Source organism: Ahaetulla prasina, chromosome 2 (assembly GCF_028640845.1).
Source record: "Ahaetulla prasina isolate Xishuangbanna chromosome 2, ASM2864084v1, whole genome shotgun sequence".
In the NCBI taxonomy this organism is placed as follows: Eukaryota; Metazoa; Chordata; class Lepidosauria; order Squamata; family Colubridae; genus Ahaetulla; species Ahaetulla prasina.
The window spans coordinates 118,593,546-118,709,818 of record NC_080540.1 but is presented as its reverse complement, the minus strand read 5'-3'; the positions used below and the strand labels follow the sequence as shown (position 1 = coordinate 118,709,818).

The following is a 116,273-nucleotide window of genomic DNA, read 5'->3' as shown; positions in this document are numbered from 1 at the left end:
ATCATGGACTCCTCCACATGGCAGCATTAAAATGCTTTTCTGCTGCACAGGAGCCAGGTAGAAAATATGCCTACGTAAAAATATGCCTGGATTTCTGCCTTGGCAATGAAGCAGAATATGGATTCTGTTCACAGGAGACATGAGGAGCAGGAAAAGCTTCTTTTAGTGATAGGCACCAGTAGCAGAAAGTCTGTGGAACTTCTTTTGTTCTCCAGTCACATGGAGTGGAGTTTCCATTCTGTGGAATTAATACAGATGAACAGATTGGAAGGGAACTTGTAGGTCATCTAATCCAACCCGCCTGCCCAAGCAGGAGACCCTACACCATTTCTGACAAATGGCAGTCCAGTCTCTTCTTGAAAGCTTCCCGTGATGAAGCTCCCACATTTATCAATGCTTCTGTTTGATCCAGCCACTGACCAAAATAAGAACGATCCATCTATACTATAGAGAAGGGGAGAAGAGGATGAGGATGAGCAAAATAACATACTGGAAAGTGACCTTGGAGGTCATCTAGTCCAAACCCTCTAAATTAGAAGACTGCTACCAAAGGAGTTGTTGTTCCCTGCTTCATCTCCACATACTTCTTGGGGCAGAGAAGTACAGGTAGTCCTTGTTTAGCGACCACAATTGGGGCTGGCAACTCTGTCACTAAGTGAAGCATTCACTAACAGGGAAAGCACATGATTATGGTTGTGCTTTTCTTTTACCCACTTCCTTGCCCTTTGGAATGCTCACTGCAATGATGCTGGGGTAATTAGTCAGAAAAGATCTAATGTTTATATCTATATTCATTGGAGAGGAAGAGTTTACAAGAGAGTAGGCAGGCACACATGGGGGGAATGTTGTGGAGTGCGCTAGTGGTTGCCAGTGCTGGCACATTGCCTTCAATGGGTGTACCCCATTTTGTGCCTGCTTGCTCTCTTGTAATCCTTTCCTCTCCAATATCTCTGCTCTGGGGGGGGGTCGACGCAGAAAAGCAATAGTCAGGAACAGGACGCCATGTACTGACAGTGATCATATGACTGAGGGACAGCATTGTTGTAACTTCAAACAGTTGCTGAACAAAACAGTAAGCAAGGACTACCTGTAGAGAAGAACAGCTCCTTCAGTGACACATCTCCTGGCACCAAGAATAATAGATCTCCAGCCATTATTTACTAGAAAGAAATGTGGCTGACCACTCAATTCCTTCCACTCCTATATAGTAAAGCCCAGAAGGAAATGAATCTTCTTGGTGCTAAGAGGACTGCAAGCCACTTCCCCAATTCTCCCTCCCAGTCCCTGCTTCTCTTGCTTGAACCCAAAGAAAATGACAGGCCAAATTTGAGAAGTAGAGCAGACAAATAGAAGCTGTCTCTGCGTTGGCATGGATAAGTTTAAAGCAGTATTGTCTATTTACATCCTCTACATATGCTAATTGGAACGTCTCCATTTGATAGCTAGCAAGCAATACAGAAGAGCTCCGACCCCACAATCATGTTCAGGAATCACATTGCAGAGATTGGAAGCAGAATCATACCTGTCTCCTGGAGTGATTTGGCTATACATGACTTATAGTTTGTTGAATATGAAAGATTCACTCACTGTTCAAACAGCAGAGACCCAAATAAGCAAACGTTTACTCTCTATGCACATACTATATTCTATGCTTACAGATCATAATTCAACTTTTCATGTATGTGGAGAAAAACAGTGGGAAAGTTTCTTCCTAAGGCTTACCTAATATGTGCTTTGAATGCAAGAGGATAACCTGCCTAAGTAATTAATTCTGCTGAAGTCGTTCCTTGGCCTTCTTTTGCTTCACCAGAGAAATAAACTGGACAATAATTGGAGAAAGCCATGCTGTGCTGCAGGCTGGAGGAGCAGATGGTTGGGCAGATAGGCCAATCTATTTCTTTTACAATCAGAGATAAAAGAGATTAAAAATTCTAATGGATTTCGGCAACAGAAAGTGCCATTCCTCCCATGCCATCAAGATCTTACAACATGTGAGTCATGGCTGTTGGGGGAGAATTTCGGAAGAAAGAGGTTGTGAAACTAATAAGACCAGGTTCGTTTTTGGTTGAATTCATCCCACTGACATTTCTCAAGAAACAACATTCCTTATAATTATGTAACTACTAATGGAATACTTCTCCCTCTTTGCTTTCCACTTCTTGACTGGACTACATGAGTCATAATAACTGAAAGAAAATGGTTTGATAAACTTCATACAGCTCTGACCTAATTTTTCTATAAAATGGGGGTGCTTAACACTTTCCCATCTTCTTGATATCTATCATAAATTACCCTTCTTTCCAACACTTTTTCATCCTAGAGCTTTCCTGATGTGTGCAGTATATAAGACTTTACAAGGAAAATGAGCTGAACGGAATAGATGAGCTAGGGAGCTGAAACAGCATATAGTAGCATCTTTTCCCTTTTTTTCTCATTCTAATTGCCTTTATTTTTTGGAGATCCTTTTCATCTGAAGTGAGATGTGTGCATCTGAGGAGAAGGCCTCTGAATCCTGCCAGTAATCTCAGAAAGTACTCTTAACAAGGTAGGCAGAAATGGATTTCTATCTAGGAATTTCTGGTAGGAAATTCTGAGCATCATATATAATACTTTTGTTAAAGCTCACTTGTTAACTACCCTGTTTCTCCCAAAATAAGACATCCCCTGATAAAATATCTAATTGGGTTTTTGAGCGCCTCGCAATAAGGCCAAGCACTTATTTCAGGGTTCAAAAAAATATAAGGCAGGGCCTTATTTTCGGGGAAACACAGTATTAATCCTGGTTTTTTGGTCCTGCTTAAAATAACGTTGATATTGGCAATTCACCTTCATTCTTACATACTAATCTGATTTCATTTCTTCCACTCCTACTTCCACACAGCAACAAACAACCATTCTTAGAGCTATTGGAGAAAGTGCCTAGTGGCAAAATTGCCAACATGTTTGTGATGGTATATTATTTGTTGTTCACAGCAATGGGTATTTCTAGGCACTTGATTATCCAATCATGTGGCAAGGACTTGAATCCTTTCTTGTAATCAAAGCAAGTTACCTTCAAGTTGATCTTGCCTTGAAGTTTTTTACAATCAACTTGCCAGTTAGGAGCTGATGTTTTGTTTTTTTGTTGTTTGGGCAGTTTTCTTTCTGCTCAGGTGGAAACAGCTTGTTTTTAACTAGATGCTGTTGGGTTGCATCAGCTACCCCACCAGTTATAAGTTTGAAAGTTCTTGATAAGCAGGTAATTGGCTTGTAATTACTTGTTTCCTCTTTTGTTGGATATTTCATTATCAGGTAGGTTTTGCCAGATGTTAACCAATCTTCAATTTCACCACTTCACACTGTTGTTAAACTGCTTGGCAACAAATGGGCATAGGCCAGTCAGATGTTTCAACTGAAAACTGAGCAGTTCATCTTCACCTGGTGCTGACCAGTTATTGATCTTCCTTGTCTTTTTCTCTACCATTTCAGCTTCTGTTTTGTTCTTACCTACCTCCTTTAGCCAGGCTCTATTCTTCTTATTGAATTTATTTGGGTTGTCCCAGAACTGCACTACTTACTCTTTATCAGGTGTTGACTGGTTCAAAGCAATCTTTTCACTGATGGATTGGAAGCTTCAAATGGAGATTATTGTTTTTTTAAATAGAGCTTTTAAATAGAGCCTAGCCCATGCACATTTGTTTTATTTAGAATTCAGGAGTACTTAAGAGGATAGCATCACCAAGTTATTAGATCAATTATTAGCATGAATCTCTTCTCTGCAAAAACTGCTTTTTCTGTGTCTTCCAGCACTTTCAGTTCTACATCACTAGCAGTCACTTCTTATAAACTAAAAAAAAGTAGCCTGGATTTGAAGCAGCAGTCCTGATTTATTGGGCCACTTCTGTGGGATAAGTGGTTTTCAGGGTCCTGTGGACTCCTTTTCCATCTCTGAGGATAGCCTTCTGAAAGAGCTGCAGCCACAACTGATTGTAGCCTCAATAACAGCTGTTGTCCCAGTATTACCACACACCTGTCCACAAAAAGGAAGCAAAAGAAAAGATCTGACGACTTCCTGGAGAAATGAAATCCAGAGACCGTGCTAAGAACTTGAGAGCTCTATTTTAATCTATTCAGAATTTCTCTCCTTCTCAATTCTATAACCAGAAGCCATGTATGGCAACACAATAAGCAGGGAAGCAGATCTTCCATGCAAAGTTTGGCGTCCTCTGCCTGCTGAGCCTGCTGAGCCTGCTGAGCCTACAGAGCCGAGTGGGCTCAGCATTGAAGGTAATTGAGTGAAAACCTGGCTGTGGAGGAGGGGAGGGGATGTGATACGGCACACTTCATAATGTACATAATGGGTTTCACTGGCTGTAATGTTGGTTTGTAGACTGCCATCTATATGGAAAATGTATCTAAAGCAGGATAAAAAGATACGAATGTGGGATCTGATTTGATCATCAGTTCCAGGAAGGAAATGAAAGGCTGAATGGAAATCTGGGATGAGACCACAAGCTACTTGGAATGGTCAGGCAGAGAAAAGGCCTGACTTGTAAAAGTCAGATTCCTGTACTTGTAAGAGTTATGTAGAAGAAAAAATTGTTCTAGCACCACAAGCTATTCTTGTTGAAGTTTCTTCATATTTATTGCTGTTAAGAATGTACAGCTTTAACCTCCAACGTATCTTTTCTACAAATATCTCCGATGAAGATTCACTAATGGTTTTTATAACAGCACCATTCCCTGTGCTGAGTTGTGGCTTACCCACCTATCCTTGAGTTGGCAGGAAAACTATATTAACAAAAATGTGCTGCCCTTATTCTGTCTGTATTGCATCTACTGTATTTTGATTCAGTGCCAAATAGTGCTTTCCTCACTATGCACCTATAGCATATAACAGGAGGCATTACTTAAAACAATTGATTCCTTTGCATTGGCTTCCCTTCTAACATCTCAGTTGGTAGCAAAATATTTATCATGACAGTGATACGGGAACATTCAAATTCAGCAAATACGAGTTCCTGTGCCTTTTCTCTTGATAGACTGAGTGCTGAGAAGTAAATGAGATCAGACATGCAACCACACAAACCCTCACACAGTTATGCAGAAGCTGACTTGGCTATTTCCAGGAATGAGAAGATGGAAAAACAGTGGACTGCCATTAATCTTTCTTGTCTGATCAAACTTCGCCACCCTCACCCCCACCGCACAAAAAAAGGAAGATGCTCAATTTCTAGAGGAAGCCAAATGTATATTGTAAGGATGAGCAAGAACTAAGTCAGAAATTTACTGTGTTACAACATGAAGTTAAAGGGTAGCATGCATCTAAATAATGTTGTGCACCTTGTGCAAAAATTTTCATAATCCTGAGGTTAACTAATTCCATTCACTTTGGAACAGATTATGACAACTGCAGCGTAGAAAGTAACTATGACAGTATCTCGCTACCTTGTGAAAGGAAGACACCAGCTAAACCATTGGATCCTGATATAAAGGCTGTTACTGGTATGATATCTATATTACTAATACTAAATCTGTTTCAATTTCACTCAGAGTCTTTCCTTCCAAGGAGTCTTCAACAGAATCCATCCTCAGCTTTGGCAACAGAAAGAACTGTCTTCACTCTCTTTGATGTTTTGTTTTAGGCTGGCACATATTTTGCAGAACAGAAATAGTAGTGTAAAGATGCTTAAATTGTAATTTGGATACCAATATCCTGAACTCGGGGAATAAAATTGGAATTGCCAGGCCATTGCAGTATCATTGTAAACAACTAAAGAAGATAAGCTCACAGTTGTTTTTCCCATTCATTACTTTTCAGTTTATTATCTTGCAAATTCAATCTGAAAATATATCGATTTCCATGCATATTTGTCCTTGCAAAGCACATTTTCTAGAGCTGTTATTTCAAGCTATTTCTTCCTATTATATTGTGCATATGTTATATTCCATTAAAACATAGGTTTTGTTTGCTGCTTTTAAATGTTCACATTTTGTGTGCATGTTACATTTTGCATTTTGCGAGCTACAATTGCACTTCAACATTCTGAAAAGTAAATTGTGGTATACAAGTTTTCAATTTATATATACACTGTGTGTTTGAAAAATGCTTAGTGTCATATTGCATTTCCCTAAAATGAAAAGTAAACACTTTATTGCTTGAGATTTGGTGCCCTCTCTGGTGACTATTCATATAGAAGGAAGGAACAATATTTGCAGAGAAGGTTGTTCTTACAAGAGATTTTCTACACCTCTTATAGGAGCAGCCTTTTTCAATTCACTCAATATTTTCAGTTCAAACAATCTTTTTCAATTTACTACAGAATGTTCTAAAAACAGGCAGTCTGCACAAGAAAAGTATCATTCTACATCTAGCCTGTTGTATTATCCTGCATTTTACCAAATTTTTTTTTTTTTTTTTTTTTTACATTTATATCCCGCCCTTCTCCGAAGACTCAGGGCGGCTTACAGTGTGTAAGGCAATAGTCTCATTCTATTTGTATATTTACAAAGTCAACTTATTGCCCCCCCAACAATCTGGGTCCTCATTTTACCTACCTTATAAAGGATGGAAGGCTGAGTCAACCTTGGACCTGGTGGGGCTTGAACCTGCAGTAATTGCAGGCAGCTGTGTTTAATAACAGGCTTCTTACAGCCTGAGCCACACCGTGAAACCCAAATGAAGGGTTGTTTCTTCCTTTCAAAATCTGTTAACCTGTTCACACTATTATAACATTAGAAACCTCAGCCATGTTTTGCAGCCCATGAGGCCAGTCTGATTTATACTGAAAGGCTCTAGTCATACATGGGACTTATCATCTTGTCCATGGAGATTTCAATTTCCTGGTGCTTATGCTTTTTCAAACATAAACTTCCTTCACGCCCAGCTCACTGCTCACAAAGGATTCTCTAATGCAAATTTAGCATGTTATCAGACCTATGCCATCATGTCACCATAACATCAAAGTTTACAGGAGAAGGCCTTCTACCCACAGGTTTCTTGCTACATCACCAAGAACATGGAGCTAGTGAGTGCCTACTAGCCCTGGGGGCACAATGGTTAGAATGCAGTATTGTAGGCTAATTCAGCTCACTGCCAGGAGTTCGATCCTGACCAGCTCAAGGTTGACTCAGCCTTCCATCTTTCCATGATCAGTAAAATGAGGACCCAGATTGTTGGAGGCAATATGCAGGCTCTATAAACTGCTTAGAAAGGGCTGTAGCACTATGAAGCAGTATATAAGTCTAAGTGCTATTGCTATTTTTGGTTTGTTTTTTAATTTTGGTTCTGCAATTGAGACTCTTCCCCCCCCCCCACTATACAGCAACCTTTCAGAAGTTGAATTTTATCTTTGTTTTTGAGAAGATACTGGATGAAGTTAGATAATGCACACAGCCAGATATGTGGATTGTGATAGGAACAGAATAAGCCCTTTTCTTTTGTGGAAGGTGAGAAGAATTGTGTTAATCCATAACCCACACAAGTGGGGGATGGAACCAGTGGGATGAGAACAAAGGATATTTAACTGCTGACTACCTTCAAGGCAGCATGACTGTCTGGTGTTCTCTACTTGCTTCAGATTTTTAAAAAATGTATATATGCTGGGATAATAGTGCTATGGATTTCAACATAAGACAGAAATATTTGGGCTGTTAGTGTGGAAAGCCTGTGAGAAAGTATTCCCCTATCAAAAGGCAGAGCAAAGTTATTGCACCCTCTTTTCTGGATCATATATGATGTCTGAATAGATGCAAGTATATGCTTGTAAACAATTGTGAATGAAGCAGGGTAACTACACAATCAAACCCTTGTCTGGGTTTAATTCTCACTTGTTTTTTTGAGTTTTAATCCAGGCTGTATCAGTTGTGGCTCTCTTTCCCTGCAGGTCCATCCATCTTTTTTCCAACCCGATGGAAAAAGTACTGGAAAAGAAACCGAATTGGTGTTCTCTTGATCCTCACTGGTATCTGTCTCCTCCTTAGTTTCTTCATCCTCTTCTCAAGTGAGTGATTACCAAAAACTAATGAAGCAAACCCCATGGACATGCCAGTTCCATGAGATGAAAGCAATGGGGGAGGGTAATGACATTCAGTGGAAAAGAAACATCAATTGTGCTTAAACATATAAGGGATGCAGGGGTGCTATTCAGCAGGTTCTGACAGGTTCTGGAGAACCGGTAGCAGAAATTTTGAGTAGTTCAGAGAACCGGCAAATACAACTTCCGGCTGGTCCCAGAGTGGGGTGGGAATAGAGATTTTGCAATATCCTTCCCCCAGGAGTGGAAAGGGAATAGGGATTTTGCAGTATCCTTCCCCTGCCACACCCACAAAGCCACACCAACAGAACCAGTAATAAAAAAAATTGAATTCCACCACTGAAGAGATGGTGTCAGCAAGCTGGGGAGGAGTGAGTATTAATATATGGACACAGTACCTATGGATGGCTGTCTCAGATTGCTCTTTTGCCAACTGGTTTTGATATATAGCCCATTTCCTTCGTATTCCTGCCTTTCAAAACTAAATGGGAAATATTTCATAACCAATTCCTTCAGCACAGCCTTAGTTAACACAGTGGAATCCAAGTGCTGAGACATGAGTTGGGAAAAAACAGCCATCATGCAAAAGCACCCAGATTACTCTCAATCAACTACATCGCAAAAAAGGGTCTAAGAGTTGTAAACTTAATCTTGCATAGCTTCTTCTCCAGAAATATTACACTACTAACCAGAGCATACAAAAACATTTGCAAGACCAATTCTTGAATACAGCTCGCCTTTCTGGAACCCACACCTCATTTCGGACATTAATACAATTGAGCGTGTCCAGAAATATTTTACAAGAAGAGTTCTCCACTCCTCTGAATACAACAAAATACCTTATGCCACCAGACTTGAAATCCTGGGTTTAGAAAATTTAGAACTCCGCCGCCTTCGGCATGACCTGAGCTTAATTCATAGAATCATCTGTTACAATGTCCTTCCTGTTGAAGACTAATTCAGCTTCAATCGCAACAATACACGAGCACACAATAGATTTAAGCTTAATGTGAACCGCTCCAATCTTGATTGCAGAAAATATGACTTCAGTAACAGAGTTGTTAATGCCTGGAATGCACTACCTGACTCTGTGGTCTCTTCTCAAAATCCCCAAAGCTTTAACCAAAAACTATCTACTATTGACCTCACCCCATTCCTAAGAGGTCTGTAAGGGGCGTGCATAAGAGCACCAATGTGCCTACCATTCCTGTCCTAAAGTTCCCCTTGATTTTATCCAACTCGTATAATTGTTTCATGCTTATACTTATATATATGCTTATATGTCGTATAGTTATTTCATGCTTATGCTTATATATACCATTGTGACAAAATAAATAAATAAATAAATAAAAATAAAATAAAACTACATTCCTGCTTTGGTTCCTGCAGACACAGAAGTATCTTCCAGCTGCATGTAAGAATACAGTATAGTTCGTGAAATTACATTTCTTTCTTTCCCTTCCAGATAATTCAATAGAAGAGAAGAGAAAAGTCAGCCTGCAGAAAACGGAAGAACAATTACTCAGAATAGAAAAAAAATTAGGTAGACTACAAAATTGCAGAGGTAACTATGAAAAACAAGTCAACACGACATCAGGAAAAGCAATGAGACCAGAATTCATAAACAAAAGCCTCCATTCAACATATGCTTGAAGAATAAAGTAGTAAGGAAGCTTTAGACTTAAGTTATAGCAAACCTAATATGTTTCTACAGAAGAATCTCTTTGACTGGGGTTCAGACAACCAACTAAGCCCAAACCAAATATATTACAATATAGTTTGGTGTAATGTGTGAACTCAACAAAAATCAGGTCACATTATATCTCTGAGAATTAAATACATTTTACAGCCCGATGCAATATACAATATATAGTGATACGTTTAGTTGTTTCAAGTAGCTTACATTGCTCTACATCCACATAGGGCAGGGGAATTGACATAATACTCTACTTTTCATTGACAAGCACATTATCTCATTTTAAGAAAAGTATTAGCGATTTAGTTCATATACTCTTCAAAGACATTATGGGGTTTCCACTACCAGAATCTTCTCTGTGGGGCTCAGATTGCATCCTTGTTTCTTATTTTTGGAATGGCCTTCTCTCATGTTAACCAAAGCATTGCTTGAAGCATCTAGTTTTGGATGTTCTATGACCCCAGCCATTAGAGCCTATTCACAAATAATTTTAAAGTGAATCAAGCCTTTGTAGAAAATATACAATAAACCCAGCTTCAGTGTGCTTGCAAATTCCATGAGCATGAATTTATAAGATTAACTTTTCTGGACAATATCACAATAGCCTTGGAAAGATCTACAGGTCTCATGTCAGAGGTCTGATCTTCAAAGAGAGACAAGAGAAGGGAAGGGGGAAAAAACTGTAGGGGAATTGCATTTGATAGGGCAAAATGAAGTTTGCAGTGCAAGATATTCAGATCTTTCCCCAATTTTTATTATGTCATCCACCTTTGGTCCAACCAACAAACCAGGAGTGGAAAGCAATGGAAGAATTAATGGAGAAAAGAGCTACAAATCTTTCTCTCTTTCACTCTGCCAGGTTGTAGCATCCAACACTGGAACACTCTATTGGTGAAGTCCTATTGAATTATGCTTTTTTTTTGTACATAGATTAAAATGATTAGAATTTAAAGGATGTCTCCTTCAAGCACAGGATGCTGACCAATGAAATCTAGTTGTAATCAGGGATCACTCAGAATTAAAAGGAAACTATTTGTAATCTGATTCAGCATCTTACATAGGTTACATAGATGAAGATTGTTTAATTCAGGGGTCTCCAACGTTGGCAACTTTAAGCTTGGTGGACTTCCCCCAGCCAGCAAAGCTGGCTGGGGAATTCTGGGAGTTGAAGTCCACCAGGATTAAAGTTGCCAAGATTGGAGACCCCTGGTTTAATTTATGTTTTAGCCTTGTTGAAGAGAGGCACACCTTCTATCATGTTGAAATATGCATGTGTTGTGAAGGAAGACTAAAGACTGCTGGCTGCAGACTCAAAGGGAAGAAATGAATGTGTGTTGACTGGAAAACCACTGCCCTCCCCTCTAATTTTCTCCTTGCTATGCCTCTGGAACAAGGTGACTGTAGCGTCCCGAATAGCTGGAAGGAATTCTGCCCTCACAAATATACCCTAAAATGGGTTTCACATTTTGTTTTTTTTTATATAAAGTTTGTTATACTTCTGCCGAGATTGTTCTCTCTCACGAGGAGGGAACATTAGTCTCATATAATCCTAAGAATCTACTATATAACATTCAGCTAGAAGGTGGCATAATTGGAATTGTTCCACTTCTTATATTTTTATCTTTTAACTGCCAGAAATCAAATCAAATCAAACCTTATATTGTCAATGCACAACATGTGTTCAATGAAATTGAATGAGCCTCCTTTGTTGCAGCCTCCCCTGAAACACAAAGACGGAAAGATAAGCAAGGACGGGATTCCCTTGTCTCTATCCCATCCCAGGTGTCGAGTCCAGGTGAGGTTCCTTCTGAAATTTAGGTCATGGCAGTGAAACCACAAGTATTTGATTCCAAAGAAGGGAGACAACCAGAATATGAAGAAATTTTCAACCTTCCACCCTCTGGACTCAGCAATCCACTATAGTGTTTAAGAGAAGCTGACTTCCTTTTTCCTCATGAATACATGTGAGCTAGGAATTAACCCCTTTTAATGTCAGACCTTCTTTACCAAGAAAAATGGGAATAAAGTAAAGAAAATGTCTTCCCACCTTCAGTATAGTAAACATAAGGAATTTTAGTAATTTATCACTTTCTCTTCAAATATAACAAATGATATCTTCTTCATGTCCCATCCCTTACCTACAAACAAATCCTTAAAGCAGCATCATTTCAATCATAGTATCAGCCATTAAGTACATTAAAAGTTACTAGAAATAATGCCTATTTTAACCTTGATCAAATAAACCAACTTTATATTCCTCTCTTTTACTTCTAACAAATGTAATCTTTAGTCCATTCAAACCATATCATAACATTTGATTTCATTTCTTCTTTGTCCCTTCTTAAGAGATTATTCAAAACTTTAGCAAATCTGTTTTATAGATCCAAAATAGAAAAATTATTCAGGTCATTCTCTTGGTTTATTATTGGTATATCGCTTTTAATTATTAAAATATCAGCCAGTTTCTTTTGTATGTCCAGGGTAACTTCCTTTTCTTTTTTTCTGCCATTCTTGTAGCCAGTTGTAAATCCACTTTCAACTCAGTCTCTCTCTTCTCAGGTAAAACCAGGGGTGGGCTGCTGAGGGTTCGCAGGGGTTCAGGAGAATCTCTAGCTAAGATTCTGTTTTGAGAACTCCCAAATCCCTTGTTTTTTAAAAATTCAAAACAAACACACTTTCTCACAGGAAGGATTCTCTATAGTTAGCTCTATCTTAATTCCAAAATCTTATTTCAATTTTATCTGGGCCCTTAGTTTATTTGAAGCTTTTTAAAATCAAAGTTTTAATCAACCATTTGCTGTTTAGTTTAAAAAAAAAGTTTTTAAGCTGGTAGTTAAAATTTTCTTTCATCAAAGATTGAAGGCAGAATCATCCAGTATTTTCAGATTTGTCACTCCAAAAATTTCTAATAGATGAAAAGTAGTTAACAAGCAGTTTCCAAATGTCATTAGAAAAGGAAGGATACAAATTTAGGGCTCTTTTTAAAGTGATGACCAAGGTTTGAGTAACGTGGTTATTTCCTCATCTCTCAGTTCTTAAAATCGTTTGCAAACTGCTGCCTTGCAATTTCCTTGCCAGGACCAACAGTTTGGAGTATTTGAGGGTTCTTTTTTGTCCTCTCCTTTTTTCAGACAGGTACGAAGAGCTGGTCTACGCACTAGCTCTTCATTCTTCTAATCTATCCTGTTGTCAGCTCTGTTTTTTATCAAACTGCCTTCAATCCACCAGTTTTTTCTTCCCGTAGTCTCTGCCCCCATTTTTAAAACAATTCTTCTGTACAACTTTCCTGTTTCAGAAATTTCATGGCAGACAAATGTTTACTACTTCTCTGACACGGAAGAAAATTGGGAGATGGCAAGAAAAAAATGTGCTGATCGTGATTCTCACCTTCTCATTATTAATACCAAGCAAGAGCAGGTAAACTCTACATATTCCTGCAAGGAACAGCTTTATTCTTTTCTTGTACACCTTCTTTGTAGTACAACTTCATCTTAACCTTTTCCCACTGTCTGCCTCCTGTGTAGAATCTGAAAAGAGAAACCAAGTATCAGCATCCAGTACCTTATTTAATAGCACTTAGAAATAGCACTTACACTTATATACCACACCAGCAAAAAATATTACTAGTATTATTTTCATTTAGGCAGGAATTCCATAGATCAGACTAATACTGTTTTGTCCTTGCCTCTTTTAGCCCTATGCTAATTGTGTTCGTATAGACTCAATGAACCATAAACATGTTAGCTTTGTGCATTGTGAAAATCAGTTTGGGTTTATTTATTTATTTATTTATTTATTTTATTAGATTTCTAGACCGCCCTTCTCCCGAAGGACTCAGGGCGGTGTACAGCCAAGATAAAAATAAACAATGTACAATTAAAAATAAATTAAAAACTTATTATACAGTTAGGCCGATAAATTAAAATATATAATCTAAAAAAACCCAATTTAAAACTAAATAACAATTAAATTTAAAATCTAACCAATTTAAGAGTTGCTAATCTATATTTTGGATATTGTATATATTGGATTAACTGAGTCAACTGTGCTTCAGTTAATCATAGCAAAGTGCAACCACAATCTCTTCTTCCTTCACTTGTTCAAGCTTCTCTTCCCAGTTTCTGCTTCTTTTGCTGGACACCACATATTGTTCTACAGGTAGTCTTCCACTTATAACCATTCATTTAGGTATATCAAAGTTACAACAGTACTGAAAAAAATGATTTACCAACAGTCCTTGCAGTTACAACCATTGCAGCATCCACAGTCACATGATCACAAATTGGACGCCTAGCGTCCAGCATGTGTTTACGAAAGCTGCATCGTCCTGGGGTCACATGATCACCATTTGCGACTTTCCCAGGTGTCTTCTGACAAGCAAAGTCAATGGAGGAAGCTGGATGTCCTTAAACACCATGTGCTTCACTTAACTGCAGTGGTTCGCTTAACAACCATCTGGAAAAAGGTTGTAAAATTGGGCATAGCAACTGCCTTGCTTAGTAACAAAAATGCTACTTCCAGTTGTGGTCATAAGTGAAGGACTGCCTGATAGAATTTTTCTTGATCAAAAATATTGTGGGTCCATACAAAGACCTTATTGGTATTCTCTGAAAATAAAAACATCTGGCAGCTGCAGGGGCTTTTTAAAACACCTTTTTTATCTGCATAGAAAGATAGCAAATGTCAGCCACAGAAATATGGAAATGAGCTTCATTGGAGGAAACAAATTCACAAGGTGGTTGTTGTGGAGAAACTAGGAGAGGGAAGGAGTATTATATATGTTTATTTGTTGCCTGAAGTTACTTATAAAGTGTTGGAATACAGTTTTCTTGTATCTTTATGCAACAACTACAGTAGTATTTAACAGTAAATGGCAGTGTTTACAAGTTTGGATCTATGGTATATAGTCTAAGTTCTTTTGTTCTAAGTAGAGTTTCCTGTTTCCTGTAACAGTTAAGCAGTAAAGCATATGGTGACTGTAGTCTTTGTTTGATCTGTGGTGCTATATATAAACAAAATTTCTTTAACTTAAGCTTTAACCAAAAACTTTCTACTATTGACCTCACCCCATTCCTAAAAGGACTATAAGGGGCGTGCATAAGAGCACAAACGTGCCTACCGTTCCTGTCCTATTGTTTTTTATTCTTATACATATATGCTTATACTTCCTCATATTTCCTCATATATATATTTATATACTATATAACCATTTTGTGTGATGCTTATGTATATTGTTGTGACAAAAATAAATAAATAAATAAATTTCTAACAAAGTAATAAAGGTGAGCTAAAAATCTAACAAATAAATATCCCTTCTGATCAATATAGGGCTTTCCAATCAGGACAATTGTTAAATGGCTGCCAAGAATTGGAGTTTGGCGTGTCTCTTTGCTGCCCTTTAATGTGCATTTAGCTTTTTTTCCACCACAGCAATGGAAAAAGCCCCAGATAAGTGGGCATTTTATAACTGGCCACACTCAGCCATTTAGTGAATAACAAGCTCTCCCATCCCATGGCAATTGTTGAATGATTGTGCTCATAAAATGCCTTCCAATGTGCCCGTTGGTCCAAAATAAAAGGGGATACTGGTAATAAAGTATAAAGGTGAAGTGGAAAGGGAGTAAGCAGTAACAGCAACTACATTCAGTAGATTTAATAAACAGAAGTTGTTTATGTTTTGTTTCATTTTACAGTTCCAAAATGAAATGAGATAATTAAACTTCAAAATTAAAATACATCTTACAAAATAAAATTCCATGAGCTGAATTTTCCTTGAAATCCAAAATGTCAGACGTTAAACCTATATTTTCTTGGAATTAATCAGAATCACTGGATCCACCACTACCCTTTGTCTCTAGCCCCTCCTTTTTGATTCTGTAGATTATTGGGAGAAAGAATTGTAGTTCTTGCCAGAGATAAGGACTATTAACTTGCAGAGGGTTTTAAGATTAAAGTGGTGGATACAAATCATGAAGCCCTTCTATAAAATAGTATTACTTATTTAAAAAAACCTGCCAGCACGGGCACATTGACAGTGACTAAGTTACCATCTTCTAATGTTACCTAGGATTTGTCTTAGTTGTTCACCTCCAAGGTAGAAGTAGTTGTCTGCCACCTGAGGTTTTTTTTTTAATTTCTGTTCATCTTGGCTGCTACAGAAAAGTAATCACCTGGATTCAGGAGATAGTCAGCATTGGTGGGGAAGTAACCAGCAGTTTTGAGATTGTGATGAACCTCCTCCTGAAGAGCCTGTTCCTGGATTCCAGGTTTTAAGTCGCTATTGTCCAATCTCCAATCTATCTTTTTAGGAAAGATTGTCAAGGCAATGGTGGTGGACTATCTTTGAAATACCCTGGATGAAGTATGTGATTTGAACTCTTTTCTGCCATGGTTCAGGCTCCAGTATGGCATGGAGACAACACTTCATGTCCTGTGGACTGCAACCACAGGACATGAAGAGGGGTAGTATGCCCCTACCTGTCCTTTTGGGCTTCTCACTGACTTAATATCAACCATCCTACCTGGACTATCACATTAGAGACTGTTGGCACTAGCACTGACGTTACGTATTTTGGGTAATGAAACATCTGCAAGAAAACAACCAAGCTCAGATGTCTAGGAGTCTTCAGAGTCTTCGGAGAAGGGCGGTATAAAAATGTGAATGAATGAATGAATGAATGAATGAATGAATGAATGAATGAATAAATAAATAAATAAATGAATGAATGAATGAATGAATGAATGAATGAATGAATGAATAAATAGGAGATTCTCAGTCATCCAGGTCATGGTTGTCCCAAATATGCCTTTTTAAAAGGCAACTGGACTTTCTTTTGTTTTTCCTTGAAGACATTTTGCTCCTCATCTAACAGCCTTCTTCAGTTCTGCCGTTCTGCAGTTCTGAAGAAGCTTCTTGGATGAGAAGTGAAATATCTTCAAGGAAAAACAAAGAAAGTCCAGTTTCCTTTTGAAAATGCACCTTTGGACAATGAAGCTCAGAAAGCACCAAGGACCCCTTTTTATTGGCACCGTTTGCAGCAGTTCCACCTTTTTCTCACTGAGCAGTTTGACAGAGGTAGTAGGGGATGAGAACTCAACCCATTGTCTATAATAGATGGGTGCCACAGGGTCAGTCCTCCCTCCCATGCTTTTTAATATCTATATGAAGCCGCTGTATGAGTCTTCAGGATCTTAGGGTCCATTATCATCAACATGCTGGTGACACTCAGTTTTACATCACCACCCTTGGTCAATGTGGATGGAAAAAGACAGAGATTGTATCCGTAGAACTGGTGTTTGCATATCAAGATTTGCTGTCAACTCCAATGTTGATCTGCTTGTACTGATTCATGCCTTTACCACCACCTACTTGGAGTACTGCAGTGTATTTTATAGCAGACTGATCCCAATCTACTATATATAGAAATTGCCACTGATAAGTGATTTAGAATGTGGCAGTTCACATACTTACTAGGTTCCAGTGATGGAAGCATGTAATACTGATTTTGTGGGCTTGCACTGGTTTCCAGTCTCTGGGGACTACTATTTAAGACAGAGGTCTCCAACCTTGGCAACTTTAAGCCTGGCGGACTTCAACTCCCAGAATCCCCAGCCAGCTTTGCTTTGCTGGCTGGGGGATTCTGGGAGTTGAAGTCCGCCAGGCTTAAAGTTGCCAAGGTTGGAGACCTCTGATTTAAGATGTTTTCGTTAGAGCCCAAGCTGAGTAGGACCAAAATTAGAAGGTACTTCATTTCTGTGGTAGCGCCAATGTTCTAGAATGGGCTCCCAATGGAAATCAGTCTTCTCCTCCCTACAGGCTTTCAGAAAACTATTGAAAATGGAACTATTCTGGAAGCATTCTCTTAATTTAAGCATTGCACCACTTTTATTTTATTTTATTTTATTTTTATTCCTGTTTGCTTCTTGTCGCCACTGAGGCTTTCTCACATTATTTGCTTTAAAATTGTACTATGATTTGTTAGTATATTCTATACTCTGTAAAATGCCGAAAATGTTAAAATGGCATGGTACAAGAAACAGGCAGGCAGGCAAGAAGGCATACTGATAAGTGAAGGGGCAGATATGGCGGAAGTGGGGGGCCGCATCATGTTCGGGGGGTGCGCGCTCGCTATCTAAGAGCGATCGCGCACTCCGGTCCCTCAGACTTCTCTTGTGCCCCGAGTGGCTGGAATCCTCAGAGCTTGGACCTTTGGCTGATGTTATGAAATGCAAGGTCCGTGGTGAATAAAGCCCCCCTGATTTGGAATTAGGAGACTTAGTTATTGAACCTTTGTCATGGTCAGATCATTCACTTCTTTGTCTGGACTTTCAGACCGCCATCCAACACTGCAGGGAGACGGGGCCACTGCGTTGGTTCCGTCCCAGGCGCCTGATGGACCCGGAGAGGTTCCTGACGGAGCTTGGGCCATTCCCTGAGGACCTAGCCCACGGCTCGGCTGAAGAACTAGTCGCGGCCTGGGAACGGGCCGCAGCCGGAGCTTTGGACCATGTCGTGCCTTTGCGGCCTCTGACCCGGCGTAGATCTCAACCGGCTCCTTGGTTTTCCGAGGAGCTGAGGGAGATGAAGCGCCGGAAAAGACGCCTAGAGAGTGTATGGAGGGCCAGCCGTTCGGAAGCTGACCGAACGCTAGTTAGTTCATATATTCAGACCTACCTAGTGGCAATAAGGGTGGCTAAGCGTGATTACGTTTCCACCCTTATTGCGTCGGCAGATAACCGCCCAGCCGCTTGTTCAGGGTGACCTGCTCCCTCCTGCATCAGGAGGCGCGGGACGATCCTCTGCAAGGGCGTGCTGAGGATTTTCGACAGTATCTGCACGATAAAATCGCTCAGCTTCAGGACGGATTGGACCAAAATTGGGTAGATTCAGGCGAGATGGCGGAGGTAAGTCTTGGCGATACCATCTGGGATGAGTTTGATACTATGACTCCCGAGGACATGGACAGGATGCTGGGAAAGCTAAATGCGACCACATGTTTATTGGACCCGTGTCCCTCCTGGTTGGTGCTGGCCACACAAGAGGTTACACAAGGCTGGCTCCAGGGAATTATCAACGCCTCTTTGATGGAGGGTGTCGTTCCTACCGCCCTGAAAGAGGTGGTGGTGAGGCCCCTCCTCAAGAAGCCCTCCCTGGACCCAGCTATTTTGGAGACCTACCGTCCTGTCTCCAACCTTCGCTTTGTGGCGAAGGTTGTTGAGAGTGTGGTGGCACGACAGTTACCCCAGTACCTGGATGAAACTGTCTATCTAGACCTGTTCCAGTCCGGCTTCTGACCTGGGTACAGCACGGAGACGGCTTTGGTCGCGTTGGTTGATGATCTCTGGAGGGCTCGGGACAGGGGTTATTCCTCTGCCCTGGTCCTTTTGGATCTCTCAACGGTTTTTGATACCATCGACCATGGTATCCTGCTGCGACGGTTGGGGAGTTTAGGAGTGAGGGCACCGTTTTTCGGTGGTTCTCCTCCTATTTCTCTGGCCGATCACAGACGGTGTTGGCAGGGGGGCAGAGATCGACCGCAAGGCGCTTCATGTGTGGGGTGCCACAGGGTTCGGTTCTCTCGCCTCTCCTGTTCAACATCTATATGAAGCCGCTGGGTGAGATCATCTGTGGTTTTGGGGTGAGGTACCAGCTGTACGCTGATGATACTCAGCTGTACATTTCCACCCCTAACCACCCCAACGAAGCTGTCGAAGTGTTGTCCCGGTGTCTGGAGGCCGTGCGGGTCTGGATGGGGAAGAACAGGCTTAAACTCAACCCCTCCAAGACTGAGTGGCTGTGGATGCCGGCATCCCGGTACAGTCAGCTGCAGCCGCTGCTGACTGTTGGGGGCGAGTCATTGGCCTCAATGGAGAGGGTCCGCAATTTAGGCATTCTCCTGGATGGACAGTTGTCTTTTGAAGAACATCTGACGACCGTCTCCAGGGGAGGTTTTTTTCAGGTTCGCCTGATCCACCAGTTGCGCCCCTTTCTAGACCGGGATTCCTTATGCACAGTCACTCATGCCCTCGTCACTTCTCGCCTGGACTACAGTAACTCTCTCCATGGGGCTCCCCTTGAAGAGCACCCGGAGGCTCCATCTGGTCCAGAATGCAGCTGCGCGGGTGATAGAGGGAACTACTTGTGGCTCCCATACAACACCTCTCCTGCGCAAGCTGCACTGGCTGCCTGTGGTCTTCCGGGTGCAATTCAAGGTGTTGGTTACCACCTTTAAAGCGCTCCATGGCTCAGGACCGGGTTATTTACAGGATCGCCTGCTGCCACTGTTTGCCTCCCATAGACCTTTGCGCTCCCATTGGGAGGGTCTCCTCAGGGTGCCGTCAGCCAAACAATGTCAGCTGGCGACCCCCAGGGGGAGAGCCTTCTCTGTGGGGGCACCTACCCTCTGGAATGAGCTTCCCCCAGGGCTTCGACAGCTCTCTGACCTCCGGACCTTTCGCCGCGAGCTGAAGACGTACTTATTCTTCCATGCAGGACTGGCATAAAACTATTAGTAATTTTAATTGGGTTTTTATGGTTTTAATGTGTATTTTAATTAATGGGCCAAACTGAATAGATTTTTTAAATGGGTTTTTAACTGTATATTGTATGTTTTATTGTGTTTTACCTGACTGGAAACTGCCCGGAGTCCTTCGGGAGAAGGGCGGTATAGAAATTAAATTATTCTATTCTATTCTATTCTATTCTATTCTATTCTATTCTATTCTATTCTATTCTATACTGCAGATTTCAGTTGCATGACATTTGAACAGAAATGTTTCCTCCTAGGATTTTGTGATCCAGACACTAAAACAATCCATCTGGCTTGGCTTAAGTGATATAGAGACAGAAGGAACTTGGCGTTGGGTTGATGGATCACCACTGGAAAAATGGTATGTGTGTGTGCGTGTGGGAGACAGACATATATACAGACATGCATGCCTACATACATACACACATTTTAGGAGTCACATAGATTAAAAATTTGCTGAGCTATCTGGAATCATATTTATATCTCGCCAACATTTCTGGCTTAGTGGCCCAGGAGGGAGGTGAGGGAATAGTTCCTTGTGAGAGGCAGGCAGGCAGGCAGTCAAGCACAGCTCCATTTGTGTGAGCAATGGGCGTGTGCCAGTGGTGGGTTTCAAAAGATTTTTACTACCGGTTCTGTGGGCGTGGCAGGGGAAGGATACTGTAAAATCCCCATTTCCTCCCAATAAGCTGGGACTCAGAAGGCAGAGAATAGATGAGGGTGGGGCCAGACAGAATTTTACTACCGGTTCTCCGAACTACTCAAAATTTCCGCTACCGGTTCTCCAGAACTGGTCAGAACCTGCTAATACCCACTTCTGGCATGTGCCCACTGCTCACACAAACAGACCTTTGCACACAAGCGCAAGTGGCCACTGTTCATGTGAGGGGAGCTTTGCATGGGAGGGCAAGTGGGAGCTGCTCCTGCGAGGGGAGCTTTGCACGCGCACATGCGCTTGCCTGCTGCTTGCTCAGCCCAGTTCCAAACAGGCCATGGCCTGGTAGTGGGCTGTGGCCCAGGGGTTGGGGACCCCCTGCTCTAATTTGCGTTCTTTTGCAGGCACTGAAGCAAAGAGTATTCATTCAATTATTTACTTTTCTCACACCCTGGGCAATTAACAATAAAAACATCAATGCTAAATAATAAAAAGCAGTGTAATTATTATACAAGCATATAAAAGAATCAACTAAAAGCTGAAGACTTAATTACCAGCAGCACTCAAATTGTTTACAATTTCAATATATCCAGATATTTCCCAAATATATCCCATATTTCATGTTGTTTATGTTGTCACAAATGGATATGATAAATGGATGAATACGGAAAAGATGTAGACCTGGGTCAATGAAATCTCTGATGTATGTAACAGATGAACAGTGGTTAATTCAGCAATGTTCAGGAAGACATTGTAGAAACCTTCTCATTATTGACAAGACTAATTTGGAATTCTCCTATCTTGTCTCATTATGGTGTAGTCTAACACCCTCTTGTGTTCTTTTTGGAGGATTTATCTTTCAGATCTTTCCTATTTACATAATACTTTTATTTATCCAAATCTGGAAGTTTTATGGAATAGAAAATATTTATGAAATTGTTATATGTTGATATGTTATGGAAAAATGGATAGATGACTGGCAAAAACAAAAGGAAATATCCTTCAAGTATTTAGTTTGCCAATACAAGTTACCGATTATGCTTTTGTGTAATACCATGTACCCAGGCAGTATAAAGATTCTAAATAAAGGAAAATATGATTGTTATCAGCAGAATTTCAGAAAGGAATAATGAATTTTGCCCCATTTTCAGGAGCTGGAGAACAGGTGAACCCAATAATGATGGGAAAAATGGTGAAGATTGTGCTGTCCTATATAAAGAGGGAAAGTGGAATGACATTCACTGTAACGCACGAGTTAAGTTTGTGTGTGAGAAGGAAGAGGTCTCTGTGCAATGACTTTCCTTGTATGTGTCTCCTAATTCAAGAGGGTTTCTCTTTTCCAAATTTGGTAACGAATTCCCAATATAATGCTTATTTGTATGGGTCACAACACCGCTGCCTTGGTTACCTAGATAATTCTGTCCAAGCAGGACTTTTAGTGATAGCTCATATACACAATATACCTTTCATAGTTTCTTCTCATAAAACTAGCCCTCTGCCTAAAATAACCCTGTCACTTGTTCACTAAGACTGTTTCCAATATCACCGTAACTTTGCTGAAATGCAGGTAGAGCAGCTTGGTAAACAAATATTTAAAGTAAAATGGAAATTATTGTATTTTCTAAAAAGAAATTTCCCAAACCCACTTTTTTTAAATTCCAGATTATTTTGCACTTTGCCATATTTCTCACTAGACTCTTTTTATTTCGGTTGGCAGAGCCATTTGGCAAAGTCATTTGGATTCTGTGTCTCCTATAGGTATCTTATTGTTCTCTAAGGAGCATCACCTGTAGATTTTGGTGGGATAATTGCACAAAAAAATTTTTTTTTAAAATGCCAACATCATTGACAATGCCTCATTGGAATGGTTCTCCATTTTTGATCCAAGATTAATACTTAATAATAGAGCCGTGGTGACACAGTGGTTAGAATGCAGTATTTCAAGCTAATTGTCAGCCTCCACTCCAAACTTCGTATTTCTTTGTACTCCTTATATTCAGTCGTTAGATAGAAGGGGATTGTATTTCAGTTGTTAGATAGAATGGGATTGTATTTCTAATGTAAATAGCTATTGGATTCAAGTTAAGAAGAGAGGGGCCTTTAAGAGTGTCGGTCTGACATAATTAAGGTGGGAGGAGAGATTAATGTTTTGAATTCACAGGAATGTTTGGGCGCGAACGCTAACGGACATTGCATTCCTGATTTGATTGACAACCAGAGACCTGCGGAAGAAGAATACCACGGGACCCCGGGAAGGAGCTGGCATTGGACCAGACCTGATGACCTTTTGGGACAGAGGAGGGAGGAATAGGGTGATACAGATTGTCAGCCATATTCTGTCTCAGATTCAACTTAACCCTGCTGCAATCCAGATGTAATTAGTAAAAGTACTTTTCTTTATTTGCAAATGAAGTCAAGGTGTATTCTTTCCTAGTTATAATCAGAGGCAGCCTGACACTAATTCTGCCAACTGCCAGGAGTTCGATTCTGACTGGCTCAAGGTTGATTCAGCCTTCCATCCTTCCAAGGTTGGTAAAATGAGCCCCCAAATTGTTGGGGGCAATATGCTGACTCTATAAACCACTTAGAGGGCTATAAAGCACTTACAGCAGTTCATTTAGTGACCGTTCAAAGTTACAACAGTACTGAAAAAAGTGACTTATGACTGTTGTACCTTGATGAACGTATCTTTTCTTTTATGTACACTGAGAGCATATGCACCAAGACAAATTCCTTGTGTGTCCAATCACACTTGGCCAATAAAAAAATGCTATTCTTCTATTATTATTTTTCGCACTTATGACCACTGTAGTATCCCCATGTCAGATGATCAAAATTCAGATGCTTGACAACTGACTCATATTTATGACAATCATTGTCCTGGAGTCATGTGTTAATCTTTTGTAGCCTTCTGACAAGCAAAGTCAATGGGAAAGCCAGACTCACTTAACAACTGTGTTCCTAACTTAACAACTGCAGTTATTCACTTAACAACTGTGGCAAGAAAAGTCGCAAAATGGGGTGAAATTCACTTAACAAATGCTTCACTTAGCAACACAAATTTTGGGTCCAATTGTGGTCGTACGTCAAGGACCAACTGTATAAGTCTAAATACTATTGCTATATTCCTCCAAACCAGGGGTAGTCAACCTTTTTATACCTACTGCCCACTTTTGTATCTCTGTTAGTAGTAAAATTTTCTAACTGCCCACCAGTTCCACAGTAATGCGCTGTGTATCGTCGTCTGCGCATGCTTTTCGCGCATCATGGATTGGGTTGTGGGGGGACTACCAGCTCTGCTTTTCTGTTACAGCTGGGTGGTGTGGGGACATGCGAGCTCTTCTGGGACGAGGCTTTTGTTTGCGGTTGCACTATAGCGCCATTTCGCTTTCACTTACGTAACGTGAGCTAAACTTATGCTGGCGATACAAATAGTATATTTTCAGAAATTAAATTGTCACGGGGAATTTTATGAAAACCTAATGAAAATGTTTTTAAATAATGCTATGAAAAGTTTTTTAAAAGTCAATTAAATTTAAAAAAAGGAAAATGCTTCAATATCGGACAAAACCCCTACCGCCCACTATGAAAGCTGGAACGACCACTAGTAGGCGGTTGGGACCAGGTTGACTACCACTGCTTCAAACAAAGAGGCAACCTCTTGAAAATCAGAAAAGCTGAAATGGAGGACCATCACTAATAAGGCAGCCAGAAAGACAGGAATTTCTGATTTGTTTTGCAATACTCTTTTCAAATTCAGACTTAAAATGTGTCAGTAAGCAGCAAGCAACTAAACAAAATTGGATTTTAACTGTAAATAATGTTACAGGGCTATTTGCAAACTATTTTTCCTGCATGAGGGTTCAACAAGCAAAGGACACTTCCAACTCTACCTTCCGTCCCTGTCCTAATGTTCCCTTTTATTCGTATGCATTTCATGTATTCATAATTATGTTTATACATCTATCTGTTATCTAATACATGCTCGACGAAATAAAATAAATAAAACTGAAACTGGACCCTCGATCGCCAATGTATGACATTTTTTTCTTGGCGTTCTCCACCAAGGACTACGAACAGCATGTTCAATTTGATTTGTCTGGACAAATGTAGACAAATGGAGAGAAATAAATAATTCATTGGAAATTTTTAAAAAATGCACTGCGGTTCTGGATTCCTTTTTTAGCCACTCTCCCCACTCAAGATGAATTTGCAGGCGCCGAATGCAGCCGAAATGGAAACCCCGCCTGCATTTTCTTTTTACTAAATCTGCACTATTAATCTCCTCATTGTTCCTATCACCCATCTCCTTCCACTTATAACTGTAACTTTGTTGCTTGTATCCTTACGATTTATACTGCTATTGATTCCCGATTGCTTATTTGTACCCTATGACTATCATTAAGTGTTGTACCTTGATGAACGTATCTTTTCTTTTATGTACACTGAGAGCATATGCACCAAGACAAATTCCTTGTGTGTCCAATCACACTTGGCCAATAAAAATATTCTATTCTTCTATTATTATTTTTCGCACTTATGACCACTGTAGTATCCCCATGTCAGATGATCAAAATTCAGATGCTTGACAACTGACTCATATTTATGACAATCAGTGTCCTGGAGTCATGTGTTAATCTTTTGTAGCCTTCTGACAAGCAAAGTCAATGGGAAAGCCAGACTCACTTAACAACTGTGTTCCTAACTTAACAACTGCAGTTATTCACTTAACAACTGTGGCAAGAAAGGTCGCAAAATGGGGTGAAATTCACTTAACAAATGCTTCACTTAGCAACACAAATTTTGGGTCCAATTGTGGTCGTACGTCAAGGACCAACTGTATAAGTCTAAATACTATTGCTATATTCCTCCAAACCAGGGGTAGTCAACCTTTTTATACCTACTGCCCACTTTTGTATCTCTGTTAGTAGTAAAATTTTCTAACTGCCCACCAGTTCCACAGTAATGCGCTGTGTATCGTCGTCTGCGCATGCTTTTCGCGCATCATGGATTGGGTTGTGGGGGGGGGGACTACCAGCTCTGCTTTTCTGTTACAGCTGGGTGGTGTGGGGGACATGCGCGAGCTCTTCTGGGACGAGGCTTTTGTTTGCGGTTGCACTATAGCGCCATTTCGTTTCACTTACGTAACGTGAGCTAAACTTATGCGCGGGCGATACAAATAGTATATTTTCAGAAATTAAATTGTCACGGGGAATTTTATGAAAACCTAATGAAAATGTTTTTAAATAATGCTATGAAAAGTTTTTTAAAAGTCAATTAAATTTAAAAAAAGGAAAATGCTTCAATATCGGACAAAACCCCTACCGCCCACTATGAAAGCTGGAACGACCACTAGTAGGCGGTTGGGACCAGGTTGACTACCACTGCTTCAAACAAAGAGGCAACCTCTTGAAAATCAGAAAAGCTGAAATGGAGGACCATCACTAATAAGGCAGCCAGAAAGACAGGAATTTCTGATTTGTTTTTGCAATACTCTTTTCAAATTCAGACTTAAAATGTGTCAGTAAGCAGCAAGCAACTAAACAAAATTGGATTTTAACTGTAAATAATGTTACAGGGCTATTTGCAAACTATTTTTCCTGCATGAGGGTTCAACAAGCAAAGGACACTTCCAACTCTACCTTCCGTCCCTGTCCTAATGTTCCCTTTTATTCGTATGCATTTCATGTATTCATAATTATGTTTATACATTTATCTGTTATCTAATACATGCTCGACGAAATAAAATAAATAAAACTGAAACTGGACCCTCGATCGGCAATGTATGACATTTTTTTCTTGGCGTTCTCCACCAAGGACTACGAACAGCATGTTCAATTTGATTTGTCTGGACAAATGTAGACAAATGGAGAGAAATAAATAATTCATTGGAAATTTTTAAAAAATGCACTGCGGTTCTGGATTCCTTTTTTAGCCACTCTCCCCACTCAAGATGAATTTGCAGGCGCCGAATGCAGCCGAAATGGAAACCCCGCCTGCACTTTCTTTTTACTAAATCTGCACTATTAATCTTCTCATTGTTCCTATCACCCATCTCCTTCCACTTATAACTGTAACTTTGTTGCTTGTATCCTTACGATTTATACTGCTATTGATTCCCGATTGCTTATTTGTACCCTATGACTATCATTAAGCGTTGTACCTTGATGAACATATCTTTTCTTTTATGTACACTGAGAGCGTATGCACCAAGACAAATTCCTTGTGTGTCCAATCACACTTGGCCAATAAAAATATTCTATTCTGTTCTATTCTGTTCTATTCTTTCTGTCGCGCAGCATTTGAGAAACAAAGGCGACGCCGCGGTTTTATCGGCAACGAACTGCCGAGAACTCCGGCCGTGACGCGCCCAGGCCGCGAAAGAATCGTCGGCGCTTCCAGGATCGAGCGCTTTTAAGGCGGACTCCGCGGCCGCTTCCGGTTCCGGTTGAGAGAGAGAGAGAGAGAGAAGAAAAAAAGCGAAGAACGGAAGCCAGCCGAAGCAGGGGGCAGAGTCCTTGGCGGCGATGGGGGCTCATTTAGCCCGCCGGTATTTGTGGGACTCGGAGGTGGAGCCCGACCCTTCCGCCTTTCCCAGCTTCGATGCCGACCTTGGCCTCCCCGAGCGCAAGGAACGCGGTGAGCAGCGCCGGAGCGGGTCGCGAAGGAGGAAGGTCACCCCGCGCTGAGCTCCGCCCTTGTGGCTCCGACAGTCCCGGGCTGGGCGGCCGGCAGTTCTCCGGGGCTGCGAAGCAGATTTTGGCCCGTGGAAGCTGGGATCCAGAGGGTGCCAGGCTCTCCTGCCCCCCCCCCCCGGTTTTTGTGGGGGATGTAGCTCCGGCCGTGTCCTCCACCGGCTTCCCTCTCGGAGTGATTGTGTTCCTCCCCACTCTCCATCGGCCACCCAGGGACACGGCGCGGAGCTTGTTTCCCCAGGTTGCCTCCTTCTCAGCCGGATTGCCTACAGAGGCGTAGTTTTTATGTGCCGCTGAGAGCTAATTCGGTGTGGCGTGGATAAGAAGCACGAAATGGAGCAACCGGGGACCAGTTCCTCACTCAGCCTACCTTTTCTCATGAGACAGAAGTAGGCGAGCGATGCATGGGTTTTTCTGGCTCTCTAGAACAGGGGTCTCCAACCTTGGCCACTTGAAGACTTGTGGACTTCAACTCCCAGGAATTCTGGGAGTTGGAGTCCACAAGTCTTCAAGTGGCCAAGGTTGGAGACTCCTACTCTAGAAGAAGAAGATCGCCCCTTAATCAACTTATTGAGACAGGGACCCGAGGGATTCCATCTGCGTCCAAGATGCTTTTTTTCAAGAGGCGACTGGACTGTCTGTTTTTTCTTTGAAGACGTTTGGCTTCTCATCCAAGAAGCTTCTTCAGCTCTGAATGAGAAGCGAAACATCTTCAAAGAAAAACCAGAAAGTCCAGCCGCCTCTTCAAAAAGCACCTTTGGGACAACCAGGAGCTGGATGACTGAGAATCTCCATAGCCGATTCTATCTGCAAATTTCTGTCCAAAATGAGAACTAAGTGATATGTGGACATCCGCTAGACGCTTGCTTTCTTCCTTTTGTATTATAAATACATTTAATACGATCATCCATTCCAATGGCTTGCAAAATACAATATTAGATCAAAATAATTTAAACAAAATTTACAAGACAGGTTGGGCCAAAAGCAACCATCCAAACAAACTACAAAGATTCCTCCCAATACATAACCTCAGGCCTGAGAGCAAAGGCAGGTTTTCAGGGCTGTTCAGAACCCCAGGAGAGAGGGTGCCCTCCATATCTGGAGACGATGTTCCAGAAGGTGGAAGACTACAGAAAAGTGCACTTTCTAGATCACACAAGGTGACAATTTTTAATAGAAGGGACTTGGAATGTATGCATTCTAGAACATACCAGGCAAGCAGAAACAATGGAAGAAATTCCTGCCAGAATTGAATGTGAGTCCTTTCTCACAGTCATAGTTATGACTGTAGTTATGTTTACATCCTCACAAGTCTTTGAAATAATTTGGGTTGAAAGATGAGGTTCATTAGCTTTCAGGGTGGATAAAAATTGATATTTAAAATTTAAATTGGATTTTTTTATTTTTATCAAATTTATTTTAATAAAATGCTTTTGGAGTAAAAATCTAAAGATTGTTTTCTATTTAAGATACATTAATAATTTAGTTATGTAGCATGAGGCTGTTATTCTGCAATATTTACATTTTTGATAAACACATTCAATGAATCCAAGCTCTGCAAACTGAGATAACATGCACTGCATTGATGCATTCACACAATTTTACAGTAACCATGAGATAAATCATAAAAGAAAGTTCAGGAATATTCCTTTATCCCATTCTTTCGAAAATCTATGTACACTCTAAACTGTATGATTGTTTGAAGAGAAATGCATCTGTACCACTAGGCTCTAAGTGTGAGGAGAAAAGTGAAGCAGTAAAAATGAAAGTGAAATCTTCTAAGCAGCTTATAAATATAATATTAAAGAGCACCTGTCATTTCAGATCCATCATGGCAGTGCCTGTTAATGGGCATCCACTCACCTGCTGCCTGCCATGTCCCTCACCTTGTTGTGTCACTGCCACATCACCAGCCGTCCCATTAAAGTGAATGGGAATGTTTGCGAGTCAAAAGCAGGTCAGAGGAGGAACCGCTGCAGGACAGATGACAGTTGCTCTTTAAAAATTATGATTTAAATCGAGTTGCTTTAAATCAAGCCTTTTTAATAGTGATTTAAATTCAATCGACTTGATTTAAATCAAATCCACCCTGTTAGCTTTCATATGAATATTAGTCATTGTACACAATGAAATTGATTACTAACCTTGGTGTAGATTATTGTTCTCAATAAAGCTGGTTAGAAGCTTCTTATTTTATTTTATTTATTTATTTATTTGTTCAGACTTTTATACCGCCCTATCTCCCTAGGGACTCAGGGCGGTTTACAGCCATATAAAAATATAAATATATACAAAATAAAACAGTAAATTAAAAAACTTATTACACAAGGCCAAATATTAAAATATAAATATAAACAATAAAACCCCATTAAAACCAGATTTAAAATTTTAAACGTTTAAAAATTTAAAAAATTCTAGTCCAGTCCTGCGCAAATAAATAGATGTGTCTTAAGCTCGCGGCGGAAGCTCGCGGCGGAATTCTTGCAGAATTCATATATGCAGCCAGTAATAGAATCATGTTGCAAAATATTCTGGGTGCACTCAGGTTGTATATAGAGTAAGGCAATGATATATTTGCCCGAAATATACTGATATGATACCTTTGATTTGACATCTGTTGACACATTTGGAAAATATATCATATCTCTTCGTTGGCTGTCTTTTTTTTATCCCCTTCAAGATTGTTCAGCTCCTTCCATTTCTCTTCATAGCACTGAATTTCTAATCCCCCAATCATTGTTGCTGTTGCTGTTTTCTAAGCCTCTTCCAATAACATAAACTGAACATCATATTTAGGTAGGAACTGATCTATGTAAAATAAACTGGAACAACTATTTCCTGTGATTTGGAAATTTTGTCATTGGGGGCGTAGCCTGAAATTTCATTTGTCCTTTTTGTAATTGCTGTTCAATTTGCAACTGGCTACTATTCTAACCTTTTTACAGATGCTCTTAGAAGTACTCTCCATCCATATCTGTTTATCTTTCTCATAGTTGAAATTTTGCATTTGTCTATATTAAATTTCATCCTATTAACTTTTAGCCATTTCTCTAATCCAATGATTCTCAAACTGTTTATTTTTAGTGATCTGTGGGGTCCATTAGATAGTCCGTCCCCATATTAACCCCAGTCATTGGGTCAGAGCTTATTGCGGCTTCTACCTTCATCCTGTTCATCACCAGTTAGCTAGTTTACAATGATGCATCAGCAGCTGACAAAAAGAAGGAAATGAGTGATAATATAATAATGTTAGTACTACAATTCAGAAATCTGATAATACTGAGTAGGTCACAAGTGTGGTTGAAATGCAAATGAACATTTTTATCAGCAAATATATGCTAATGCTGTTATGAAATAGAACATAAAAAATAACTCAAGTGGTAAACATTTTTTGTATAAAATCTATTTTTAAAATGCTTTTAAAAATTCAGAGGATAGAAGACATATTTAAATGCAATTATAATCAGTAGTTTATTTTCTCCAAAATATGCAACTTCCATGCTCTTGAAGTAAAAAAATAAAGGGTAGGTGTACTGTTTACACGCTTGGTCCTTGCTTCTTCTTAATTTCTATTTAGTAGATCACAGTTATAGAAAGTTTTGCAAAATGCTCAAACTCTTCAAGATTTTTAATTAGGCTTTTGTTTCCTAGGATATTAGCTACCAATTTTATATAAACTTTTTCATCCAAGTCAATAATAAAGACTTTGACATCTTGACAGACTAATTTAACTTTTTTTCATTGAGTAACTTCTTTAATAAATTGTGGGAGTGATAGAAACATGATACAATAAAGCACTTAATAAATATCTTATGACATTCTTAATAGTAAGCTGATTAAGCACGGGCTGAATGGCATAACTGAATGATTCCATAGCTGATTTCAAAATAATACTCAAAGAACACTCATCAATAATTCCTCATCAGATTGGTGTGGTCTGTATATTTTAATTGAACAGGTTCTCTAAATTAACTTGCTGAACATGCTTTCGAAAACAGCTTTTGCAGCATCTGTTAGAGAATTCCAAATGGTTGATCTTGAAGAAAAGCTTCCATTTAGATTTTAATCTCCCTTTCCATCTTTTTCTCCTTTTGTTTTCTCCAAGTGATGATAGCAACGCATCAACAGATGAATGATGCCCAGATTCCTTACAAATTCCGAGATTATTGTGCCCATCATTACATAATGTGGATGAAGTGCAAACGTGACACATATCCTTTTTCAATCAATGGGTGCAAACATCAGGAGCATGAGTGGAAGTACTGTGAGCATCTGGAGTAAGTCAAAGCTATAGCTTTAATCTGCTTTGTTGCTATATTTCGTCCTTTATTCTTCATTCTATAAATTAACTATGCTTCAGGAATTATAAACTATCTTGGATTAGAAGTACTGCCTCTAAATATCCCTGTAATTCCTTTATGAAATGTGTTCTGTTTCCACCATAAAAATTCAGTGAGTCTTCAAAAAAGTAGCGTAATATATTGGGGTGGGATGGGAGACTATAAATGCAACCATGATGTGAATAGGAAGAGATCATGATAATCAACCAAGTAGTTTTTCCTTAATGTTGATAAGCCTTGATTTAATTTTAAAGTGCCTTGCCCTGATGGAAAAGGGCCCTAATCACTGAATTATCTAAGCAAAGTTATGTGCATGAGGGTAAATCATAAATGAATAATTATTCCATTGTTCTCTAGCATGCATAGAGAACTTTAAGAAAAATACCACACTTAAGACCTTGACTGAAGAAGATGAGTCTGGGGAGCAATCTGCCTTAGTAATAAAATGTCTAATACTTTAAATATGAAATAAAATTATGGCTTTCAAGCTAATTAACGTGCAGCAAGAAAATAGAATAGAATAGAATAGAATTAAGGGGCATGCATAAGAGCACAAATGTGCCTACCATTCCTGTCCTATTGTTCCCTTCATTATATCCAATTAATATAGTTTATGCATAATTTTAATTATATATATATATATATATTCTTCAAGATATGCTGTTTTATCTATGACATTTGTTTGTGTATACTGTTGTGACAAAAATAAATAAATAAATAAATAAAAAGAATAGACTAGACTAGACTAGACTAGACTAGAATTCTTCATTGGCCAAATGAGATTGGACACACAAGGAATTTGTCTTTGGTGCATATGCTCTCAGTGTACATAAAAGAAAAGATACATTTGTCAAGAATCATAAGGTACAACTCTTAGTGATAATCATAGGGTACAAATAAGCAGTTAAATCATACTATGAAACAATCTCAATATAAATCGTAAGGATACAAGCAACAAAGTTACAGTCATGCAGCCATAAATGGAAGGAGATGGGTGATAGGAATGATGAGAAGACTAATAGTAATAGTAATACAGCCTAGTGTGAATAGTTTGACAGTGTTGAGGGAATTACTTGTTTAGTAGAGTGATGGTGTTTGGGAAAAAATATTCTTGTGTCTAGTTGTTTTGGTGTGCAGTAGGGCCAAACAGATTTGAACTGACTTATACTTGTATCCTTTGTGTTAGCTATGTTATGCGCATGAAAGAATTTGAACGAGAACGGCGTTTGCTGGCTAGGAAGAAGCGCATCGAAGAAAAGGCAGAAGTTACCATAGAAACCTAATTAGTTTGGGGTGCTTCCCCTCCCTCCTCTTAAAAGAAATTTGTGGACTTGCTATATTGAAAACAATAAAAACATTATGTCACAGTTGGGTCTCAGATGTTCACTGATTCCTACAACGAAATGAATGAATGCTCATCTTGGACCTACGGCTAATAAATGTTCGTAAATGCCAAGAATCTGTAAGTATCTTCTTGTTGGGAGTCCTAATCTTGCATTACCAGTTCTGGCAATTGTGCCAATGAGATACGTCTAGTTAAGTTCAGATGGAACTCTACATCTACCCTGTTTCCCCCAAAATAAGACATCCCCTGATAATAAGCCCAATCGGGGCTTATTTCGGGGTTCAAAATAATATAAGACAAGGTCTTATTTTCAGGGAAACACAGTAGTTACTTTTATATTTTCTCTGTATTTCAGCAACATAAGCTTTCAGTTTCATTCTGGATGAAGGCAGCTGCTTCTGAATGTTACAATTGTATAGATTGTTGTATAGATTCTGTGCATTTACACCTCTTCATACATAAGCAAAGTTCCTTTTACAAAAGTTGGAACCTTTGGAAATGATGAGTACTGGAGTCCAAAGGACAGTAGATTGTGCTAAACACCCAAGAATTGCTCTGCCTCATGTGAAATAAGAAATAGTAGTGGAGCATTTTGGGCTGCAGGTCTGGGAATTGTACATCCTGACTGAATTACTTTATCTGAAATATTTGTTTCTTTCCAGGAAGGAATCATTGAAGCAGTTCTAGTAGAATCAGGACATAAATTACTGTAGTGAGGCTATCTCAGTCATAACTGATATACCAGCCTGAACTGATGAAGGTGCCACATGCCATTTGTGTTAGAGGATAATTATGCCTGTAATGTTAAAAATGGATACAGAAGCATCTCTTTACGAATGAGATCTTCCAGGTGAATGTTATGTCTTTTGTCTGGACTGAGCATCTATTTTTTGGCCTCAGCTAATCCAACTCTATACCCAGGCACAGACTAGCAATTCCAATGCTTCACTTCAGTGACAAAGTATTGTACACCTTCATTTATTTGACAAATACCATTTCCCTGAAAATAAGACCTGTCCAAAAAAATAAAACCTAGCATGTTTTTATGTGTGCACCTACCCCCAAAATAAGCCCTACTTAAGAGCCTGCGCAACCGGCCACCCGCCAATTCTGTCTGGTTGTTCATGGTTTCACAGCCACGAGGCAAAGTGGGGTCGAGCTGCCTACGCGCTCCGCACTGGCTTATCTCAGGGCCCCCACAACCAGGCCATCCACGCCTTGATACCTGCCTCGCAGCAGCAACACCAGCAGCCATGTGTAGTAGAAGTCCACGTGGCCGCCGGCCTGCTTCTTCTGCTTGCTTGCAGCTGCAATGGAGCAATAGGCCAAGCAGTGTGTGAGTGCTATGGCCACAAGGTGAGGCAGGTCTCAGGCATGGATGGCCTGGCTGTGGGGGCCCTGAGGTAAGCCAGTGCGGGGCAGCTCCACCTCCTCTGCTTTGCCACAAGCAAGCTAAAGTGGGTCTCCCGTATATGGGGAGAAAAAAAGACACCCTCCCAAAAATAAGCAGCAGTATTTATTTTGGGGTCCAAAAGAAAATAAGACCCAGACTTATTTTTGGGGAAACACGGAACCTCATAATATTAGCAACATGGAGTAAGCAGAAATCCTTCAGCAATACTTTTTGGAGATGACCACCCATGAATAAGTGGAATCACTCTAAGGCTATTCCATCTATATCAAGCTTAGACAACCTACCCCAGAAAAATACCATGATTGCTGGGGTCAGGAGCCATTGAGAAGTATGGCAGAATCAACATGGTACTTACTATTCAGTGTCTCTTTCTTGGCAAAGCTCATCCAAAGAGCAACTGAAATAGTTTCAGTACCAAAACGGAGTTGAAGCCCCTACTGAATTGACCTAGAAAATCTATTTCATTTGTCTGACTCTATAAGATCAGTCACTACACACTTTTAATACTTTGATTAGAATTTGTCACTAGCTATTACTGGGCCTTTTTTCAAGTGAATGGCATGTTTCTATGAGGGATCACTCCTTGTAATAAATGTATGAACTGGACTCGGCTGAATACTCCTTTATGGCAGATGTGATAAACCATGAAGGCAAGTGAAGCTGAAGTTATCCGAATCCAATTAGATACCTTGTACAGATCTTCAGGCTTTAAACATTGGAGTAACTGACCAGCTAGGGCCCTGGACTTTTCTACTGATTGAACTGCTAAATTCATCTAAGTCATGATGATCTTGATAGGTTTTATTTTCAAACTTTAGAGCCAACATGGGTTCTATATATAGATAGTCCTTGACTTACAAGTTCATTTAGTGACCATTCAAAGTTACAACGGCACTGAAAAAAGTGACTTTTGACCATTTTTGAGTTATGACTTTGCAGCATGCCCATGGTCATGATCATGTGATCAAAATCCATATTCTTGGTAACTGGTTCATATTTATGATCATTGCAGTGTCCTAGGGTCGTGTGATCACCTTTTGAAACCTGACAAGCAGTCAATGGGGTAGCCAGATTCACTTAACTACTGGGTTAGTAAATTATCAACTGCAATGATTCACCTAACGGCAGCAAGAAAGGTCGTAAAATGGGGCAATACTCGCTTAATAAATGTTTCACTTAACACAGAAATTTTGGCCTCAATTATAGTCATAAATCAAGGACTACCTGTATCTAGAGCCAGCTTGGTTTACCAGTTCAAAGACCAGGCTAGAAAGTGAGAGACCATGAATTGAAGACCCACCTTAGCCATAAAAGCCAGCTGTGTGACTTTGGACCAGTCACACATTCTCAGTTCAACCCACCTCGCAGACCTCTTGGGAAAATAGGAGGAAGATGTGTTGGATGTTTGCCGCCTTGCGTTGTTTATAAAATTAATAAAGATGGGAAACAAACAAATGCCTCTAGTTAGGCCAGGCTCCAAAAGCCAAGAATTATTGAGAAAAGCTCCACTGGATGACACGGAAACGATGCAAATAGAGGGAAAGTCTCTTGATGTCTTCCACCAAAATATTCAGTAACGCACTCTGGAATTTGATCAAATTTGAGAAGCTTCTCTCCATCTGCTTTTTAGCTTTCTCGCAACCTGTTGCATAGCCTAGCTCAAATCTATAATAGAGGGTGAAGAAGCTGTGTATCATGGTAGAGGATGCTCAGATTTTATTATTCACCAATCTGGCATTTGGTAACAGCACCGGTAGGCGATAAAGAAAGCCAGTATGTTTACTCAGCTATCTGAGCAAGGACATAACCAGTAGTTGAGAAAGATATCTCCACCAGGCCAGACAGGGCCAAAGACCTCTGGGACTAATTAGAAGGAACATCCAAGTACTCAGGCTGAGCAGTAATACAGGCTACAGTTGACAGCAGAACCGAAACAAGGTATTACTAATGGTGATGGCAAAGTTGCTACTGTAAGTCAGCAGTCATACTGTAAGTCAACAGTGTGGTTATAAGTAGATTGCATGTGGCCTTGCAAGTTTCTTGTGTAATATGTCTAAGCTGCATTTCTCATCTTCTGTAAACATTCACAATTATGCTTCTGCCAATTTGCTGTTTGATGAACTGTGTGTGATTTTTCAAAGGGAGCAGTCATGTGGGATGACTTTTCTTTCAAGTGAGTCTTTCTCATATACAGTATATTTGAAGAATTTTTTTTTCTATCCTGTCCTTCAACTGGATAGGCTTCTGGGAATGGGGAATATCATTCTATCCAATTTTACTTGTGTTTAATTCTGAAGATTAAAACTCATCTACAGTTGAGTAAAACGTGAGGTGCAATCATCCATAATACTTGAGCACCCAAAAGTGTTTTGCTGGGCACTATTGGCAGGTGATCATGAGATAATACAAGGTATAGGTGTTCAAAATATTTATTTGAAAATACAGTTCATTAGCAATAAGTTTTTTATTCAATGTATTCATATTTAGTCAGTCCTACCTGATGTGTCATTTTTCACACAAAAGAGTAATATTTTGTGGCCTATGATTCCTCTGTTCATCCTACTATCTGGTCTATACATCGAAGTGAGCGAATCTAAACTGGGGAGCCCAATTCTGTGGTCAACTTACAGGTGCAATTTGTAAGAAAAGTCGCACAGGACTCTCAAATCCTAACTTTAAATTTTCTTAGCCAGTAAACTGTCCCATTCTCTTTATGCAACTATAATCTGTTAGGAATCCAATGTTTATATAAGATTATATACCTGGTCCAATTAATTTCAAATGACATATCAAATATAACAGAGGTGTCCAGTCTTACCTGTAGTCTTCCCCAATGTGTGGAAAAAAAGTCCTTCAGTGTATAACTCCATGCTTTAAAAAAACAGTCTGAGACTGTCCAGTGGCTGGATTATTTTTTATTGGTTGGTTTAAATAAAGTTCCACATGAAATGGATTAGAGCAAAAAGTCAGTGGCTCATTTAACAGCAGCCTTGGAGCCTAGATTTCAGATATCACTGCTCACATTCAGCATAACCTAAGACTATGACAAACATTCATCTTGATTGTGAACATATTTGTTTAGAATCAAGTTCCATTCTACTTCAAATGGGGCTTCCTCCAAATTAAATATACAAGTAGTCCTCATTTATTAGCCACTCATTCAGCAACCATTTGAAGCTGGAACGGCGTTGAACAAGTGGAATTTATGACTAATCCTTGAAGTTCTGGCCTTTGCAGTGTTCCACAGTCATGCAATCATGATTCAGGGACTTGTCAATTGCTTGTACTACTGCAATTGCAGCATCCTTAGATGGCAGATTATTGCCATTTACAACTTCCCTACTGGCTTCCCAAAATCAAAATCAATGGGGGAGCCAGCAAGGAAGGTTGCATGTTACTCTAGTAAATCCCCCAGCCTTCTTGCCATACTGTGTATTCCACAACTTTCTTATGCTCAAGTCTGTTGCCCCAGCTACTCCTCCCCACAAGCCTCCTCCAAATCACAGCCTGCACCAACCCTCCCAGCTTCCTGTCCTTACATAAAATCCCTACCACTTCCCACTTAACAACCTGCATATCTTGAAGTAATGACAGTAAGTGGGATTGCTAGGATTGCTGTGGTAAAACGGTGTGGCTACCTGATGTTACACATTGCTTAGCAATGGCAATGGCAATCGCAATCCCAGTTGCTGTCATAATTCAAAGACTACCTGTATGCAGTCACAACCTTGGTAACAATGACAAACAGAAAAATAACCAACCTCCTCTCAAGAAGACAGTCCAAACCTAAGAGGCTTCAGTTCTATAATATTGAATATTTTTATAGAAGCAATAACAGGCATTTTCTTATCTCTTTAAGTGCTAGAAAGTTACAAATTTCAAAGCAGGATTCCCCCCGCCCAAAAAAAATTTCTCAGTGCACTTGTAAACATATACAAATTGAGTAAGTCACACAATGATGCAATTTGTAGCATTTACCTAATACCAATATACATTGGTATTGATCACTCTTCCATTTAATGGACAACTGGAAGAAACACCTCCTTTTATCATCTGATCCATTAAATCAAAGTTTCACTTGTATATCTCCATAATTGCCCTGTCCACTCATGTTTCAGTGGGCCTGTGTTACAGAAAGTTACATAATTATTGCTAGTTAGGCACAAGACTATTTGCTAGACCTGCATTTCAAGGACCTCTTAACTACAGAAAGCCTACTCTTACCATGACACAAAATTGAGTCACTTCGGGCATACATTTCTACTTGGAAGATGATGTTCACCGCTCGTAAGATTCTACTAGGTAGGAAAAGGAAAAGCATTTATGTGGATGACAAGTGGCCAATTTATATGGTGGACAGGACTGAAACAGCCTAGTTGCTACTACTAAAGCTACTACTGGATCATAACTAATTTGTTTCCTTTGCTTCACAGCAGGGAATTTGCCATATTATAATTTAGCTTATAACTGGGATGATTAAATAATGTGTTCTGCCCTTCTGAAATTTGACAATTGTAATGTCATTCAATTGAGCCATTTTCAATTTTGATTTCAAGCACAAATGCCTACTAGTTGAACAAGGGTTAAAAAGGGACACAAGACCGTCCTATAAAAGAGATGAAGTTAGCATTGTCACTGATCTTAGTCAGTTTATTTCCCTCCCAAAAAAAGATTACATTTTACCAAGCATCACTCCACAATAAAAAAAATAATAGCAATAATATTTACTACTAGGAGAATGCCCACAACTGAATTAATAGGCTGTGCTGTGCTTTGAATGCAAATGCAAATGAAAAACTGTATCGTACCACACAGGGCCATGATGACTGCAACTCCTTAAAGTAGCCATGCCTTTTCCTGGGTCTTTCCATCCCAGGAAAGACCCATTTGGTTTAGGAATGGCACCATGCGTTCCAAGGCACTTTTATGCTTTCATATTCAAAGTGCTGCACAAACGCAGTAGACAACTTTTCTAAAATTATTAATGACTAGAGTTAAGATTGCTATTCTACAACCTCACTTTTGGCCAAAGTCCAGCTGCCTAGGCTCCATATATGGTATCTGCTCTTACAAATATAATGCCTAGCAGCTGTTCAACTCCCCCCTCCCCCCCTGTAAAATTGGATTGTTCCCTTTGTTCTTGTTGCAGTGTTTGGCTTCATAGTAACTGTAGGGAAGTGTTATTCTAAGTCAAATGTGGTTTTGGATAGGGACAAAGATGAGGGAGGAAAGAGCAATTATCTTTAAAAAGGAAGGGATTCCAACAACCCCCCCCCTCAAAACACATTGTGGACAGTGAAAAAACCCCTGTTTTAGACTCCAATAACAGCTGCTCAAGAAGATAAAAAATGAAGCTACCAGCCCAGTTTGATATCTTAGTGCAGAAGGAGGCTTAGAGCAGAAAAGGGACGATAGGCGAACGTAGAGGTGGGTAATCTCGGAACTCCTTCAGGTAACTTCGGTGTTTTCCCTTTGCCCAAATGGTCATTTGAATAAATCCAACCAAGGAAAACAGAGCCACTGTTGACAAACAAAAAAGTGTGTAACATTATTAGGTATTTCAGAAAAGAATCCTCCCTCTGGGCAAAGGCAGAAGAAAAAAAAACATTTAACATTGACTCCTTTTGCAAATGTATTACAGGTAGTCCTTGACTTACAACAGTTCCTTTAGTGACTGTCCAAAGTCACAATGGCACTGAAAAAAGTGACTTATTACCATTTTTCACACTTACTAACATTGCAGTGTCCTCATGGTCACATGATCAAAATTCAGACATTTGGCAACTAGCTTCTATTTATGACGGTTGCCGTGTCCTGAGGTCATGTGACCACTTTCTGCAACTTTCTGACAAGCAAAGTCAATGGAGAAGCCAGATTCACTTAACTTTGGGGGGTACTAACTTAACAACTGCACTGATTCACTTAACAACTGGGGCAAGAAAGGTCATAAAGTAGGACAAAATCATTTAACTGTCCCCTTTAGCAACAGAAATTTTGGGCTCAATTGTGGTCGTAAGTCGAGGACTACCTGTACATCTTTTAAGGAATAGACTACAGAAATAGAAAATACTACCAAGGATCTTATAGTACATTGGATACTTGTCTTGGGGAATACTATCTAATTTTGCACATTATTTAATATAGCTACTCAGAGCTAAAGCATCCCTAACAAATGGAAAATAGATTTTGTAAAATAGGAGGTAGCCCTCAGGGTTGCTATCCCAGGAAGATGTAGCCTCTTTCATTATTTCCTACACTACATAATGAATACTCAACTCCTATGTGTCTTGGTAAAACAAAGTAAAGGCAATGAAGAGACCAAGCAGAAGAGTGCATAGCTGCTGGCATCCCTCTTAGTAAAGAGATGAAGCTTATTGTAAGCCAGAAACTGTAATTTACTGAGCTCTTGTAATCTTATGCTGGTACTTTCTTCGCTGAAAGGGAAAATATATTTATTCTGTTTTAAATTGATAGATCCTAATATACTTGGCAATAAAGAACAGTTCTAATAGAAAAATTGGGAAGGGCCAGAAAGAATAAAAATACATAACTGTATTTCATAAACATTGCTTAATATAATTCTTATTAAAAGTGACTCCAGCAAAGATCTAACCTATTATCAGGACTTACCTGGAAGGCACTGAGTCATTATGGCAAAGCCAATCCAAGACCCTACCTGGAAAAGAAAGCATCAAGACTACGTCAAGGGAAATATTAAAACTTTCTAGGCTTGAGCATTGCGTTCTTCAGCTATAGTAAACATACAGCACAGTCCTACTTTGCAGACCCAACTCATGCACAAATCCCGAATGTGTTTCTGTACTTGAACTGAAAACTTTCCCATAAACTTTATAGCCATCTACAAGGCAGATTAGTGTGTAAGTAGAAAGAAATACCTATCCTACTCTCAATTCAAAAGGCAAGTAGTAATGTTCACATGAGTATGACCATCACTGTCAAAACAGGCCCGAAGATTTTGTAGTACACATTTTACAGTCTTAGCTCAAGCATAGGTACTATTCTTAGCACCCATGAAACCAAAGTGTTTCCCTCTGCAAAACCAGAGTGAGAAAAATGTAGAAGAAATGGGAGTTTGTCAGGGGAGTTTAACAAAAAGCTCCAAGGTCATTTTTAATATATGAACTTAATTTTTAATATTATTTTATAGTTATTGTTTTCAGATTATTGTAAGGCACATTGAGTCTGCTAATTTAATGGGATATGTTATATATGTTATCGAAATAAATTCGACATTTAAGTAAACAATACAAGAACAAAACAATGCACACACAAATAATATAAATAAAATATACGCCTTGTACTGATGGAACCTTAAAAAATGAAAATGAATTGACTGCTGTAGTAATCTATAATGCTTGTGACATGATGGTGCTGTATTCCTGCTTGAAGATCAAGGAAAAAGGCAGAGAAAAGAACAGTCTTGTAGTTGATGACCGACTTGTGAGAAATTGAAATTGAAACAAATGTGTGCCAACCAAACACACTGACTTGTGAACTGTGATGAATGCCATCATGTACAGTAATAGTGTGTTGAGTGAACAGAGATGTGTGACAGAATAACTTCCAATCACTGTCAAGCCCATTGACTGTTATCTCTTCCTCCTAATATATGTGAGCACAAATGGTACTGTTAGAAAAAAATCCTAATGGAAATCAAATAAAAATGCTCAAGACCCTGGGGCCATGAGAGTGTTCTCATTCATGCTGATAGGAGAGATTGGCTTTCAAAGACCACGGGCTGAATTGTCTGGGTGACTGATTGTTGATGTGATATAGACTGTATCACAAGGGCTGCTAAAATACATATGGTTGAAACAAAGCAAAATTCATCAGTACAGATTTAAACTGAATCCTATGTGAGTTGGAAATGGAAACCTAAGATAAAAATGTACACACTGTAAAGAGTGTAAAATATCAATGTAATTTACTTTCTTCCATCCAATTGTGTCCTGGACAAGCATCTCTGGTTTTCTTGGCAATGTTTTAAGAAATATTTGGCCACTGCCTCTTTTCTAGGGCTGAGAGAAAGTGATCACCCACTGGCTTTGTGCCAAGGTAGGACTAGAACTCACAATCTCCCGGTCTCTAGTTTGATGCTTTAACTACGACATCAAATGGGAATGATAAATCAGATATGGAAACAATGCCTCATAGCTTTCACTATCTATGCACTAATGCATAGAAATGTAGAAAATGAATCATGTGAGCCATTGTACTAGAAGAAATTTTCTCTCTTATTTTTCCAAGAAAAAAGGTTATGTGTATTTCACTGATAAATATAAAGACAAATGGACAAAGAGGACTGAAGTATCTATTCTTTTCAAATGAGTACACCTTTCGTATTTCCTAAAATACAACTCATTTGGATGTGAAAAATGTTGCTGATGGACACGCTGAACTCTGAGAAATTCTAGAGAACAGGTGGCATATGACTCAATGAGCTCAGATGTGTTCCTATTTCAGGAATGGGGAAAGGATCCAGAGAATTACACACTAGTCTAATAGGTGGGAAGATTTGAGAGCTGATCTTAAAGAGATTAATCTAAAAATATATTGCAAACAAGGTAATAATTAAAAATAATTAAAAGACACTAGCATGAATTTGGTAAGAACAAGTTTCATCACACTAACATTATCTCATTCTCTTAGCTAATCTGGAATGCTATAGGTTTAATGTATCTTGACTTCAGCAAAGTCTTTCACAGAGTATCCCATGACATTCTGATTAACGATAGTTAAGTGTGAATGGGATGACATGACAAGTGGATACACAGCTTCTGAAAAAACAACTTCAAAGAACCATCTACTTTGAACCAGAATTATACATTTTAACAGGGTCCAAAATGGACTCTCTTTACTCTTCTATCTTTTAAAATTACTTGGGTAACTTAATAAATTTCAAACAATCTTGATAGGTTGCAGAAATGAATAGTTTCTGCTCATAAATGAGTATGGAGCGAGTGCAAAATGGACAAAATCAACTGGATGAACCATCAAAGAAATATAGTTTGAGATGATTAGAGATAATTGTTCTACTTTACTTAGTTAGACCCCACTATATCCAATTTATAAAATACAGAATCATAAGGAAGGAAGGGGATCCTTGGAGGACTTCTAGCCCAAACCCCTTCCCAAGGACAAATGGTTGCCCAATCTTTTCTTGAATACCTCAAGTATTCAACACTGGGAGACAAACTGTTCCATTGATTCTCACTGTCAGGAAATTCCTCCTTATTGTCAGGTAGGATTTCCCTCTGATAAACTTTCATCCTTTGCTTCTTGTCCTGCCCTCAGGTACTATGGAGAATAAATTAACAACCTCTTTCCACTGACAGCCCTTCAAGTATTGGAAGATTGCTACCATTTCACCCCTAAACCTTATCTTTGTTAAGCTAAACATACCAAGCTCCCTTAGCTCTTCTTTATACGATTTAGCCTCCCCCTTATCATCTCCGTACTCTTTCTAGCCCCTCAGTATTTATTATGTGTCCTGGTGATCAGAACTTGACCTAGTATTCCAAATGTGGCCTCACTAGTGCAGTAGGGAGTGGTACTATCTCTTCCCATAATCTTGATGCAATCCCTGTTGATGCAGCCTAGGACAACGTTGACTTTTTTGGCACCTGCAGCACACTGCTGATTCATACTTAAATGGTGATCGATCAGGACATCTAGATCCCTCTCACAGTTAATACTGTTGAAACAGTTAATACTGTTACTGTCTATCCTGTGCCTGTGCACTTGATTCTTTATTAAGTGCAAGACCTTGCTTTTCTCATCACTGAACTGCATCTTGTTGGATGGAGCCTAATGTTCAAGTCTGTCAAGATCTTGAATCTTGAACATATCTTCCAAAGTGTTAACAATCCCCCCAAACTTGGTGTCATCTGCAAATTTGATGAGTCCCTTATTAATTAATTAAATGTATTTGCTGCCCATATTGTATCCAACAACTCTGGGCAGCTGAAGATGATTTATGAAGGTGTTGAAGAGCACTGGGCAAAGATAGAAGCTTGCATGCTTCCCTCCACATAGATGTATTTCCATTGAGGACCACACGCTGAGTGTGGTTGGTCAGCCAACTGCAAATCCATCTGATGGTGATGCTGTCTATCCCACATTGTTCTATCTTACCAAGAAGTAGGCTGTGTTTACTGTATCAAATGTCTTACTTAAGTTGATTCTGGGTGCTATTTCTCACAAAGCATTCAGAGAAACTATAACAGGTTCAAAGAAATGTAAGAAGCATGATCAAGGGACTAAAACAAAGTTATATAATAAGAATTTGAAGTAATTGAGAATTTTTAACTTTGAGCGAAGACAAGTATACTATCATATCTCCCCTCAAATATCTGAATGATTATCATATACAAGATCACAACCTACTTTCTATCATTCTAGGATGCATAATAATGATTTTAAATTGCAAGAATGAATGGATATTCTCATTGATTATTTTTTTTTAAAAAAAGGGGGTCTTCTGAAAGAGTAAGTCAGCAGTGGAACCAATTGCTGAGAGAAAAAATAAGGTCCACTTTGCTGGATGATTCAAGATGAAACTAGATTTTCATCTGTCATGAAATTTCAATTTAAATCAAGGGTGGAGGAAGCTTCTGAGCAACAAGAATTAATCATTCAATTAAAGACAGATAAAAGTAATGATTTTCAGACTATTTGCCGAGATACTGTTACTATACCTATATGTTTCCTGTGAAGCAGAATTCATTAATAAAATACAGATGTACAGAATTTGTTCCAAACATAAAACACAGCCATACCTCATAGGTATAATTGGGACAAGAGACCAGCAAGAAAAGCCATGTAAATGGGTTCTTCGTAGGGAATGGGATCTTCCTGGTCTTTGAACCTGGAAGAAATCGCAAGAATGTTTATTGAGATAAAGACCCAATTTGCATGCAATAAAAAAATCTATCATCTAACAATACACACAAGAGTTACAGTAAAGCATTAGACTTGTAAAAGTCTCCCTTCTCTTTATCAAAGGTGAGAAAAAGAAACATCTGTATACTTCACAGTTAAAAAAAGAGATACATACCAAAGATTCTAGCATGGTTTTAGCCCATAACAAAAAAAATTCTCATTTTGCCTGATGTAGCTTCAGCCCACCTCCAAAAAACTGCAAAACTCTTCCTTTCTTCCTACCCAAACCTGACAGAGCACTCTCTTCTTTTCCTTGTTTGGCTTTCAGATGTCAAGTGATTACCTCTGGGCACCTACGACTGGCTTGTTATTTAAAGCGCCAGCTGTTCCCACTACAGAGCAGGGGGTGTTTTTAATACAGACATCTGCACTTCCATTTGGCCTTTTCTCTGTACTCACCAGCTGGGCGCAGATTTCGCAGAGCAATATGAATAGAAAAGTTTCCCAGCTGACAGAACTGCAAGAGGACACAAAACCAGTGTTAGCAGGGAAGGGGCAAGAATTGGTTTTTTTAATGCTTACTATCACCACTAGAGGCCAGATAGTGGCACAGAAACCTCCCAGAGCTCGCCCCATCTGTGATTCAAATAATTTTGTAGAAATCTTGGGAATTTGCTTGGAGGAAAAGACAAAACTTTTAATGTTTTACATACAACATTAAACAAGGGATTTTTATCACTCATGTCTTCTCGTCTTTTATTCTCAACAGTCCAAAACAATTTAACAACTCTGGCACTAATAAGATGTTCTAAAATTGTGCCTAAGTAAGTTCTTGCTCTAAGACAAGAAGCTCAGGACCCAGTATTTTCCAGTACCATAACTAAATAAACTTAAAAAAAAACATTGTTGCCTTTTTTCTTTCTCCTGCCTTATTTTCCCCTTTTGTACTTTCACTTGATTTTCTTTGGTGCAGGTGTATTCTCTTATTTGAGGGAACTACTATGGTTTGTAAAAAAATCCAATATTATCTTATCAATCTGCATAAAACAATTCCTTGATTTTTAACACTTGACTTTGCATGAGAAAACTTCCCACCATAGATAGGCCTAGGCTCTGTCTAAAACATCTGCCTATTTTCTATTACATATACACCATTTTTTAGGTAAAGGGCTATTCAAAAATTACAAATTATTACCAGAAATATGATAAGCGCCAATTTCACTTGTTCATGTCCATATGCTGAAAAAAAAACAGAAAAAGAAACCAAAACACTGTTAGAGTATCTACAACAACTGGAGCACCTAGAACATTCTTAGAAGAAAAAAGATTCTCCAATGAGAGAGCTCAAGATTTTCCAACTAAATGAAAGAGAATCTCATGACAGCAACTATAGTTATATGTGTGCTAGCATATTAATACTCGTAAGGAAGAGAAAAACCAAGGATAAACTAAAGACCTTTAGTTAATCCCTTCAGAGTTTTCTTTTTCCTTTCACCATTCACTAAGTAATTATATGATAAATCAAACCAACAAATGAAACAAAGAAGTTGATTCACCTAGACATTTTTGAAGATGTCAAAAAGCATGTTGCCAGTTTAATGCATGAAATGTTGTAAACATGGATTTTCATAAAGCCTTTGATAAAGGTTCCTCACCAAAGGCTCATAATAAGATGTACAGATGTATGTTTTTTCTTCCTTTTTCATTACATTGGAACCCTTTAATCTAAGGAGATTTAGGACCAGAAGAGGAGAACAATTTTTCATACACAACTGTGTTAAAAAGAATGTTTACTACTTATTACTTTATTTAAAATATAAAAATAGCACATTTAAAAGTATAGGAGCGACAATTGGAACGATACGAATGAAACAAGAATATGTATAAAAATAACTTCAAATATGATATAACTTTTGATATGAAATATCTTAATCAGTTAGCATATATGTTTTAATTAAGACGTGAAATAATTTGCACCAAATTATATCCTGTGTTCTCTGCACAGAGTTTTATATGGCACATACGATATGCTGCCTTTCCCCCCATGCTTTTCATCTTCATAACTTGTGAGATTTGTATAGCTGACTTATAACAAACAGACCTAAAATAATGACTTTAATGTCCAAGAGAATATTTGAATGAGATCTCCCTAGACCTAGACTGAAACTTGAACTGTTTAAAAAGGAGTCAAGTCCAGAGCAGTAATTCGTAAAGAAAGCATCTCTAAGGGAAAGTATGTCAACTGTAATTCTAAAACAGAGGAGAATGAGTGAGGCTACCCTTGTGACAGAAGCCAATTTAAAGAAAATAAAGTTAGAGAAATTAGATTACATGAAATTACTTGATCTGAGGAATCCTCAGGGGGAAAGATAGGAAAGAAATTATACACCTGTCCCTCAACTAAAGAATATGCTTACGTATTTTTCCATTCAAGAAATTATTTGAGGCACTAGGAACTTCCTTTTTGATCTCCTGGAAATTTCCTGGAAATCTTGCTCTACTTCAACAAATATTTACTGTTGCTTCTGATCTGAAGAATTTACCAGACATTAGTTACGTTTTTAAGCTAGTATTTTCAATTGAAGGGCCTTTAGAAAAAAGAAAGAAAGCTAGAATTCTGCTCAATTATGTATTTATTCCATTTCTCAAGACAAGAAATCTGTACAGCTCCAATGACTAGTTCACCATTATGTAAATCTATTAGCACTCATTCAGTGAGAAGCATATTAACTAGACAGAACCTATTCCTATGCAAGCCCATTCTGAGATTCCCCAACCCCACCCCAACCCCAGTACACACTTCTGGTTATAGCTTCTTAGAAATCAAATGGACTTCTTTAATCAACCAATATTATTCTGTTCTTAGCTTACCAGGTGGTGTATACAACGGGTGATTGATGTAATATGCCATCCAGGCTGCAAAGCCCCAATAGTAAGTGCAATTCTGAGGAAAGAATTAAAAGTGTCACATTAAAGATGTAATAGATTAGTAGCAGTATATATAAAAAAGGGACTTGCTGACTACCTCAGTTTCATTGCTCCATGAATAGATCCAGCAGAAAAGGAAGGCAGTTTTTAGTCTATAGCTATGTTGCTTGAAAATGTCATTACCTTGAAGATGTTACGTAAAGGCATTGTTCCATGGGAGAATCTGTGGACAAAAAGGGTCTCGAGGAGGCGCTTGACATAATGGAAAGAGTGACAAATGCAAGCCAGGCTAGAAAGGAAAGGAAAACAGAGATGGCTGACAATAGAATCACAACCTTACCCCCATAAAATACAGATACTATTCTAATATATTTGATTATTATCAGCCAAAGGATAAGGTATATCCATGTTTCCAATGTTAATCTATTTATTATTTAAATTTATATGGCCACCCATCTCAAATTTTTGACTCTAAGTAGCTAAAAGCAGTTAAAAGCACTACATAACTATGTATAACAATAAAAAATACTTAAATTATTTTTTAAAATAATCAGTAGTTGAGGTAAAAATGTAAATAACCAATCAACAAACAAACCAGCACAAGCACTGCATAAGCTTTGGAACAAACCCTGCTTCCCTATGGTGACCCAACCATGACTTTAAGACAGGCTGGACAATTAATTTTTCCAAGGGGTCACATGAGAAACTGGGACTGTTGTGGGGGCCCGCTTTCGACCCCCGCCATTGCTGCCCTGCCACCTGTCACTGCCCTACCTCCACCTCCACCCCCACCACTGCCCCACTCCCACCACCTTGCTTCCGTTGCTGCTGTCCCAGCTGATACCACTACTGCGTGCTGGACTGGGACTGCCTGCGGGTCATGAAATGCCCAGGTCTGCTTTAAGACCTTACATAAGGCTAGCTCGGTTGGGGCAAATCTAATCTCTGGGGGATGATATTCTAAAGGGGCAGAAAAGGTCCTCTTCCTGGGCCCTGTCAAATGACATTCCCTAATAGACAGGATCTGTAACATTTTTCTCCTGCTGGATATGATGGGATGGATAGATATAATTGGAGAGAGATGATCTCTCAAATACTTGCCCTGTGCTGTGGAGGCTTTTTATATTTGCCATGTCATGGGAACAATGGGAACTCACTGGGAGAGGCAATTTCAAGTAACTGAACTGGAGAAGCTAAGAGAGAGACAGGGAGGGTGGCAGTAGAGGCCTTCAAGGGTGATGGTGCCTCTCATCCTAACCATGGTTCCTCATAAATTACAGAAAAATAAAACTCTTTTAAGGTAGAAGGCACTCCACCCATGGAAGAGGAAAGAAAGCTTAAGAATGAATCCACTCTTTGTGACTGAACACATATATTGCCTCATGGAGGATGCTTCCAGTAGTGAAGAACGTTATTATTAGGAACTCTTATTATTCTATTATTAATTATTCTATTCTATTATTGAGCTGTCCTATTGTTATATTTCTATCATCCTTAGTCAAATAGAACAGGCTTGCCAACCATATGGTGATTTGTCCTCCCACTGTGAAGATGCAGACCTCATGTGCTATCTAGATAAGCTTGACAGGTAATGCTGGACTAGAATCAGTAGATGGGATGCACCTCAGTACTAACAATGTGAAGAAAATAGGCAGGCAGGCCTGGAAACCAAATTTAGGTTGCTGAGCAAGATGTTGAAATTGAAGACTGCTGAAATGACTCTCTTGGAAAGTTATCTCTTCCATGCAGAGTGCCAAATCGGCAAACGTCTATGGACATTCTCAGTCATTCGGGTCATGGTTGTCCCAAAGGTGCTTTTTCAAGAGGCAACTGGACTTTCTTGTTTTTCTTTGAAGATGTTTCACTTCTCAACTGAGAAGCTTCTTCAGCTGTGACTGGATGGTGGGGAACTCCTTGCAGACAGCTGGCCATTTGCATTCTTTTAAAAAATTGTTGAGGCCACCTGGAGGTTTATCTATGTCCTTTGGGTCATCTGAGTGGTACAACTGGGTCTGGAGGCTTCTTGGAAATGTTGAAAGGACTGTATTGTAGACTGGAGATAGATAATGTTGTGTCCCTCCCCCTCTGTTGAGAGAGGGCTGTTCAATTTTTTGACCTCTCAACCAGCGGTCCCCTCTGTCCAAAATGTGGACTTTGCTGTCTTCAAAAGAATAGCCTTTGTCTTTTAAATGCAGATGGACTCTTGAATCTTGACCTGATGGGATTATTCTCCTATGTTGTGCCATAAGTATCAATGATTACCAATACAGATAGCATCTTACTACCTCCTGAATCATAGCAGTGTGCTTTAAATACTGATTATGGGAATATGTAATTAGAAGGTGGCAGTTACTCCCACCTAAATTTGTGAGCTTCCAAATGCATCCAGCTGGCTATTTTATAGCACAGAATGTACCTTTAGTCTATGGAGCAAAACTTTATATCCTTATGTGACTCTTCAATAATACCCAATTGCAAAAAGGAATTCAATATTCAAACCAATTCTTTTCTGCCAACTCTAGAAATGTTAGTTGGAATACAGGGAAGTTTTCCTTTACAAAAGCAAGACATATGAAGGGAAATGTCTAGTCCTAGCAAGGAAGAAAAATAAATTAAGTTTGGGATTGCCCTTCCTTGGAGAAGATTTCAGCTTACTTAGTGGAAAACATTTCAGTTTAAATTAAATGTAATCAGTAAAATGGATATTATGGCCTTTAAATACTTACTGAACAACAGAGTACTTGCTGGAGGTGAAGCCATATCTTGAGCCATAAATGAAAGGAACCCGGAAATAAAACATCAGGTAAATGAGGAGGGGCCCAGCATACTCTGTGAGAAATACCTGACAGAACAAAAACAGAATGTAGAAAGGCAGAAGGAACTCACAGGGAAGTGCTTTCTTGAGGAGAACTGAAATACTACTCACAGTCACCCAGCTGATCTGTGCGCCTAAGTCCCGGAAATAAAATGTTGCTGTTGTACCAACTGGCAAATTCTGAAGGATATCTTCATCCTTCAAAGACTTTCCCTCTAGAAGAAAGAGAAATCATACTGAAACTCTGGGGGACTTAGAATCTTGACTTGAACATCAAACACAACAGTTGCTTGCTTGGCTACACAACAAAGAAAAAATAATTAGCCTTACAATCTAAAGGACAAACCTATGCACAGTAACCCAAGATGAAAGATGCTTAATTATCTTCTTACTTCATTCATGAATCAAACCATTAGCAATTAACGATTGGTAGGTAAAGATTTCTTTCAAAGAGGCCCTTCTTGTGAATTCCCAAACCACAGAATGTCCACACCAATGTTATTCTCTAATACAATCTCATTCAAGCAAGTACCAGCTTTTGTTTGGTTCTTTTCCATATTTTTTACCAAAAACATTATCCTTAACAGAGGAAGTCAAGTATTAGGAGATATTTTAGCACAGCAACTTACTGGGATCTAGTCGCAGGGACTGCCGGGCTGGATACCATTGAGGGTCTGAGGAAAGAAAAATATAAGTTTTCTTATAATGAGTCAGAACCATTAGTGCCATCAGTTGGCAGCACTCAAGAGCAATTTAGAGATATGGAGGTAGACAAAAAAATATTTGCCCCAGAGTTTTCATGAGAAAGAAAATTTAAAAATTAGAGAAAGTTACTCATTCTGGGTCAATATATAAAATTTCCAAACAGTGTCTTATACTAGTAGTACAATCTATACACATGACTAATAAAGTAGTTGGGTATATGACCAAACTCATAGATATTACTATTTCTTTAAAGGTTTTATACAAGTTTAGACAGATAACCTACATGGCCATATGACAGCTGAAGCCCAAAAGATCTGGAGAGCACTAGAAAATTGATGAAAACACAAACAAATCTTAGATCCTCTCATCTGCTTCAGATTGCTTTACCTTCCACAGCAAGTAAAAGCAACTGATCAAGAAACAAATCAGCATGAAGGGGGAAATGCTGTTAATCTACACATTTTCTTTCTCAACTCCATAAAGCAGGGGTGTCAAACTCGCGGCCAGCGGGGCGGATGTGTCATGCGCTGGCCACACCCATACCCGTTTTAGCGAAGGGGGAAAAAGTCACGATACGTCACGTGATGACAACATGACGACATGAGTTTGACCTCTGCCGTAAAGGGATAAAAAATAAATAAATTCATAAGCTGAAGCTACTGATCTTTAATTCTAATCGAAGAAAAATAATTATATTTTCAAAAATGTACCATTTAAGTGATATAATAAAAGTTTTCAATAGCTAATTTTATTAATAAATTAAGGTGCTCTTCGCTTTCAATATTGAAACCAATCACAAAGATATGATAAACAACAAAGGTGATATTTTTCTATACATACGAGACTTGGTAAAGAGATTCTTGATTTCAGTTATGGTAGCATTGGGCTCTACCTGAAAGGAAATATACAAGAGGAATCAGAAAACCAAAGGATACTATTCTGTATAATCAAGTAAGACCACTTTAATTTAACTACTTTCTAGCTCAACAAACAGGCAACAACAATAAAAATGCCATAACAAGTGCATATTCAAATTATGCCTAAACTGGAAATATACCACATCAGCATGTTAAGCAAAATAATACTAAATGAGCCAATTAGAAAATTAAAAAAGCTGTGATGAACAATATCTTCCTAGCACCTCAGAAACACTGCTAGAGATAACATTAGAAATGTGTTTCTGTCACACACTTCTGTAGTCTTATCAGCTAGTGGCTTGGGAGCAAGAACTATCTAGTACATCTAGTGGTGCAAGTTTGTATTCAATCCAGACTAAGTCTTTGGAATACTGAAAAGCATGTATGCAACAGTTGTCTGTGCACTTGCAAATTTTTCTATGGTTGCATGGCTGCTACAGATGTTTCTCTACTACAGCCATGCAATCCTAGGGAGAAAATCCTTTAATGAGTTACAAACATCTGGCACATTCATGTTCCCACAAATTTCAAAGAAAATCTAAAGCATTGCACATACCTAGGCTCTGGTCAATAGGAATCTGTTGGCAGAGGTGTTAATCCCTTTACGTTGTTCACAATCACTTTTGTAAGAACACAACATCAAGAATGTGGTTAGATGTTTTGTTCTCCCTTTCTTAGTAACTCTTGTTGCTTTCTTTGTATAATCATTGCATCATCTCTATTTTAATCCTTTTACAGTAAGAAGTGAATGTAAACTGGTTCTCTTCCACCTTGGAAAGCTATTTCTATGGTCCAGAATACGTTTGGATGAAATGAATTAATAGTCAAAGGATACTGAAACTGACTTCTTAAATCAACAATGATGTCACCAATACTGACTGCCTAATGTAACTTGAAGGCTAGTTAGTTCTTTACAGTGAAGTGGCACACTCATAAAATTTATAAAGCAACAAAGCAAGTTTATTGCAACTAAGAGCCTTCTCTTTTTTTAAAAAAAGAAAAGAAATGAGAGCCTTCTTGTGTAATAAAAACACTTAGCACAAATATGTTAATTATATTTTCAACATGCCTTTAATATATATAAAAGTTTTGTTCAACTAGAGGTGGTGAACCTATCTAATACTCCTGCCTCCTATTTTTCCCAGAGTACATATAGCCATGTCAATAAACTAACACACAATTCATTAATTAATGCCACTATATAATTATAACAGTACCATCAGTTCAAAGAAGACACGAAAAGTTCTCAAAACATATACAACTGTATATGAATTTTTATTTGATGAAAAAAATGCAAGAAGATATAAGAAAAGTGTCAAGGTGGGCTATCTAAACTTCAAAAAACTGATAAATTCTTGCTGGGAGTTATAAACATGTCTGGGAATTACAGTTCTTGGAAGCCATAACATGGAATGAGTATTTCCTGCTTGATTCTTGAAGAATTCAAACTTATCCCCACCAGGAAAGATATGCATGTGAACATGAAAGTATCTTTGGTGTTCATTCAGAAAATGAACTAGAAAATTTGTAAATGTGCATTTGTTTCTGTGTGCAGAATCTTTCTCTCTCTCTCTCCTTCCCTCTATCCTAGCCAGTGTGACCCGAAGATCAAAGACAATGCATTAAAACAAATAAAAAAGTGAATATGTCCATGGTTAATACAGGCTGGGAAAACCTCTGCAAATCTAGGCATTCTTCCAAAAAATCTGAAAAAACTATCAAAAACTAATATAAAGTTAAGAAAGAAAAGGAAAAAGAGAAAGAAAATTGAAACATTCATGGATTATACAGATAGTATGGATAGTAATGGATAATATTAATATGCTCAAAAGTGGAAAGGTTCAGTACCACTCAGAATGGAGGAATAGTTATAGAACTAGCAGAAATGGCTAAATTGATTTCTTTCATTAGAGAAAAGACAATATCTATATTTGTTGCTGAGTGGAAATCCCCTATAAACTTCTTGCGTATAACAGAAAAAAATGAACTTCTGATCTATGGTTAGATAATAGAACAAATGCTTGTAAATTGAAGACTACCTGTACTTGTATTTCCTGCAAAATGCAAAGTCATTTTTTAGTCTATTTGTTTTTATCTTTTTTGCACTTTTGTCTTTCTCTTCCAAAACTCCTCTGGATTTGGGTGTAACTGCTTGGTAATTACTGCTGCCACCACTACTTCCATTGGGACATCTTTACCTGGTATTATTTCTCCTAATCCTGATGCATGAGAGACATAGAATCCTCAGCCTATAGATTTATTTCCAAGTTTAAAAAAGAAAAAAAATGATAAAAACATATTTTCAGGTTGAAGTGATTATGCTATATGGCACAGAAGACATTTTAACATGTTAAACAGATTTTGCATGGCACAAAAGCATGCAGCATGTATTATATAAGTATGTGAATGCTCTGTATGTGACTATATACAAAGGTGAAAAAAGGAAACAATTTAAAATACTTTTCTGTTTAAAATTTTGGAATAAGAATTTTGGAGAGAATTTTATAAAATGGGTGAGATTGATTTATACTTCAGAAACTACAAATTGAGAAGAAGGTTAAATATTTGGATGTTACTATGACAAACATGAAAGATTTTAAAGATACAACTGAAACCATAGGCTATCTATCTATCTATCTATCTATCTATCTATCTTTATCTATCTATCTATCTATCTATCTATATCTATATATATATATATGTAGGTCTTTGGTTATTCAGGTTTTCTCCCGCGTAAAATTGGAAGTGTCTTGGCGACGTTTCGACAAAGTCTCATTTGTCATCTTCAGGCTTCAGCTTTGTGCTTCTGGGAGCAACCAGAAGCACCCAGAAGCACGAAGCTGAAGCCTGAAGATGACGAATGAGACTTCGTCGAAATGTCGCCAAGACACTTCCAATTTTACGTGGGAGAAAACCCGAATAACCAAAGACCTCCATACAAACACCCGCGAAAACCTCAGAAATATATATATATATATGTATGTATATATTAATTCAACCTATATATTAATTCAACCTGGTGTCAAGATTTTAATATAATTTACAAATTCTGTGACAACAATTTAGAGACTCTAATTATCAACTGCAAACCTTACTATTCGCCTCGTGAATTTTCCTCATTTCTTCTAATTGCTGTTTATGTCCCACCACAAGCCTGTGTAAACAAGGCATTACGAACTCTAGCTGACCAAATCATGGAGGCTGAAGCCAAACACCCTGACTCACTGGCCATTGTTTTGGGAGATCTAAACAAGGCAAACTTAAGGAAAGAACTACCAAAATACTTTCAGCATGTCAATTGTCCCACCAGAGGCAAGAATACACTAGACCACTGCTACACAACACTAAAAGATGCCTATCGGTCTTTACCACGTGCAGCTGTAGGACACTCTGATCATTGCATGATTCACCTTGTACCTGCTTACAGGCAAAGACTTAAAGCCATAAAACCAATAATTAAATCAGTGAAAACCTGGACGGAGGAATCAGAATTAAAGCTACAGGCATGTTTTGACTGCACTGATTGGAATATTATTAAAGATACCTCAGCAGACCTGGATGAACTCACAGATACTGTAACATCATATGTCAGCTTCTGTGAAGACCTATATGTACCTACAAGGAACTTGTGAATACACAGTAACAACAAACCTTGGTTTACACCTAAACTTAAGCAGCTACGACATTCCAAAGAGGAAGCCTACAGAAAAGGTGATAAAATGCTGTACAATCAGGCCAGAAATGCACTAACAAGGAGATAAGAGCAGCAAAAGAAGCTACTCTGAAAAGCTAAAGAATCAATTTTCAGCAAATGAACCAGCAAACATGTGGAAAACTCTTAAAAATATCACCGGCTATGGCAAACCTCCTTCCCAGGCTGAAGGTAATCAACAACTGGCAGATAACCTGAATGAGTTTTACTGCAGGTTTGAAACGAAACTACAGCCACCTATCTCCACAACCCCATCTCAGACACACCAACAACAGCCAAGCCTCCTACAACTGACCCCATTTCATTGGGTTCACAACCCCTAGTGATCACAGAAAAGGAAGTGCAGGACCTATTTCACAGATAAAAGCCAGGAAAAGCTCCAGGCCCAGACAAGATAACTCCTTCTTGCTTAAAAGTCTGTGCTGACCAATTGGCCCCCATCTTCACCCATATTTTCAATAAATCACTAGAGATGTGCTATGTTCCTTCTTGCTTCAAACGCTCTACCATCATCCCAGTGCCGAAGAAGCCCACCATCAAGGAACTGAATGACTACAGACCAGTTGTTCTAACATCTGTAGTCATGAAAACCTTTGAAAGGCTAGTGCTTTCCTACCTGAAAACCATCACGGATCCGCTGTTAGACCCCTTGCAATTTGCATACCGAGCAAATAGATCAACAGATGATGCTGTTAATATGGCTCTGCACTACATCCTACAACATCTTGAGTCTCCAAAGACCTATGCAAGGGTCCTTTTGTAGACTTTAGTTCAGCATTCAATACCATCATTCCAGACATTCTTCTAACTAAGCTAAACCAGCTACAGGTACCGGAACAGACTTGTAAGTGGATCACAAGCTTCCTAACAAACAGGAAGCAGCAGGTGAAGCTAAGCAAGATCACATCAAATACCTGTACAATTAGCACAGGGCCCCCAAGGCTATGTGCTCTCCCACTTCTCTTCTCTCTGTATACCAATGACTGCATCTCCAATGATCCATCTGTTAAGCTACTGAAGTTCGCAGATGACACAACAGTGATTGGTCTCATTCGAGACAATGACGAATCCGCATATAGGCGAGAGGTCGAGCGACTAGCCTTGTGGTGCAACCAAAACAATCTGGAACTGAACACACTCAAAACCGTAGAAATGGTGGTAGACTTTAGGAAAAACCCTTCCATACTTCCACCTCTCACAATACTTGACAACACAGTATCATCAGTAGAAACCTTCAAATTTCTGGGTTCTATCATATCGCAAGGTCTCAAATGGACAGCTAACATCAAAACATCATTAAAAAGGACAACAAAGAATGTTCTTTCTGCCAACTCAGTAAGCTCAAACTGCCCAAGGAGCTGCTGATCCAATTCTACAGAGGAATTATTGAGTCTGTCATTTGCACCTCTATAACTGTCTGGTTCGGTTCTGCAACCCAACAAGAAAAACACAGACTTCAGAGGATAATTAGAACTGCAGAAAAAATAATTGCTACCAACTTGCCTTCCATTGAGGACCTGTATACTGCACGAATCAAGAAGAGGGCCGTGAAAATATTTGCAGATCCCTCGCATCCTGGACATAAACTGTTTCAACTCCTACCCTCAAAACGACGCTATAGAGCACTGCACACCAGAACAACTAGACACAAGAACAGTTTTTTCCCGAAGGCCATCACTCTGCTAAACAAATAATTCCCTCAACACTGTCAGACTATTTACTGAATCTGCACTACTATTAATCGTTTCATAGTTCCCATCACCAATCTCTTTCCACTTATGACTGTATGACTATAACTTGTTGCTGGCAATCCTTATGATTTATATTGATATATTGATCATCAATTGTGTTGTAAATGTTGTACCTTGATGAACATATCTTTTCTTTTATGTACACTGAGAGCATATGCACCAAGACAAATTCCTTGTGTGTCCAATCACACTTGGCCAATAAAAAATTCTATTCTATTCTATTCTATTCTATTCTATTCTATTCTATTCTATTCTATTCTATTCTATATGTATATGTATATGTATATGTATATGTATATGTATATGTATATGTATATGTATATGTATATGTATATAATATAAAACTCTTGGCTACTTTACTTTTTCATCCATGTGGAGCAGGTGGAAGTTGCACAAGGGACAGGGTATATTGAAAGTTGGAACATGGGAAAAGGAGAGGGGGAAAGAAAAGAGTGGTAGGAAAAACTAAGAAACAATTGGCACCTATATTAATTTGAAGAAGAATATTAGGTGGTTTTAATTTATTCTTATATTCATTCCCAAGCTACTAAAAACACTCCACATTTCTTTTGAGAAATCAAATAATCAAGCAATGATAAAAAATATTGAAAACGAATGAAAAATAGGTAAAAGTTCTTTGATTCAACTCAAACGTTTAATACCAGAACTATGGATGCCTTGGATACAGTGCAAAAAGTGAAATAGTAAAATTAATACCATAATTTGTATGTACAAAGATTGTGAAAAAAATTGCCTAACTGCAGTATGGGCATTAGAAACATTGTTAGGTGCATATTGGTAAAGATTTCTTAAATGAATACTTTTCCTTTTAAATACTTATTTTCTGTGGTGAAAATGTGCTATGTAAGTAATGATCACTAAGCAAAATGAGAAAGTTGGTGTAGTTCTAATCATTTATTCTGCCAGATTCCAATCCTGTATGGAAGCCCAACTGGTGTGGAAGACAAAGGAAGCAATGAAGTTTATTTTACTGATGGGAGAAACATTATTATAAAAAGGTAGAAAACAAAAAAAGAAAGTTGAGTGCATTTTTTTGCGATATTTTGCACTATTCAGCTGGAGAGGCAGAATTATAGGTTTAGAGCAGGGGGCTCCAAGGTTTGTGGGGTCTCCAGGGGTCTCCAGTTCCTCTGGGAGTTGAAGTCCACAAGCCTTAAAGTTACTAAGGTTGGAGACTCCTGGTTTAGAGGAAATGACCATACAGATTTGTACATGATTGAAACATCTAGGTTGAAACATCTAGGTTAGTTTTTAGATTTTTAGACACTGTATTTCATATTTTATAAGTATAACTAACATCAGTGGATGGCGTGCATACTTCGTTTATGTTGTGTGGATCCTGTTTTGGAAATTACACTGATGGCATTTCCTAACCGCCCAGCTCCCTCGTAGAGGGGCTCTCACAGTTGGGAATTGATGACATACTGACTTGAGATGTGTATGGATGCTGCTTATTCTTGTTTTGTTGTTAAATATGTTCGTCTTTTTTTCTGTGGCTTATCTATTGCTACATCCCTTTTGTAAATTATTTATATTTGCTTGATTAAAGTGACTTAAAACCTTGTAATAAACTAATAATAAAATGGGTGTAGAAATGTTGTGCTGGAATTCTGAGTTGCATTTTTATATTTTTAGAATTTTTAGTCATTATCTCTACCTAGCAGCCATACATACATTCACACACAGAAAAAAGGTTATCTTATTGATTTGTGCTACCATGCTACAAAATAGTAAAGTAACGTCAATGCATGGCTATGGAAGACAGTAGCACTTTAGTAAAGAAATCAGTTACTGGGACATAAGACTAGGGTCCAAATGTCATACATGGCATACAACAATGTGGAAGAAACTAGGATTATGCTTTGCTGACCACTACCACTATTTGGATGTTACTTTAGTCTCATCTCTATATTTAGTGTCTTTGCAAGTGCAGTCAATGCAGGAGTCTCATTGGTCTGAAAGGATTAACAATACCCAAAGGAATCAAAATGAAAAAGGGCAAGATGCTACTGCCACTCAATGCTGACACAAAACTGGACAGCCATGGTTAGTAAATCTTTGGGGGGGGGGGAAAGAATAAGTGAATTTCCCACTTTGGTGCTCTCCTCCAAATCTGTTTTTCCTTTCCTTTCCCATGTTTTCTACCTTCCCAGTTTATCTCATCCAAAAGAACGTGCATCTCAAAAAGAATATCTCTCTGATCTACTTTATGCAGAAAAAGGATTAACAATGCAAATACAGAGAGCCATTTGTAACTAAGGTGTCACCATATTAAGGGTTCAAAATCCTCCCCTTAATCAGATTGGCTAGCACTTTTGGATGGGATTTTTCATTCTTTGCAATGACAAATTCCACCCAGTAGACTTGTGTCTGAAAAGTTTACCTATCTTATAGATACTTTTGGTACTGGGTCTTTGAATACGTTCTTGTGCCAAAACGCACTAATAGCTATTTTATACGAGAGTCCTTGCAGTCCTGAATCTTTAAAGACTGAAAAATTGGCCAGTAGGAAATTTTCTGTGGATTGTATTTTTCGAAACAAGCAACAAATCTGAAGTCCACTCATCTGTGTTTCCTCAAGGCAACCAGACATACGTGTAAACAATTATAGAATTTAATTTCATTATCTAAACTAAATCAAAACAACTTCCATATTTTGGGGATTCAAATATATCCAAAATCTGAAGATGTGTCTAGTTACAGTGGTAGACATGCAGATCCAGAACAGTTATTTTTTCTGGCAAATTAACCATTAACTCAGTGATAATGCAATTATTATGTAAGAATGAAAGTGGGATTGAAGATAACAAACTGTTCCAAATGATTTAAAGTTCTGTCTTTCATTTATAATACAAATCTATCTCCATGGAGGTAGGGTTTCATGCCTTTGTTCTTTACTTAGGATCTACATAGGGAGGTATCACACCAACATTAAAACAAAAAACAAAAAAATTCTACTGCTGGCCATATCACATGCTTATTGTACCCATAATTCTAGAGCTGTCCTAAAAGGTCTTAATATCAAACACAGCCTAAAAGATGATTAACACATTCAGATCAGAGATCTGATTATGTGAACAACTTGGAGTTAAACGATGTATCACACAATTGCAAAACAAAAATATTTTGTATAGTTGCCTTTTGATAGCAAATATTGATATATTTTGCAATTGACTATAATGTCCTGTGCATAAATATCTCACATTGCTAATTACAAGTCCTGCACATGTAGATCTCACTTGCTAACTGAAGTTCCGACTTCATGTATATTTCATTCAAGCTTTGATTTATGGCAGTTTTTAGTAAATAACTCACTTTTTCAGTATAAAAGTACAATACTATGTTTTTTTAAGACTAAACCAATTCTAAAGCTCTGCAGTGACAAAAAGTCAACTTCAGCTTCAAATCCTTCTTCCGAGATTAGGACACTTACCTTATCCAGGAAACACAGCTTTTCCCGGGTCTTGGCATCCAGGATCTCCACCTCAAAAAAAAGAACACCCCTTTTAGATTTCTTAATAGGATGATGTGGGCCTAAATCATTGAAATTTCTTTGAAGAGGTGGACAACCCTCCACGAGCAGCAAATTCCCATCCATGCCTATTCACAAAGCAGCAAATCCCAAAGAGTATGTTCAGTCAACAGACTTGTTCACAATAAGCTTCCTTCCCTATGATCAAAATTTAAGTATGGATCATTTCTGATCTGAGTGAAAATTTGAGTCTGAAAGAAAAAAAGCTCCTCTTGAGATTAAGACTCAGAGTTCAGCCTTTCAAGCAATTCAGCTCAGCAAATAAAGGGGCTTCCCTTTTGGTCTGTTCTGTAGGTTGTGTTCCAAGACGTAAGTCGATAGCATGGTAGCTGAACCCTTCTCAGCTAAATATAAAACTGAGTCTAGCAAAAAAACTTCTTGCAAGCAGCCTCTTGGCTAGTAAAGTCATATCAGGAAATTTTAAAGCCTTTTATTTTTATTGTTATTATGAAATTTATTTGCCACCCATCTTGTTTCAAAGTTAATCTTTCATTCAAAGAGACCATGCCAACCCATTCATGTCCCGATTTCACAAGCCATCTTTTGGGGTGGAAAGGTACTCAGAAAATTCTCCCTTCAACTGCACATTAATACAGGAGGCTGCTTGGCAAAACTAACAAGTTTCTAGGATCTTATCCAGCTCTTTATTGATATTAGAGCCTAGAATTTTTCTCTCCCCAGGAGAACAGGAGTTCCTGTTACAGTAACACAAGAATCCAAACAACAACAATTCCTAGGTATTTTTTGGGCTGGGGAGGAGTGTATTATGCTAGGACAAATTACTTAATGCTCGCTGTGGCACATGGAGCTGCCTTTGAATATAATTGGAATTTTCAATAGATGGCTGCTAAAATGTGGTGAGAAAAAAGGCGTGTATATTGTGTGACATAAGTCCACAGTGGCTTTATGTATTAGTGATCCGTTTCTGGGCTCAATTTATGTATAGACACTGTCTTAAATGCCCTTAATAATATAAGGCATTTAAAAGAAATCTACCAGACACTATTTCTCCACAACAAAACAGTCGAATTCTTCACAATTCTCTATTGCAATTTGATATATCAAACATCCACATAACTTGGATTATTTTTTAGCTCAGAAAATGTACATAAAAAACCACATTGACTAGAACTTGTTTACAATAACTAAACTATGCTTGCTATTTTAAAAAATAATTAAGACAACCCGTTTCTCGTTGTATCATTGTTTCAGCGATATTTCCTTACCAGATTCCTCAAAGCCTTCAACAATGGTAGAGCTACTAATGTAATTGAAAAGTTATTAAAAATTAAGGGAGGTATTCAGAAATGCATCTGCCTTGAAAGTAGCCCATGTTGCACTGTATAGCACAATCAAACATCAACAATTGACCTCAGGAAATATTTTATGTCATTTTGTATTATGTTATAAAATACTTTATTATGATTTTTATGTCATAAAATGTTTTATAAAATTTGCAAAATTTCAATTGTACAGAAGTCATGGGTCCAGGATTTTGCACACATTCCATAAATTAGCTCATTTGAAGTACTGTGGTTCAAATGTTTTTCCCTATGATGCATTGTTTCACCCTGTTAAAGGTTACAGACACAAGAGTTTTAGTAGTATATAAATAAATTCGTAGAGTGATTGACAGAATACACTGAAATATGACTTAAACCAGTTCACACTAGTTATATACCACCTAATAACATAAAATATTTATTTACTTAGCTTTTAATAGCAGTGCTTCAGTGTTTCTACTCAAGTTCTGAAATCAGTTTGTTTGTTTTTTTTGTCAATTTTAAGATTGCATTTTTAAGATTGCATAAGTCTATTGGAGAATATTTTATTTCAGGAAATTTTTCAATATTTATTTTGTACTTTGCCAGTGTTTTTATCACTATCGTCATAAACTGCTGTGAGAATGAGGACACCAAGTAGATTTTAAAATGATAGAATGTAGAATGTCTACATTCTTATTTCTTTGAATAAACACAGTGCATCAGACAGAATTATAGACCCTTCCCAAATTTCTTTGCAAATCATAAGGTGCCCCATTCTTAATATGAGAGTATGTAGTATGTGTTCATACAGAATGCCAAGTCATAATTATTAAAATATACTGTATTTGTTTATCCTTTTTAGCATAGTTTGTTAGATTGTAAGCAAAATTTAAAAAGTCTACTAGCCTGAACAGACAAGTAGTCCCCACTTATCAACTGTAACTGGGATCAGCGACTCTGTCACCAAGTGATGTGGTCATAAAGTGAAATATCACGTAACCACAGCCAGCTTACATTAGAATCCTGTGCAGCTGTTCTGTGCAATGTCATATGACCAGGACTTGTGATCTCTTGGCACTGACATGGCTTGTTGGAAGCCCGTTGTGAAAATCACAAATTGCAATCATGTATCTGTGGGACACTGCCACCATCATAAATGCTGGTTAGTCACCAAGTACCCATCATGTGATCGTGATCACATGACTTCAAGGATGCTGCAACCACCACAATCTTAAGGCTTAGTTGTAAAAAAAAATTTCTCAGCACTATAACTTCAAGCGGTTGATGAGGTAGCAGTTGATAAGCAAGGACCACCTGTAGTTTAATCGAGTAAATTAAAAACCTACAGTGGAATTATTTTCTATTTTGTTATGATTTATATTCTTAGCCACTTTAATTATGTGAAACCTTCATGTTCAGAGTCTATATAATTCTTAATGTGCAAAGAAAAGGAGGCACTATTAGGGGAGTGATGATATCTGTTCAATGTTATAGATTACAGGTATGACAAACGGCTGTTATGAACTGGGCTGATCTTTAACTTAATTGTTTAGAACTCTGCTACTTCTGCTGGGTCCTATATACTGGGTCCCAGAAGAAGTAAAATCACTCTGATATAATTGCTCATTTTTCAATAATCATAGATATTCCAACTATTGTCACTGTTGTCAACTATATAAAAGCCAGTGAGACATTTTGGAGGACAAAAATGCTCATGCTTCAAGTCCTGCGTCACCTATGAGAATCATAGTGTTGTCTACCATAAGTAGGTCACTCAGTCCTTTTCCTCATCACTTTAACCAGCCATTTCCATAACTGGCATAGGTAAGTTATCAGGTCCTTAAAATTAAATTATCAATTAATCCAAAGGAAGAACAATTATAATACCCTTAAAGGCTTTTTAGAAGCAAGGAATCTAGTCCAAAAATAAATAAATTGAAGTTTGTAAAAGCTATCTCCCTGTCTATAAGCACTCATGATCATATGTCGAAAATGTCCAAGATTGCTGACATGATCTCTGGAAACTTGATGTGATTGATAGCTGAGGCCATGAGGGATTTAAACTTTTTATAGCAAGTTCATTAGATCAGATTATGTTTCTTCTAAAAGTGAAAAAGATCTAATAAAATACTGAAAAAATTTAAAAGTGGGGTCTGTAGTTTAATATTAAGATAAGTCTAACATAAGCCTTACCATTCCCTGTTTTTAAAAAATGGATATCCTGTGTACTACATTCCAATACCTCATACAAATTTCCTCCTAGTTTTTTATTTTATTTGAGGCCCTAGTTTATTCCTGGGAATAAACCCACAGTATTAAAATAAATCATCTTCTACTCTGATACATTAAAATACCTAAAAAGAGGACAACCAAAAGTGAAAGCATGTAGGAGCTATTATTTTATTTATTTATTTAATTAAACTTTTATACCGCCCTTCTCCCGAAGGACTCAGGGCGGTGTACAGCCTACATTAAAACAATTTATATACACACTAAAATAACAATTAAAAAACTTATTCCAAAAAAGGCCGAAATTAAAACCGTCCAATTGACCATATAAAATACCCAATAAAATACAATTAAAATTTAAAATTTAAGAATTTAAAAAATTTAGCATTTAAAAATCAGGCCAGTCCCGCTTGGATAAATAAATAAGTTTTCAGTTCCCGGGGAAAGGTCCGAAGGTCAGGCAATTGGCGTAAACTGGGGGGAAGTTCGTTCCAGAAAGTAGGTGCTCCCACAGAGAAGGCCCTTCCCCTGGGGGCCGCCAGCCGACACTGCTTGGCGGACGGCACCCTGAGAAGACCCTCTCTGTGAGAGCGCACGGGTCGGTGGGAGGCATGTGGTAACAGCAGTCGGTCCCGTAAGTACCCGGGCCCTAAGCCATGGAGCGCTTTGAAGGTGGTGACCAAAACCTTGAAGCGCACCCGAAAGACCACAGGTAGCCAGTGCAGACTGCGCAGGAGTGGTGTTACCCGGGAGCAACGTGGTGCTCCCTCAATCACCCGCGCAGCTGCATTCTGGACTAGCTGAAGTCTCCGAGTGCACTTCAGGGGTAGCCCCATGTAGAGAGCATTGCAATAATCCAGGCGAGAAGTGACGAGAGCATGAGTGACCGTGCATAAGGCATCCCGATCGAGAAAGGGGCGCAACTGGCGAACCAGGCGAACCTGGTAAAAAGCTCTCCTGGAGACGGCCGCCAAATGGTCTTCGAACGACAGCCATCCATCCAGGAGAACGCCCAAGTTGCGCACCCTTTCCGTTGGGGCCAGTGACTCGCCCCCAACAGCGGTTGCAGCTGACTGTACCGAGATGCCGGCATCCACAGCCACTCCGTCTTGGATGGATTGAGTCTGAGTCTGTTTCTCCCCATCCAGACCCGTACGGCCTCCAGACAACGGGACAGCACTTCGACAGCTTCGCTGGGGTGGCCTGGGGTGGAAAAGTACAGCTGAGTATCATCAGCGTACAGGTGATAACTCACCCCAAAGCCACTGATGACCTCGCCCAACGGCTTCATATAGATGTTGAACAGGAGAGGCAAGAGAATCGACCCCTGCGGCACCCCACAAGTGAGGTGCCTCGCGGCCGTTCTCTGCCCCCGTCAACACCGTCTGCGACCGGTCGGAGAGGTAGGAGGAGAACCACCGATAAACGGTGCCTCCCACTCCCAACCCCTCCAACCGGCGCAGCAGGATACCATGGTTGATGGCATCAAAAGCCGACAAGAGATCTAACAGGACCAAGGCAGAGGAACAACCCCTATCCCTGGCCCTCCAGAGGTCATCCACCAACGCGACCAAAGCTGTCTCCGTGCTATGCCCGGGCCGGAAGCCGGACTGGAACAGGTCTAGATAGACAGCTTCCTCCAGTACTGAGGAAACTGCCACGCCACCACACTCTCTACAACCTTCGCCACAAAGCGAAGGTTGGAGACTGGACGGTAATTACCCAAAATAGCTGGGTCCAGGGAAGGTTTCTTGAGGAGGGGTCTCACCACCGCCTCTTTCAAGGCCTTCCATCCTTTATAAGGTAGGTAAAATGAGGACCCAGATTGTTGGGGGGGCAATAAGTTGACTTTGTAAAAATATACAAATAGAATGAGACTATTGCCTTATACACTGTAAGCCGCCCTGAGTCTTCGGAGAAGGGCGGGGTATAAATGTAAACAAACAAAAAAAAAAAAGGCGGGAAAGATCCCCTCCATCAAAGAAGCATTTATAATCCCCCGGAGCCAGCCTCGTGTCACCTCCTGAGTGGCCAGCACCAGCCAGGAGGGGCACGGGTCCAGTAAACATGTAGTGGCGTGCAGCCTCCCCAGCAACCTGTCCACGTCCTCGAGAGCCACAGAATCAAACTCATCCCAAACAACATCAACAAGACGCGTCTCAGTCATCTCATCCGGATCATCGCAATCTTGGTCCAAGCTATCCCGGAGCTTAGTGATTTTATCGTATAGATAACCACTAAACTCCTCGGCACGTCCCTGTAAGGGGTCATCCCGCTCCCCCTGGTGAAGGAGGGAACGGGTTACCCGGAACAGGGCGGCCGGGCGGTTATCTGCCGACACAATGAGGGAGGAAGCATAGGAACGCTTTGCCACCCTCAGTGCCACTAGGTAGGTCTTTGAAAAAGACCTAACTAGTGTCCGATCAGCTTCGGAACGGCTGGACCTCCAAATACTCTCTAGGCGTCTTCTCCGGCGTTTCATCTCTCTCAGCTCCTCAGAGAACCAAGGAGCTAATTGAGATCTGCGCCAGGTCAGAGGCCGCAAAGGCACGACACGGTCCAAAGCCCCAGCCGCGGCCTGTTCCCAGGCCGCCACTAGTTCTTCGGTCGTGCCATGGGCAAGATCCTCAGGAAACGGCCCAAGCTCCGTCTGGAACCTCTCAGGGTCCATCAGGCGCCTGGGACGGAACCAACGCATTGGTTCCGTCTCCCTGCGGTGGTGAGTAGCGGTCTGAAAGTCTAGGCGGAGGAGAAAATGATCTGACCATGACACCGGTATCGTCACTAAATCTCTTACTACCAGATCATTAAACCACTGTCCAGAGATATAAATCAGGTCCAGCGCGGATCCCCCCGTGTGGGTAGGGCCATCAGTTATTTGAATCAGGTCCAAGGCCGTCATGGAAGCCTGGAACTCCTGAACCACTGTCGACGACAAGCCGGCAGATGGCAAGTTGAAATCACCCATGACCAACAGTCTGGGGATCTCAACATATCTTAATTAAATAAAATAAATAAAGTTTAATTAAATTAAATAAATAAATAATATTTTGACACAGTTTTAGCCCAATGCATGACAAATCCTTTGAAAATCAGCTGTAATTATTTTGCTGTTCATCAAATTGGAAGTGCAATATACATAGTCCTCAATTTACAACCATTCATTTAGTGACTGTTCAAAGTTACAATGGCACTGAAAAAAGTGACTTATGACTGCTTCTCACTTGACCATTGCAGCATCCCAATGGTCATGTCATCAAAATTTGGACACTTGGGGCTTCTGGGTGGCGCCACCTTTCTCGCTGGGTGCTAATTTATGGCACTCCGCATTGAATATGGTAAAAGCCGGATTTAACAACTGATCCCGGCTTCATTTCTCTCTCTGGTTGAAAGAGAGAGACAGAGCAAGGGGGAGGAATTGGGTAGATTCCCCTAGGGGCTTTGTTTTTGTAAAACAAAGTCCTGAACGGTCGAATCCCCTTATTTACTCCTCCCCCACCTCCAGTATTCTCTGCGCTCCTGAAAAAGCAGGAAAAGAGGAAGGTGTCCACTTCTGCTAGCAATTGATTTCTTTTTGTGGATACGAAAAGCAGGCGGAACGAGTGTGAGGAACAATTATTGGTTTGCAAGTATTTTTGATTTTCTGACTTCCGCCCCCTTCAGTTTCGCTTTTAGAGAAACTGAAAAGCAGAGCGATACATCAAAGGGAGCTTTGCTGTTGAATCGAAACTGAATGGAGATTTTATCTTATTGTGTTTGACTGTGGACTGTTGGATTATATTACGCTGTTTAAGTACTTTACAAGGGGATTCTCAGCAGGAATTTTGTTATGGAGGTTCTTTCAGAAGAATGGATTCGTGACTTTATACAGGACTACACAGAAAGTATGTATTTAATTATTCAAAATACGAATTGATAAAAATGGGGACGTTTTGGATGAGAGTTTGGAGCAAATTAACCAGTGCAATTATTCGGAAAATGGAATGGAGGACATACAAATAAAAGTGGATAAATATGAAGATTTGATCGTGAAGAAACAAGGTGATCTAAAGAAGTTTTCTTTAAATAGTTTGGATGAGCTGCCTGAATTTGTGCTACAGGAGATTGTCCTTCAAATGGAAAAGACTCACAAGTTTAATGTTTCCCAAGAGTTCTCTTTTGGACTGATGGAATATACGGCAGTAATTTTTGGATTTCTGGACATAAGGAATTACTAGGAAATATTGTGATTGACTTTTAAAAGGAGCAACGAAGGAAAGACAGAGATTAATGCACCAAAAAATGGCAAGAGACAAAAGTATTATTTTGAAACAAGGTTTTTAAAATATTAATAGACAAAATATTAGTGTCCCGAAAGACAATTTGTGATTATAAGAGACTAGATATTTGGATATACTGGATTTTGATGAGGAAGGACTAAAGTTGAATAGATATTGTAATTAATTAAATAATATTGTAATTTTCTATTGAAATTTTATAAATTTTATAATCTGTTGTATTGAATTTTAAATAGAATATTCTTGAAAGATCTTATGTAAGAAAGACTTGGGGAAATTATATGGTTATATGGTTATAGAAGCTATAAGGAGATATTCTCTGAACTGGATTGGATTTTTATGCTTTAGCTGGTTTTAAATATTTTAGGATTAATTTGTTCTACTGATTTATATATTTTATTACTGTTTATTGTTAATTTTTTGAAGGATTTGGTTATGTAAGGAGGAAGTCAGAGCTAGAGAGGGAGAATTGGTATAATAGTTTTGGGAAAATTTTTTTTAGCATATGTTTGTTTTATTTTTAACTATACCTTGTGTTTGTTCCGGGAAGCCGGGGGGGAGGGGGGAAGGGGTTTGTGAAGGGAGAGGGGTTGGGGGGAAAGGGGGGGGAAAAATTTTGTAAAACTTTTTGAATTAAAAAAAAAAAAATTTGGACACTTGGCAACTGGCATGTATTTATGACAGTTGCAGTATTCTGTGGTCATGTGATCACCTTTTGCAACCTTCCAAAAAGCAAAGCCAATGGGGAATCCAGACTCACTTAACAACTGTGGCAAAAACATTGTAAAATGGGGCAAGATTAACTTAACCACTACCAGTGATTAACTTAACAACTGTCTTGCTTACCAACTGAAATTTTGGCCTCAGTTTTGTTAAGTCAAGGATGACCTGTAATTAGGCTTCAAAGGTTGCTAATGTTTGTCCCTTGATATTCTATGCTTTCAGAATAAGGTTGTTCATAATGACAGGATCTTGAACCAAATTATACTATTATACTCAACTTTACAAAAATTTTCTTATATTAAATAAATGTAATCATTACTCTTTCCAAAAGACAGAAACATAATCTCCTTCTTCTCTTATTTATATAAGAGCTTAGCTCTTTGAAATTAAGAGCTGTCTTAAGTGGGACAAAAATTTGGAGTCTGTTCAGTATGTCCAACAGATACCAAGGAACAGCTCCAAACAGGGGTATTAATAGAACTGTGCCTCAGACAGGAATGGTCACTCTCATACCTCAGAGCTTCTAAAACAAAGAATTTATTCCAGTGGAAAGCAACACATAGATCACACTGACCAAATTAAGCTACTGTAAACTACAATCAGTTGCGCAGCAAGAATTGAAGATAATATGATCTACTAAGGGAGAGAGTAAAGCCCTAGAAAAACAACTTGATGCTAGTGAAACATAGAATATATTGAAAATAAAGCAACCTCCAATTGAAGCCTCTCAATAAGTCTGTTGGGAAAATTTTAAAAAATCACCATGAAAGTAAGAAGAACTACTAACACAGACCGAAGCAACCTGATATTAAAAAAAAGCAAGAAGCCCTGGTAAGTACGTGTTGTTGGTGTGAGGGGTGAGGGGAAATAGTGGAATTTAGAGATCAACATCTGAATTGCTTATCCTAATCAGACCTGCATATACTACAGACTATTTCAAGCACACATTTTACACAAGAAATAAGGGTGGTGTTCATTGAGATATCCACTTACACATCATTCTTAACAAATTGCTTGGCTAAGCACTGAAGTAAAAATAAAATATAAAAATGCAAAAAGGCATACAACACATAGATAGGACCGTTTTCCCACTATGTGGCCTCAACTAAAATTGATGTCACTTACAATCTAACATTGAAAATTTTCTAGAAGTCTATTCATAAAGCCACATTTGATTGTTACATTCCTTTCATGAATGAACTGAATTTGCAGTGTCCAATTTGCCAAGTTTGACCACAGAGATTATGAGGATTAAATAAACGTGTACCTCAGCGCACAGAAATTCTCTCATAGACAAAATGTTCCTAATTGGCATAACAAAGACACATCCAATTTATACTCAAAATGTTAAAATAAATTTAAATAGCTATATTTGTAACAGCTTACAAAATCCAAGCATACAGTTTAAATATTAATTCTAATTTCATGTAAGTATTTAATAACTCTCTACATCTCTTTTGGGAGACCTGACTCATAGTTTCATAGGCATGACATTTCAAGGCATGTCTCTTCCTATATATGCCCATATAATCACTAAAATTATCAGAACGTTTCTTTCAAATTCTCTATAATAATGCTGTTCAGTGGGATAACTTTAAACTTTCCAAAGAATAGCTTGCTATATATTTATAGTATAGCATTTATAGTATGCAATATCTAAAAATGCTGCCTTGTGTCTAGTCTGTTATCTTTTTAATTCCTGCAAAGATCTTTTTTCAGTTCCCAGTGTTTTTAATTTCTGAGATTTCTTTGTCAAGCTGCATTTTAGTTAGTTATGTGGTATTTCAATTGTTGCTCTAATTAAGTGCAGTTTCTGTCTAAATCTGATGGGCTTTATCTACAAAAGGACAAATATACTGCAGAAGTAAATAAATCTGGTGTACTTAGTGTAGGCTTGTGCTGGTAAATAACTAGAAAGTTATTAAATGTGTATAATCAAATGTATATAATTAAATCTGTATAATGTGTATCATGGCTGTCTCTGGGACAGATTAAACCTATGCATGGAAAGTGGCCACTGGCCATTGCACAATCTACCTGAAGAAAAAAAAACTGCATATAAAGTTTCCTAGAAAATCAAAAACTGGATCTCCCATAGTCCTATAGCTAGTACTTTTTTAATAATTCAAGATGAAATTGGACAAGCAGACATAAGCAGTAGGCGTACCCAGAACTTTTGTGCCTGTAAGTAGTGTAGCTTTGAACCATTCACTCTGATTTGTTCTGAGGTCTTTATTTGAATATAGCACAGAATCAGCAGCTAGCGATGTGGGGGGTGGGGGTGGGGGAGAGTGTATATGCTTGGCTGGCTATGACTACTACAGGTGCATGTGCAGTTGCCTAAGATCAGTATGAAGAGTATCAGGAAATTATGGTTTTGCTCCCCCGCCCCCACCATGCTCTCAGATGCAACTGGAGACAGTGCAAGAATGTGGTAACTGTATCTCTTAATTCCCCACTGATTGAAAATATTAACAACTCAAGCTTGTGTCAGACTGATTCCCTGCTGTTTCTATTCATCTAACACATTCACAAAAATATAACCGTTAAGAAGTTTATGTCCCAAAAGAAAATTTCATTACTTATTACTGTTTCCATAATTGACATCAGTTCTTCAAGATACACAATCAGTAGTTAAATCACAAACTTTCACAAAAATTCCTTGTACAGTTTTACTTTGGAAACCAAGATAGCTAAAAAATAAACCTCAAGTTACATTCATCAATGTAAAAAATAAAAAAACAATGTGCATTTTATCATAGCTCTAGCATTCTTGAAATAGTTAGGAAAAGATAGTTGGCAGAAGTCTGGACAATTTCAACACCCTTCAGTAAGAGTGAAGATAAGTTAGACTTGACTTTCCAATCTATAAAAGAGACAGCAGTGGGACAGGTGCCAAGAGGCCCTTCGAAAAACTTTTGATACCTTTCTGATTAGCGCAATGAAGCATCTTTGAGATGTAGCAAGATGGTACTTGCCATTCAGTCATTATAGTGACAGCAAAGATACCGTATTTTTTGGAATATAAGACGCTCTGGAGTATAAGACGCAGCTACCTTTTTTGGTGAGGAAAACAAGAAAAAGAAATCTGCCTCTGCCTCCCAGCAATTTTGCCTCCTTGCAGCAAACAGCCTGCTTTACTTTCATTTTCATTTTCAGCATAGCTTGATTAGCACAAAAAAAAAAAAAACTGCTCCCAGCAATTTACCTCCTTGCAGCAAGCAGCAGGGGCCCGCGCAGCAATAGCCAATGGCAATCCCTGCAGCCTGAAACAGCTGAGAGTCGGGGACAATCAACTTGTGCTATTTAGGCTGTGCTGAAGCTGAAATGGGCTGTTTCTTCTTGCTGTTTGCTTCAAGGAGGTAAATCGCTGGGAGGCAGAGGCCAAAGGGTGGGGGCCAGTGGGTGGGCGGGGCTACATTCGGTGTATAAGACGCACCTAAATTTTCACCCCTTTTTAGGGGAGAAAAAGGTGCATCTTATACTCCAAAAAATACGGTAAGTAACCTGTAAGTTGAATACAGAAATGTGGTAACAGATTGGTTCAACATATTATTATTAGGGTTGGTTGCACAATCACCAAGATGTTTAGGCTAGATTTGCTGTTTTAATCCACTTATCAAGTCCTTCCCAAGAACCTGGGCTAGGCAGAAGTTACTGTTTGATGATGTAAAGGTACTGTCACAAAATGCAAGCTATTCCAGGTAAAGTTGCCTTTTGCAATTGACTGGTGATGATTTTGTAAATGCCAATGCTGTTCAAGTGGTGCTCTAAGTGTTTTTGTATGGTACCCAGGACAACTATTACTATCTTTGCTTTGGGGTCAGTTCCAATCAATGTTGATAGGTGGAGACAGCTCCAGCCCATGGGTCCCACTTTGTGGAATGCCTCAGGATTTTATTCTCTCTCCCCTTCTATTTAACATTTATGTGAAGCCACTGGTGAGGTGATCTGTTGGTTTGGGATCAGATATCATCAATATAGAATAGAACAACAGAGTTGGAAGGGACCTTGGAGGTCTTCTAGTCCAATCCCCTGCTTAGGCAGGAAACCTTATACTATTTCATAACACCCAGCTTTATAGCTCTACTCCATACTCCTAGAATGATGCCATGGATGCGAAATGGGCTCCAACTAAACCCTAGCAAGATTGGGTTATGTCTATGGGTGTTTGGACACTCCAGACACAAGGTTCTTCCATTTCTGAATGAGGCTGCACTTTCCCAGACAGACCTGATACACAATTTAGGGGTCCTCCTAGACTCATGACTCCTGTTCAAAGAGCAATTGGCAAACATGGCTAGGAGACTCTTTTCCCATCTTTGGATGGTGGGCCAACTGCATCCATTTCTGGACCAGGAGAGTCTGCTCACCACCATCATGCCCTTGTAACTTCTCGTTTAGATTACTGCAACAAACTCTAGATGGGGTTGCCCCTGAAGAGCATTCGGAAATTTCAACTGGTACAGAATGTGCTATGCAAGTAGTAAATGGTGCCAAATATACAGCACACGACACCACTATTGCATGAGCTGCACTGGTTACTGATATCCTTCCAGGTGAAATTCAAGGTTGTCACCTTTAAAGCCCTATATGGCTTGGACCGAGTTACTTGAAGGACTGCTTTTTTCCAATTCAATCTAGCAGATTGGACATGCTCCAGATCCTGCCAACCAGTTTCGGCCGGCGGAGCTTAAAAGATGGGCCTTTTATGCAGTAGCCCGTTCGGTGGAATAACCTCCCCTCAGAACGGCTGCAACCTAACTGGCTCTTTGTAAAGCTTTAAAAACCTAGCTTTGTTCCCAAGCCTAAATTGATGACTGTGTTAATGGCCTTGTTTCCCAGCTTTATGACTAACTGGTCAAATATATTGGCTGCGGTGTATATTTATTTTTGGGTGGTTTTATTGTTTTTAAAATGTTTTTGTTTTAATTGTTGTATACTTTAGAAACTGTAAGACGCCTCAGGTCATTGATTAAGAATGGTGACTATGGAAATTGAATGAATGAATGCATCACAATATCTTGGCTGTATATGCAGACAACATTGAACTATTCTATTTCAGATGGTGTTTTTCCATAAAGCTATAAATCATTCATGTAAAGGAGATAGGCTACCCTGGCAGACATGATGATGTTTGATAGCATAGTTTTGTACTATTGACAGAGGAATCAATGCAATGACAAACAGTAGTGGGGGCAAAGTATCTCTTTGAAAGATTCTTCTCTTAATATTAACCTCTCCCAACAGCATCTTCCACTGTGCCATTGATTTTTGCACAAACCTTCTGATTTTTCTACACTCTTGTTATTTCTAGGCACTTGACTATATATCCAATCATGTGGCAGGGAGCTGAATTTTGGTTTTCCTTCTCTTGCAGTTTTTCAAAATCATCTTGTCAATTAATAACGAACCTTTTGTTCCTCTGCTGTTTGGGCAGTTTTTCTTTCTTCTCATGTGGAAAAAACTTGTTTTCAATTCATTGATGTTGGACTGCATCAACTACCAAACCAGTTAGCAATTTGAATGTTTTTGGTAAACAAGTAATTGGTCTGTAGTTTCCTAACATTTCCCCTTTTGCTGGATCTTTTGTTATTAGTATGTTTTGCCAAATGTTAACCAATCTTCAATTTGACCTCCTTGAATATGTTGTTAAACTGCTTGACAAAATTAGTGGGTAGAGGTGAGTTAGACGTTTCAACAAAAAAATATGCAGATCATCTTCCCTTAAAGCTGACCAATTCTTGATCTTCCTTGCCCTGTTCTGAACCATTTCTGCTTTCTTTCATTAAAAAAAAAACTTATCCACCTCCTTTATCCAGGCTGCATTCTTATAGTATTTCTTTGAATTGTTTCAATAGCTGTGCCAGAACTCCACTCTTCTCCTTTCCCAGGTATTGACTGGTTCGTTGCAATCCCTCCACTGACGCATTAGTAAAAATGTTTCTGACTTGACTGAAATTGGAGATTCTGTCTATAGTGTGCAATTTGAGCTTCCTATCTGTTGAGCTTCTTGACTGTAGCTGTTACTTGCTGCTTTTTATTTCTAGTGGTTTCTTGATCTTCCTTGTTTCTAGATGACATTTCTTTATCAGGTATTCTTTGATCTTCTTGTTCTTCAGCTTCTTTTCTGTCATCTACTCTAACTTTGTCACATCTGATCTTAGCATGCTCGTCTTATTTTTCAACCAATATTTCATTTTGGTGGTGCACTATTTAGCTTTTTTTTCTTGTTTGTTGATTTTGCATCTAGGGTATTCAATTATAACTAATCATCCTGTGCATTAGTTTGTTTCTTACAGTGAGCTTTTGCTTGCATTTAGTATCACAATATTGTCAACTTTTAATACTTTAGCTCTTTCTTTGGAACAAACTTTATTGCAAACAACCTTATTCTGATTTTTGTTGTTGTTGTTGTTGTTCTAGACACTCAAGCATTCTGTGTTTCAATTCCTCTTGTTTTTTTGTTAAATGGGCTTTGGTCTTTCTGAGGCAAAAGCAAAGGTGCCTGGTTTGAGAATGAAAACAATTCAACACCTATGCTAGTATCCTCTATTACTGATTCCCCCTGGTTTGCTTCTACAGTCTGAGCTACTTCTGGCAAGACTTTCACTTCTTTGCCCTGTGTAGACCTTTGCAGTTCTAATTCTGTTTCTACTTTTATTTCACACTAGCTGGATACCCGTGCTTCGCTACGAAATTATGTGATGGGGCTTGATAAACTGACACTTAAAGCTTGAAAATTAATGAGAGTTTAAAAAGTGACTGTATTATTTGGTTAGAGACAGTAAACTAAGTTTCTGTTACAGATGAAGACATTATTGTAAATGTAACAACAATTAAATAGATGGGCTTAAACTCTTTAATCCCAGCAGCAACCGTGGTTGTTTTGTCTATGTAGCCAGGCTAATAAATTGCATAGCACAGACTTTCAATTCGTCCCTCAGATGAATTGCTCAGGATCTCCTTGTAAACAACATTCATGGTTTTGCTGTCTAGCAGGAGGATGACCAGGCTGTCAGGTGAACTGACTCTGCAGCATGCCACATAGAACTGGCCATGGGAGAAACAGTCACTCATCAGATGCACACCAGCCACTTTCAAAGTCTGTCCCTGTGCCTTAACGAGAAATTGAACTCAAAGTGGTAGTCTGATGGGATCAGAAGAATTCGGGGTATGAAAATGGTTTCTCCTTGATTGATGGCTGCGAAAATTGTGGCTTCGATTACGTATTTGTACAGTCTTCACCTAAGCCTGGTGCCACTGCATAGTTTTGGAAGACTTAGATTGTGTAACAGCATGATTGGAGCGCCAACCTTGAGGTAGAGGACATGAGATGGTAATGCTGGTGGGTTGAGAGCGTGCAAGAACTCCACAGGGTAATGTACAGCATCCCTGATCTCCATTATTGAGTCCCCAGATTCATACTTCATATGCTCAGTGGACAACTTTTCCAGCAGAAAGTTATAAAGTGCTTTGCTATTGGTTGCTGGTGGGTGAGAAGGCTATGTAAGGGTTCAGAGTAGGGCTGAAGGGGAGGGAGGTGGACTTTACCGCCACTGCAGCACATCTCTGGACTCTCATCCTGCCACCAGACACAGGGTAACCAAGGTCCGAGATCAACAACCTTGTCCCTGAAGTAATCAATCTGAGGTTCATATTTAAAACCAGACAAATACTTACTAGTCCAAGGCATTGATCTCATTTGTGACTGATTAACGTAGGAGTTATTAGATGTATACTTTTTTACAGCCTGTCTACTGACGTGGGGCTGAGTTTGACGATACTTGTGTACAGCTTCCCTTACTTGTGTTTTCCTAATCGCATCTATAAATTTTTTTCTGCGTTTTTTGCCTCTTTTCCCTTTAACTGCTGTTACAGTAGAAGAAACAGACTCATCTAAACTGGGGGGGGGGGGGGATCTGCCTCTGCCTACCAGCATCCATTGGTATTCACCTGGCTAGCATCCTGACAGTGTGTGAGAGTTGAGGAGTGTTTGGAAACTCAAACAATATTTGCTGTGTGAACAAGGAGGAGACAGGAAGGAGGTTGGGCGTGCTTAGCTCAACTGTTCTCTGGTAAAGCTGCTTGCTGCTGTGAAAGTGAAACTGTAAGTGAAACTCCTCTCCTCTGCTTGTGTTTTGCATTTGGAACAGATTTCTTTTCAGGTGGGGAGGGGAAGTAGAACTCCTTAGCATCAGAACGTGTTAATAATAATATAGGAAATACTAATGCTGTGATGGTCATTTTGAAAAATCCTTTCTTAGCACCTAGAAGCCAAGAGGAACATACACGACAAATTTCAAGTTTATAGGCTTTATGGTTCTGGAGATTTCATGAATCCGGCATGAGTGGTTTTCCCTTTTATATATATATAAATATATATATGTAAAATCAATGTTGATATGCTAGTCTCTTATTTCTGATTCTAGATGCTGTTCTTTCCAGAAGTCTTTTCTTTTTTCTCTTTCCCTCCCCCACTCCCTCCCTGCCTGACTTTAATATTTTTACAATAACTCAAGGTAATGAACATCTCATTGGATTGGATTTGTAATAGTTCAATTTTTTTCAGTCTTTATATATCTGTTACAGATATATATCTGTTAAATAACCTTTCTTCCATTAGTCCCACAGCTGTGGGTTCTGATTGCTCAGCTAACAGTCCTCAGTCTGTAATTTATTTGTCACTATATCCAGGAACTCCAATATGGTTCTTGTTGAAATGGGTGACGATAAATGTCATGGCTGCCATTCGGCTAAGCTGACAGCCTTACATCAGTAATGGGGGGAAGGGAGTGGGGGGGGATGTTTTGGAGAACATGGGGATATCCATGTAACACCTACCATGTTTCCCCAAAAATAAGTGTCTTATATATTTTTGAATCCTGAAATAAGTGCTTGGCCTTATTGCCATTTACTCAAAAGCCTGATTGGGCTTATTATCAAGGGATGTCTTATTTTGGGGAAAACAGGATACCTGCAAGTCATTAACATATTTGAATTATTTCTTGAGATCACAAAACTGCCTTTCAACAGCAGTGAAAAGATGTGCTTGGTTTAAGGACTTGCAGAAGATGCTGTGTGAACATTCAAGCAAGTCTGAAATGCCCTTTTGCTCTTTGAATCAAAGTATTGCAAAATCCAACTGTTGTATCATTGTATTATATCATTCCAAATGTTTTAACCCTATAACAGTTTGTTGTGTCTGCAGGCCCCGAACCTGGCCTCCTGGCAGAGAGTGACTTAGAGAGTGAGGGAGAAGAGCCGACAGGGCTTCCCTCTGCAGGACCTTCCTCTCTGGCTCCGCTCCAGGTTCCAGAGGCAGGCCAGGTGGAGGAGGAGGAGCTGACACGGCCTCTTTCCTGCGACTCCTCCTTCTCCGTGGCAATGCCTCAAGAGCCAGCTGAGGAGGATCAATCTTGGCTAGTTGCAAGGTAGCGACGCCGGGGGAAATGTGCGCAGCAAAGGAAAGGGAGGGGCCGGCCCAGGGAGTGCTGAGTCACGGAGCCACACCCCACAGGGTATAAAAGTGGGTGGAGCTGCCATTCGGCTTCGTGACGGACATAAACTGACTTTTGGAAACTTTGGCTGCTTTATTGTAAGACTAAGGAATTGGATTTCTGTTTATTTCTGAACTCTGGGTTGCTCCAGCAACGGACCGCAGTTGCACTGAAGAGATAGGAGGACTTGGCAGGCAATCGCAGGTTCGTTGCCAGAACTGATATCTGTAATAGGAATAAATTGCTGGCAAATATAGTCAGCTCGCGTGTCTTTTGGGTTGTGGTTGAGGGGGACAGAACACAGTTATTGGAATAAGCCACAATATCTAGATTCATATAACAGACTAAGTCAAAAGCCATCGTCACATTATAGCTTAGTAAACAACAAATATAACATAGAACATAGGAAGTCTGTATTTTAACACATGAAAATCCACATTATAGAACCTAAAATAGGACAGACTACAGCATAATGCTAGTTCCTATTTCCAATACAGGGATACAGACTTCAAGCCTATCTCCATTTGCCCTTTATCTCTTATATAAGCATCATTTTACATGGGCAACATTTGCTTATTCGGTCCACAAAGTGAGATAAATTTATGTCACCCTTAGCTGTATTGGAATAATATTAGTATTTCTGTCCTTAAACTACAGATCACAAGTTGCAAGACATATAAAATCTGACATGTTTCACAGCCCATTCCATCACGAGTGATAAAAATTAAGTAATTATTATCCATTTTAAGCCAATATGGACAATTTTCCCTCTAATTCCTAGCTCATCTCTTCTACCACTGTTTTGTTTTTCTCTCAAATTATAAACATTCCAGAAGCATGGAAGACATTTTTCAACTTCTGCATAGACACGGGAGCTTTTCCCTGCTTGATCCTTTTTGGAGGAGGTTGCAGCAAGCACCAGTGCATGTTACAGTAGCATTTGCATAAAAAAAAAAAAACTTGCTACCTACAAAAGGCTGGCATAGGACTGATGCTATATAACGTTTGCTTGCACTGCTGCCCAGGAACATTAGAGCTCCCTCTACGTTTTTTCAGAACTAGGGGAAGTCAGCATTTGTGTTCGTTCACAGATGATTGTGTGTGCATGTAAGCTCCTTTTCACTTCCCAGTGCTTAGTCTTTAACAAGAGGAAGGGTACAAAAGTACACAGTTGCTACTCCCACCTAATTCCTGGATCACTTTACTAATTTGGAGATGTTTTCTACCAGCTAATGACATTAGGAGGGGGAAAGGAAAGCTAAGACAGAAGAATTAACCATTTTCATTAACACACTTGCAGGAGGACAGTCAGGATACCAATACTGATCAGTGAAGCAAAACAGATCCAACAGATTTAGAATATACCGTTGATAGGCAATGGAGGCAAAATATCTCATCCTAGAATAGTTTTCTACTGATCCATGGATTAATTATTCAGCAATAGGAATAGATCCTATGTCAGGTTACAATGGGGTATTGGTTTTTCTGCTAAATATCAGTTCAAATTAGGGGAGGAAAAAAACCAGGAAAACACTGGAGATCTTATTTGAAATGCACATTCTCCAAAATTAAGCTAACAGCACCCTCTGGTGTACCAACCAAACTTCAACAACTAAAAGGCCTACAGTTGTACTACAAAACAATTCTCACTTGGCTTATACGTGAGATGTTCTGTTTGCTGACAAAAAGCACACCACTGTAGTAGATAATTATTAAGTAAACTATTATTTAAATTATTCAATTCAACTCAACAGAACTATATTGAACACTCAGTAGATGAAGGGTTTGAAGAGACTAGAGAAATATGTATACCCTTATCAAAATAAATTAAAAGTTCTTTCTCCATTTAGCTCATAAACGGCTTACAAATGTAACTTACCAAAAGTTTCTTGCATTTTGACTTTGATTTTTATTTTACACTGAATTTCTTATATCATGTCTATGGAAACAATGCTGCAAATTGTACAAAAATGGCAGCATATACTAGCGAACAATTTCCAAAGAAACATCTATAAATGTGAAACAGTTAAGTAACAAGTATAAATCTTATAATATTAAGTTGTCTTATTCCCAGATAATTGCAAGCTAAATGAAGTTTCTTAATTTCATTTTGTAATTTAGTGATTTGAAAAAAGTATTTTCTAATATTGTAATGCAGTTAAAATTAATTTTGAAATCGAGATGCGGGGGGGGGGAATCTTATAGTCACCAATATATAATAAAATATAAAAAGGCCAAGATTTCAACACATAGCCATTGTACCTGGAACATAACATACAATTTTAAAACTATCCAAACTGAACCTTAATCAAAATTATTTTATCTATCTTTAATTATGACCCCTTAGTAGTAGTTATAAGAAGAAACCCACTATGCAATAGTAAGGGGAAGAAAACATAGGTTTAAATGAATTTGCAATGAAGGGATAGAAATAAGTGGCATCTGTTAGGTATCTAGTTAGGGCCAATATTTTCTGAAATCAACTTGACATAGAATTGCTATAGGACTCCCATATCTTTCTAATCACTTTTGGAAATTGCTTGTCAACTGCTTTTCAGCCATTAGGAACTATGAATCGACATATTTAAAAACACAGGGTGAGTTTCCTTCAATCATTAGCAAAAGAATTCTTAAATACAAATTTAAGGACTTGATTTTTTAAATAAACCTCAAAAGGCTGATTAGAACTTTCATTTTGGACATACACAGGGTCTAGATGGATCTGAAATAAGATTCTGGAATTAATTATAAAAATCCTTTCTGTGGGAAATTGTTTTTGTTTTGAATTCTTTTTTTAAAAATGATAGGATAAAACTTTTAACGATTGGACACTAGGGCAGTGAGGGTGAACCTTTTTTCGCACCGAGTGCTGAAAAGGGAACACGAGCGCTGCACCAAGTGCCAAAAAGGAAGCATTTCACACATGCGTGTGCACTCGTCACAGCCGTAATCAGGAAGAGGAGCTGCCTAGGGAACATCCCGCATGCTAGATAAGACACTTCCGGTTTCCAGCCAACAAGTCTTCTGATTATTTCTGCGCATGCGCACACACCAATCAACTGGCTGGTGCACGTGCTGATGCCAGAAAACAGAAGACCAGCTCTTCTGGTTTAACGTAACGTAACGTAACGTAACGTAACGTAACGTAACGTAACGTAACATAACATAACATAACAACAGAGTTGGAAGGGTCCTTGGAGGTCTTCTAGTCCAACCCCCTGCCCAAGCAGGAAACCCTACACCATTTCAGACAAAGGGCTATCCAACATTTTCTTAAAAATTTCCAGTGTTGGAGCACTCACAACTTCTGCAGGCAAGCTGTTCCACTTATTGTTCTGTCAGGAAATTTCTCCTTAGTTCTAAGTTGCTTCTCTCCTTGATTAGTTTCCACCCATTGCTTCTTGTCCTGCCTTCAGGTGCTTTGGAGAATAGTTTGACTCCCTCTTCTTTGTGGCAACCTCTGAGATATTGGAACACAGCTATCATGTCTCCCCTGGTCCTTTTTATTAAACTAGACATACCCAGTTCCTGCAACCGTTCTTCATGTTTTAGCCTCCAGTCCCCTAATCATCTTTGTTGCTCTTCTCTGCACTCTTTCTAGAGTCTCAACATCTTTTTTACATCGTGGCGACCAAAACTGAATGCAATATTCCAAGTGTGGCCTTACCAAGGCATTATAAAGTGGTATTAACACTTCACGTGATCTTGATTCTATCCCTCTGTTTATGCAGCCCAGAACTGTGTTGGCTTTTTTGGCAGCTGCTGCACACTGCTGGCTCATATCTAAATGGTTGTCCACTAGGACTCCAAGATCCCTCTCACAGTTACTAATATTGAGCAAGGTACCACATATCCGGTACCTGTGCATTTTTATTTTTTTTTGCCTAAATGTAGAACCTTACTTTTTTCACTGTTGAATTTCATTTTGTTAGTTAGCGCCCAATGTTCAAGTCTGTCAAGATCCTTCTGTATCTTGAGCCTATCTTCTGGAGTGTTGGCTATTCCTGCCAGCTTGGTGTCATCTGCAAATTTGATGAGTTCCCCATCTATCTCCTTGTCCAAGTCATTGATGAAGATGTTGAAGAGTACTGGGCCTAAAACAGAGCCTTGGGGTACTCCACTGCATACTTCCCTCCATGTGGATGTAGTTCCATTGAGGTCTACACGTTGAGTGCGGTTGGTCAGCCAGTTACGAATCCATCTAGTAGTGGTGCTGTCTAACCCACATTTTTCTACTTTATCTAGTAGTAGGTTATGGTCTACTTTATCAAATGCTTTGCTGAAGTCCAAGTAAATTATATCGACAGCATTCCTCTGGTCCACTAATTCTGTTACTTTGTCAAAGAATGCAATGAGATTAGTCTGGCATGATCTGTTTTTGACAAACCCATGTTGGCTTTTGGTTATTACTTTGTTTGCTTCTAGGTGTTCAATGATTCGTTGTTTGATTATCTTTTCCAGAATCTTCCCTGGTATTGAGGTCAGGCTGATAGGTCTGTAGTTTCCTGGATCTGTTTTTTTTCCCCCTTTTTTGAAGATGGGAACTACATCAGCTCTTTTCCAGTCCTCTGGCAGTTCCCCTGTGCTCCAGGATCTTTGAAAGATATAGTTCAGTGGTTCTGAGATCTCATCTGCCAGTTCCTTCAGAACCCTGGGGTGTAATCCATCCGGTCCTGGTGATTTGAACTCGTCTAGGGTAGACAGGTGTTCACTTACCATTTTTTCCCTATTTTAATTTGTGTTCCTAATCTGTTTTTTGTGGTGGTGGGTTGGATTGTTTTTTCCTTTTGTTTAAAGACAGATGAGTTAAGTAGATCTGCTTTCTCCCTGTTGCTTGTCACCTTGCCACTTTCTCCCAGCAATGGGCCAATTGTTTCTTTGACTTTTTTCTTGTTTTTAACATGTTGGAAGAAGCTTTTTTTGTTATTTTTTACTTTTGTCGCTAGCCTTTGTTCGTTGTGAGCTTTAGCTTTCCTCACTTCATCTTTACAGGCTCGGGCTATTTGCTGATACTCTGCCTTAGTTATTTGCCCCTCTTTCCAGCACTGCCACACACACAAAGGCCAGTTGATCGTTGCGTGCGCATACACACCGGAAACCTGGAAGAGTAATGGGCGACGCAGCACGTGCTAGGCAACATGGCTCCATGTGCCACTTCAGGCACGTATGCCATAGGTTTGCCATCACGGCACTAGGGAGAACTAGAAATAACTGAAGATTACAATTAAAGGAGAAGAACACTTAAATTTGACTTACCATATTTTTCGGAGTATAAGACTCTGTTTCAGAAAAAAACTTTTTTCTGCCTCTGAAAGCCTCCGAAACATCTTCAGAAAAAAAGCCTCTGAAACTTTGTTTGGGGGCTTCTTTTTTGAAGCTTAATTTCTGATGCTTTTTTCAGCCTCTGAAACCTCCATTTGAGAAGCTGGTGGGGCTACATTTGGATATAAGACGCACCCAGATTTTCACCCTCTTTTTGGGGTGGGGAAAGGTGTGTCTTATACTCCAAAAAATATGGTACTATTACAGAATGGAGAAAAATATACTAACAAGACTGACGCTGATCTAAAAGTGGATTTTAGAACAACAGTCAAAAGGTATGGGGGGGGGGGAAATGCTACATTGGACATACAAAAAAACCAGCTGATGACTTAATAACTAAAAAGAATACACAAATAACATATTAAGAGGGTGGATAATTTTTCTATATTGGATTTACAAATAGGCTCATTAAAGCTTTGAAGATCAAGATTGTTAAAAGTAAAAGAAAGAAATACAAAGATGGTTTATATGATAAAGGTTAAAATAGATTTGTTATTATCTCTAATAATCTAAGTGGACTTTTGCTGATTCTGATTGAAATGATTAGATTTTTAAGGATTTGTTTGTTTGTTTGTTTTTGTTTTTTTTGCATTTATATCCCGCCCTTCTCCGAAGACTCAGGGCGGCTTACATTGTGTTAAGCAATAGTCTTCATCCATTTGTATATTATATACAAAGCCAACTTTATTGCCCCCAACAATCTGGGTCCTCATTTTACCTACCTTATAAAGGATGGAAGGCTGAGTCAACCTTGGGCCTGGTGGGACTAGAACCTGCAGTAATTGCAAGCAGCTGTGTTAATAACAGACTGTCTTACCAGTCTGAGCCACAGAGGCCCTTTTTGTAAGAGATGGGATATGCAAAGAAGAGATCATTTGCTTAAATAAGGTAATTACTTATTAATTTTTTTATACTGGTGATGAAGGGAAGTCTATATAATTATATTCTTATTTTTTTATTTATTTTTAATACCTTTTCTTTTTTCTAAGTTTCTATCAATTTCTTATCATTGTCATTATAAATGCAGCCTCTAACTTACAGAATGGCTGCATATGACTACAGTAATATATATTGGACCATGCAAACATACAGTATTCTTATTAAAAGGAGTATAAGACCCAAACCAAAAATATTGCTTACAACATGTTTTGTCTTAAGCTTCCAGCTGAGATTAACTCCTTATTCATTAACTTCATAGTAAAATAAAAGCATTGAGAAACATTTTTGATTTATGAATAATCATTTTACCATTTGCATAGCTTCACTCTAAATTTTCATGATCACATGAGTATAATAAAATGTTAAGATTTTTGCAAGATTTGTATGCATTTTCATAACAATTTAAAGAAACACTATATAAACATTAAATAGAGAAATAGCCAGACAATTCTCTTGAAAATGTTTAGCTGTGCCAGATGTGGAAGACCAGAAAACACCAAGGTTTTATCCTAGACTAGAAGGGTGAAAAATATCACAGAGCGCAATTGCAAGTCATTTCTTTATAATCACCAGTAAACTAACATATACATGTAGTATTCCAGGAGACTTTAGCCTAATAGAGAAATAAGCACTTATAATTGCCTAGACTAGAACAAGGGAAGGCAATTTGGTGCCCTCCAAATGTTTAAACTATGATAACTGAAATCCTTTGTATTGGTCATGCTAGCTGTGGCTAATACGATTTAACAAATTTAATCTAAATTTCTGGAGAACTCTAGATAACCTATTTCTTTGATCTTTGTCTTCTTAGCAAATAGTTATGACTGGAGAAATAATATTCTTCAAGGATAGTTTTTCTCAACTAAATGCCCTCCAGATTTGTATGTCATTAAAGGTCCCACATGGTTGTTTGGAGAGCATGTGGCTTTAAGAGCCTGATTTGGGTATATCTGCTATTAATGAAGGTTAAAATCAGGAAATTAATGAAAGAAAAAACTACAAACTGTCAGCAAATAAGCAATATTGCCAATTGATTCTGGAAAAATTATTATTCTCTACCAGCTCAAGGTATTGTGGAAGAGATATTAAATACTCAACTGTTCAGTATTCAGACAGGGCCATTTGAAAAACTGCTGAGCTGAGCAGGCAATGCAAAGAGCCAATCTTAGTACCATTGCACTGCTAAGCATATATCCATTTACAAGACAGGTGCAAAGGCTGCTCTGACCTCAAGGCTGGAAAAATATACTGAGCTGTTCAGATCATCACCAGATTGTAAGGCAAATGTACAAAAGTTGTATTGCAAACATTTAAAAGTTACAAAGTGTTCTTGGAAAAAGAAAAGTATTGAAGCAATCCATACAAGGATATTTTGTTCTTTAAAAGAATTCCAAATACCAAAACAAATGTTAAACCATGCAACGGTGTCCAGGGCAGAACCCTCCTAGACAGGAACTGTGACTATTGGTCATAGTATTAAAAAAATAGACAACCATTGAACATCAAACAAAGAATGTGGTTGAACATTCAAAGTAAGTCTGAATGAGTGTTATCATTCAAACTTACTTTGCAGTCTATACCAATATTTTCTTAGATAAGTAGTATTTGTCTTTTGTAGAACTATACAATACTATACAACACAGAGATGACACTAGGAGAATTCAGTATGGGATATATTCAGCTGGGATATAAAGTGAATTGCTAAAGATCCAACAAGGATATCAGTTACAGTTATTACTTAGGTTCTTGTGCTACATTTGATTACTAGGTATTAGTAATCAAATGTAGCACAAGAACCTAAGTCTATTATATCAAATAAAAGAAAACCCTCAATGAAATACAAAAGCCTTTTGGAAAGCTCCCCTACTCTACTTTCATAAATTAGCATATGTCCAGTAAATGGAAAATTGAGCATTTGTTTAGCACAATCTACCAGGGGAAAAAATATAAATCCGCTCTGAGGAAAAATTAATCTAGCTTGAAGAAAGCAAGCTATGTTAATTTAAAGTTCCTATAAGGGTCCTGTGGTGCTCAGGAGATAATAATCTTACTAATACAAAACTGCTGGTTATGTTTTTAAGATGTATATCTTTTCTTTTTTGATCTTGGAAGCTGACTGCAAAAAATATGGTTCTGTAACATGTTCTTCAAGTACTCTATCATGCATCAATTTTCAAGATAAAAGAGCAATGAACTAAAATGTAGCAATCAATAGCCATGCTGTAACATTCTATTCTCTCACCTATAATTATTAGGAATTGGGTCACAGAGGCTGTGTCTGAAGCTTATAATAAATATAACACAGTTGCTTATCTTAAAAAAGACAAGATAGTTTATGTATTTATGGTACTTTCTTTCCCTCGCTCCTTTGTCCTCAAACTTTATACAGTATTGCTTAAATCAGTTATTAATATACTAGCAACAGTTGTACACCATGCTAAGGTGTTAGTTTAAAATTTTGTTTTTTGGGGTTTTTTGGTGTTTTATGATGGTATGGTATGTAAACACAGGCCATTTGTTTAGCTTGTGATTCAAAGTATTATATTGTGCAAACCCAGAAAATAAATTCATTAAACCAGTCTAAGCATCGTGTTTAAACAAAGCAGGTGACACTAATTTGTATTACTAAATAAAATGCCCTTCTGTTCCATATTACTGTTACTTTTAAGGAATCCAATCAATTGACATCCACTATCCTAAACATCTGTATTTCCATTCAGTGACTAATATGAAAAAAGACATTAAAAGTTATAAAAACTTAAAATTAAGACAATACTTTCCTGCATAAAGTAATCAAAACTATGAGAAATTCTGCAAATCTTCAGGAAATGTTAAGGTTCCAGTTCAGTGATGTACTAAAAAAAGTATTAAGCTTAATAATCAATAACATAAAGCAATGTAACACATAATTAACTTTGTACGGAGATGAATTAATAATAGACTTTGCAATACCTGTTTAACTGAACAAGCCAAAACATTAACATATCAAAAGCTGCCTTGCACAATGACTTTTAGGTTCTCTTGAGTAATCAGAATCATGGGAAAAGACAAGAAGTCTGTTAAAGAAACAGCAGAAAGATTTGGAGATTTAAAAAAAAACAGATATACAGATGTATAGTATGTATAGAAACATATACATACAAAATAATTGTAAATTATTTTAAAATTAAGATTTCTAAGGATGGGTATGTTGGGAAAGATTGAAGGCAAAAGGAGAAAGCCATGGCAGAGGATGAGATGGATAATGTAATTGATGCAACAAACGTGAATTTCTGCACATTCCAGGAAACAGTGGAGGGGCAGGGGGGCCTGTCACATTATGGTCTATGGTGTTGTGAAGAGTTGGACATGACTTAGCGACTGAACAACAAACGTGGCTACTCAATTACTTCACTACTACCACTCATTGAACATCACCCTCCAGACCTATCAGATATGATCATTTTTATGTTTTTGGAAAATGGAAAGACACATCGAAGAATATATGCAGAAAGGCACAATCTGATAGCAACCCGGACTAGGTTTGTCAAAGTGATCTGCAAGAACGTGATGGGGTTCCACGACAGCCTGAGGCAAAAAAAAAACCCCATTCACTTGGACATAGCCAATTTCCTATCCAATCTTGGTCATGGGTCTTTATTTTTCTTTAACTAACAGTGCCACCGTCAGAAGTCCAAAAACCTTCCATTTGGATCACTTGTCTTCCCCAAAGAAAATTCAGAATATGGAAACCAGCAAAACCAGACACAGCGATCTTGTTCTACATAGCCGCGAGCTGCAATCAGTACAAGGGAAGACGAAGTTATCGCATTTACAGAGAAACGTGAGCAGGCGGGGAGATAGCAGAGCTAAATACTCCAAAAGACACAAAAAGGGTTTTCGGAGCGCTCCTTCACAGAGCAGCCTGCGGAAGCTGAAATGGACCACTTCCCTGCAGAAGCACAGAGGACACGCCAACAACGAAACAGAGGAGGGCTACCCCACACTTCAAACTCGATGAAAAGCCCATCCTCGTTCCCTCCAACTCCCAGCGACTGTTGGCTCAAGATACTACACATGCGTACTTTCCCTCTCGCGCTTTCCCACGCGTGCGTGGTACCCACCACCTCCCTTAGGTTAAGAGAGCGAGGACCTGGTTCTCCTCTCCTGCGGCCGTTGACCGGTGGCCGCTGCCGCACGACTTCCCCCCGCCCCACCCCCGTCGGCCCACGCGATGCTCTCGGACTCCCCTCACCTCGTAATACTTCATAGCTCCGCGCTCGTTTTCGCTCCCGCGGCGTAAAGCACCCTTTCCCCTCACGTGACACGCTCCAACTTCGTTGAAGGGGGGCGCGCCGCGAAGAAGTACAAGGCGAATCACGGGGAACTCTTCTCTCGGACGATCGGCCAATTAGACGCAAGGAACTATCCCTTCCCGCCTACGTACCCACCTCCAAACGTCACCATGGCAACTTGTGGCGCGTGACCACGCCTGACCCAATCCAGTGGGCGAAAGGTAGAAGTGGCAACCCGTCGAAGCAATCATCATATCCGAGAACGCCGACTTGAGCCAATCACAAAGCTGCAAACAAATATAGATGACCTTCGAAGGGTTGCCGCAGGTGATGCGGTGGGAGCTGAAAAAAGATTCCGAGGGCAAAGGTCCCCTGCGCGCTTGCTTACCTGAGAGCGGGCGCTGTTAAGAGTTCGTTGGAAGCTCCTCCAGAGTCGGCCGCAAGCGAGGGTTAAATGATCGGGATGAGAACGTTTAGTTCCGTTCCTGTCGGTCGAAAGACTGGTTGCTGTGTAGAGTTGTTCTACATCGCTTTTACACTGGAGTAAGTCTCAACAGAATGAACCATGTCTATGTTCCAGCTCAGTAACTATCCAATTAGTTCGATGCTAGTCGGTCTGGCTTGATTCCTGGCGGTTCCGTGTATAAATACCCCTACCTTGGCCTCATTTTGGTAACAAGTCACTCTTCCAGGGATTCCAATAACCTCTTCCATTCCGTCTCGCCCAATCCCATAATTCGGAGGGATCCCCTTTTTTTCTCAGTGAAAACGTCTTTCCAGAGTCCATCTTCCACAGTCCTGAGTTGCCACTGGACTATTAATTTTAACCATTCTGACCTACCTTGTTCTAAAATATAGGCTGATCCTAAGTTTGTGTTTGTCACTGCTTTCCTTCCAAGAATTGGTTCCCTCTTCCCTCTATCTGTTCTTTAACCCAAGTAAACAAAATTATTTTCCACCTTAATTTCTGCATTAAGTTTACATTCCGAAAGAGTGGAGGTTGGCACTAGTTTTGACTTCTTAGATTTTTCCTTTCCTCTCTTTATTTTCATAATGAACTCTGCTGAATGCTTCCAACTTCTAAATTGTGTTGTCAGATTATTTTAAAATGTTTGGATACCCAGGTTTGAGTCTGCCATTCTTAAATTATATTCATTTTGTAAGTCCAATATGCAACAGACTACTGCAGTGGGCTGCTTTTTAAGAGCATCTGCAAGTCTCCACTGTACAGAATGCAGCTGCATGGGTAGTAAAGGGTGTCAGATATCCGACATATATAACATCATTTTTTGGTGAACTGTATTGATTGTCAGGGTCAGTGGTGGGATTCAATTTTTTTTACTACCGGTTCTGTGGGTGTGACTTGGTGGGCGTGGCAGGGAAAGGATACTGTAAAATCTTCTTTCCCTCCCTACTCCAGGGGAAGGTTACTGCAAAATCCCCATTTCCTCCCGATCAGCTGGGACTTGGGAGTCAGAGAATAGATGGGGGCGGGCCAGTCAGAGGTGGTATTTACCGGTTCTCCAAACTACTCAAAATTTCTGCTACTGGTTTTCCAGAACTGGTCAGAATCTGCAGAATACCACCTCTGGTCAGGGTGTTCCCAGGTACAATTCAAGGAGCTGATTATCTTCAAAGCCCTCCAAGGCTTGGAGATGAGTTACTTTAGGGTCTTTCTAGGGTCACAAGTGTATTAAGGGACTTGTTTCCTGAGTGTATTACCATCCTTAGTAACAGTTTTACATAGTGTTGTATATATTTACTTTGTAATTGCTTTAAATTCATTTTATATTTTATAATATTCATCACCCAAGGTCATCTGTTAAGAGGAGTGGCTATAGCAATCAAATAGCAATATGTATCCATATCTTACCTTTCTCATAATCTCTTTATTATTCATTTTATGTTAACTCTTTGATTTCATGGCCCTCTGCCTTTTCTGAAAAATGTCCATTTGTTTGATATTTCTCTATCTATGTACATTTCTATTTGTAAGGTCTTGAACCAATTTTGTCTTGCATAGAGAATTAGTGCAATAGTTTGATAACTCCATAAGATTATCTTATATTCTGTTTTCCGGGTGTTACCTTGCTGATATCTTATTAAAAGGTTAAAGGGGAAAATGTTAATTAATGGATTTCTCAATGATTCTGTTGTCTTGTCATTACATGGAATCATATGGTGATGAAATCGTTTAAAATTATGCCTGGGAAAATCCTGTGATCTAAGAATATGGGCAAGCAGGAACTAGTACAAAAATCCACCTGGTGATTCATACACACCTAGAGTATTTTGTGTGCCATTCCCATCTAATTTCCTATTTAGTTAGCATCAGAAAACTGACATAATTGGCAGAGAAAATAATACTAGTTTTTCACTTATTGAAAGTTGATTTTGTTACACTATTTTATTAATTTCTAATTTACTTGCATGTCCCCTCCAATGATGTCTGACTCTGAATAGCTGATAGATTTCCAAACAATAATATTAAAACTAAACATTGTAACAGTGTAAACCTAAAAGCTAATAATCATGTGATAAATACTTAACCACATGACAACAAGCAACCATAAGACCACTGTCATCTGCAGAGAATAAAATGATTCCCTCAGCTCCAAAAGACCATCAAAATAGCCAAGTCTTAATGGCACTGCAAAAAACTAACAGGGTCAGAGCCTGACTATATCAGGGAGAACACTGTTCCAGAGAACACATTCTGGTGAGAGAGAAGTTCCCTGAGGATGGGCTCCAGCAAGAGTTTGAAACTAAACCTCTGGTCCTGGTGACAACCCAGATTGGATCCTGCAAGAGACATAGTGATTGAGAGGCCTAACCCAAGATTCTACAAATCACATGTACAAATAGGACATGGAAGGATCCTTTTTCTTTCAGTTGCTGATGCATGTGGAGAGGCCTTTGCAGAAGACAGTCTTACAAATACTGCCCTAGTTCTTTCACAAGAGCAATGAATGTAGATTTACCGTATTTTTCGGACTATAAGACACACATTAGCTTTAGAGGAAGAAAACAAGGGGAGAAAATCTGCCTCTGCCTTCGCTGTGGCCCACTTGCCACCACTGCCACCCACTCACCACTGCCACCCATTTGCCGCTGTCGCCCATTCGCCGCCGATCATTGATAGGCGGCAGTGGCGATTCCTGCTGCCTAGAACAGCTGATCGGTGCCACACCAACCCCCTGCCCCCCGTTGCAATATTTGCTCTATAAGACACACAGACATTTCCACCCACATTTTTTTTGGGGGGAGTGTGTCTTACAGTCTGAAAAATACGGTAGTTCTATGTCTGTGTTCAGCCTGAACTCTGACTGAAAAAAGTCCAGAGAAACCATTTCCTTCAGAGCCCCCTGCAACTGCAGCTCTCAACCTTCTCTGAAAAAAGAAAGTTGAATTTTGTTAGTTTCTTAGAGAGTAGCTCAAGGGGAAACAAAAGAAGTCACACACATAGGAGGAGCAGACACCATTAGCAGCTAGTAGGAGATTGCAAACAAGATTTCATTGTCAGATAAGAATACAATACTGAATTGTCAAGATAATCCACTAATTATGACCTGCTACTAGGGAGAAAACAAGTCAATTGATTTTATTCACTTCAACTGGATGAATCTACAATGTACAAAAAACCATTTAAATATCATCTCTTTTGTAATATAGGAATTCAAAGTTAAAAACCTAAGGATTTTCTCTTTTGTCTTTTGTATTGCAGGAATGACCAGGAAAGAATTTGGTTTGTTGAATATAGTACTGTTTAACTAATATGAGAAAAATGGAAGCAAGAAGATGACTTAATTCTATTTTGTAAAACAGCTGCAGCCCCCAATCCCCCGCTCCCAATGTAGTATAGCAGCATAGGAAATGAGGAAAAGATCAGGAAATGAGTGCAGAGCTATCATTTGATGGTTTGCAAAAGGAGGAGTAGCCTTCATTAATTTTAGCTCCTTTCCTTAATCCTCTTTCCTTAACAAATGCCCTTCATGCATACTGAGATCAGAAGGCTATTTCAAGCACACATAGTATAGATTCTAGAAACAGGTGAAGGACTGATGAAAAAAATAATAATATAAAATGTCAAAACTGTGTCTTCTAGAATTCTTGTTTAATTCTTCCCACCCCAAAACTGCAAAAAGCAAAACAAAACAAAACAAAAATCTAAGAAAATGAGTTTGCACATCATTCTGAACCATACTTGTTTGTTCACAAACAAACCAATTTGAATGAACTCCAGTTGGCTGGTGTCACAGAACAAAGCAACCTATACGTTTGCTTAGTTTTAGCTTAGTGTATTGTATGAACCCATTGTCTCCTTATATCACCCCAACTCACCAAAAGAAATCTTACCTTTGTTGCAAAGGAAATCTCTCTACATCTTATAGATTAATTACTAGACAACCCCGTGCCCTGCTGCATCATCATTTCAGAGATATTTCCTTATCAGACCCCTCAATGTCTTCAACAATGACAGAGCTTCTAATGAAAAACTGGGAATATATTCAGAGATGTATCTGCCTTGAAAATAACCCATATTGAATTATATAGCACAGTGAAACATCAACAGAGGAAATGTTTTATGATAATATTTATGTCATAAAATGTTTTATAAAATTTGCCAGATTCCAATTCCATAGGAGTCATGGGTCCCAGATTTTGGAGTTAGCCCATTTGAGGACTTGGTTTAAAAAGTTCTGTTGTGTTGCTTTGCCCAGTTAAAGGTTACAGGAACCAGAGTTTTAGAAGTGTATAAATTTCCCAGTGTGATTAAGAAATTAGGATGGCAGGGCTTGACTATACAGGTGAAACTCAAAAAATTAGAATATGGTGCAAAAGTTCATTTATTTCAGTAGTGCAACTTAAAAGGTGAAAGTAATATATGAGATAGACTTATTACATGCAAAACAAGATAGTTCATGCCTTGATTTGTCATAATTTTGATGATTATGTCTTACAGCTCATGAAAACCCCAAATTCACAATCTCAGAAAATTAGAATATTGTGAAAAGGTTCAATATTCTAGGCTCAAAGTGTCCCATCCTAATCAGCTAATTAAGCCATAACACCTGCAAAGGGTTCCCGAGCCTTTAAATGGTCTCCCAGTCTGGTTTAGTAGGAATCACAATCATGAGAAAGACTGCTGACCTGACAGTTGTGCAGAAAACCATTATTGACACCCTCCATAAGGAGGGAAAGCCTCAAAAGGTAATTGCAAAAGAAGTTGGATGTTCCCAAAGTGCTGTATCAAAGCACATTAATAGAAGGTCATGTGGAAGGGAAAAGTGCGGAAGAAAAAGGTGCACAAGGAGCAGGGATGACCGCAGCCTGGAGAGGATTGTCAGGAAAAGGCCACTTTGTTGGGGACTTTCACAAGGAGTGGACTGAGGCTGGAGTCAGTGCATCAAGAGCCACCACAGACAGACGGATCCTGGACATGGGCTTCAAATGTCGTATTCCTCTTGTCAAGCCGCTCCTGAACAACAAACAATGTCAGAAGCGTCTTACCTGGGCTAAAGAAAGAAAAGAACTGGTCTGTTGCTCAGTGGTTCAAAGTCCTCTTTTCTGATGTGAGCAACTTTTGCATCTCATTTGGAAACCAAGGACCCAGAGTCTGGAGGAAGAATGGAGAGGCACACACTGCAAGATGCTTGAAGTCCAGTGTGAAGTTTCCACAGTCTGTGTTGATTTGGGGAGCCATGTCATCTGCTGCTGTTGGTCCACTATGCTACATTAAGTCCAGAGTCAACGCAGCCATCTACCAGGAGATTTTGGAGCACTTCATGCTTCCTTCCGCAGACAAGCTTTATGGGGATGCTGACTTCATTTTCCAGCAGGACTTGGCACCTGCCCACACTGCCAAAAGTACCAAAACCTGGTTCATTGTCCATGGGATTACTGTGCTTGATTGGCCAGCAAACTCGCCTGACCTGAACCCCATAGAGAATCTATGGGGCATTGCCAAGAGAAAGATGAGAGACATGAGACCGAACAATGCAGAAGAGCTGAAGGCTGCTATTGAAGCATCCTGGTCTTCCATAACACCTCAGCAGTGCCACAGGCTGATAGCATCCATGCCACACCGCATTGAGGTAGTAATTGATGCAAAAGGGGCCCAAACCAAGTACTGAGTACATATGCATGCTTATACTTTTCAGAGGTCTGATATTGTTCTATGTACAATCCTTGTTTTATTGATTTCATGTAATATTCTAATTTTCTGAGATTGTGAATTTGGGGTTTTCCTGAGCTATCAGCCATAATCATCAAAATTATGATAAATCAAGGCGTGAACTATCTCACTTTGCATGTAATGAGTATCTCATATATTAGTTTCACCTTTTAAGTTGCATTACTGAAATAAATGAACTTTTGCACGATAATCTAATTTTTTTAGTTTCACCTATAGGTTGTGATTTGTATATGGGATCCCAGGATTTTCAGCTGCTCAGCGGGACAATTGCAAAAACATCTGTTTCATGAGGAGCCACCATCCAGCGCACAAGTGGATCAGGGGTAGGTTCTAAATTATTTTACTACCGGTTCTGTGGGTGTGGCTTATTTTATGGGTGTGGCTTGATGGTCATGTGACACGGCATGGCTTGGTGGTCATGTGACTGGGTGAGTATTGGCTTGGCAGTCATGTGACTGAGTGGGCATGGCCAATAACAATAAATAATAAAAATAATAAACAAAGTATACAAAACAATAAGAGGTACCAAAACCCAACTTTCACACTTTACACCCACATAACACAGCACAACTGACTCACACACATGTAAAAGCAGCTGCACTTCACCCAGAATGGCCCCTGCAACAAGCAAGAACCTCACACAACCATAAAAATATCAAAAATCAACTTTCACACTTTACACATATACAGCACAACACAACTGACTCACACACACAAACACACACACACACACACACACAAAATGCCACATACAGTTTTGTGAGATTTTGTGTGTTTGTGTTGTTAGAGGACCCAGATTGTTGGGGGGGCAATAAGTTGACTTTGTAAAAATATACAAATAGAATGAGACTATTGCCTTATACACTGTAAGCCGCCCTGAGTCTTCGGAGAAGGGCGGGATATAAATGTAAAAAAACAAAAACAAACACACCAAATCTCAGAAAGCTGCACAAATATTTTATTTTATTATTTTATTTTATTTATATTTTTTAGATCAGGGGTCTCCAACCTTAGTAACTTTAAGGTTTGTGGACTTCAACTCCCAGAGTTCCTTAGCCAGGAAAGCTGGCTGAGGAACTCTGGGAGTTTAAGTCCACAAGCCTTAAAGTTACTAAGGTTGGGAGACCCCTGTTTTAGAGAAAAGCAGCTAAATTTAAAACTTCCTTAACTTTTAATTGCTGTCTAAAAACCCAACTCCTTAAAAAAAACACCAATTAAATATTTTTTAATAGTTTTTTTTTTTTGGTTTACATTTATACCCCGCCCTTCTCCGAAGACTCAGTTTGCTTACCCAATTGAGGCAGGCAGATTGAGTTGCTCACTGAGGAGATGGATTGTAGGCAGGCAGATTCAGTTGCTAGCTGATGCAACTGATTGCAGAAGCCATGGCTTTGCAAGCCCAAAAGGAGCAGTAATTAGATAAGCGAGGGAGGGGGCGATTGGGTGGGCATGGGTGGGGACTGTTGTTAGAGGTTGTAAAAAAGTGATTTTAAAAGCCTGTGATGATCAGGAAACTCATCTGGGATTGCCAGAGGAAAAAAAGATTTTAAAAGGCTCCTCTGATGATCCCAGCTGAAGTTGCCTCATGGCAGCCCAGAACCTCTTAAAAGGATTTTTTCTACAGAGCTTGTAGAAAACATGTTTTTTAAAGGTTCTGGTGGTCAGGCAACTCAGCTGGGATTGCCAGAGGAGCCTTTTAAAACTTTTTTTTACAACCTTTCACCAACAAGTATGAAAGCATAGTCTAAGTTTCCTTCAATCCTTAGTGAAATAAACTTTAAATAGAACTACAATGACTTAAAAAAAGGGAAGGCTGAAATAAACAGCAAAAGGATGTTTAGAACTTGAAAATTACAAACAGGATAAGGAACCAGATGGATTTGAAATAAGATTTTGGAATTAATTATTGTAGGAATTTAGCACCCACCCCCCTCCTAGAAGAATGACATATTCTAGGAAATATTTAAAAAAGCAGAATATTATACCTTCCTGGATGAGAAAAGGAGAAACATGCTCTTGGAAAGCGGCCCCCACCTTTGTTAATAGCCCCAGAAAGACAAAAGACATCTTATCTACAACACAGAAGACCTTCAGCTCCAGGGTGATGGGATTAAGACATGGCCCTCAGGACATGATAGGATTAGCCTCTACCCATTTCACCACATGGCACCTGGGAAGGTTACATCAGCCAGCAAGGCTAGCTAAGACCCCCACCCCCTGGGAGTCTGACAGCCAATCAGGATACTCTTCCTGTGCCCTAGAAAGTTCAATGCTCAGAAAAAGCATAAAACCAGGGAGCGCACAGGATCTCGCCCTTTTTCTGTTCAGGAACTCAAGCCATGTGATCCTGACCACCATTAAACCATCTTTCCAAGCAGCCTCCATGTTTCCAGTGTCTTTGTCCCCACTTGGAACTGAACCCAGATGGATATTTCTTCCAACATTATAAAAATCCATTCAATGAGAAAATGCTTCTCTTTTTAATTCTTTAGAATGGGATTTTGAAGGTTGAACACTTAAGGAGCTAGAAGGAACTGATATTGCAATTAAATGAGATACTAATACAAAATAGAGTAAAATATTTTAATATTGGACATACTGGGGAATATTTTGAACAATGGACCCGAAATTAATTTTTAGAGTGTCTGCCTCATATTTTAAAAATGTCACAGAAAGTACAGTTTTTACTGGACAAGACTGATGTGAAAATGGATTTTAAAATGACAAGCTACAAGAATTATATGGAAAAAGAGACTACACTGAACATAACAAAAGAACCAGCTGCTATCTTAATAATAATGAAAAGGGATATGCAGATAACAAACCAAGAGAGTAACCTGGACAATTTTCCCATGCTGGATTTACTAAAGATGCTTGTTAAAACTGAAAAGTTTTGCAAGATGGGAAGAAGAAAAAAATGAAAAGAAATCATGTTCTAGGGCATTACTTGAATGAACTAAAGATTTAAGTAAAAGAAAGGAATATTAAATTGTTTTGGTTGATCAAGGTTAAAATATATTTTGTTATCTCTGATAACCTTTAATGGACTTCTGCTAAGCAGGACCAAAATGATGAGGTTATAAGGATTTGTTTGTAGATGAATGGGTTGTGGGAAAAAGAAATCTTTTGTTGTATTTTTAAAGAAGGCGATAAGTTACTTACATTACTTATACTTATGCTGAAATAGGGAAGTCATTTTTTTATAAATGTACTTTTTCTTTACTATATTTGATTCTTTTCATTTTTTTCTATTTTTTCACTTTCTTTTTCTTTCCTATTCTTTAGATTATTTTATCTATTTATTTTTAGTTTGTTTTTTGCCCTTGTAGTTGTGTGTGTATGTATCTATATTTATCTATATATCTCTATCTCTTCATCTATCTATCTACCTATCTACCTACTTCCCTATCTATCTATCTATCTATCTATCTATCTATCTATTTATCTATCTATAGAAATTATAATATAAAATACAAATGAAAACAAAAATAGGGAAATGGGGAAGGGAAAAAAGAGGGAAAGATAAATATGGGTTAAGGAAAGAAAGAAGATAAAATACAACTTTTTTTCAGCACAGTAGAATAAAAATAAAATTCAGCCTCAACATTTTACTTTTACATACTTAGTATATAATAGTCATTTCTATAACAACAAACTTATCTAATCAGTAAATCCCAAAGTCAGAATTTCATTTTTTCTGTCTCAAGCTCAATCTAGAAAGTTCGTTGTCCAGTAGTTTTACAAGTCTACTTCTATTTTTACTTCTCAAGATATGTATCTTTTTGAAGCAGTTTACAGGGGACATCAGCAAAAATAAATAGCATAACAGGAAGCAATATTGGAGACTATTTTAACACTCTTTGCGCTTGCAGACCTGGCAGCTGCACCAGCAGAGTTGGAGAAGAGGCAGAAAATGTCCATTTACAAAAAAATGTTTGTCGATCCCTACACAATATGCTAAAAACCACTGAAATTCCAGTAAATTGTTCCTGGGAGATCATTCTGATTGTGATGAAATAGTCAGTTGAGTCAGTGATTCATATGTCATATCATGCCATCATGGTTTGGATGGCTTTGGCTTAGCACATTGTGTGAATCCTGCTGTTAAAAGTATAGCTCTAGCTCAGCATATTTTGAAATCTTAGCAATTTACAGCTTATCCAGTAAGCCATGGTTAAACAACCCGCATTTAGTACATTGAATAAACCTAATCATTGTTAAGCCTATTAATCATATGTATTTTTGAATCAATATGCATGTGATTCTAAAATTAATGGCTGGGTATTCACAGGGAAAGATCAAAAAAGTCGGGCTGTGACTGTGACCATGCAGTTTGAAACCTTGATGCATTTCCATATGTGCCATACACATCACAGGTATTTTTTAAAAAGTCATGAGAGTCCAAGTGTACAATCACATCTATCCAGTGGTGGGTTTCTACCGGTTATACCAGGTTTGGGCAAACCAGTAGCGGCGGCGGCAGCAGGTGGCTCTGCCCCCTCTCCTCCCCCCCCCCGGACATCATCACAAACGCTCTGCACACACACTCACATTTGCAAACCGGTAGCAAAGGTACCGTATATACTCGAATATAAGCCGATCCGAGTATAAGCCGAGGTCCCCAATTTTACCCCAAAAACTGGGGTAAACTGGGGACTCGAGTATAAGCCGAGGGTGGGAAATGAGGCACCTACCGGTTGGGGAAACCCTCCCTCCCTCAGCTGAGAAGGCTGGCCGCTCCCCGCCCGCCTCTCACTGCACCGGCAGGGCTTCAGTCCGGTAAAATGTGAAAAAGAAAAAAACTCGAGTATAAGCCGTATATACTCGAGTATAAGCCGAGGGGCTTAAAAAAAAAAAAAAACTCGAGTATAAGCCGTATAGACCCGAGTATAAGCCGAGGGGACGTTTTTCAGCACAAAAAATGTGCTGAAAAACTCGGCTTATACTCGAGTATATACGGTAAGTGAAACCCACTACTGCATCTATCCCCTTGACTTTTTATGATAGCCCCCTACATTCACACTTTTGTGTAATGCTGCTGATTTTTCATAGTTATTTTTCATAGTGATATACATACACCTACTAGATTTCAGCCTTGTTCATCTAGTTTGTTGCAGCATCATAAGCAAATTTCTATTTTAAATGAATACCTCAGCAAGTTCTTTTCTTCCTAGTTCACCTTTAGATTCACAGGAATAGCACAATAACTTCTTCCATGTGGGAGAATTCCTATTTCTTATTTTGCTTTGTAAGATTTGCTATTTTGCTTATTTCAAATCTCTGTTGTGCAATACATTCTGGTGCCTGTTTGTCTGAACAAATAGATCTGAAGATATTGCAGAGAAGAGACAGTCTTACAAAACCATCATTTAAAGAGTTTGCACTGAGCAAACTCAGTGATTGGTAATCACAAAGGTGTTATTAGTGGAATTTAAACATCTAAATGAATGTTCACTTCTACAAAAATACAAATAGCTGATATTCAATTATATGCATTCTAATGCTTGATTTCCAGTGTAATTAGGAACTTGATCAAATAACTTGAAAAATCTGTACATTAACTATGGCAAGTAGTAATATTGTAGGTTCAGTGATATAACCAGATAATTAGTTATAAGGGAAACTATGTAGAATATAAATCTTTTGTGTGTTTATCTTCACTATTTATTATTTACTTTAATATTAAAGTATCTTTAATATTTTCCTAAGCACTTCTTCCATTTCCTTTTCCACAGAATTGCTCATATTTTTAGGGAGATTGTACAACATATCCAAGTATTACAGTAACTTCTCTGTGTCTAAAATATTATCTCTGTGTTGTTACTGCGTTGTTATTATGCATAATATGCATAATTGGTGGCCTCTCCCTAGCCATAAAGGCTAGAACTGTTCAAAGATGTGCTGTAGTTCAACAAGATCTAAGATACTACAGATTCCCCCAGTAAATGAAGTTAGTCCTTTCACTCAGAACAGCTACTTGACAATAAAGCAGCATGAACTTCATTATAATTATTAGCAGCCCTATGAATTTTTCACTTTATATTAGTTATACAAGTTGTATCTTTGTTATTTTTTTTAAACTGTACATTAGTAAATTATACTGAAAATTATTATGTCTTATCACCTACTCCTCCCACTTATGACTGTAACCTTATTGCTGGTATCCTTACAATTTATATTGACTGTTTCCTAATATGATTTGATTGCTTATTTGTACCCTCTGACTATCATTAAGTGTTGTACCTTATGATTCTTGATGAACGTATCTTTTCTTTTATGTACACTGAGAGCATATGCACCAAGACAAATTCCTTGTGTGTCCAATTACACTTGGCCAATAAAGAATTCTATTCTATTCTATTCTATTCTTTAGTGGCATGCTCTAATTTGAACTAATTGCAAATCCAACATTCAGCTATTCCAAAACGGGTGGTGTTGAGGAATTGGCACTGGCCAACATTATAACAATTATATTAAATCCTCCTTGTTTTTGAAAATCATCCCATAGAACAGCAGTCCGCAACCTATAGTATCCTGGATACTATAATATTATTTTAATATACTATATTAAATACTTTATTATATACTATAATATAATTGTAATTTCCTGAATACTATAATCATGTGCTTTGGGGGCTGTTTTTGCTGTGTTTTTGTATAGTTAGTAGCATAAGAGCCCTGTTCTTATAGGTGCTGATTTGTGTATTTGAGTTCTTGAGAGCTGTTTTGAAGGAGCCATTAACAATTACAGTATGTGAGGTTTGCAGTTTCCTAGAGTCTTTGTAGTCTCTGAATCAGTACTCAGTTTATTGGCTTGTTTGTGAACTACTAAGAACGTGTTTGAAACATTCCTGACTAGTCCATTTATAAACATTTCCTTATGTTATGCTAAATGGTTATGCTTGGTCGCATTGTGAAAGATACGTACTTCTCAGCTTGTTCCTAACCTTTGTACAAACATGATCAGCAACTTTTTTCCTACCATATCTCATGACATTGTTTTCATCCTTATTCTAACTCCATATCTCAAGCACTTCCAAATTGGCCTTACCTGTGCCAGCCGCAAAGTAATATTTTCTTCTTAAACAGAATCAGGATTGGGAGAGGAGTGTAAAGTGAAGTGGCAGGAGGTTTTAAATCACTGTGCCAAGCAACCACCTGCCTGCCTATCAAGTGTTAGTTGGCCTACTTTTAAAGATGGATGACTTTTAAGCATTCATCTGAAAAAGTTGTAAATATGAGTTTTCTAAAGGAGCCTGAAAAATAATTGACAGGTGCCCTGAACTTTTAATGTTTTGGGGTTTTCCTGTCATATGCTGGTAAAGCCAAGGATCAGATCCTCACTTCCCTTGTTACCTCTTCTATCTCCTGTCATCCCAAGACCTTTAGCTTTTGCAAAGCCTGCAGTAAATACTGACAGAAGGTATTGATCTCATCATCTGTCAAAATTCACATTTCTCAACCCCATCCCACTTAAGAACAACAACTGATGAATAGTTTATGATGCTAGTTTATGATGGCTATTTGGTAGTTTGGAGGGAGGAGAACAATATCGGGGGACTCCACCAATCTCTTTCCTTAACTTGCCCACTTTATAGTAAACGAAGACTCCACTAGTTGATGGCATACTTGGCAGGATAGGGATCAACAGCATAGGCAGCATATTTTATGCTTGCGTAGTTTTCTGTTAGCTGAAGTATTGATAGGTCAAAGTTCACCTGACCCACTGGAGCTACTCCATGAGTCAGATTTCCATCATGCTTGGCTATATTGTGATAAAATAATATTTATTCCTTTACTCTGACACTTCTTTGGGTAACCTCAAATTAGGTAAAACTTATTATGTTTGGTCACGGATTAGTTGGTGGGAAATCAAATAATTGCAGTGATCTGAAATCTAGGCAGTTGAGCCAGGACAGGGATTCAGCAATGAAGACAACAAATGTATTTGTTTGTTTGTAAAATTTATTGGCCACCCACCTTACCACAGGCAACTTACAATCTTAAAAAGATAAAAACTATACAAAAGCTACAAGACATAAATAAATAGATTTCATGCAAGTACAAAGTTCTGCTGATAGAGTGAGCAGAGGGCAATGGAGCCCTCTAATGGAAAAGGGTTCTGAGCTTGCCTAGGATGCTTTAGTAGGAGGCATATTTCCTCATAGTTCAAAAAAACCCTTTGTTAATGTGATTTGTATTTGTACAAATAAGTGAACAGAGTCATTTGTTTTATTAGCAGATGGCAAGTTATTGGCTGCGTACAAGATCAAAACATTAAAGAATCATTTGTCCTGTTTAAAGCACTCCATCTACTGTTCATCTAAAATTCTACTAATCCAGGGCAGCATTAGATTAATCCTGTGCTTAATACTTTAGAAAAACTGCTGCTAGGACAAGTTATACCACATGAATGGATTCTAAAATATTATTAACATTAGCAAGTTTAAGCATTGCAAGCATGAACATGCAATACCATCTTGCTTTTTCAATTAAACTACTAACCTAGTGAGTTGCCCAATGACTGTTTTCTCGGTTACTTCCAGCACCACACCTTGCTGACTCAGTTCTACTAATATGTTTCTAAGGCCAGAATTCTCCACTTTTAATAATTCCATTCAGGTGCCTATAAAGTTCTCAACTCAGGTTCACCTATGAGTCACATAGGTAGAAAATCTGATGCACAGACAAATGGCGTGAGATTCAGAGAGCTTAGCTCATTTCTGTCTATAGTCACAGTGTGAATTAGGAGTGAGCCCCACATCTTGCTCTCTTTAATTAAATTCAATATTTGCTTTTTAGAAATTACAGTTCTGAAAATATTCAGAACAAAAATGGTTTGCTCTTCTCCAGTGCTTATTCCAATTTATGCAATCCAGACGGGTGGGCTTCAAAAATTTTAGCAAGGGTTTCTCTGCCTGGTTGCTGGGTGGGCGTGGCCATGGTGGGCATGGCCTAGTCAGCCTCCTGCACCATGGCGGAGGGGGGGGTGTTGCCCTCCCCAGGCTCTGGAGGCCATCTGGAGATCAGAAACAGGCCCATTTCTGACCTTCCCGAACTTCCGATAGGCCTGTTTTTTGACCTTCCCAAGCCTCCACGTGCACCCTGCACTTACCTGCATCCAAAACAGGCCACGTGGGGACTCCTGAGAGGGGAGGGGAGGGGGCCGAGGCAGCCAGGAGTGGGATTTGGGGGTTCTCCGAACTGCACAGAACCTTAGCTAGAGGTTCTTACAAACCCCTGCAAACCCTCAGCAGCCCACCCCTGAATCCAGATATGACAACCCTATATTTAAAACAATATAGCTATTTAAGAAGCTAATGCATGTCAAAGTATGCATTATCAAATTCTCTAGGTTTTTCACACAACCAATAATAACTCTGGTACCAATATTTAACTGAGTATTAAAGATGCAGGATATTGTATGTGTTGTGGTCCGTCAGCAGCCTACGGAACTGGCAACGGAATTGGACAGCGATGAGGCTGAGGTGAGACCAGGGCCATCGGGAAGTGAAGTGCGGACTCCAAAGCCTCCAGAGACTGATAGTGAGGCAGAGGAACAGGAGGAGCCTGTTCCTAATGCATGCATGAGAAGAGCTACCAGAAGGCAAGAGCAGCTCAAGCAGAGAGGACAACTCAGGAATAGGGCCAAGAGATGATTGGCCCCTTCCATAAGGCTTAAAACAGACCAGCACCGGTGTTTCAGCTTTGCCGGAAAACAATGTTGTAGCTGTGTCTTCTGCTTCATCCTCCGCTTCGTGTACGTTTGGTTTTTTTTTTCCAAAAAGTTTTACCAAAAAATTTTTTTTCCCCTTTCCCCCCAACCCCCCTCCCTTCACTAATACCCTCCCCCCTCCCCCCTGGCTTCCCGGAAGAAGCACAAGGTATAGTTAAAAATAAAACAAACATATGCTAAGAAAATTTTCTCCCAAAACTATTATACCAATTTTCCCTCTCTAGCTCTGACTTCCTCCTAACATAACCAAAATCCTTCAAAAAAATAAAAAATAAAAATAAAAATTAACAATTAACAATAGTAAAATATATAAATCAATAGAACAAATTAATCCTAAAGTATTTAAAACCAGCTAAAGCATAAAAATCCAATCCAATTCAAAAAATATGTCCCTTATAACTTCTATAACCATATAATTTCCCCCCCATGTCTTTCTTACATAAGATCTTTTGAGAATATTCTATTTAAAATTTAGTGCAACACCTTATAAAATTTCAATACAGAAAATTACAATATCTATTCAACTTTAGTCCTTCCTCATCAAAATCCAGTATACATCCAAATATCTAGTCTTTTATGATAGATATAAAACATATAATCAACCCATTTCTTCCAGATCTTCCTCACAAATTGTCTTTCCGGGACACTAATATTTTTGTCTGTTAATATTTTAAAAAAACCTTGTTTCAAGGATAATACTTTTGTCTCTTGCCATTTTTTTTGATGCATTAATCTCTGTCTTTCCTTCATTACTCCTTTTAAAAAGTCAATCACAATATTTCCTAGTAATTCCTTATGTCCAAGAATCCAAAAATTACTGCCGTATATTCCATCAGTCCAAAAAGAGAACTCTTGGGAAACATTAAGCTTGTGAGTCTTTTCCGTTCGAGGGACAATCTCCTGTAGCACAAATTCAGGCATTTCATCCAAACTATTTAAAGAAAACTTCTTTACATCAACTTGTTTCTTCACGATCAAATCTTCATATTTATCCACTTTTATTTGTATCTCCTCCATTCCATTTTCCGAATGATTGCACTGGTTAATTTGCTCCAAGCTCTCATCCAAAACGTCCCCATTTTTTATCAATTCGTATTTTTGAATAATTAAATACATACTTTCTGTGTAGTCCTGTATAAAGTCACGAATCCATTCTTCTGAAAGAACCTCCATGACAAAGTTCCTGCTGAGAATCCCCTTATAAAGTACTTAAACAACGTAATATAATCCAACAGTCCACAGTCAAACACAATAAGATAAAATCTCCATTCAGTTTCGATTCAAAAGCAAGGCTCCCTTTGATGTATCGCTCTGCTTTCAGTTTCTCTAAAACGAAACTGAAGGGGGGGGGGAAATTTCTCTTTTTTTTAAAAAAAAGGTAGAAGTCAGAAAATCAAAAATACTTGCAAACCAATAATTGTTCACTCACGCTTCTTCCGTCTGCTTTTAGTAACCACAAAAAGAAATCAGTTGTTAGCAGAAGTGGACACCTTCCTCTTTTCCTGCTTTTTCAGGAGCGCAGTGAATACTGGAGGTTGGGGGAGGGTTCAAGGGGATTCGACCTTTCAGGACTTTGCATTACAAAAACAAAGCCCCTAGGGGAATCTACCATAATTCCCCCCCCTTGCTCTTTCTCTCTCTTTCAACCAGAGAGGGAAATTAAGCCGGGATCAGCTGTTATCACCGGCTTTTACCATATTCAATGCGGAGTGCCATAAATTAGCACCCAGCGAGAAAGGTGGCGCCACACAGAAGCCCCGCTTCGTGTACGTTTTTGTTTTTGTGGCTTCTGGATGTTTGCCAGGAAGGCCTTTGGCAGTTTGCCTAATTGGATTGAGGTTTGTGAGATAACTGAAGGATTTGTGTTTGGGAGGCATTTGTTTTACTTTGAGTTGAACGCCACTGGGAATGAAGTAGTTCCCAGCTGTTTGAATAAAGTTTATTTTTCCACGGACTAAGTTTATTACTAACCTACTTGGGCCTGGGTCACAACAGTATGTGTGTATGCATATCTATTTGTCAGTACGCTATATATACTTTGTAATTGGTGGCACTGTATATAGGCAATGGTATGTCGGCTTATAAGATACTCTATATCTTACAGAGCCTATATTTCAGGCAGTTAACATGAGCATAATTCATAAAAAACTCCTTTGTTGTGCTTGTGGTTTATTAAATATCTTTCATGATTGTGAAACTATGAGATATATGAGAATGTAATAGATCAGGATGAAGATGGGTTTGATCTTGTGGAGTGAAATTAATGAATGAAATGAAATGAAACTGTTGGATTAATTATGTATGAAAGGACTATCATCTAGATAGGGCAATTTGGTATATATAGGAAGAACCAGCAAAACAATAAATAAAGTTGGAAAGCATACAAGAGGTAGCTGGATCCACAAGACAATTTTTTTCTTGCAAATGTTTTAATGAAAATAGGCAATATAAATACATTCCCAAAAGGGTATACAGGTAGTCCTTGACTTACAACCACAACTGAGCCCAAAATTGCAGTTGCTAAGTGAGATAGTTGTTAAGTGAATTTTGCCGTATTTTATGACCTTTCTTGACATAATTGTTAAACAAATCACTGCAGTTTTTAAGTTAGTAACACAGTTGTTAAGTGAATCTGTTTTCTCCATTGATTTTGCTTGTCAGAAGATTGCAAAAGGTGATCACATAACCAAGCATAATCAGTTGCCAAGCATCTGAATTTTGATCACATGACCATCAGGTTACTGCAGTGGTCATAAGTGTGAAAATGGCCATAAATCATTTTTTTCAGTGCTGTTCTAATTTTGAATGGTCACAAAATGAACTGTTGTAAATTGAGGGCTACCTATACTTGTAATTAAGATAGGTCAATGCAACTGAAGCCTAGGAGACACTGTAATCACTTTTACAATAATACACTAAGACAATGTGTAATAAAGAGATTAAGTTACAAATAGCTTGCTACCTTTATTAGCTAACATTGCTCCAACTTAAATCCTCCTTGAATAAGGATATAAAAGTCAACAGATCAGTGTTTACTTTTGAAAAATTAATAGATAACTTATCAACCTAAAGGAACAATTTCAAAAATGTGTAAATTATTATTGGAATTGGAATTTATACACACACACACACACACACACACACACACACACACACACACCTGAGTAGGTTTTAAAACCAGAGTAGGTTTTTAAAAAGTAGTGCATACAGATTTAGGAAAATGAATAGATGAGATGAGGTTGTTGTTGTTGTTAGTTGCGAAGTCGTGTCTGACCCATCGCGACCCCATGGACAACATTCCTCCAGGCCTTCCTGTCCTCTACCATCCTCTGGAGTCCATTTAAACCAGTGGTTCTCAACCTTTATAGTGCTGCGACCCCTTTCCCCACGATGTGGCGACCCCAACCGTAAAATTATTTTCGTTTTGAATTTATCGTGCCTGAAGCCGTATTGGCTAGCGATCTGAACTGCTTGCGATTGCCTTGAGGACGGAGGCATTAAAGCGGAGACTCCTCCCCTATTAAGTTTATCGCGCCTGAAGCCAGATTAGGCTAGCGATTGGGAGTGATTGCAGCTGGCTTGTGGAGTCAACCATTGGAGCGCGATTCTTCGACTCACAAGTATACTTTCCATATTTCCGATGGTCTTAGGTGACCCCTGGCAAATCGTCATTCGACCCCCAACGGGGTCCCGACCCACAGGTTGAGAACCACTGATTTAAACTCATGCCTACTGCTTCAGTGACTCCAGCCAGCCACCTCGTTCTCTGCCGTCCCCTTCTTCTTTTGCCCTCAATCTTTCCCAGCATTAGGCTCTTCTCCAGTGAGTCCTTCTTTCTCATTAGGTGGCCAAAGTATTTCAATTTCATCTTCAGGATCTGGCCTTCTAAAGAGCAGTCAGGGTTGATCTCCTTAGGACCGACTTGTTTGTTCGCCTTGCAATCCAAGGGACTCGCAGGAGTCTTCTCCAGCACCAGAGTTCAAAGGCCTCAATTCTTTGGCGCTCAGCCTTTCTTATGGTCCAACCTTCACAGCCATACATTGTAACTGGGAAAACCATAAAAAACTGAGATGAGGTAGGAAATATTATGAAAATCAGATTACTTCAGTCAGCTCATTTACAAGAAGTACAATGGAAGATGGTACATCATTGGCACTTAACACCAGTTAGACTACTGCAAATTATACCTCAAAATATTGGAGAGACCATTTTTTTTTATCATGTATGATGGACTAGTAAAAAGATTGCACTTTTCTGAAAAAAAGTTTTTTGGAAGTCAGAATAGTCACTAAATAAGTATAATTTATTCCAGATTTGGGATTGTCACATATTTTCAGTGAAATAAAAAATAATTTACTCTATTTTTATTCTCAGCTACTAATTCAATACTCAGAAATTCTTAAATAATTTATCATTGGATAGCTTTTCTTTTTCAAGAAAACCAAAGTATTGCTTTTCTTGAAAAAATTTTTGAAAGAGATGATCCCATTTTTATTACATTTGGAAAGATGTTGTGGGCTTTGTTAATAATAATAGCTGTTTGTCAGTATGACAATGGTATATGAGAATTATAACTGAATTGTGAGATATACTGTTCTTGAATATTATGTTCTATTCTTATTTCTTCCTTGTCTTTCAAAATATTAAAAGTGAAAAAATAAATGATTTTTTAATTGCAAGTGTGAACGCAAGTGTGAATTCCTAAAATTTGCAAGGAATTAAGAAGTTAGAATAAGCAAAATTTGATGTATCAGACCTGTCTAGAATAAGTTTTGCTTTTCATCAGGATATTAATCTAAGGAAGAAATGTTATTGAACATTTGTTGATTTAGAGAAAACGTATCATAAACTGAACGGGCTTGAATTATGGAATATTGTATATGATTATAAAGTTCCTAAATAATAAGAGTGGCATTTAATGGAAATAAATTTTGAGAATAAATGGAATGTTTAGTAATGTTTCAAAATTCAATAGGAAATAGGACAAAGATGACTTTCTGTTATTTAATATTCTTATGGATAAATACATAAAGAATGCTTATGGTTATTAATAATAATAATAATAATAATATTTTAATTTGTATACCGCCTTCTCCTGAAGGACTCAGGGCGGTGAACAGGCAGATAGAATATAAATACACACAGTAATTAAAAACATCCCTTAAAAAACTAATTCAAATGCCCAAAAATGTTAAAAAACGTACTCCCCCGTAAAATAACAAAATTTTAAAACCCATCCAATAAAAATAAAAATCAGGCTAGTCCAGCCATACGAAATAAATAAGTTTTAAGTTCGCGGCGAAAGGTCCTAAGGTCAGGTAATTGTCGAAGTCCGAGGGGAAGTTCGTTCCACAGGGTCGGAGCTCCCACAGAGAAGGCCCTCCCCTGGGGCCGCCAGTCGACACTGTTTGGCTGACGGCACCCTGAGGAGTCCTCTCTGTGGGAGCGTGCGGACAATGGGAGATAGAAGCCGGCAGTAGGCGGTCCCGTAGATAGCCCGGTCCTAAGCCATGGGCGCTTTAAAGGTGGTAACCAATACCTTGAAGCGCACCGGAAAACAACAGGTAGCCAGTGCAGTCTGCGAGGATAGGTGTTATGTGGGAGCTCGAGGCGCTCCCTCGATAACCAGCGCAGCCGCGTTCTGAACTAGCTGAAGTCTCCGGTGCTCTTCAAGGGAGCCCCATGTAGAGAGCATTGCAGTAGTCCAGGCGAGAGGTAACGAGAGCATGAGTGACTGTGCATAAGGCATCCCGGTCCAGGAAGGGCCGCAACTGGCGGATCAGGCGAACCTGATAAAATGCTCTACTGGAGACGGTCGCCAAATGGTCTTCAAAGGACAACCGACCATCCAGGAGCACGCCCAAGTTGCGTACCTTCTCCATCGGGCCAATGATCCACCCCCGACAGACAGCCCCATCTGCAGCTGACTGTACCGAGGTGCCGGCATCCACAGCCACTCCGTCTTGGAGGGATTAAGTTTGAGCCTGTTCCTCCCCATCCAGACCCGTCGGCTTCCAGACACCGGGACAGCACTTGACAGCTTCACTGGGGTGGCCCGGGGTGGAAAAGTACAGCTGGGTGTCATCAGCGTACAGTTGGTATCTCACCCCAAAGCCACTGATGATCTCACCCAGCGGCTTCATATAGATGTTGAACAGGAGGGGTGAGAGAATCGACCCCTGCGGCACCCCACACATGAGGCACCTTGGAGTCGATCTCTGCCCCCCTGTCAACACCGTCTGCGTCCGATCAGAGAGGTAGGAGGAGAACCACCGATAAACGGTGCCTCCCACTCCCAACCCCTCCAACCGGCGCAGCAGGATACCATGGTCGATGGTATCAAAAGCCGCTGAGAGGTCTAATAGGACCAGGGCAGAGGAGTAACCCCTATCCCTGGCCCTCCAGAGATTAGGTGGAGGTATGAATGTTTATGTGCCTTTGTATGCAGATAATACTCAATTTATAGCAAATTTTAGTTTGTACAATGCAACAATGAATATGGACCTGAAAATTAATCTAATAATGCAAAAGAAGTAATAATGGCTATATCTATAAACAGAAAGGGACACCGTGGCTCAGAGGCTAAGATGGTGAGCTTGTCAATCAAAAGGTCGGCAGTTCAGTAGTTCGAATCCCTAGTGCCACGTAATGGAGTGAGCTCCCGTTAACTTGTCCCAGCTTCTGCCAACCTAACAGTTCGAAAGCAGGTAAAAAATGCAAGTAGAAAAATAGGGACCAGCTTTGGTGGGAAGGTAACAGCATTCCGTGTGCCTTTGGCATTGAGTCATGCTGGCCACATGACAACAGAGACATCTTCGGACAGCGCTGGCTCTTCGGCTTTGAAATGGAGATGAGCACTGCCCCCTAGAGTCGGGAACGACTAGCACATATGTGCGAGGGGAACCTTTACCTTTATAAAAAGAAGTTGCTTCTGCCAACTTTGTCAGATAAGAAAATAATTGAATGTAAGAGAAATATACAAGTAAGTTGGTTGCAGCAGGAATGGGGCATTTAAAGATGTGTATTTAATAAGATGTAATAAGTTCAAATAGGTGTTAAATATGGACCAGTGTGAAAGAAGTACATTGATATGGTTAATGTAGTGATATAATGATTGAGGATCCATCTGGAAAACAAATACATGCAATGACTGTGAATGGGCAAAGAAAAAGAAGACCAAGAAAGTTATAGTTAAGCGAAACTGCTGAAATCCTCAGAAAAAGAAAGCTGAAAAGTTTAAAGAACAAAAGTGGGGACATGTTGAAAAAATTGTTTGCAAGGATAGAAATTAGGGGTGAAATTCGCTTACCTTTGCTACCGGTTTACAAATATGAGCGTGCGCGCCTCCTCCACGCATGCACAGAGGGTCAAAAATGCGACGTGATGACATCCAGGCAGGTGGGCGGAGCCTCCCACCACCAGCGCTACCAGTTCGCCCGAGCCGGATAGAACCAACTGAGAAAAAATATTGCCAACACAAATTTATACTGATAGAAATGTATGAAGAGATAGCAGTACATGAATGTTGTCAGTATAAATTTGTGTTGGCAATATTTTTTCTCCATATCTCAGTTCTTTAGTTTGTTGGCTCTCTGTTTCTTAGATCTTTTTTTGCATTTTGCAACCAATGGAGTGGAATAGTGGGATGGATCCATTTGTATGAATGTATGTAATATATGAATGCAAATATAGCTTGATTTATAAACACATGAAAATAAAAATACCAATGCAATTTTTTGACACTACCTTTCAAAATATCCTATCCATCAGGATTATGTAATATTATATCCTTCCAAGTAATTTTTAGTCCAGGCAGAGCTATGAATAGTAAAACATATTTTCTGTTTATTTACAATTGGTTCCATTGCTTAGTCACAAAACTTTTTCTTTTTTTTTTCTTCATTTTTTCATTTTTTCATTTTTTTTTCTTTTTTGCTATTTGAGCCACTATTTTGTTGGGACTGTTGCTACTATATACCGTATATACTCGAGTATAAGCCGAGTTTTTCAGCACATTTTTTGTGCTGAAAAACGTCCCCTCGGCTTATACTCGGGTCTCTGACTTATACTCAGTTTTTTTTTTAAGCCCTCGGCTTATACTCGAGTATATACGGCTTATACTCGAGTTTTTTTTTTTCTTTTTTTCACATTTTACCGGACGGAAGCCCTGCCGGTGCAGTGAGAGGGCGGGGCGGGGGAGCCGCCAGCCTTCTCAGCTGAGGGAGGGAGGGTTTCCCCAACCGGTAGGTGCCTCATTTCCCACCCTCGGCTTATACTCGAGTCCCCAGTTTTACCCCAGTTTTTGGGGTAAAATTGGGGACCTCGGCTTATACTCGGATCGGCTTATATTCGAGTATATACGGTAAATAAAATAGTTCACACTTAAATTCTGTCTAACTCAGAAATAAAAAGAAACTACATCAATTGTACAAATCCAGTCCTCTATTTTGGCTTTTTAGAGCAGATCTGAACATTTGACAGCCCCCAAGCCAGATCCAACCTTTTTGCTGACCCTGTTTGGCCCTCATGGGGTCAGTTGGAAAGTAGAAATCAAATATAAATAAGTATATGCCATGAACATAATACAACAGCATTGCTTTGATTTTGAAGGTGCCTGCTATTTCCCCCCCCCGATTTATGTACCTATGCCCTTTCATGGCCCTATTGATTTGAGCCTCCACAACAGTCCCAGTTTTTCATGTGGCCCCTTGCAAAAATTAATTGCTCACCCCTGTTTTAGACGAAGCTTCTGATTCTATCTCTTATGTTAATCTAGTGTAGTCCTGAATCTTCCAAACTAGGTACCTATATTTAAACTATCTAATGAGAACAAGCTAAGATCCAACTATGATTTCATGTCTTGCCTGACAAGTCTAATTAGAATTTCTTTATAAATGTGAAAATTGCCTCTTTTTAAAAGAGAGAGTGGACAATGATTTTTCTTTCAAAGAGATACTACCTTCTTGGATCCAGTTGATCAGTTCTCTTTATTTATTTTACAGAAAATTTCCACAAATGCCTCCCCTCTCCCTCCCTCCCTCCCTCCCTCCTTTTTACAAGTCCACCATATATGATAATAAGTAGCATCATCACAATCACATCTCCAACATTTAGCTTGCAAATTCGGATACATACAGGCCAGTTTTTTAGGATCTAGATGCCATCTATAAAACATTTTGTAAAAATTTTCTCTTAAATTTTGTGCTTGTGTAAATTTAACATTCCTAACCCAATTTTTTCCCACGTTTCCATCATTATAGGTTGCTGAATATTTTGTGCCCATTTTACCATACAATCCTTAACTAGTTCCATTTCTGAGTCTATTTCTATCAACGCATTATATAACTTTTTAATATGCAATTGACTTTGATCTCTAATTTGTTTTACCAAATTTTCCTCATTTTGCATGATACCAATTTTCTGGTCTTCTCTCCATCTAGCTTGCAGCTGTCCATACTGAAACCAAGTATGAATTATCCTTTCTTCTTTCATTATAGATCAGTTCTCTTTATTATAAAGGCCTGACAGATAAGAATCAGTGCAAGTTGAATTCTTCCAGTTGAATTTCTTCTCTATCAAAATCCTGAGGCTGCAAGATCAGAAAGAGATGCAAGTATTAAAATAATATTTTGGATATTATCTGATCTGTAATTCAAAGATACTTGCAAAATATTTTTTGGATGCAATTTCCCTCTTTGTACATAGAATGTCATGGGTGCACATTGCCTTACTGGTAAATCCCTGCTTCTTCTATTCCTTTTTCTATCCTTAATTTTTTTATAACTTACCTATAAGCTGCACTTTTAAAATGTTAATGGTAAGTGCTGTCTGTCTGGAAGC

At 38.8% G+C, this 116,273-nt stretch overlaps 3 protein-coding genes and 1 long non-coding RNA gene across 5 annotated transcripts; 3 read left to right on the top strand and 1 right to left on the bottom strand.

Annotated features, from left to right (window-relative positions):
* Window positions 1-8,048: 8,048 nt before the first annotated feature.
* LOC131190550 (collectin-12-like) lies at window positions 8,049-22,191 on the top strand. Its single transcript, XM_058167886.1, has 6 exons — window positions 8,049-8,058; window positions 9,484-9,579; window positions 11,426-11,506; window positions 12,905-13,128; window positions 20,498-20,601; window positions 22,047-22,191. Exons 1-6 carry the CDS (start codon window positions 8,049-8,051, stop codon window positions 22,189-22,191), a joined length of 660 nt encoding a protein of 219 aa, XP_058023869.1.
* A 5,150-nt stretch (window positions 22,192-27,341) lies between these two features.
* On the top strand, window positions 27,342-33,297 carry NDUFB7 (NADH:ubiquinone oxidoreductase subunit B7). The gene is made up of 3 exons (XM_058165746.1): window positions 27,342-27,534; window positions 31,696-31,867; window positions 33,117-33,297. The coding sequence occupies exons 1-3, from the start codon at window positions 27,423-27,425 to the stop codon at window positions 33,211-33,213; spliced, it is 381 nt and encodes a 126-aa protein (XP_058021729.1). The 5' UTR covers window positions 27,342-27,422; the 3' UTR covers window positions 33,214-33,297.
* Window positions 33,298-37,589: 4,292 nt separating this feature from the next.
* Window positions 37,590-90,568, bottom strand: TECR (trans-2,3-enoyl-CoA reductase). Of its 2 annotated transcripts, XM_058165743.1 has the most exons (13): window positions 90,462-90,568; window positions 61,874-61,924; window positions 52,880-52,931; window positions 51,964-52,008; window positions 51,446-51,549; window positions 51,246-51,361; window positions 48,703-48,808; window positions 48,463-48,535; window positions 46,787-46,830; window positions 46,051-46,108; window positions 45,489-45,577; window positions 41,320-41,365; window positions 37,590-40,209 (listed from the first exon to the last, which is right to left on the bottom strand). In XM_058165743.1, the coding sequence occupies exons 1-13, from the start codon at window positions 90,474-90,476 to the stop codon at window positions 40,082-40,084; spliced, it is 927 nt and encodes a 308-aa protein (XP_058021726.1). In that variant the 5' UTR covers window positions 90,477-90,568; the 3' UTR covers window positions 37,590-40,081. The 2 variants fall into 2 exon arrangements, with proteins under 2 accessions (XP_058021726.1, XP_058021725.1); XM_058165742.1 differs by lacking the exon at window positions 90,462-90,568 and having other exon boundaries at window positions 61,874-62,242.
* A 23-nt stretch (window positions 90,569-90,591) lies between these two features.
* On the top strand, window positions 90,592-116,045 carry LOC131189573 (uncharacterized). The gene is made up of 4 exons (XR_009153076.1): window positions 90,592-91,044; window positions 94,226-94,246; window positions 96,914-97,020; window positions 115,931-116,045. It is a non-coding gene; the product is annotated as an uncharacterized LOC131189573 (long non-coding RNA).
* Window positions 116,046-116,273: the final 228 nt, after the last annotated feature.

Bases quoted from the DNA above. Each gene is read 5' to 3' on its own strand.
- TECR (XM_058165742.1), bottom strand. From the start codon at position 62,038: ATGGATGGGAATTTGCTGCTCGTGGAGGGTTGTCCACCTCTTCAAAGA. The intron at 52,009-52,879 runs GTATGTATAGAA...TTCTTTCCTCAG, and splicing joins GAATCTCTTTACCAAGTCTC to ACCCTCAATGGTATCCAGCC. The intron at 40,210-41,319 runs GTAAGTCCTGAT...GTTTGTCAACAG, and splicing joins AATGACTCAGTGCCTTCCAG to TGGCTCTGTTTTCCTTGGTT.
- LOC131190550 (XM_058167886.1), top strand. The intron at 9,580-11,425 runs GTAACTATGAAA...CCTTTGTTGCAG, and splicing joins TAGACTACAAAATTGCAGAG to CCTCCCCTGAAACACAAAGA. The intron at 13,129-20,497 runs GTAAACTCTACA...GTTTCCTCCTAG, and splicing joins TTAATACCAAGCAAGAGCAG to GATTTTGTGATCCAGACACT.
- NDUFB7 (XM_058165746.1), top strand. From the start codon at position 27,423: ATGGGGGCTCATTTAGCCCGCCGGTATTTGTGGGACTCGGAGGTGGAG. The intron at 27,535-31,695 runs GTGAGCAGCGCC...GTTTTCTCCAAG, and splicing joins CCCCGAGCGCAAGGAACGCG to TGATGATAGCAACGCATCAA. The intron at 31,868-33,116 runs GTAAGTCAAAGC...CCTTTGTGTTAG, and splicing joins AAGTACTGTGAGCATCTGGA to CTATGTTATGCGCATGAAAG.